Here is a 143,511-nt window from a genome sequence, read left to right as displayed (position 1 = left end):
TCCGAGGTGGCCCCAGGGATGCCCTTGAGACTCCTGGTCCCGGAGTCTCGCTGAGACTGCTTGGCATAGTGAAGGAGACGGAGACTCGGCTGGGGTAGGTGACGTGCCCAAGGTCTCACAGCTCGTGAGCCACGCTCAGCGGCTCTGACGCAGGCAGGGAACAGGCATGGAAGGGGATGGAACCAGGGCTGGGGTTGTGCTGTGGGGCGATGATGGAGGAAGGCGAGCGTCCGTGTGAAGGAGTGAGTGTGAGGATGGACAGTGGGGTGACAGCTGAAGCGGGACGGTAGAGAACAGTGAAAGACAGAAGGACCAAAGGACTGGGTGAGAGCCTAAGGACTGTTGGGGTCAAGACACGATAGGGGACTGAGTTGATAGGAGAGATAGGAGGAGGTAACTGGAGAGTGAAGTGGAGCTCAGGCTGTTAGCAGTTGCAGGAGAGGGTAACTGAGGTCAGGCGGAGGACCGGATCCTTGTGAGAGACAGGAAGCTGGGAACCTGAGAAGCCAGGCATTCCTGATGCTTTCGGGATCCTGGACACATCCCTTAAGCCACTTCTGCTTCCAGCAGTAGCCACGGTGAGAGCATCCTGCCTCCCCCCCCCCCCCCAGCTCCCCACCGGAAGAGGACACCACTCTTCTCTGCTTTCACTTCACAGTCTTCTCCACGCCCCCAGGAGCCTGCTGGGTTCACAGGCAAATGTACCAAGGAGGGGGAAGATCACACTTCAAGGAGCGGCCCTCAGCCAGGAGGGTCAGAAGCCAGTGAGTCAGCGACCCAGACGCCGGTCAGATTTGTTTGTAGATGTTTGGTAGATAATGTCAGGAGGCACTAAGGATGCCTCCCAGAGGTCTCAGCGGACTCGAGTCTCCCACGTTCATGGTAGTGACCTTCATGCCACACCTCTGCAGAAGCCTTTCTGTCTTCCCTATCTTACTCTCCTTGCTCCCTAGTTCGCGACGACCGGATTATCTACCAAATACACCACTGACGTGTCAAGTCCTTGTTTCAGGGGAAAGCTTACGAAAACACCAGAGTATTAATAATCTTCTATGTTAATAATGACATCACTAAGAATTATGACAGAAGTCACGTTGGAGAGAATGATAGAGTGTCAGGGCTTAAACTGGTTAAGGACTGAGCGAGTATGACGTAGGAGGTCGATACGTCAGATGGCGACAAGGAGGGTTAATGGATGGACAGCCCACTGACACCCGACTCAAAACTGAGTGCTTCTAGGAAAGAGGGGAGAGGAGGATTTGGAAATGGCAGTGGGAAGCAAAGACCAGCACACAAGCTCCAGGCCTGTGGCACTTCGACCAGCTTGTGAGAGAAATGCAGGAGAAGCCGTGACGTCAGGGCCAAAGCAAGCTTCACCAAGAATAAGAAAGGAAAGAGAAGAGTTTGAGGATACAGAGGGTTTTACTGCCTGTCCAGAGGCTTGGCTGTTGGGGAAACGGGAGATGGAATCAGATGGGGAAGTGCCCAGGGGTCAACTAGGTGTTGGGACTTCTTGTGGACACAGGCCTAACAAGGCTAAAGGCATAATGAGATTGGCTTTGATAGTGTAAGAGCAGGTACGCGGGGGGAGGGGGTGTCAGGCAGTAGGGCTGGGTGGGGATCTTGCCAGAAACACAGAGTTCTAGCGTCCCTTCTTCTCGGTTACAGTTGAAAGTGTGGAAGCTGGGGAAGGGTGCTCCTACTCCATTCAAGTCCAGAGGAATCTTGGGAATTCCCTCCCTCTCTCTTTTAAGATTTTTTTTTTTTTTTTTGTCAGAGAGAGAGAGGGAGAGAGAGCGAGCACAGGCAGACAGAATGGCAGGCAGAGGCAGAGGGAGAAGCAGGCTCCCTGCCGAGCAAGGAGCCCGATGTGGGACTCGATCCCAGGAGGCTGGGATCATGACCTGAGCCAAAGGCAGCCTCTTAACCAACTGAGCCACCCAGGCGTCCCTCTTTTAAGATTTTTAAGTAACCTCTATACCCAATGAGGGACTTGAACTCACAAACCCGAGATCTAGAGTTGCACACTACACCAACTGAGCCAGCCAGGCGCCCCAGGAATTCTCTTGATCCTCGTTAGGAGGAGCAGGGAACCTAGAAGAAAGACAGGCTTAACCGAAGTACTGAGAATTCTGGGGAACACATTTTTTTTGGAAAATATTCTAATTATTTGTCAGAAAGAATGAGCACAAGCAGGCGGAGTGGCAGGCAGAGGGGGAAGCAGGCTCCCTGCTAAGCAAGGAACCTGTTGTAGGATTCCATCCCAGGACTCTGGGACTGTGACCTGAGTCCAAGGCAGACTCCCAGCTGTCCCTGGGAAACAAATTTTATTTTTTTAATTTTAATTTTTTAAGATTTTATTTATTCATTTGAGAGAGAGGGAGAGTACACAAGCAGGGGAAGGAGCAGAGGGAGAAGCTGACTCTACACTGAGCAGGGAGCCCCTGTGGGACTTGATCCCAGGATCCTGGGATAATGACCTAAGCTGCAGGCAGATGCCCAATCAACTGAGCCACCCAGGCACCCCCCGGGGAACAAATTTTAATAACTAGTTTGAGGCTCGTGTTTTCAAAGCAACTGATGGACTGTCACCTATTCTTTCCAGCTTCTTCATTAACAATTGTTAATCAACACCTGAAGCTTAGGCTTTAACTGTATTTTCTAAACAAAGATGAATTAAATAATATGGGACTTATGATATTTTATTTATATAATGGAAAATAACCCCCAAATCCTGAAAAATAGAAAAAGTATCTAAAGATGAAACATACTGCAAAACAACACTGTGAGGCCCCAGAATTGTCGATTCTTGAAAAACCAATGATTGGGCATATGATTTCTGGAACAAATGGATATTTTAACCAACTTGTTGGGTTGACTAACTTGTATCCTATGAACGTGCTTGGAGTCAAATTATCTTCCATCATATCAGCTAGTCTTGGTGGCTGACACTAGAGTCCAGTCTTCAGATTTGGGATTTAATGCTCCTTCTCGTATGAAGGATGGTTTCACAGAAAAATATCAACAGAAATATGCTCGAGGCACGTTTTGCTTGAACTGTGGGGTTGAACCTTCCCTTCTAGACCGGATTCTTCTTATCTTCTCCGAGGCTACCTCACCAGAGACTCAGACTCTACATCTTCTTTGCTCCCGACCACGTCTGTGGGTCTCTCCTTACTCTCAGGTTACACCCTAACTCTTGACACGTAGGAGAGGACCAGTTAACTTTCGGATGAGTCTAAGTTCTCTGACATTTCTGCTGGACTTGCTCGTTCCAGCGCCCAAGTCAACCTCATCCTCTTTCCCTTCCTGTCCCACTGAATAGTTCCCCAGCAGGTAGAAACTTGCTTTCTTGGGAAAAGAAGACAAGTCAGAAGTTTTAGATCTGGGCATTCCGGAATGGTCCAGCGACCACTGTTGGATTTGCAGCCTCTGGGATGGGGAGTGATCAAAGCTCCGTCTCACGCGCTCTCCCTAGTGGTACATCAGTTAACTACAGGGGCAGGAGCTGCCCTCTGAGATGACATTGATTTGGGGCGATTTCAAAGAACCTGGAAAACACACACAGACACACACACACACACACACACACACAGACACGCTAATACTTCTAATACTTGTTTCATTATCTATAATTACACATACAATTATTCACTTTCCCAGTACCATAAAAAACAAGCAACTTTATCTTGCCTAATTAGCGCTAAGTGGAAGAAACAGAAATTAGCAGCTGTTGGCCAATTATAACATTTTTATTCATGCTATCACTTGGAGACCTCCTCTAATTAGAACTTTATTTTAAAATTCTGTAATAGTAATTCTCCTCAAGCTACTATCATTCAAAAGCCTTATCTAATTTATTTTTAAATTCTTTGTTTAGACAGTTTACAAGATAAGGATGAATTATGAAAATAATATCTTAGTAATAGAATTTACAGACTTTCTACGTGAAACTCAATTTCCTAACTGAATTAAACTCGAAGTAAACTGTCAGAGTATTTTTCTGTGCCCAAGGAAACCAGTCATTGGAGCCCAAGGGATATGTCTGCTTTAGTTTGCTTAATAAGCTACTTATAACTTATGAAATTAAAACATCCCAGGCTTCACAAGACTAGGCAACAAAGTCATATCAACATATTTTTTAAGTTTATTTATTTTAGTAATCTCTACACACAACGTGGGGCTTGAACTCACAACTCTGAGATCAAGAATCTCGGGCTCCAATGACTGAGCCAGCCAGATGTCACATCAACATCGAAACTACAGTTTTGCCACTTTGTCCACCAACCTCCGCTTCTCCCCCCCATGTGCTTTACTTTTTCTTTCTTTCTTTCTTTCTTTTTTTTTTTTTAAGATTTTATTTATTTATTTGAGAGAGAGACAGTGAGAGAGAACATGAGCAAGGAGAAGGTCAGAGGGAGAAGCAGACTCCCCATGGAGCTGGGAGCCCAATGTGGGACTCGATCCCGGGACTCCAGGATCATGACCTGAGCCGAAGGCAGTCGTCCAACCAACTGAGCCACCCAGGCGCCCTCTTTTTTTTTTTTTTTTTAAGATTTTATTTATTTATTTGACAGAGAGAGACACAACGAGAGAGGGGACACAAGCAGGGGGAGTGGGAGAGGGGGAAGCAACCAGGCTTCCTGCCAAGCAGGGAGCCTGATGCACAGCTCGATTCCAGTACCCTGAGATTGTGACCTGAGCTGAAGGCAGACGCTTAATATCCGAGCCACCCACATGCCCCTGCTTTACTTTTTCAACGCCGGGTTTCTTTTATTTTTTCAGAACACTTCTTTAACATAAGAAATTTCACAAAAGTAGGGGCACTTGGGAGACTGTCGGATAAGCATCTGCCTTCGGCTCAGGTCACGATCCCATGGTCCTGGGATCAGGACCTATGTTGTGCTCCCGGCTCTACAGGGAGTCTGCTTCTCCCTCTGCCCATCCTCCCACTCATTCTCTCAATCTCCTTCTCAAATAATAAGTAGATAAAATTAAAAAAAAAAATTTCACAAAAGTAAAAAAATACCACAGTGGAAACCCATATGCCTACAGTATTAGATTCGTATGGCTGCTGTAACAAATTACCCAAATTTAGTTGCTTAAAACCATACAGATTTATTCCCTTCCGGTTCTGGAGGCTGAAAGTCCAAAATCAAGGTGGCAGCAGGGCTGCATTTCTTCTGAAGTTTCCAGGAAGGAACCTGTTCCTTGCCTTTCCTGCCTACTAGCAGCTGCCTGCCTTCTGTGCTGTTGGCTCCCTCCTCCGCCTAGCCAAAACTTCTCTCTCTCTTTGACTTTGCTTGCCTCCACTGGCACATGGCTGTCGTCTTTTTTGGCTTTGACCCTCTTGCCTCCCTCTTACAAAGACTCTTACGATTACATGGGTCTCACCTGGAAAATCCCAGATTACCTTCCCACTAATCTAGATCTGTAACACCTATAACATTCCTTTTCACCCTGGAGATCAGAACACGGACATCTTTGGGGGCAGCCCGTTATTTTGTCTTCCGTCCACACCAACGATTCACCATCACTCTTGTCCCACGTGTACTTCCAATCTATTATTTTGAAGCAAATTCCAGATAGCCTGCCATCAGCATCTTAGTATGCGTCTGTAAATGGTAAGGGCTCCATCTAAAAACAAGACAGTAAACCGATATTGCACTAAAAAAAAAAAATCAACACATCTTGATATCATTATTTAATATTCTTCCTTACTTAATAATTCTTCCTTACTGAATCAACACAACCCATTTGGTTGACGCTCTAGTTTGTAAGCTTCTGAGATGCCCCATCCTGAACTTCCTTCTGTTAGGTCTGTTGTTAAATGAAACGAGACTGAGACAAAGTAAAAGTTATTTAAAGCTTTATTTTATGATAAGTATTAGAAATAAGATTGATCGGCCAGGGGAAAGAGACTGAAACAAAGTTAATGTTCTGCAAATCTCTATTCTGTGCCAAGCGCTAGAAGTCACACTGACCGGCCAGGGCCGTCTCCAAGAGAGCAACCACCCCCAGCTTACAGGCTCAAGAATCGACTGACTGACCGGTCAGGGCTGCCTCTGAAGAGAGTGACCCCTCCCCATCTTACAGGCTACCTTTTATAGAGCAAAAGTTTGGCCACACAAGGTGGCTAATGAGATTGTAGTCATGTTAAGGTCACACGCAGGTGGCCAATTGAATTACAATTTACCCTATAGTAGCTGTTTGACCTAATCTATTACTCTGGTCAGAATTGGTGCTCAAGGGGCTCCTGGGTGGTTCAGTGGGTTAGGCCGCTGCCTTTGGCTCAGGTCATGATCTCAGGGTCCTGGGATCAAGCCCCGAATCGGGTTCTCTGCTTGGCAGGGAGCCTGCTTCCTCCTCTCTCTCTGCCTGCCTCTCTGCCTGCTTGTGATCTCTCTCTGTCAAATAAATAAATAAAATCTTAAAAAGAAAAAAAAAAAAAAAAGAATTGGTGCTCAAGGTTGGCGCCCAAACGGCAGGGTTTACATTCTTTGGTGGTTAGGGAAAAAGAGTGTGTGTTTCTTACTGATTGGATGTCTCCACCTGGTCCAACTCATCCTTGTATTCTGGGCTCTGTTATTAGGAACTAGCTGACCACATTTTACTGGTTTCCCAGACTTGCTTCTAAGTGAGTTTCTTGGGGGTAGGGGGGGGCGGCAGCGTCAGTTTAAATTTTAATGCACAAACAACAAAATGGCTTTTAACCAAGATGGAGTTACTCTGGCTAAATAGGTCTTTACATCTTCCATGAAAGGTGCGTTGTCCCAGCTCTTCTGCCTGCTGGCAATGTTCTGACTGCCTCAGCTATAGGGAACCCCTTCACTCAAGGCCACGCCTCTTCTGGGAGGCTCAGCTCCTACAGCTTCTCAACAAAGAGAATAAAAGTCCGGGCCATCTCCACCTAACTCTGTCTTCAGAGTCAGCTTCCTGGAACATCCGTCCTGGGACAGTGGTCACCGGAAGGAGGGTTCCATAAACAAGCAGCGAAAATGGGGTTTTAGAACTAAATAATTTCCTACTATTATGATGAAGACCCCGCCCGTCACAGATCATTCCCACTTTGTCTAGTGGTGAATTATTTGATAGAGGTTGGAAGGAAAGCCATTAGCTGTGCACTCTACCAGGTGTCTGAGTAATAGAGATGAACTCTAAGAAGGTTACGGTAGTAACTATGAGCACGAGGGTGTTGGTGGCTGTCGCCAGGTACAAGAAAACGATGATGACAGTCTAAGAGCATAAATTGCCACTTGCGGACTACTGTGAAATTCAGAAGGTGTCCCTGTGAGTTCACACAGAGGCTGTCATCTCCGACAGCGGGAGGGTAGGGGACGCCAGCACCAGGCCCGGACTTACTCATCAGAGTAGCCGAGCTCCAGAGAGAGCTCAACGACCTGCAGGGCTGGTCTTCCATGCCAAGGTCAGGGCCCTGATTGAAAAAGAAGGGGGGCCTGACACATGGACTGAGGACATCTTGTCCTCAGCCATGATGACCTAGAATCTTGTCTTGAATCATCAGACTTCTCTGAGACCTCTGAGCCGGACAGCCCACCCCTCACCACTAAGAACCAGCATTTCTCCCTCGGCTTGTTAATAATGCAGAGGTGTTTTTCTTGGTTTGTTTTCACACAAGGCAGCATATCCTTCTCCTCCAGACCTGAACCAGGGTTAGGTCACAATGCAACCCAGTCAGGAGTGTGGGGAGCCAGATAAGGGAGAAAAGAGACTATATCCCAAAAGGAACTGTAAGACTGCACGTAGGGGCGGGCATGGGCTGGGGGTTTGCACAGTCTACTGGCTTCTGGACGTGCTTGAGTAACAGGACACAGGGTTGGATAAGGGAAATTTTACTGATTTGGGAGCCTTTTCACGGGATCTTGGATTTCATGCTCTGGCAAGAACCTGAGGAAATGGTGCCAACTTTCTCTTAGGATGCCCTTAAGAAACGGAGAAGTTATGACACACTAAGAAGTTGGAACGCTAGAACTGCTGGGACTGATCGTAGAAGAAAGGGTTAGAATGCTCAGAGAGCCTGCCCAAGTGAAACTGTAGAATTTGTGAGGGTTGGTGACCATCTGCACACTGAGACACTCTCCAAATTAGAGAACAGATGGTTGCATCTTCCCATGAAGAAGAAAGTACAAAGGCTAGTGGACCTCAAGTCCTGAAGACAACTTGGTCCCCAGCAGAGAATAGTGCTCCCACTCCTACTCATGTTTGCAGAAGAGGAAAGGGCTTCATAGTGGGTCCAAACCACAGAGCAAGTGGCCCTACCACTTGGACCATAAATCATCAGACCTTCCACCGTTAGTGGTCAGGAAAGACATTGCAGAGTCTATGGTGAGACCCAGTGGGAGAATCACAAGTAGCCGTTCGGATTCCTGATTAAAGTCATCCCGTCGATAGCAGAGAATTGCATGCCTTTTTATTTTATCATTATTTTATATATTTTTTAAAAGATTGTATTTATTCGTTGGAGAGAGAGAGAGAATCTCAAGCCAACTCCCCACTGAGCACGGAGTGGCACATGGGACACGATCTCACAATCCATGAGATCGTGACCTGAGCCCAAACCACGGGTAGGTTGTAACTGACTGAGCCATGGGTGCTTCTCTGTGTCTTTTTAATTTTTTAAAATATTTATTTATTAGAGAGAGAGAGAGATCACAAGTAGGCAGAGAGGCAGGCAGAGAGCAAGGGGGAAGCAGGCTCCCTGCTGAGCAGAGAGCCTGATTCAGGGCTCCATCCCAGGACCCTGAGATCATGACCTGAGCTAAAGGTAGAGGCTTAACCCACTGAGCCACCCAGGTGCCCTGTTTCAAAAACAGCTCTGGCATAAAGCTGGGGCACTGGTAGAGGTGAAGAGCCAGACCATGAAGCACCAAGTGTCTACGCGACCACGACTCACCTTCATGAGCTGGATTCCTTCAGATCCGTCAATTACAACAACACTCTTTTATAAGATAGATGTGGCATGTTCTCTTGGGTGTGGTCTTGGGGATCCCCTAGACAGGGACCAACCAGTCACCCATGGCAGGATAATTACATTGAACATTTTCCATCTTGGAAGAGCCAAGATGCTTAACTGACTGAGCCACCCAGGGACCCCAGAAATATGAGTTTTTCTTACTGTCATTTGAACTCATTGATTTAAAAATATTTAATACTCTTTTACTCCACTATTTTTCATTTTGATGCTCATATTGTCCCAGCTTTAGCCTTTCCAGGTTTGCTTCTATGTTCTTTTGGTGTGTCCGTAGTATTCTTGGGTCGCTTCCTTGCCTTCTGGTGTGACAAGATGTACGGGCTCATTGTGTTCAGTTCTGGCCCCACACTGAGAAGCAGCCATTTCACCAAAGAGCCCTGGTGCCTTTTATTTTGAAGGGGAAATAGTATTTAGAGACCACAGTCTGGGTGCTGATTGGCATGGGAGGGGCTTGGAGTAATTGGACTAGTCATTCTGAAACTGTGTTTTAAAACTTCAGTAAATGATTCAGGGTGACTGGCTGGCATGGTCAGTGCAGCATGTGATTTTTTTAAAAAGATTTTTTAAATTTATTTGAGAGAGAGTGATGGAGAGAGAGAGAGAGAGAGAGAGAGAGAGAGAGAGAGAGTGAGCCCAGCGGGGAGAGACAGAGGGAAAGGGACAAGCAGACTCCCCACTGAGCAGGGAGCCCAATGTTGGCCTTGAACCCAGGACCCCAGGATCACCACCCTAGTAGAAGGCAGGCGCTCAACTGACTGAACCACCCAGGCGCCCCTAGAATGCTACTCTCGATCTGGAATTCGTGAGTTCGAGCCCCACGTGGGGTACAGAAAATTACTTAAAATCTTAAGCCAGCGGGGCCTGGCTGGCTCAGTTGGTTAAACATACGACTTTTGATCTCAGCTCAGGTCTTGATCTCAGGGTGGTGAGTTTGAGCCCCATGCTGGACTCTGTGCTGGGCTTGGAGCCTACTTAAAAAACTAAACTAAACTCGGGCACCTGGGTGGCTCAGTGGGTTAAGTCACTGCCTTCGGCTCAGGTCATGGTCTCAGGGTCCTGGGATCTAGTCCCGCATGGGCTTCTCTGCTCAGCAGGGAGCCTGCTTCCCTCTCTCTCTCTCTCTGCCTGCCTCTCTGTCTACTTGTGATCTCTGTCTGTCAAATAAACAAATAAAATCTTTAAAAAAACCCTAAACTTCAACAAAGAAAAGTGTTGCATTAGTTCGACAACAGACAATGAGTGGAACTGGTCTGGAAACAGATTCTACACCGATACAGAGAGCCAAACTATAGATAAATAAATCTTTTGTGATAAAGATGTTAATTCAAATGTTTGGAGAAAGGAATGTATGACGTTAGAACAATGGACTATTCAGGAAAAATTCCTATGTCACACCGTACAAATAAATTCTGATATAAAAGTGTAAACATAAACATTGGGGAGGGTATGTGCTATGGTGAGTGCTGTGAAGTGTGTAAACCTGGCGATTCACAGACCTGTACCTCTGGGGCTAAAAATACGTTATATGTTTAAAAATAATTAAAAATTTAGGGGCGCCTGGGTGGCTCAGTGAGTTAAGCCTCTGCCTTCGGCTCGGGTCGTGATCCCGGGGTCCTGGGATCGAGCCCCGCGTCGGGCTCTCTGCTCAGCAGAGAGCCTGCTTCCCTTCCTCTCTCTCTGCCTGTCTCTCTGCCTGCTTGTGATCTCTGTCTGTCAAATAAATAAATAAAATCTTCAAAAAAAAATTTTAAAAAGTGTAAACATAAAAAGCAAAATGTATGAAACTGTTTTAGAATTTGGGGCTAGGGAATTTTATTAATTTTATTAATCAAGACATAAATCCTAGGGGCACCTGGGTGGCTCAGTCAGTTAAGCACCTGCCTTTGGCTCGGGTCATGATCTTGGGGTCCTAGGATCAAGCCCCAGATCAAACCCCCTGCTCAGCAGGGAGTCTGCTTCTCTCTCTCTCTCTGCCTGTGCTTTCTCTGTCAAATACATAAATTTTTTAAAAGAAGACATAAATCCTAGAAGATATGAAGAAAAATAAAAACATTACAACAAAAGAAACATACAAAGGCTATTCCTGGCTGTAAGAAAATAATCTCAACACACAAAACACAGCACTTCTGTCTATATTATAGAAAATGGTCCTTAAAAAAATCTTTAAGAAAAATTCTAATAATCCAATTGAAAATTGAAAAAGGATATTAAGAGAGATTTCACCAAAGAAATACAAATGATCAATAAATTTATGAATGCAACTCAGACTCAGAACAGAAAAATGCAAATTAACAAGAATACTTTTTAAAAAAATAAGTAAAATAAAATGAAAATGTTTGCCCATCATTTGTCAGTATATCAAAATTTTGCCATTATTTGGTATTAATAATGGATCTGAGGAAACAAATGTTCTTATAAACTCTTTTTTGAAAAATCACTGGACTATTCTTTTGAAAGGAAATTGGCAGGATCTATTTAAAATATGTGCAAATTGGGGCACCTGGGTGGCTCAGTGGGTTAAGCCTCTGCCTTCGGCTCAGATCATGGTCTCAGGGTCCTGGGATTGAGCCCCAAATCGGGGTCTCTGCTCAGCAGGGAACCTACTTCCCCTCTCTCTCAGCCTGCCTCTCTGCCTACTTGTGTTCCCTGCCAAATAAGTAAATAAAATCTTTTAAAAAATATATGTGCAATGACCTCTGAACCAGCACACTTCTGGGAATATATCAGACAAAATTACTCACACATTTCCCCCCAAAATATGTTCACTAATATGTTTATTGCAACGTTATTTATAGTAGCAAAAAACTGGAAACAATCTAAGCATCTATTATCAAGAGTGGTTCAATAAATCGTATTTCCCACAATATATGACATTCTATGAAGCCGTCAAAATCAGTCTGTATCAAAATGGAAGAGATTTCCAAGACCCTATCATGTGCAAAAAGCAAGTTACAGAGCAAGGTTATAACTGATCTCATTTGTGGGGTTGCTTACCCATCATGTGTGTATTTTATGTACAAATACATAGGAAAAAGACATGAAAGAAATATAAAATTGTGAACAGTGATTGTCTCTTAAGGGGAATGGAGTTGGAGAGGGTAAAAGGAAATTTCACTTTCCACTTTATATCTCTATTGTTAGATTTTTTTCTGTTTTACAACATGGTTGCATTATTACAAAGAGGAAATAGATTAAATATTGTAATAATCATTTTTCAGGTGATGGGTCTAATGGTGATTTTCCTGTCTTCTATTTTTTTTTCCTTTTTAAAAAGATTTTATTAATTTATTTTAGAGAAAGAGAGAAAGCATGAGTGGGGGAGGGGAAGAGGGAGAGGCACAAGCAGACTCCTCACCGAGCGCAGAGCTTGACATCCTGAGAGCAGGACCTGAGCTGAACCCAAGAGGTGGACGCTTACCGGACTGAGCCACCTAGGTGCCCCTCTTCTATTTTCTATATTGCCCAAATTTGGTACAGAGAACTAATACTTTTTACACAGTGGAGATTCTTTTATTAAAATAGTGGTACTGGGTGTCTGGCTGCCTCAGTCGGTAGAGCATGCAACTCTTGACCTAAGAGTTGCAGGTTCAAGATTGGGCATAAAGCTAACTATAAAAACAAAAAGGTGAATAAGGATACTTCCTTAAAAACGTGCCAAATGAAGGAAGCCAGTCACGAAAGGTGACATATTATTTGATTCCCTTTATATAAAATGTCCAGTATAGGCAAATAGAGACACAAAGTAGATTCAGTGGTTGTTTAAGACCACTGTGGTGTGGGGCACTAGGTGTGGGGCACCTGGGTGGCTCAGTGGGTTAAAGCCTCTGCCTTCGGCTCAGGTCATGATCCTGGGGTCCTGGGATGGAGCCCCGCATCAGGCTCTCTGCTCAGCAGGGAGCCTGCTTCCTCCTCTCTCTCTCTGCTTGACTCTACTTGTGATCTCTGTATGTCAAATAAATAAATAAAATCTTAAAAAAGAAAAGATGGTAAATTAAAAAAAAAAAAGACTCAGGAGGTGTGAGTTGGGACGGGTGTTGATAGCTAAAGGGTGTTGGGTTTCCTTTTTGAGGCGACAAAAATGTTCTAAAATGGATTGTGGTGATGGTTGCACATTTTGGAGTATCTGAAAAACCATCTAATTATACATCTTTAATGGGTGAATTGTGTAGTACGTGAATTCTATGTCAGTAAAGCTATTTCCAAAATACCTTAAAAAAAAAAAAAAACAGTGCTACGGAGAATCATTTTATACATAACGAAGAAGCCCAATCCTTTATGGCCCTGGGTCCTTACCGCACCGGGCACATGCACTGACTCTTCTGGTGATGACTGTTTCTTGCATCTCAGCTGAGACACGATGGCCACACTCATTTGATCACCTGTCCGTTGGGTGAGATGCTCTCGGGGAACACCAGCCGTCCCCAAGAACTGTATCATCTTCTGCTTGTCCTGCTAAAGCGCTCTCCCCTGATTCTAAGAATCAGACCACTACAGGGAGTCATGACCCTTGGCAGTGATCTGTACGACTGCCATTATCAACAATTAATTTCTGGCGCATCATGGGGATTAAAACTTGCTTCTCAGCAATTCGGTGGTTGTAAGACTACTACTAACAACAAAAATAAAAGTTGACATTTACTGAGTACTTACTACGTGCCAAGTGTGGTAAGTATTTTACACGTGTAACTGGTTATCTGTGCAGAAGCTATGAAATCTTTTTCTGTGTGATTAGCTCAACTCAAAACCTGATGAGCTTTGGCTATGTGCAAGGCTGAAGTATGAAAAAGATGAAATAAGAACAGAAAAGTCACAAATTCTGTGTTATCTTTCAAGGCATAATTAAAGACCACGATCCTTTTCTGAAATTCTGAAACCCAAGAAGCCCTGAAAATTTCCAATGCTCTTGAAAACTCATTTGGTAGCAAAAAAGTCTGATCTCAATTGAGGACAAGTTATTTACAGACAGGTTATTCATGTGTTTTGCTGTAAATATATAAACGATTAATTATGGGGTTCTGCCCCACACTCGGCCAGGGTATTCTGTAATATATATGGGATTTCAGATCTCATTCTTATTTGCATTTCATTTGCAAATACACACACACACACACACACACACAAGGACACATTTAATTACATTAAATCTTTGCTTCTGTTTTGAAAGAACCACTAAAGACGGGTAATGTAATAGTCCTGGGACAACCAAGGTCTTATTCTCATTCTTTTTATTCATTATTTAAAATCAAATAACAATAATAACACATTTTGAAAAAAATGTAGACCATGTCTTTCTTCCATTGGTTGTCATTCTAAAAAAAAAAAAAACTGGCAAGAGATGATTGTAGCCAAACATGTTTGTTTCTCTGTGGAATGTAGAAATTTAAACTATGTATATGGAATCCACATTTAATAGGATTAATTCAACATAATAATCATTGATTACTAGTCACTTTAGAGCACACCAATAAGACAATGTTTTAGGCACTATTTAAAAAAAGACAAACAAATTTTCCAGAGAGTAATCTTCAAAAGTTTTCTTTTCTCTTCATTTATTCTCTACCATCATCATGCGTAGTAAGTGAATCAGAGTCTGCAATGATTGTTACAGATTGTCACAGCTCAGCACTCATGTGTCTACTTCCATCGGTGATTAGGATTATGGAAATACCAAGTCATGTAGCAGTTCCTCCAAGTTCAGGAGAAAAGTGTTAGTTAAGATCAGGTGAGGATTGGTCGCTCAGGAAAGTGTGGTGAAAACACTGGGATTTAGAAAGATTTTGAAATAGAGATGGCTATTTATCAGCTGCGGAATTTCCAAGAGCAAGCTTCTTGTTGGGAATATATTCTATATTAACATTCAAGGGATCTAACTTTAAAAGCCTTTATAGTCTTTCTTCTTCTTCTCCCCTCCCCCCTTAAAGATTTACACGTTTCCTGTGCATTTCCAACTAAATCTCTCCAGGCAGTTACTGGGGAACAAATGAATTAGCTTCTGCAATGGGTCTTCAGGCTTTCAAATCCTTGTGACTCTGTCAGACCTAAGGAAATTATTCAAATACAGTGCACACTTTGAAGTCAGCGGAAGCTTTGTACGTGATGGAACCAAGGCAATATAAAATCAAAAGCACCCCTAAAAGGATTTTATTAATCCACAGATTGAGTTTCTGGATGCCGTAAAGTTGGATAAATAGATTGGCAGTTATCTTAACAATAATAAAGGCTACTTTGGTTGCCGCTAAAAAAAATCATGGAGGACTTGGAGGCTTTTGGAAACCTAGTGTAAACTCTCAAAGAAATCGTGATTGCTCCTCTTAGGTGTACAAAGGCCACATTTAGAAACATTTAGTTTACAAAATCATTTTGGCTTAAGCTTACCATTTAATGAACCATCCCATTTACTCAGGCACTGAAAGAGTTAATGCAACTCAAGACGAAAAGTGTCAGGGACCAGTGTATTATACGATCAGAGGGTTTTTCACTTCTTCTTTATCATGTTTATTCAAAATGTTTGGTAATTAGCTACATCATCCATTAGTTCTGAATTTTAAATTTAAATAGGTTTATATTTAAATTAAGTGAATTTTAAATTAAATAATTTCAAGTACATCTGATTCAAGTATATCTGACTTGTAAGACAGTCCAAATGTTTTGCCTGGAGCAACTATTTTTATCATTTTGGCGTCATTATCCATCTTTTCCATAATAATGTGTAAGAAAATAGGTCAGTTATTTTATATATCTATATCTATCTATATATATACGGAAAAAATATCTGGCTAAGGTTATACAGACATTTGGCAAGTTTGCATAAGAACTCCAACCTTTGGGGCGCCTGGGTGGCTTAGTGGGTTAAAGCCTCTGCCTTTGGCCCAGGTCATGATCCCAGGGTCCTGGAATCGAGCCCCGCATCAGGTTCTCTGCTCAGCAGGGAGCCTGCTTGCCTCTCTCTCTCTGCCTGCCTCTCTGCCTACTTGTGATCTCTGTCAAATAAATAAATACAATCTTAAAAAAAATAAATAAAAGAACTCCGATCTTTGTAGTTACTGTTCATTTTAGTACTGTTTGCACCACAAACAACTCTTCTATAAGTTCAGATTGTTATGGCCCAATTTTAGTATTTTGTAGATTCAGCTGGATCATATTTTCGCTTTGCTTTGCCACACACGCACACATGTGCACACACCCCTGACACAGCAGGGATACGGAAGGAACCCTGACCAGGCAGAGTTCTAGCTTGCTTCTGCTTTTGTGTGACCTTGGTTAAGTATCAATTTTGGGGGGCCCTGCATTTCCATTTGTTTCTTCGGACTCTGTGGTTCTATTCTAAATCTTGGAACACATTGTGCCCTCTAGGCTGATGATTAGTCTTACCCTAATGTTAGTCTTATAAAGGGCGTCCACTGAAAGTTAAGTCATATTTTATAGTTTAGCTTTACAAGTAGGCACAGGGGCCCTGTACTTTAAATTGTTGCTAGATACTCAGTTTCTGAGATTTACAACTGTCGCAGTGAAAATAGATGACTTCACGTTTGGGGGACAGCTCTTCTCATCTGATCAATTACAGTTTGAACTCCCTCGAGTGAAATTAATACAAGGATATCAAGAAAATGTTGACAATAGAACTCTTCACGATATTACAGTGATGTTATCATTTATATTCTTCTTTCCATAAGCACTACTAGAAATACTTCCACGAACCCAGAAAAGGTACAAGTATTTAAAATATAATTAAATACCTACTTCAAAGATGTACAAAATCCACATTCAAACACGACTTCTGATTGAATTAAGTCTCCTGGGATTTCCCTCCCTATCATTTCCACAGTGGAGGAGCGGTGTTTCAGAGCAAGAGGGTGGAGGGCATACACGAAACCAAGAGATGCCCCCCAGGTCCACGAAAGCATGCACCTTCTTCTGCTCCCTCCACAGAATGTGGGCACGAAAGGAAAGAACACGAGAAAACAAAATTCTCAACTGTTGTACATAAAATAATAGTATGCCCAGGAGCAGCTGATACCAGGCTCATCTTTGCAAAATGCTTTTTCTTTACGGAGCTATTCACACGATGCACTTGATTCTCAAAATAATCCCACGAAGCAAAACAAATGGGTTTATTAGCCTCATTTTACAGTGGAGAGCACTGACAGGCAGTGAGGTCAAGTGACTCACTCATGCCCAAGTACTGGTACAGAAACCGCAAGCTTAGGACCCAGGTTTTCTGGTTTTTCGTTAAATATGCTTTCCACCATATCACTTTGGTTTTCAAACAAATGGAGATACTATTTTAACAGTAAAACCATGATTTCAGAAAGGGGCTGTGCTTGGTGCCCCTCTGCGATGAGGGATGATTAAGAGAATGGAAATGTAGGTTATGAAATATGAGTTTGTGATCACAATGTGCCTGCAGGAGGAAAATTTAATCAATAAATTAAAAATTAGAAAACTCAGAAGTCCTTTTGCAGCCCTAACTCATTATTTTATCTTTAATTTTACTGAAATACAATTTGAATGCCAAATATATCAAACATCTAACCAATCTTCTTTGTCCAGAAATATTTCCTATAATTATCTTGTACCAGAAATAGGGAAATTCAGAAACTTATGTGGACAGCAAAGTGATCTCTAAAAACCTTCCATATTTACTTATATCAATAGTTTTGACAATAGTTCATGGTAAGTTGCATTTACTTTCTTTGAAAATGCCTGTACATAAATAAATTTGTTTTTCTTATCTAAACAAGGACAATATACTATAACATTAAAACATAAGCTGATGAACGGTCCTTCGTTTTTAATTTTTATAAATATTTGCAATAAAATATTCTGCTTGGATCCTTAGATATCTTTATAAAACATAAGATTATCAGGAGCAGTAAATAAGAGAACAAAAAGGAGTATAAAACTTATTTTGTTATGTTCAGGCAAATTAAGGGAAGGTAAACATTTCACAGAATGGTTAAAAACGCGGTACCTTATACAAGGAAGTGTTATTTTAGTCCCAGTTGAAGACACGTCTGAGATTGTTTACTTTGTAAGCCAACAGTGCACTCTGAAATCCACTTTACTATTCCATATCAACAAATTAACTCATGAGAATGCAAGGCCTGATACAATCTTTCCGGTCGGACTGTATACCCCCCAAAACCCATTTCTAATTGTCAAGAAAAATGAGTATTATGGATATACGTGGACATTAAAGTGAGCTATATGCTAATGAAGTAGGAATGGGAGTAACTCTGTAGATGCTCAAGTTTCAAGAAAAAGTTGTCTGCTTTGCCTGATAACTGAACAAAATACTCGGTCGTGTAGCAGGGAAGCATAGCGATCTGAATTAAATACCTTCCGAAGGAGGGTGGAGGCGGGCGGGAGTCTCTTTGTCGTGACTGTTCTGCCGTTAATGTTGGTGCTTATCCCGAGATGACCCCCAGTCTCTCCACCGCTGCTCTCTGGCTGATCTGAAGTCAGCAGAAGCACTCTTTTCTGGGCTTCACTGCCTCCTCGGAAGAATGCACAGTATTTGGAACAAAACCACTTTTAACCCCTTCCCAGCCATCCTGAATACAAATTTCCCCCCTTTTAATAAGCTCATAAATGTCTCTCGTCAAGATGGTGAAGGATTCCTCGACATTTGTGGCGTCTTTGGCAGAGGTTTCTATATACTTCATACCACAGTCTGCGGACAGGTTTTCGGCTTCTTCCCTCGTCACCTGACGTCGCGAAGCCAAGTCACACTTGTGCCCCACCAGCAGAAACACAATCCGAAACGGCTGCACGTGCATTTTTGCCTCCTCCAGCCAATCTTTCACGTGTTCGAAAGACCGTCGGTTGGTGATGTCAAACACCAAAAACCCACCAACTGAGTTGCGGTAGTAAGATCGTGTTATTGATCTGGAAAATAAGGAGAAAAACGGGTTGTCAAAGGACACGTTCTGCTTCTCCCCTTCCAATGTAGCACCGTAATAAAAGGTGAAGGTAGCTCATTGTGACTTAACCCGAACTTAGAAATCAAACAGGAAGTGTCTTAAGTGGACAAAAGTGCTCTGAAACTAACAGGCGAGCTGGTTTCATCCAAGGACAGAACATTGAAGTGTGGTTATTCTTAAATGGACAAAAGGACTTACATCGTATGTCATCTTGCACTTAAAATGATTCGTTTTTATGTTCAAGTATCTGGTAAGAGTCATTATTACATTACTGGGATTAAAAATAGGGATTTGGAAAGATTTGGTGAAGTTGCCCAATTGCAGTGAGGTCCAGCCTGTGGAGGCACCAGCTGGAGACCAGAGGAAAGAGGTTGGGCGTCCACTCTTCTCTTTGTCTCAGCCAGACCATGGCTGAAGAGCAGCTGTGTTTCTGTTTCTGGTCATGGCTCCCATCGGGAAGCGCCTTTCTAATGGGTTCCACTGGGTTTGGGAAATCCATTCTCCTTCCTGTCTCTTTTGGCCAGGCGGTGAATGGCTCTCGTCATTGCTAACTCTGAATGCCTCACCATCCTTTGCTGACGTCCTTCACCTTGTCCATACTTCCAAACATGGTCACTTCCCACTTCATTAAACTTTTAGCTAACCCTTCAAATGTGCTGTTTATTTCCTGATCGAACCATGAGGCAAGGTGGCAAGGCCATACTTTCTCTTCTATTTCTCGCCTTTACATGTTATTTTTTCCACCTAGAATGTCTTCTACCCTTTTCTGCCTAGATAACTCCTATTTCTCCTTCAGGCACAAGTTCAAAAATCATATATATGAGAAGCCTTCCCTGCTCCTGGGCTCTGTTCTTCACCTCTCTTAGGCAATCTTCTTCTAACTCCATTGAGCCTCTGGCATATTGCCATTATGACTCGATCCGTTTTCACTGTGTGCTGATCGGATTGGCTGGTTTGTCTCCCACTCAATTCAAGGCTCTTGAGGGTCATCTTTTCTCAAGTATCCAACAATCATACTACCTGGCAAATGACAGATGTCATTTAATATTTGTTATACTGGACTGATTAATCTTAACGGGGAGGAAAAGTGTTAAGTGTTGTGTGAAGCAAAGATGGTCCGTGTCTCAGTTTCTGAGCAGTCAACGATCTTGAACATTGAGATGATCCTTAATGAAGCTCATCTGATCCCCAAAGATCTCTGTGGGGGGGTCCGTAGGGCAACCAGTACTCTCTTCCATCTCCTCTGTACCTTCATTACCCTTACTGCTGAAATCACAGCTCAGTTCAGTGACCCAATACCCCAAACCTCATTTGTTGTGGGAGTGTGAAGAAAGTACTCCACTTCTTTTTTCTTTCCCTTTCGTTTGCTTCCCTGCTTCTCCTCAAGAATCCTCAGGATTCTTTTTTTATTTTTTATTTTTTAAGATTTTATCTATTTATTTGACACAGAGAGAGAGCATAAGCAGGGGGAGCTGCAGGTAGAGGCAGAGGGAGACGCAGGCTCCCCACCGAGCAAGGAGCCCAACTTGGGACTCGATCCCAGGAGCCCGGGATCATGACCTGAGCTGAAGGCAGATGCTCAACCGACTGAGCTGTCCAGGGGCCCCAGATTTTTAAAAATTTACTTTGGAGAGAGAGAGTGGGCAAGAGAGCAGGAAGAGGGGCAGAAGGAGTGGGAGAGAATCCCCAGAAGACTCCCCTGACGTGGGGCTCGATCTCATAACCCTGAGATCACGACCTCAACCGAAATCAAGAATGGGACGTTTAACTGACTGGGCCATCCAGGCGCCGCCTCTTCAGAATTCTTAGTAGAGAGATTCTCAAGGACGACTGCACTACACAGCCACTGACAATAAGAAAAATTCTCCCACCAACTTTGGCAGGCTTCAGATGTAGTTCATTTAAGTTGCTGAACTTAAAAAAAAATTGAAGGATAACTTGTTACTGTTTTGCTAGTTATCTTTATACGTGTGAATTTAGGCAGGCGTGCAGGGCCTTAAAAGAAACACAACTAAGGCTACGTTATTGGACCGAAAGCTTTAATTTACCCAACATCAAGTCTGCATTACTTTTATCCCCCCTGTTTAATCTACCACTAGTTTAATTTATAAAGACATACTTTTGTGGTTGAACACAAAACTACAAAAGCAGCTGAACTGTTTTTGTATTAGGCAGAGGCATGTCTTACACTGTGGGAAAGGCCATGTTTTCTAGCCCTTTGTATTTAATTTTGCAAACACATTGGGAATACAGCTGGCATGTTATTCTATAGCATGAAATTATGGCAAAATAGATACCATGTACAGTATAAACCAGCCCTTATTAATGATTAGTTGGAATAAATGGTCTCAATATGACATCTGTCATTTTTAAGATTTTCTTTTATTTATTTAATTATTTGACAGAGAGAGAGAGAGAGATCACAAGCAGGCAGAGAGGCAGGCAGAGAGAGAGCAGGAAGCAGGCTCCCCACCTAGCAGAGAGCCCAGTGTGGGGCTCGATCACAGACACCCCTGTCATTTTCTATGTAATAACTTGATCTTCAGCTTCTATGTGTGGGCATGGATATTAGGCTTAGAATTCGATCTGGTTAGGTTTCAGATTCAGATATGGTTGTCCTGGGGGGACAGGTCTCCCCTAAAACAACTGGGAAACCCTGCTGTCAGTTATTAAGGGGAAAAGCCAGGCCTATAGACTAAAAACCAGAACTTGAAAGGCAGGTCTTACAGAAGGAGATGCGGAGCAACTATCTTTCTTTGGACCTGCTCTCTTGGGTCACAGGAGGTCTCCAGAAGTTCTCACAGGTGTTATAGAAGCAGGGTACAGATCCTAGAAGAACTATGTAGGTTGGCCTCCCTACAAAGAATTGCAGAGTTGATGAGAGTAGCAGTTCTCTGTGGGCAACAACATCTTGCTGCGGGTTACTTTAACTATTTCCTTCTGGGCTTTGAAAGTCCCACTGAATGAATGGATGATATAAAGGGGAAAAAAATATTAGGGGAGGGGGGAAACAGAAGGAAGGAAAGAAGAGAAGGAAGGGAGAGAAAAAGGAATGGATTCCAATCTGGTCTCAGGTGTGTTACGAGAAAAATTAAGAGTTATGAGAGGGGCACCTGGGTGGCTCAGTGGGTTAAAGCCTCTGCCTTCGGCTCAGGTCATGATCTCAGGGTCCTGGGATGGAGCCCCGCCTTGGGCTCTCTGCTCAGCAGGGAGCCTGCTTCCTCCTCTCTCTCTGCCTGCCTCTCTGCCTACTTGTGATCTCTCTCTCTCTCTGTCAAATAAATAAATAAACTCTTGGAAAAAAAAAAAAGAGTTATGAGGTTACCCTCTGGCAAAACTGGGAAGGGGACACGGCGCCTGCTGAATCCAGCACAATGCTGGTCTAATGGGGAAGGTGACTCACGGGGGACAGCTTCAGGGATACAAGTACTCAGCAGATCCTTGTTCCTCCCAAGTGGAAGATCTGATCTTTTTTTTTAAAGATTTTATCTTTGGGGTGCCTGGGTGGCTCAGTCAGTTGAGTGTCTGCCTTCAGCTCAGGTCATGATCCCAGGTCCCGGGATCGAGCCCCAAGGCCGGCACCCCAGTTTGGTTTTGAGTATTCAAGAAACCGAGTGGGTCTTATACACCTGAAAGCTACATTATGAGTGACTGCTATCCCATATTCAAAGGCATGTCTCCTGGCAGAAAGTTTTCCCTCCTCCTTGCCTTTCCTGACACCTGCTGTGTGTAATTTCATTTCCGGATCACACAGCTTCCCTGCAGCCTGACTGAGTTGCTCTTCCTATAGGATCTGGAGGAGATGGATTCTGCTTCCCCAATGCCACTTCCAGATAATTCTCTCCCAGCCCGTGTCATAAAAACAAAAAACCCAAAAAACAAACCAGAACAAAACAAAACCAGAAAGAAAACCCCCCCAAACCCAAAACTTCTCTGCTCCTTTGAGGCATATGCTATCTGGCTCTGTCATCTGTTGTCATCAGCCGAGTGCGTGGTCATTCTCCATGTGCTGAAGACATCAGTGCTTTGCTTTGCTTTCCAACTCAATTCCTGTCATTCTACTCCAGTCGCTGGACGGGTTGTCTGCTGTCACCTCTGCTACTCGACTTCCTCTCCTCGTTTCAAAAGAACCACCCCCTCTATTCTTCCTTTTTCATCTACTTCCTTTTCATTATCAGAAATTCACTACATCCAGGGGCGCCTGGGTGGCTCAGTGGGTTAAGCCGCTGGCTTCGGCTCGGGTCATGATCTCAGGGTCCTGGGATCGAGTCCCACATCGGGCTCTCTGCTCAGCGGGGAGCCTGCTTCCTCCTCTCTCTCTCTGCCTGCCTCTCTGCCTACTTGTGATCTCTCTCTGTCAAATAAATAAATAAAATCTTAAAAAATAAAGAAATTCACTACATCCAAACCTGTGGATTTACAGCCTACTTTTGATCAAAAGCTCACACTCTGCAGCCCATGTTCAGTGGCAACTTTAAAACTGTATCCACATTTGTAATCTACTGAGTAACTCTGTTACTCTCTACCCATTACATTAATACCCTCCTATTTTTACCTCTTTCGTTGTTCTGTGAGACATCACTATCATTGGTCTCTTGGAAATACCTAAATTCCCAAGCTCCTCCCCCACGGCTACACTCATCGGGGAAAATTCATCTCTGGAGTAGTCCGGCATACGGCTGAATGCTTCTGGGAAAATCACTCAACCAGGCAGGCTGGTGTCCCCATGAATTAATTATAACCAATCCCAAGTAGACATTCAACACCGCCAAGGAACACCGCTGGCATCAGGAGAAACTCTTCTCCCCTTCTCTCACACTTAGACTTCTACTATAGGAAGGAACAGCATTTCCCTTTCAACCTTTCTCCCCACAAAAGAGAACCGGAGGAACATTTCGCTCCTCTTATTGGATACCTCCATTGCAGGAAATATGACGGTCGCTTGGTCCGTCTGTTTCTCAGGCTGGCAGGCAGAATGAACCGGGTTCAAGTTAGTATCTCTTGCACACCACCCTTCTCCACCTCCCTCCACTTTCTGAGTTCGGGATATTGGTTTTTTAATTGTGAAAGGTGAGCAGGGGCCACGTCCCCGAATATCCAGTGATTCTCAAGTGCCTGGCGCCCGTTCTTAGTGAGGAGGTAAGTGGTGGATCTGGTAAAGCCAGGAACACGGCCACTGGAGAAACAGGAGAAGCGGCAGAGAGAATGAGGATGTTTTAGGGAAAGAGATACCAGCAGTGCAAAAAGAAAAAAGAGAGAAAGGTGCCCAATATTGAGAGCCATTAGCAGAGTGTTCTATTCTCATACCAAGGTCGCTGAGATTCTATGAGCACGTCAGTGGCTAGAGAAGAGCGGATAAATTAAATATAGACAGATAGATCCACCCCAAGGATAAATCCCATGAAAATACAGCAGTCAGTAATTTCTGTGAAGTTTCTTGGGAGAGGGTGGTCCCTTAATCTGAGGAATGGTGTTAAAACCTCTCCAAAGATGACCTGTGCATCTTATGTCCGCTACCAAGAAGAAAAAAGCTTAATACTTGGTGGGTGGGCCTTTTTGGATCATGGGGGACACTTGTATAATATTTGAAGGTACTTCTCTGACCTATTAAGTCGGAGACCCAAAAGGCTATCAGCTTAATAGGGCAGAAAGCAAGAGAAGTCCCTTCGGCTGGCCCAAGGTACAATGCACGGAGCTTGGCTGCTTGGCCCATGGTCCATCAGATCTGATGGCACCTACCAGAAGTATGCACAGCCGACTGGGATGCTCTGTCAAGCCTGGGGAAGGTTCCGCCGGGCGATTACAGGAGTGGCATTTTGGAATAAAGTTCTGCTCTCTTTGTCAAGAGTCTTTATACTTTTGATGGGGCGCCTGGGTGGCTCAGTGGGTTGATGCCTCTGCCTTCAGCTCAGGTCATGATCTCAGGGTCCTGAGATCGAGCCCCACATCGGGCTCTCTGCTCAGCAGGGAGCCTGCTTCCCTCTCTCTCTCTCTCTGCCTGCCTCTCTGCTTCCTTGTGATTTGTCTGTCAAATAAATAAATAAATAAAATCTTTAAAAAAAAAAAAAGAGTCATTATACTTTTGAGAACTAGTTCTTGACTTACAACCTGGCTTGAACAGACACTAACTGCCTGGAACGCCAGGCGAGGGTGTAATCTGAGTGCTCCCCGGAGCTGGGTGTCCTGTTTCAGCAGGCTGGAACATGGTCACCAAGCAGAAGCCATGTATACAGGCAGGATGGGAGTCCTAGAGTAACAAGACTCACGTGCCCAGCACGCTGGCTTTTGCAGGACCCTCTCAACCTGTGGCCTTACCGGAATTTCCCTATAACTAAAAGGGGAGAACGCTCACGTCTGCCTTACAGATGCCTCTGTGCGGCGTGCTGGCCTCAGTCAGCCCCACTCAACAGCGGACTTGAAGTTTCGTGGAAAAGAAAGCCCCTCCCATTTGTGGCCGTCTTGTGGTACTTCTTCCAGAGAAGGAGATGGAAAGAGGTAGTTGAGGATCTACACCAATTCATAAGCAGAGGCTAAGGGTGTGGGGGTGGGCGCGAGGTATACTGACGGGCCTGGGGCCTGTGAATGCGGGTATTCTCTGCGAGTCCTCACTCCCACTCCCCTCTGGGGAGCATTCCTAATAACCGCTGAAACAAAATACCCTGTCATGTCATTATCAGTCCGTATTTTCACCCCAGTTTAGACTCAAAGTGATCAGGGCACAGAGATGGAGGCAGTGATGGGGCTCGACAAAGACTCTCTCTTGCCTAGACTGTCGCTGGTCAGAAGTCAATTTCTCAGCAGCTACTGACACTCTGGATTATGGTATGTTTCTCTGGCGCGATCATCATGGAGGGGACGCCGATGCGTCCCCACTGTAACAGACACGGAATGTGGACTCAAACCATGCCAGCACCCCCATCTGTGAACTTACAGGGCCCCTGACACATGGATGTGGCATCCCACACTGTGCTACAGACCAAAGATGTCACTTAGCAGAGGTAGAGACAGGGAAATGGGCAGATGCCGTGCGGTTCGTTGATCTTACCGTGTCACTGTCCTGCATCTGGCCCTGCAAAATTGGGGAACGGGTTAAGACTCAGTTACACCTACGTTCAGGAGGTAACAGCTTGGAAGATTCCAGCAGGATTCGGAATGTACGTGTTTTAAACGCACGAGGGACCGAGTACGAGGTGGTTTTCCTCATAAACAGAGGCTGTGGTTTGGGAGACAAAGGGTGGAAGTCGGATGATGAGGCCTTTCACAATTACACTTAATGAGTCACTACAATTTTTTGTTGCTTCTAATCCCCGTGACTCTGAACTCTGCTGACGTCAGGGTTTTAGTATCCCAGGGAGAAATGCTTTCACAAGAGAACGCTGGGATGCTTCTACGGAATTAGCTGAGACTGCTGGCTGGCCATTTGGGGCTTCTTACGGCAGTGAGCTGCCCGGTGACAGAGGACGATAGCAGGGTGAGGACCACCCTGGCCTCCTTTGGCTCTCATTGCCCAGAACTCCTGGGATCTTCTGATTCATTCCAAGCCTGGCCCTTTCAGCTTCCAGTCAAGTCTCTGTACCTCAGACATGCTTCCAGAAACTTCCATTTCGTGAAGATTTAGATTTCCTCAAGCCCCTTTTGGTGCTGGCAACCAAAGACCAGACAGAGTCCACATGTATTTTGCAAGAGAACAATGACCAAACAGAGTCACAAACATTTTATAACCTTCCACATCCACATGAGGCCAAAACTCATGCTTTTTTGAAATTAGTAAAAATATAAGAGGTCCATCTCTTGTTTTAAAGTGTAAGCACAATACTGTACATCACATCTCTAGAACCTTCTCATCTTGCATGACCGAAACTTCATACCCAGCGAATTGCAACTCACTTCCTTCTCCCTCTCCCCAGCCCGTGGGAACCACTCTTCTTTCTGGTTCCATGCACCTGATCACTGTAGATGCCTCACAGATGCAGAATCATGCCGTATTTGTCCTGTAACTGGTTATTTTCACTTAGCAGAACGTCCTCAAGATTCACCTATGTTGTCGCCTATGACAGAATTTCCTTTTTTTCAATGGCTGAATACGACTCAATTTTATGTCTATACCACATTTTCTTTCAACCATTCCTTTTTTTTTTTTTTTTTAAGATTTTATTTATCCATTTGAGAGACAGAGAGAGCAAGAGAGCACAAGCCAGGGGAATTGGACAGGGAGAAGCAGACTCCTCTTGGAGCACGGAGCCCGATGTGGGGCCTGAGCCCAGGACCCTGAGACCATGATCCGAGCCAAAGGCAGACGTTTAACTGACTGAGCCGGCCAGGTGCCCCTGCAAGGTTGATTCTTGCACTATTTTTGCTTCAGAAAAGAAAAATGGCCAACTATTTTATGTTAATTTTCCTCTTAATTTTCTTTTTCCTAAAACACTATGTAGACAAGGGATACTGATAGCACCAGGGGTTGCTGATGTTTACAACAAAGGACTTAATATAGGAGCGATGCACTCCAGGGTGAATGAAGAGCCTCGGGGAATCTGGAATTTTTTTGGCCCACATGATGTGTGAGACTGAGATTCTAAAAAATGTAAATATCTCAAATTAAACAGTTATCTAGTTTCCTGGAGGAAACGGAGAACAAGACGCTGCTGTCATATGAAGGACAAAAGTCTACAGGTCCTGGAAGGCACACGATTATTTCTACTATAATTACTTAATATAAAATTTTATTCAAGAGTGGCCAGATTATCTAAACCTTTTATGCTATTATTATGAATTTTGTTGGATGTGCACAGGCGTCTTAAAAAAGTGACAAGGTACAGAGCACTTGCTGACTGACTTAGGGAAAACAAACCAGGGTGGGGGGAGGGGGTGAGCCTGGCGGTGGGTATTAAGGAGCGCAGGGGCTGCGTGCAGCTCTGGGTGTGGTGCATAAACAATGAATCGTGGAATACTGAAAAAAATAAATAAAAAAGTAAAATAAACCAGATGTTCCATCCTGGAAATGCCCTTCTTGTGGCTTTGCCAGTTGTAAAGTTGGCATTTAGAGGAGAGACGGACTTGGATGCCAAAGGCTACTGCCAGTAAGCAGTCTACGAATGCCTTAGACTCGCGCGTGCCTTCTACCATGACATCACGTTCCCACTGCCCTTCTGGAAACGGTCACTGTGTTGACACTGTATTTACCTGTTTCACTTGGTAAAATCACTTGGCTTTGTGAGTCAGGCTCTTAGGACAGCCTTCAAGAGATGAAAACACAAGTTTCTCCTCTTCCTTTTATGATCACCGAGGCTACCAGCCCTTCTCTGCCCTGAGATTCTGAAATGTGGAGCTCACGACTTAGGAAATCCTTCTTTATACATGCAAACATTAAAACTCTTTTTCTTGGTGTACTCTCAGGGTCTCTGCATAAAAGATCAAGTCTGTGGTTGAAGAAGCTATCTGCATTACTGACAACACCTAACGAGCCACAGTCTCTCTCTGACTGTATGTAATTCCCACGACCACCTTCTGTTTTCCTTCTCTGAGAGATCCTCACTGGATGACAGTGAGGTCTTTGCATCTCCTACAACGCTCTATTCGCCTCTTACCTTCTAGTTTCCTCCACAGCACTTAACACCGACACCCTATGTAGTTTTCCAGCTTATGTGGTTAGAGACTGACTCCTCCACTAGCAGATGAGTTTCATGAAAGCAAGGATTGCTGTCGGTTTTTCTGGACTGCTGTCTCCCCAGTGTCTACCACAGAACTGGGCACGAGCAGTTCTAGCAGTATTTGTAAAGGAACACATCCACAGCTGAGTAAGTTCCTACTGTCAGACTGTGCCAAGGCAGCACGCAAATGCAGAGCAAACGGAACAGAGAAATACCAAAAAGCTTTTCTCCTTTTGCTATTTATACAGCAGGGATTTGCGAAACCAAAAGGAGAGAAATGGGCTGAATAACTGCATATACTTATAAGCATATAGGTAAAATCATCCACATTTTCTCAAGAACTGCTCTTTTACAGTTGGTAGGGATTCAACTTGTAGTTTCCAGTGGTTTCCGGAAAGTAGAACAAGTTATATGTGAAAATCGGAAGAGTTTATTTGGAAATGAATGGGAATGGTTTGTTTCTAGCTTCGCTAACTGTCCGCAAGGTGATAATGACGGGATGCTTATTTTCTACTCAGTGTGTTACCAGAAAACATATAAGACTTCAGCACGCACTTCCAATGCTTTCTGGCATTCTTCTGCCAAATAAAAATAAGACAATGACCATCTTCTCATGATTACTTTATGTTCCATATAACACCGAGCATTATGTAATCTAACACAACTAAAAAATAGTTTTTTGGGGCGCCTGGGTGGCTCAGTGGGTTAAGCCTCTGCCTTCGGCTCAGGTCATGATCTAAGGGTTCTGGGATCGAGCCCCACATGGAGCCCCGCGTCGGGCTTTCTGCTCAGCAGGGAGCCTGCTTCCCCACCCCCTCTGCCTGCCTCTCTGCCTACTTGTGACCTCTCCCTCTCTGTGTCAAATAAATAAATAAAATCTTAAAAAAAAAAAAAGAATAGTTTTTCTTGGGTTATAATTCCTCCACCATTTTTGTGACTTATGTCTGTTTCCACACAATCTTCTCTGCACTGCTCTGTCTCATGTGCTTTTGTGTAGCTCCCCACATCGCTCTCTGAAGTGATGGGGCTTTCATTTTCAAGGCATTTGAACAGATTCCGTTCATGTTCTTTTCCCTCTTTTTCTGAAAAAGATTTTACTTATTTATTTGAGATCGAGCAAGAGAGAGAGCTCACTCGCACGCGCGGATGGGGGTGGGCAGAAGAGTGAGGGAGACGGAGAGAAGCAGAGTCCCCCCGAGCACAGAGCCTGATGCGGGGCTCAGTCCCACAACTGAGATCACAACCTGAGCCGAAACCAAGAGTCAGTGGCTCCACCGACGGAGCCCCCCAGGTGCCCCTCCTTTTTCCTAAGCTCGTGTTTTCATCAAAGTGACATGCGCACTTACCACACATCCTTCCTTTCCCCCAACCCCCAACAGCCAGTATCATGACATCATAATTTTAGGCAGATCCTTCCTTGGCATTTGTGTTTTTCTGATCACAGGCATTCTTTTCATTGCCAAGCCCTGAAATAAACTGTGATTTCTTCTTCCCTGCACAACCTTTTCTAGGCTTATAATTATCCTGTGTGTTTGTGAAGATAGGCCAGGCTTGCTGTAGTAACAAGCCCCCCTCATATGAATGGGAAGAATGATAAAGAAGCTGGGCTGATTTTTTTTTTTTTTAAAGATTTTATTTATTTATTTGACAGAAAGCGAGAGCGCACACAAGCAGGGGGAGCAGCAGAGGGAGAGGGAGAAGCAGGCTCCCTGCTGAGCAGAGAGCCCGATGCAGGACTCGATCCCAGTCTGGGATCATGATCTGAGCCAAAGGCAGAAGTTTAACCGACTGAGCCACCCAGGGTCCCCTCTAATATTTCTTGCAGTCTTGCATTGACACCAAAAGCCCCATGGCCAGAAATTGAGGCTGGATCACTTAGTTGCAGGATCTCTCAAGTTGGTACCTTACGTTTCTTCTTTGGGGCTGGTCAGATCCTTCAGAACAGAAATGGTTTCACCAATGTTTGAAGGTGGGGGGTATTGGCTGATGGCAGCGTTCTGGAAGCTGAGCAGGGGAGAGGGGGGAGAACTAGACTGTATTAGCATCGGACAAGCACGCATTCACTAAACGCCCTTATTTTTAATAAGGCAGACTGACTTCAACTCTGCCTGGTTCTTCTAACTGAAGACTTAACTTTCCCAAGGATAAATTTCCAGTTTTTGCCAATGTGGGGGGAGAGGATGTTACCTGGTGTGTGGGATGGTGGTAGGGATGTGAGAACCCAAACTTTCTTAACCAGACAGGCAATCAATGATTCTTATTTTCACACTCTTACTTCCAGAAGTATCTGGAGTTTCAATGGAATATACCGGAATATACTGGGTTGGTTGTTAGCTTTTGTCCTTCCGTTGCTTAGAAGCCCGTTTTCTTGAATCTGCTAATTCACTGACCAGCCCTCCACCTGCTTTCCTGCTTCCAAAACTTTGGTGCTGTTGTCTCCTTACCTAACTCTCCTTGTCTGAGAGTTTATGGTTCCAAGACAAAGCTATCCTCATTTAGTGAGAGTTCAGGGAAAAAAGGCTAGAATGGATACAGGTGTTCAATTTGCCATCATTACCGGAAGCCACTTCTTTCTCTGCTGTAGTTGGTCCGTTTGTTACTTCCCCCTCTACTCACACATCCTTCACGTCCCAGCATCAAGGACCAGCCTCTTTGGGATCCATCCTTTGAAATGGGCCCTCGCCCGAGGTACGGAGGATGATGCCTCCCCTTGTTCTGCCGCTGGAACTGACTTTCATACTTATCAGCCCTTATTGCAAAAATTTGATTATTATCTTTCTAGCTACAACTCACGGACAAAGACAACTGTTCCCCAGGCTGTGCTCTTCCTGTCTTCCTTTCCTTTCCTTCCTTTCCCCGTTTTGGGAGAGACTGTGTTCCCCAGCTCTCTTGCAGTCCGCTATGGTCACGTCATGAAATCCAGATTAATGGGACAGGAGAAGTAGTGTGTGCAGTCTGCCATCCAACCCCTCGGAGAAGCCATTTGCAGTTGGCCTCCTCCCCCTCCTTCCAGCTCACTGGGAAACAGTGACAAGAATCCTGGAAGCTGGTCCTGAGGCAAAGCCACCCTGATCATCCACTTTATTACGGGAGGAGTAAAAAGCCCTGCAAAATTTAAGAAGCCAGATTCGGGCAGTCTCTTCGTTCCAGCAGCATAGTCCGTACCGTCGAGGGACAGCATGGACCTTGAAAGTGAGACTATAGGGCACCTGGGTGGCTCAGTGGGTTAAGCCACTGCCTTCGGCTCAGGTCATGATCTCGGGGTCCTGGGATCGAGTCCCGCATCGGGCTCTCTGCTCAGCGGGGAGCCTGCTTCCTCCTCTCTCTCTCTCTCTCTGCCTACTTGTGATCTCTCTCTGTCAAATAAATAAATAAAATCTTTAGAAAAAAAAAAAAAAAAAAGAAAGTGAGACTATAGCTTACTGATTTTTAGAAAAAATTCTATTTATTCATTTGAGAGAGAGAGCGAGAATCTCAAGCTGACTCCTCCTGGGCGCAGAGCCCTATGCGGGGCTTGATCCCATGACCCAAGATCTTGACCTAAGCTGTAACCAAGAGTGGGATGCTTAACTGACGGAGCCACCCAGACACCCCCTCCTCCTACTTATGTTTCTATTTGTTATTAGATCTAGTACTGGACAAACAGTTAAGCTGACTCAGTGCCTGGATTTCCACAAGGAAATCATCCTGGTTGATTTTATTTCTCTAGGACAAAAGGACTGGAAAGCTACTCTGTGGCACTTATGAAATCAGAGGTCACCTGGGCCAGCATTTGCTGGTAGCTAGCTCTGGGCGGGACCCGAAGCCTCTCCTTGTCTAACGAGGGGGGACATATCATACAGGCTTGTCCACAGCAGCGACTGGGCTTGTTCCTGCCGCTGAGTGCAGCAGTGCAGCCAGGGAGCACTGCATGGGGGCGGGGGAAGGGTCCGTGCAGCCACAGCTGTCTGCTGCCAGTGATCAGTACTGCTGCTGTGTGCAAAGCTACTTCTCCCCTGTTTTCTGAACACAGCAGTAAAATTACGGTTCGGGTGGAGCCGGTAACTAACGCGGGTATAGAGAAGATGGGGGTCGGGGGGAGGTGGCTGTGTGCCCACAAAGTTCTTCTCAGGACAGAAACTTCACAGCGTGCAGCAAAAGTCTTTTCCATCACGACAGGAGGCCTGGTGCAGCAGAAAGAGCTCGGAACACACAGTTAAGAGAACAGGGTCCTTGAGCAAACCACCCAGGAGCTATAACCTCTGGGGCAAGTTAAAGCTGTTCTGGACATTAACTGTATTATTAACAACTGAGTCTGCTATTAGCAGATCCCCTGTCTGTTCTCTCCCGGTCCTGTGGTTACAGTTATTTATGGGTAAAATGGCCAGTATGCTGACCACAGTGTGGCTGACCCCTACAGCACTTTTTTTTTTTTTTAAAGATTTTATTTATTTATTTGAGAGAGAGAGAGAACATGACCAGGGGGAGCAGAGGGAGAACCAGACTCCCTGCTGAATGTGGAGCCTGATGTGGGGCTCGATCCCACAACTCTGAGATAATGACCTGAACTGGAGTCAGGTGAATAACCAGCTGAGCCCCTAGGGGCCCCTCTGTGCCTTCTTTCACGTGTCTGTCCCCCAGCTCCCTTCCTCACTAATTTTCTTTGCTGCCAATGGTTGTCTGCTATGTAGCAAACAGCATCTTCTCTCTCACTTGTAATTCCTCTTTCCACAGTCTATCCATCTATTCTAGCAAATCGGTCTTCAGTTTCACCTCCTATCTGCATCACTGACATTCGCTTTCCCACAGCCTTCCTACGGTAGCTCTTTCGTACCTAAACAATCTGAAATTAAGAAGTTTCATCCATTTGCTCCTTTACCTTTCTTCCAGTTTCTCTAGTGATTACCACTGGGAGGTTCTGTGTTTAAAACAAATGCCGAAGGTCCCATGTGATCTGAGTGAAAGTGTGACAAAGGGCTAGAAGTCAGGAAGATCACCTCTTATTTTTGACTGAGGGGACACAAACCAAGGGATTCTGAAGGGATACTGGATTTTTCCTAAAACATCAAGAGTTTTAAAGGGGAAATCGGATGACATCATACACAGGAGCAGCAGCAAAAAGGGACATGGAGAATCACATGAAAAAAGAAACTGGGAGAGATTCTCAATATATTCCTAAAATTTAAGGAATTGCTCATACTTTTTTTTTTCTTTTTTTGAAGTGTAGTCTCCTGAAGTGCTCCAGCTACCTGCTGACCTACCAGTTCCTAAACTGTTCCGCGTAGAGGCGCCTGGGTGCTCAGTCGATTAAGTGTCTGCCTTCAGCTCAGGCCATAAGTTCGGGGTCCTGGGATTGAGTCCCACCTCGGGCTCCCTGCTCAGTGGGGAGCCTGATTCTCCCTCTGCCCACCACCCACCCCTCCTGGTGCTTGCTTTTTCCCTTTCCCTCTGACAAACAAATAAAAATCTTAAAATAAAATAAAATAAAATAAAACGCCCTGTGTAAAAGGACTCTGGGTTAGGGAAACACCACATCTACCTTGGGGATTCCCAATATATATTACTATATCCGTAGATTAGAAACTGAGGAATCCTGCAACCGCCCAACATTTCCCATATTATTTGATCAAGGAAGCCTCTTCTCAAATTACACCTATTAACATCACTCTGCAAAATGCTACATTGAAGGAAAACAAAAGGCAATATCTAGTATTTAAGAAATTATAATCTTTTCTTCATCACGCCCGTAAGTTCTTAATATCACCTAACTCCTGTCTGGAGTATGCTTTCTCAATCGTTTCTCAGGGAGGGTGCAGTTTGGGTCCCACACCATTCTCTTGTATTTCTGATGCAGGAATCTGTTATTAAGGTTGTCCCTAAGCCTTGCGTGAGGCTGTAGGCCAGTAAGTCCTACGAAAAGGAAATATACTTACAAAGACTTAAAAATCAGAAGGAAAACCACTTTTAACATTCTTAGTACAGCAAGATAATTTAAAAAGAAACCATACCCAATCATATAAAAATTAGAAAAAAAATATTAATAAAGTTCCTGGCTGGCCACGTTGAAAGGGTGTGCAGCTCTTGATCTCAGGGGCCATGAGTTCAAGCCCCACATTGGGTGTGGAGATAACTAAAAAATAAATAAATGAATTAAAAAAAAAAAACAGGCATAGAGAAAGATCACATTTTGCCAAGAAAAGTCACTGGTGACCTTCTGAGCATGGCTCTGCCAAGACATTTCGCACATGACTTCCAACTCACTCACCACAAAATAACATGGAAGCAAGCCTAAGAGGAGTCTCAGCTCCCTTGCTGGTATAGCCACTCTGGAAAACAACATGGAGGTTCCTCAAGAAGTTGAAAATAGAGCTACCCTAGGACCCAGCAATCCCACTACTGGGTATTTACCGCAAAGATGCAAATGTAGTGATCCGAAGAGGCACGTGCACCAAAATGTTATTAGCAGCAATGTCCACAATATCCAAGTTATGGAAAGAACCTAGATGTCCATCAACACATGAATGGATAAAGAAGATGTGGTGTATATATACAATGGAATACTAAGCAGCCATCAAAAAACCCAAAAAGCTTGCCATTTGCAATGATGTGGATGGAACTAGAGGGTATTATGCTAAGTGAAATAAGCCTATCAGAGAAAGACAATCATTCAATCTCACTGATAGGTGGTATTTAAGAAACAAGGCAAAGGATCCTAGGGTAAGGAAGGAAAAAATGAAACACGAGGAAACCAGAGAGGGAGACAAACCTTAAGAGAGTCTTGGTCTCTGGAAACAAACTGAGAGTTGCTGGAGTGGAGGGAGGTGGGAGGAATGGGGTAGCGGGGTGAAGGTCATTGGGGAGGGTATGTGCTATGGTGAGTGCTGTGAATTGTGTAAGACTGATGAATCCCAGACCTGTACCCCTGAAACAAATAATACATTACATGTTAATAAAAAATAATAATAAAATAAAATATTTAAAAAAAAGAAGTCTCTGCCCCTTCACCTCAGTATTTTGTTGGCACTGAGTTATTTTGATGGCTTCTTTATATCCTTGCTATTGATACCAGCTGGTGGTCTTAAAGACTTGCCGCCAGTAAAGCAGTTTGGACTTAGCAAGTTGTTCCTAAATCGCTACCATAGGAAGAAAAACAGAAAAACTTTACTACATTTTAGAATGTTCAAGAGAACACTGTTAAGATTTTAAGCCAAACTAAAATAATATGTGAGCTAGCCATCAATGTTTGCTTACTCACTCTTATATACACAATGGCTGTATTTCGAAACTCTTTTGCAGCTTAAACTAGAAATACACTTATAAATTTAGAACATACTTTGAACTTTGCTTCATGTTTTTCTGGGACTCTTGAAGGTTAGACCAGTATTTTATTACATAGTAATAGTACATTTATTACGTTCCTTTCAGAAAACAGTGATTTTTACCCTAATGAGATGTTTTGTGATAAGCCAGGTAGAGTGTGTGGGGTAGAAATTTTCATTTACTTTTATTTTTAGGTTTTTTTTTTTTTTTTAAGATGTATTTATTTGAGAGTGGGAGTGAGCATAAGTGCCAGGCTGGGCAAAGGGAGGGGGAGGGGCGGAAGGAGGGGGAGGGGCAGAGGGAGAGGGAGAAGCCGGATCCCTGCTAAGCAGAGAGCCCTGTGCAGGGCCCCATCCCAGGATCCCCAGGATCCTGACGTGAGCCATCCAGGCACCCCTACAGCACAAATAATTTAAACCAAGACATTATTTTATCTGATGACTCAACACAAATAGAGCATTGCTTTTACTGTTTCTAAAGACTTGGGCCGACAGGAGACTGTGCTGACTGTGGCACTTAATTGCGGACAACTTCCGCTCTGTGGCACATGCTGTTATGAACCCATGGATCCAGGACTGGAAAATCTTGTTCTCTTGAAGACTACGAACTGCAATCAAGAGGGAAGGAATCAAAACCAAAACGAAGCAATTTAGTTTGAGCATTCAAAACGTTCTCTTAAGGGGCGCCTGGGTGGCTCAGTGGGTTAAGCCTCTGCCTTCTGCTCAGGTCACGATCTCAGGGTCCTGGGATCGGACCCTGCATCGGGCTCTCTGCTCAGCGGGGAGCCTGCTCCACCCCCACCCCCACCCCCGCCTGCCCCTCTACCTACTTGTGATCTCTGTCGAATAAATTAATAAAATCTTAAAAAAAAATTAAAAAACAAAGAACGTAAGTTAAGCCACTTTAATTTTTTTAAATCTTTTTACAATTTAAATTCAAGAATTAACATATCATGTATTATTGGTTTCAGAGGCAAATTAAGCCACATTTAAACATTATTCACATGCGTATTTTAAGGAGAGGGAGGCAGCAGAGACATAAGGGAGCCAGCGGGACAGAGAAAATGAAATGCGAGCAAGAGACACTCTGCGGTGAGAAGGAAGGAGAAAGAGGGTGGGAGGAAGGGGGAGAGGGACAGACAGGAGAGGGTAGCAGGAAAATAAGCCGCTGAAGGAGAGGTAGGACGCGACAGGAAGAGAAAGATCCAGAGAAGAGGCGCTATAGAAAAAGAGACGATAAAGCACATGGAGGGCGGGGCGAGGCTCAGAACGTTCCTGCAGATGCTGGGGGCCAGTGGAGGGCAGGGCTATCCCTCAGCAGCACTGGCTACTTAACGCCCTTTGCTAGTAAAGGAACAACAGAAGGTCCGCCATCGCTCTACACCTCAGAAGTTCAGGGGTTCTGCTCCAAGGATGTGACCACAGGAGCTCATCCGTGGAGCCTCTCTGGGGTTACACTCCTTCCAGCATGAGTAAATTTTTATATTTTAAAAAATAAAATTTGAGACATGATGGTTTAATCAAAGTTAAACGGGCTTCTTTACTGCATGACTTCTGGGAGCCTTTGATATCAGTTTCTAAGAGAGTGATACATGGAGTTCAGGGATTCCCAAATTTACCTGGGCACAGAATTCCTTGTTAAAAAAGAATCACAAGGGATAACGGTTCGGCAGGACACACTCTGAGAAGCATTCTACCAAGAATATCCTATTCTCTTTATAGCTAGCTTTTTTTTTTTTTTTTTAAGATTTTATTTATTTATTTGACAGAGATCACAAGTAGGCAGAGAGGCAGGCAGAGAGAGGAGGAAGCAGGCTCCCTGCTGAGCAGAGAGCCTAATGCGGGGCTTGATCCCAGGACTCTGGGATCATGACCTGAGCTAAAGGCAGAGGCTTTAACCCACTGAGCCATGCAGGCGCCCCTATAGCTAGCTTTATAATCACTCGCTGTAACCATAACACCCCAAAGATCAGACAACAAGAAATAAAAAGCAAAATCTGGATTGAAGCTGTGAAATCTCCTATCCCTACAAGGCAACGTAGCTATTTCTTTATCTCATTTTATCTTCATATTGCTTTAAGCGCTTTCCATGGGAAGTTCAACATTTTTATCCTTATAGTTGATGCTTTCCACACTTCTAGCACCTTCTAATATTTATCTTTATTAAAACTGTGTTTTAGGATAGTCTTGCCTCCTTTCCTGCTAAACTTTGTCCACTGTGATGATTAAAATTTGAAAGTGGGGTTTGCTAGTTTCCCTGCAAAATTCACAATGCCAGACCCACCTTCCCTTCTTCAAGGGCACATACATGGTGGCTCAGCCTAACTGTGGTCTTGGAACTAACTTCTTCTCAGCGAACTTAGAGCTGAAGTGATCGGTCCCACAGCGGTCTCACTTGCTTAAGAGGAACATTGCTGGGACACCTGGGTGGCTGGCCTACTCGCTGGAGCGTGCAACTCTTGACCTTGGGGCTGTGAATTCAAGCCCCATATTAGGCATGGAGCCTACTTTAAAAAAAAAAAAAAGGAACATTGTTTGATTTAACGTTTTGGCTTTTTTCTCCTGTCCCTCATGCCGGAACACAGTGTTCACAAAGAAGATAATATCTTAGGGCTGGCAGAAAATTCAAAAGAATGGTACATGAATGATGGCTCAGAGCAGAGTCCCTCCACCAACACAGACCAGTTACCTTGAGACTTTTACACCTGAGAAATACATTTTCATCTTTAACGAAGGGACTGTAATTTTGACTCTCCTTAATACAGGAATTTGACATTTATTGTCATTAACACAGTGTCAATAAGAATATTACAATTTATGGCACACTCACATATATTATTTTTGTAAGCCCATTTTTGCTTTGATCTTTTGTTCGTTCTTATTTTTTGCAAGTAATTATGTCTTCTAGCATGTGTTAATCTAAACATTGAAAATTAAGGCTTTATGTGTTGATTATATCTCAAGCTAGGGGGAAGAAAACTAAGGCTAAGTATGGCAATAAATATCAGCTCATTATTTTGTTCTGTTTTCTTAACGCTTTCAAGCTACACCCTGAGTTATCTAAAGAAGATTCCTTTTTGGGGTGCCTGAGTGGCTCAGTGGGTTAAAGCCTCTGCTTTTGGCTCAGGTTATGGTCTTGGGGTCCTGGGATCGAGCCCTGCATCAGGCTCTCTGCTTAGCAGGGAGCCTGAGGAATTCCCCATCTCTCTCTGCCTGCCTCTCTGCCTACTTGTGATCTCTCTAATAAATAAACAAAATCTTAAAAAAAAAAAGATTCCTTTTTTGCGAATTTGTAGCCAATCAATAATAAACCTTCAAATATAAAATTTCCCATGAATTCCTAATGATATGATATGGCTAATATCTTCATGAACTCTAGTACCTTGCTATGAAATAAAATGTGTAGGATATTTACTATTCAAAATGTTATCTGTGTTCTTAGATAAAGATACAGAATGATTTAACAATGGTTGTTTTATATGGTGAAATATTCTGCTTAACAGAAAATCAAGTATTTGGAGGTAGCTACTGAAATACGTATGTATTTATGAATATATCTTTGGTAAAAAGCCAGACAAAACAAAGCATGACTCATTGTCAGTAAACATTCCCTAAATGTCCTTGTATTGTTATGGGAGAGGTACTCTGGTTTTAATAATGTATATACAACGAATTACTATTTACATGTGCTCAAAGACATTAAAAACAATGATCTATTTAGCAGAAAGGACTTTAAACTCTAACAAATTAATTATCCTTAACTATCTTGTCAATAAGTTGAGGGGCAACTTTTAAGGAAATGATTAAATACAATAAGATTTTACTACTTATGATTCTTGTAGTTGCAACTCACTAGTTTTTAGGAGTTTAAGGCATAAAGAATATGTTTTTATTATATTCATTTCAGAGCGTAAAGCAAGAGCTATTAGTAAACGCTTTTTTTTGGGACCACAAAATATCTAAAGTTTCATCTCTGACGGAGATGCCAAGGACAGGAATTTGCAATCAGTCTTAAAAGTAAAACTGGAAGGTGCCTCGGTAGCTCAGTGGGTTAAGCCTCTGCCTTCAGCTTGGGTCTTGACCTCAGGGTCCTGGGATACAGTCCCCCATGGGACTCCCTGCTCGGTGGGGAGTCTGCTTTTCCCTCTCCGACTCCCTCTGCTTGTGTTCCCCCTCCCGTTTTCTGCCAAATAAATAAATAAAAATCTTAAAAACAAATGGTAAAACTGGAAGGAATCTTAAGAGATCATAATGACACCATTTTATAGATGAGGAATCAGATGTCTGAAACCTTATTTTAACTAAAAAAAGGATTCCCAATCTCATCTAGTCAATTTTTAATATGGCTGAATAAATTGTTTTAATGTTTTTAAAAAAAAAAAGAAAAGATTCCCCAAAGGGTAAAACAAAATTCTTCATGGAACTCTAATTAAACAGGAAGCTTTAATATCTCTCTGCAAGGCTGGTGTTATCATCTTTCCACTTCATACATAGGAGAAAACTAAGGTCTGAGCGAGCTAAGCATTTGGTTCCCTTATCATCTGTCTGAATCAGCGTGTAGCTGGGAATGGAAGCCAGAACTTTAAAAGTTGGTACATCCTCTATCACAGAAGAGGCCGATCTCCTTGGAAAGGGACCAGCTGGGGCTGGTGAGGGGAAGCCACATTTGGGAAGTTCCCTCATGGATTCCTGCGTTTCACAAGCTGAGTACTTGCTAAAGATTGCAAAATGCTTGCTTAAGTGAGTTACAGGTGACAGTGCAATCTTAAAAAAAAAACAAAAACAAAAACAAAAAAGTCACAATCCAAAACATTACAGTGTATCAAATTTCCTACCTTTCTCTAAAAAAAAAGAGTGTCCTCAACTCCTAGAACTTAAAAATATGCTTTATTAGGCGGTTCAGCCTTAAATATCCAGGAAATGCGAACAAATCACATTTAATTTTTATTTGCGTAACCTGAGTTGTCTTTGCAAAATCGTTCCTTCAGGGTCTCGGTGAACATTGGAATGAGACTCTTCATTTGGAGCCCTCTTTCTCTATTCAGATCGCATTTTCTGACGTATTAGCACCCTGGAACGTTAGGCACCCCTTATCAATCCCCTACAGGAAAAGTTCGTGACAAAATCTCAGTGTGTCTCTCTCTTCTCCACTAAACCACCAACGATGACCAACTTCTAAAGACAACTGAGCCCTAACTAAACAAAACAAGGACCCCCCCCTCACCCCCCTACCACCACCACGCTGTGCCTGTGTCCCTGACGTTCCATCCAGCTGCCACCTAAGACACATTCCCACGGGTCACATGGCCCAGCATTTCTGATGACCGCATTCGGTGCCGCGAGGTGTTCCAACCATTACCGCATCCTCCTCCCTCTCTGTACCGTGCCCAGGGAGCTCGGGCAGGCTGGGCGGGAGCGGCGCTCGCCGTCGAGCCGGAGGGACAGATCACCGACGTGGGAACCCCACTTTTGCAGTCCTCCCGGGGCCGCACAGAGCGGGGTGCAGAAAGGGCGCTCGGAAGCGAGGGGCCGGGTCAGGGTGTGCGCAGCGAGGGCGCCCGCCGAGTTTGGGGAGCAGGCGGCAGGGGAAGGGGTGCCGAAGACTTGGGGGTCCCAACATCCGCAGGGGCAGAGAGCGCGGGGCAAGAGGGGGTCCGCGACTGGGGACCCCCCCCCCCGGTTCGGGCGGGAAAGGAAGGGCGCAGGAAATGGGCGCTAAAGAAAGAAGTGAGAAATTGCGGAGGAGGAAGTCGTCCCTGGAAGAGGAGGGGCAAAGGGGAAGCGAGGATGGAGTGTTTGCACTTTCGAGAGGGAAGGGCCAGAGCCTCCTCCGAGCCGGGCGGGGGCGGTCCCCGGGGTGCCCCGGGGTCGCCGCGGCCCTACCTGAAGCGCTCCTGCCCCGCCGTGTCCCACAGCTGCAGCTTGATCCGCTTGCCGGGCTCGATCTCCAGCAGGCGGGAGAAGAAGTCCACGCCGACCGTGGGGTCGCAGGCGGGGGAGCGCAGCCCGGGGAAGCGGCCCTGCGTGAAGCGGTGCAGGAGGCACGACTTGCCCACCGTGGAGTCCCCGATCACGATGAGGCGGAACTGGTAGATCCAGATGGTCTCCATCGCTCACGTGCCCCCGCGGGGTCGGGGGCCGCCCCACCCTCCCGGCCGCCACGGGGCAAGTTTGGCGGCGGGAACTGTCCCTTCAGCACCGCCCGGGCGTCCGCCCGCCGGCTTCCAGCATATTCCTGCGACTGCGGCCGCCGCCTGGTCCCCGCCCTCTCTGGAGGGAGGGGCGGGACCCGGCCGGGCCGGGGGCGGGGCCTCGGGCCAGGGGGCGGGGCGGGGGCCGCGGCGCAGTGGGGCGGGGAGGGAGGACCTCCCGGGCTGGCTGCGCGCGACTCCCGCCGCCGCCCTCGGTAAATCTTTCTCCCACGACGCTCACTGGGCGCCGCCGGGCAGGTGGGTGTGGCAAGAGAACGTGACGGCAGCGGCCGCCAATGAAAATGAAGCAGGGGCTCCCCTCCGCCAGGGTCAGCCAATGAAAAGTGAGAATCGTTTTCTTGCGGGAGAGAGGGGGCGGGCTTGTCGGAGTCGGTCGGGGTGGGCTCCTGCAAGGCGCGGAGGCCGAAACCGGGGTCACGGCTGCTGCGCGTTCGTCCGTGGACGGGAGCGGCCCTGGGAGCTCTGCGCCTTCCCGGACTGCTGCGGGTTTCCAGCGGACGGCGTCCTGCAGTGTAGCCTTGCTCAGCGCCGCCTCCGACGCGCTCCAGGTGAAGGAGCGAAGAGCAGAATCGAAATGAATGTGCAGAGCGAGTTCTGGAGGCTTCCCGCGGGCGCTTCGGCCGTGGCTCCTGCCGCCCCCGGGTACCTGCCTCGGGGCTTTCAGAGCCGCGGAGGAGCGAGAAGAATGCCGGGGATCACGCCGTCCTCTGGGGGCCTTCCATCCCCGAGGGCAGGATGGGTAGAGTTACTTGGTGAGATGCTCGCGGAAACTCCGGTTCTTCTGGGTCTCCGTTCTGGGAGTCGGAAGACCGCCAAGGGGCGTCCGAAGACCGCCAAGGGGCGTCCGCCTCGCCGAGTCAGGTCCGGGAGCCGGATGCGGAGCACACCTGAATTCCGATGCGATCTCGCCGGTCCTTCGTGCGCTTCTGAGAACGCAGCAGTAGTGCATTCAGGGTCTGGCGTTTAAAACTTACAACAGTTTTAAAGTGTTTTTGCCAAAATAAGAGTTTTTGACAATTCCACTTTTTTCATGCCCACATCCAAACCTGCACTATTGTTATTCATCCTTAACTTCCTCTCTTGTTTTGGAGACAAAGAAGTCGCTTTCAATATCGCATTTAACCCCCTGTCACCCAGAGGACTTTGCACATTTTTCCTATAGTTGATCTTTTGTCATGCTATTCGTAGCTCTGATCTCTCCAATCGCTTGGGACTCCTCAGCCTGTAAACACGCTCAAGCAGCCACAATCCTAAAGCCAGACAAGGCTGCTCTACCTTACGCTTCTTTAGATTTTTGTTTCCTCCATTATTCTCCTTTTCAGATATTAGGAAAGAACCATCTGTAGTTATTTCTCACCAACCCAGTTAGTCTTCAACAGCCTTCTCCATACCTGATAAAATTGCTTTAAAAAATTTTTTTTTAATTTTTTTTTTTTTTTAATTTAACAGACAGAGATCACAAGTAGGCGGAGAGGCAGGCAGAGAGAGAGGGGGAAGCAGGCTCCCCACTGAGCAGAGAGCCTGACGCGGGGCTAGATCCCAGGACCCTGGGATCATAACCTGAGCCGAAGGCAGAGGCTTAACCCACTGAGCCACCCAGGTGCTCCCCCCCCCCTTTTTTTAAAGTAATCTCTACATCCAACCTGAGGCTTGAACTCAGAGCCTGGAGAGGAGTCCCAGGCTCCAATGACTGAGCCAGCCAAGTGCCCTCTGAAACTGCTTTTGATAGGTTGTCAGGGACTTTCTATCAAATCTGCCCCCATCCCCTCATCTATCTTTACTTGTCATTCTTCTTCACGTCCCTCTCTGGCTTTTGTTGATTCTAATCTTTTGTTAAAAGCTGACTGGGGGGACGACTGGGTACTCAGTTGGTTAAGTGTCTGTCTTCAGCTCAGGTCATGATCCCCAGGTCAAGTCCCACATCGGGCTCCTTGCTCATGGGAAAGCCTGCTTCTCCCTCTGCCTGCTACTCCCCCTGCTTGTGCTCTCTCTGACAAATAAATAAATAAACTAAAAAATTTTAAGGGGCGCCTGGGTGGCTCAATGGGTTAAGCTTCTGCCTTCGGCTCAGGTCATGATCTCAGGGCTCTGGGATTGAGCCCCACGTCAGACTTTCTGCTTGGCAGGGAGCCTGCTTCCCCCTCTCTCTCTGCCTGTCTTTCTCCCTACTTGTGATCTCTCTCTCTGTCAAATAAATAAAATCTTAAAAAAAAAAAAAAAGCCAATTGGGTGACCCATCATTCTATCCAGAGTTCTCTTCTAGTCTCCAGGTAAGGATGGCCAGGTGATAGAATTCTGACCAATGAGACTTAAGTAGGGCTTTTGGTCAAGTCTTACTTTTCTGATAAGGGTCCAGCAGCCATACTGGCCTTCATTCTTTCTCTTTTGCTTTTCCTGCCTATGAAGAAGGTTTAACAATCATCTTGTAACTGTAGCGATGAAGGCTAGATGCTAATGATGGTGGTAGAAGAGAGAGGAAGAGCTTGAGTTCTTCATGGAATCGAGGATCTGTTGTACCAGCTCTGAACATCTTGTTGTTTGACACAAATAAGTCAGTCCCTTTTTAAGCCCCTGAGGGGTGGATTTTCTGTAAGAATAACCTGCAAACTATTATTTCTTGGCTTTTACAAAAGCGTTCTCTACTAGTCTTCTGTATTTTAAAACCTATTTACTGACTCCTCTTTTTGTCATCTGTTGTTTATATATTAATGTTCCTAAGATACCCGTTTTGTCTCTCTTTACCCTCTCCTCCTGTTTTCCATTACTTTGAGCTGCTTCTGATGACATCATCAACTCCAGTGACTCCAGTTCCTCCCTTACCCAAACCATGTGTCCTCCCCTCAACCCCTGCTCTGTCTTCCAACGACCTCTCACCTTAGGTCTGTGTTGGTTAGGATTCTCTGAAACAATCTCCAGTTAGGATGATACAAAAAGACAAGTGTACTTATCATAAGGATACAGAGGTATTTTTACACAATCCACAGGCAGGAATGCAGATGGTGTCATAAAAGGATTGGAAGGAAAGGGAAAGTTGTAAGGAACACAGGCAGTGTGGGTCTCTGTCTCTCTCCTATTTACTTCCTTCTAACATCTGCTTACTTCTTACCTCTCTGCAAACCAGCTTTGTCTCCTGCTTAGTCCATATGGAAACCTATAGTTGCTGCAAGCTCTGTGTTAGATATCTAGACACATACAGAGATCGATTTACATTTTTCTCCAGAGACAGTTTTATTGGCCCGGTTTGGAACAGGTGTTTATACCAAAGATATATGGCCAGTGAGATAGGAATATGTAGCAAGCCAATCCCTTTGGATGGGGTATATGGGCTATTAGTGGTTCTGGAGAAAGGATTGTTCAGTGGCTTCCCTTTGTGCCAAAAATATCTCTATAATGTCAAAAAGTGAAATCATCTATTTTTTTAAAAGATTTTATTTATTTGACACAGAAAGAGACAAGCAAGGGGAGCTGCAGGCAGAGGGAGAGGGAGAAGCAGACTCGGCACTGAGCAGGGAGCCCAAAGTGGGGCTTGATCCCAGGACCCTGAGATCATGACTTGAGCTGAAGGCAGATGCTTAACTGACAAAGCCACCCAGGCATCCCTGAAATCATATTTCTTGCTACGTTTTCCGCCCCCTATACTTTATAGGTGGGTTGGTGTGTTCAGTGGCTATTCTAGCTGCCTAGACAAGTAAGAGCTTATGGTGCCGAATCTGGGGGGAGGGGTCTGTGCGTGGATAAAGAAGGGATGGAATTGGTCTAAAGACAGCAGAATGTAGAGCTAAGGATAATCTAATATGTAGCATCCCGGACAAAACTAAAATGGGGAAGAAAGTAGCAAGTCAAGTGAAGCCCCTTAAAGGGACTAGGTAGATAGAGCGGAGCATAGCTACATTTCAACCAAATAGAAATTGGGGAAGCCAGTCCAAAGGAAGGTCTAAGTGGGAGTTTAGGAACATAGTTAGATACACCATTAGGCAGAGGAAGAGGCATGGGGCTTTCTGTAAGGTCCCTGGCCTCAGGACAGATGTAACAAGGATCTAAGGTCTAAGGTAGTTTAGACACCACGTTCGGTTGGTTATGAAGCAATAGCATCTTCATCCCTTTTGGACTCTTTTGGCATTTTCAGCCAATCATCAAATCTGGGTACTTTTACCTCAGCAATATCTTTCAGATTTGTGACCTTTTCTGAACTTCCCACTGTCATTGTCTTTGTTCAATTTCTTATCACTTCAGGTCCTGCTCAATAACTTCTGTAGTAGTTTCCCAGGGGTGTTGTAACAAAGCGCCACCAGCCAGATGGCTTCAAGGAACAGAAATTTACTGTGTCAGAAGCTAGAAGTCCAGTGGGTTCCAGGCTTGATACCTTCTTTGGGCTGTGAGGGACAATCTGTTCCAGGCCCCTTTCCTAGCTCCCGGTGACTTGCTGCGCAATCTATGGCAATCCTTGGCATGTAGGAGGACCATTCCAGTCCTCCACTGTGACGTGGCATTTTTCCTGTGTCTCTTCACGAAGCCTTCCTTCTGTGAGTGTCTGTGTCTGTGTCCAAATTTCCCCCTTTCTGTGAGGACACCAGTCCTATCAGATAATGACCTCATTTTAGCTTTGAGCATCTGTGAAGACTGTTTCCAAATAAGGCACATTCTGAAGTTCTGAAGGACTTCCTTGTATCTCTCTTGAGCGATGTAATTCAATCTGTGACAGCCTCCCATATCCTCACTCACCCTAGGATAAGGTCTGAATAATAATGTAATACACGTCCCAATCCTAATGTGGCCTCTGAGATCTAGTCAGTGACCCCTCTTCATGCTAGACTCCCCCCCCCCCCCATGCTACTGTGTCCTCTTCTGATATCCTTTTCAACCTCCATCTGGTCAGCAAATTTCTCTTCATCTTTCAAGGCCCAGGACAAATATTATCTCCCCTTTGTAATCTTTCTCAACCACTTATATCCTCAAGGAGAATTGATTGTTCACTCATCTGTATTCCTCCAGTGGTTAAGCAAGGAGTACTCTGTACTTCTAGGATATCTCATATCTTCTATAATATATCTCATATTGAACTATAGCTCTTGGTTTGACTGTCTGGCTAGATGGCAAGTTCCTCAAGGCAATTACTAATTCAGTGTTATTTCCCCAGCACACACACAACAGCCCGCACGATAGTGGTGCTCTGTAAATGTTCCTGGAGTGGAAATGAGCTGTTAACCATACTTCTCTATGACCTTGAACTTCTATATATGTGCAGTCTGCCCTTAACCCAAGCAGCTTCATGATGAGCTGAAATTGAATAATTTTATGATCCCTAAGATTTGCCTTTGAATAAGCCAGGAACAATTTCAATTTTAAGTAGATTTGGATTGGGGCACCTGGGTGGCTCAGTGGGTTAAAGCCTCTGTCTTTGGCTCAGGTCATGATCCCAGGGTCCTGGGATCGAGCCCCACATCGGGCTCTCTACACTGCGGGAGCCTGCTTCATTCTCTCTCTCTCTGCCTGCCTCTCTGCCTACTTGTGTTCTCTGTCTGTCAAATAAATAAATAAAATCTTAAAAAAAAAGTAGATTTGGATTATGCTGAGTACAAATAATATTTTAATGAGAAGTGTTTAGAGAAGGTTTAGCTTAGAAAATAGGGCACATAGGGCATATTTAATTTAAGAGAGCTGCGCATTACACTGTTACTCAGGATATACTGCTTTGATATGTATATATTTTAAAATCAAGTGAAAATATGAGAAGTGCCAAAAAGGAGGATCTAGCCTCTTTCTGTTGTTTATTGCCCAGGAGTCAAGAGACCTGTGTTCAGGTCCCTGTGTTGCTACAAACTTTGGGGACTTTTTGCAATTACTCAATCTCTCTGTTCTCTCTGCTTCCTCACCCAGACACTAAAACAAGTTGATCTACGTCAGTGTTTCTCAAACTAAAGTTATAAAATCAATTTCGTGGGTAACTGCCAGAACTAAAAACAAAACAAAACACCAGAGTACATCACACCTAATAAAGATGTTTGTTTTGGGGCTCCTGGGTGGCTCATTCAGTTAGGTGTCTGCCTTTAGCTCAGGTCAAGATCTCAGGGTCCTGGGATCAAGCCCCACGTGGGACTCCCTGCTCAATGGGGAGTCTGCTTCTCCCTCTTCCTCTGCCCCCCCACTCATGCGCTCTCTCTCTCTCTCTTTCTCTCTCTCTCTCCCTCAGATAAATACAATCTTTAAAAAAATGTTTGTTTCATGAGACTTTTTAGTAATGTGTGTTGTATGTGAGCGTGTGTGTGTGTGTGTGTACCTCATCTTCTTTATCCATTCATTAGTCAAGGAAGTTTTGGGGTTTCTCCACAGTTTGGTTATTGTAGATAATGCTGCTATAAACATCAAGGAGTACCTGCCCCTTCAAATCAGTATTTTTGTATCCTTTGGTTAAATGCACAGTAGCGCAATTGCTGGGTCATAGGGCAGCTCTATTTTCAACTTTTTTGAGGAACCTCCATACTGCTTTCCAGAGTGGCTGCACCAGCTGGCATCCCCACCAACAGCGTACGAGGGCTCCCCTTTCTCTGCATCCTCGCCAACACCTCTTGTTTCCTGTATTGTTAATTTTTGCCATTCTGACAGGTCTGAGACCGTATTTCATTGGGGTTTTGATTTGTATTTCACTGGTGAGTGACATCAAGCATCTTTTAACGTGTCTGTTGGCCATCTGGATGTCTTCTTTGGACAAACCTCTCATTCTTTTTTTTTTTTTTTTAATTTATTTATTTGATAGACAGAGATCACAAGTAGGCAGAGAGGCAGGCAGAGAGAGGCAGGCTCTCTCGCTGAGCAGAGAGCCCGATGTGGGGCTCGATCCCAGGACCCTGAGATCATGACCTGAGCTGAAGGCAGAGGCTTAAACCACTGAGCCACCCAGGTGCCCCTAAACCTCTCATTCTTAATTCCTCTCTTTGTCATTCCCCCATAAGTATTCTATCAGCAAATTCCATAGGCTGTGTATTCAAAATATATTGATCTAACAATTTCTCCCCACTTCCCCTCTGCCACCATGACCTGAGTTGTTGTCACCTCTGGTCTGGACTACCGTCACAGTCTCTAGTTAAGTCTTGCCCTGCTAGTACCATCGCCATTTTCCACCTAGCAGCTACAATGACCCTGCAAGATGTAAGTCAGGTCCAGTCACTTCTATGCTCAGGAACTTCTAATGGCTTCTTTTTTTTTTTTTTTTTAAGATTTTATTTATTTATTTTACAGAGAGAAATCACAAGTAGATGGAGAGGCAGGCAGAGAGAGAGAGAGGGAAGCAGGCTCCCTGCTGAGCAGAGAGCCTGATGCGGGGCTCGATCCCAGGACCCTGAGATCATGACCTGAGCCGAAGGCAGCGGCTTAACCCACTGAGCCACCCAGGCGCCCCTTCTAATGGTTTCTTATCTCATGGGGAAAGTCACAGTCCTTGGTCTCTCATTACCTCTGGGCCCTCATCTTCTACCTTCCCTTCAATACCTTCACAGCATGCTGGTTTCCTTGATGTTTCTCAGACATGAGAGGCAGGCTGCCACCTCAACATCTTTGTACCTGCCGTCCCCTCTGGAAGGGCTCTTTTCTTTTGTCTTTGCAAGCCCTGCATCTCTCATTCAAGCTCCATTTGAATGTCTTCATGGAGATTTCCTTCCCTGCTCTATGTACCCCAACCCCTTCTCTGCTTTATTTTTCTCCATAGTACGTATCATCACATAGGATGATACGCATTTTACTTTTTTATTTTGTTTATCGTCTGCTTCCCCCAAGAGAATGTAAGCTCCATCAGGGTAGGGTTTTTTGTTTTGGACTATTTTATTCATGGTTGTGAACCAATGCCCAGCACAGTACTTGGTTTATAATAGACCACTGATAAATATTTGTTGGATAAATTCAAGCTGCCCATAAGTTTCCCTCTAGAAGACAAAATCAGGGTAACTTAAATAGGATCTTTACTTTCTTTTTCAAGATAGTATTTTTAAGTAATCTCTACACCTAACATGGGGCTCGAACTTACAACCCTGAGATCAAGATTTACGTGCTCTACGGACAGATCCAGCCAGGCACCCCTGATAAGTGATCTTTAAATTGAAAAGATAGTGACGGGGAGGTGAACCATGAGAGACTGTGGACTCTGAAAAACAATCTGAGGGGTTTGAAGGGGCAAGGGGTGGGAGGTCAGGGTACCAGGTGGTGGGTATTATAGAGGGCACGGATTGCATGGAGCACTGGGTGTGATGCAAAAATAATGAATACTGTTACGCTGAAAATAAAAAAGAAAAAAAAAAGAAAAGATAGTGACATTTGATTTCAGACTTGAGGACTGAAGACTTTAGATGGGAATTCAAGAAAAGTATTTCTGAGTATGGAGAATAGACACTGGGCATTATCAGTTACGATTCTGTGTTTATAAACTGAGTGTTGCACAATCTTTTCCTACCAAGGATTAATTTTGAAAAGAAATCTGATATCAAAGCTTGCTATTTTCCTAGTGGTTCTCTGAGGGAGTCACGACGCAGATGACTGAGGGCTTCCTGTGAAGTGTCCGACATTCTCACTGCCCTCAATCCCAGCTCCTCAGACTCGGGCTGATGATGCTGGAACCATGGTTCTGACTTGAACTGGTGAGCTAGTCTCATTGAACCGTCATGAGGCTGTTGGGGACAAGTAGAGTCTTTCTAAGTTTATGAATAGGGCGGGCTGGAATGATTGCTTAGAATTAGAAGTTAGTTTGAAGTGTATGTTCATGCCATTCTCAATACTCTAAAAACTTATGATCTTCACAGTTCTTTTCTGAATAGGGCAGTTCCTCCAAAGTGAATCAGAAGTCAATTTACACTTTAAAAATACAATAACAGTTTTCTACCGCGTGTAGGCATTATTTTTGTTTTGGTAAAAGATACCAAATTTGCCCTGCGAGGGACACGTGAATGGTAGAATTTCCTCTGTTTGCTCCTTTGTACTTAAACGATACAACTCTGCAACCGTTGCATCAGGGAAGGCTTTTGCCATTTTTCATTTGGACCAATGTGCAAGTCCACTCTCAGTCTCACTCTCACTCTAAATGACCTGAATAAACATGGACAGGGAGGGAAAAAAGTCCTGAATGGACAGAGTTGAAACCTGCAATGGTTGGGGTGGGGTGCGTAGAGCCCAAGTAACTACATTAGAGCATTGAGTAGAATGAAGACTCTAAATAAAGACAACAGTGAATTGTAAAAAGAGAAAGTTACAGTTCATATGGATGCCTGAAGCGGTAGACTTAGAATTCTTGCCTGCTAAAGAGGAGGGACTGATCCAAATGATAACTGATATGTAAGAGGGGTTTATTATTTTAAAGATTTTTATTTGTTTATTTATTTATTTGTCAGAGAGAGGGAGAGAGCACAAGCAGGGGGAGCGGCAGGCAGGGGAAGAAGCAGGCTCCCTGCTCCGAAGAGGGACTTGATCGGAGGACCCTGGGATCACGACTTGAGCCAAAGGCAGCTGCTTAACTGACTGAGCCAGGCGCCCCTTATTTTTTTACGATTTTACTTATTTAATTTTATGAGAGAGAAAGAGAGAAAGAACACTTGAGTGAACACGTGCAGGGGTGGGGAGACAGAAGGAGAAGCAGACTCCCCACTGAGCAGGGAGTCCAGCTTGGGGGGTGGGGGGTTGATCCTAGGGCCCTGGGTTCATAATCTGACCTGAAGACAGACATTTAACTGAGTGAGCCCCCCAGGAGCCCCTGTAAGAGTGATTTTAATATGCATGCACTCCGGTCAACCATGCACATTCGTTTAGACAGAGCACGCGTGTGACTCTCAGGACTTTTGTGAGAAATACACATGTGGGTGGTGAATGAAACATCTGCTAGAACGGCTAGCTGTAGTGTTTCATGTCACCCCTCTGGAATGCCTGTTTTGGACTTCTATATCAGTTGGTTGTAGTTTTGTTTTTTGTTGTTGTTTTGTTTTTAAGATTTATTTATTTATTTATTTTAGAGAAAGAGCTCTCTAGTGAGCCGGGGGAGGGGCGGAGGGAGAGAGAGAATGCTGGGGCAGACTCCACTCAGAGGCAGAGCGGGATGTGGGGCTCGATCCCAGGACCCGAGATCATGGCCTCAGCCTAAACCAAGAGTCTGCGGCTCACCTGGCTGTGCCACCCAGGCACCCCAGTTGGCTGTAGTCTTGTAACTGTTTATGCATCTCTGCTGCTTCAGAAGTCGTTCGGGTGGACCACATTCTGGTCAATTCTACCTTGTATGTATCTTTCAAATCTGTTTACACTCTACCTGCCCCAATACTCTTTCCCTGATTCCGACCCATCTCCTCTCTTACCAAAGTTGTTACAAGCTCAGCTCCTCAGGTTTTGTCTAACTCCAGAAGGTCTTCAAGACCCTTTCTGACACACAGAATGATCTCATCACTCTGTAGCTCAAACTGCTTCAAATACCCCATGTATGGACCCATACACATTGCTTAAAGAACAACAATTAAACTCCGGAGGACGGCATTAAAGATACGCTTTGGTACCGTTGGATTTTCCTTCACCTTCTACCTTCGGTTTGCTTTTACATTATTATGCTTAGGGAGCTCCTGAAATGCCCCAGACCGAGAGGGCAGCTTTACAAAGGTAGAGACCCAGGCGGTACTATGCTGTCGTTCTGCCGTGTTCCCTGCGTGGCTCTCACCTCCAAAACGATGATGGAAGCACCTGTTTCGTGCTGACATTCTCCCGAGCAGGATGAAGGAGGTGTGAAGTGCTCTTCCTCTCTGTGATTCTCAGCGAATCTCAGAACTTTAGTAAAAGCTACTTAAAAAGAGAAACTCTCTTTCTGTTGGACTTGGAGCTTTGAGGCTAGTGTATACAGCCTAGACAGTGTCTGCCTGAGGGTGGAACTCACATAGAGGAAGCCCAGCTCTTAAACCCAGAAACAAACAGTTCTTTTCAGCTCCTCTGATCCCTAGCATCAAGCCAGAGCTAAAGCCAAAATATACCCTTGGATTTTTATTTTTTTTATGATTTACTTATTTGAGAGAGAGAACATGGGCACATGAGTGGGGAAGGGGCAGAGTGTGCGAGAGAAATCCTCAAGCAGACGCCCCACTAACCGCAAAGCCAGACGGAGGGCTAGATTCTAGGACCCTGAGATCATGACCTGAGCTGAAATCAAGAGTCAGACGCTTAACTGACTGAGCCACCCAGGTGCCCTTACCCTTATACTTTTAAATGACATGTGTGATCAAAAATTGAGGCCATGTTTCCTAAGGTGGATAAGGAAGAAAGTAGAGACAATAAAACTTGGAATGATAGATTGACATGGTGGTTGTGGGGAGTCGATAGACAGCGGGTCTTAATGAGATGAAGAATGTGGCACATGCTCCTTGGGTGTGCAGCAAAGAGGTTCAGATATTAGAGCTGTGGGTTTGGAAGTAAGTGGTACCATTTCCGGTGATGATATTCAGGACATGATTGGAGAGAGTAGATATCTCAGGGGGTGTAGATGAAGAATGTCCACAGAGAAGGAGGTCAAGAAAATGAGAGGCCAGTGAGTTTGATTATTTCATACCAATGGTCCGTTGGTGTAGGCCAATGACATCATGTCTGAGTTTAATGTAGCAGGAACAGAATCATCAGGGGCTGAGGTCCACTTCTCTTCTGGTTTGGTCTTTCCTAGGGATGGATCTTAGCATGAACTGGGGACTAGCCCATTCAGGCAATCCTCCAGAAATATCATGTCTTACTTTGGATAAGTACTGTGAATTCAATGTCATTCTCAATGCCAGGGACCTACAGTGTAGTTCAAGGTAGATCCATAAATATTAATAGTGATCTGGGCTGGGGATAGGATTGACAGCCTCTTTTGATGGCAGAGAAGTCTTAGAAGGGTGTGGAAATAGGTCACAGGAATACCCTTGGGTAGAGCCTAGATTCTCCTCAGGCAGAAGTTTCTAATTCATTCTAGCACAGAGATGCAAGGGTCTTCAAGTCCCCAAATTTCAATGTAATGAAGCATGACTTTAGGAGCTTAACCTGGAAAAAATTTTACATCAGATGAAACTCCATGGCTATCTCAACCATCCAAAATGAAAATCCATGTAGGGGGGCACCTGGGTGGCTCAGAGGGTTAAAAGCCTCTGCCTTCGGCTCGGGTCGTGATCCCAGAGTCCTGGGATCGAGCCCCGCATCGGGCTCTCTGCTCAGCAGGGAGCCTGCTTCCTCCTTTCTCTCTGCCTGCCTCTCTGCTTACCTGTGATTTCTGTCTGTCAGATAAATAAATAAAATCTTTTTTTAAAAAAGTTCTTAAAAAAAAAAAAAAGAAAATCCATGTTGGCAACTCAATGAGTTAACTTGTGTAAGTTTATAATTGATAAGCAAGTTAAACAGTGATATCTGTCTTTCAAGAGTAAGAATTTATTGTTAGAACAGTTGATTTTTTAGAGGCATTTCTTGTGCAAAAATAGAGAGCAGAACACTTATAGCAAAAACATTTAAAAGTGATTCACATTTAAGATGGTTAGTTTTTTAGTTTGTTTTGTATTATTTTATGGCTAGGGGTCTATAATCTACTCAACCAAGAGCAGTATCTTGAGGCACAAATTAAGAGAGGGGCTGGAATATAGTTTGTCTTTATTCCACTGGAAATTACCATTTGATTTATCAAAAGACCATTTCTACCAGGGACCAGGTTATTCAGAAATGAAGAAATACAAATGGCAAGTAATCACTGGACAAAAATGCCCCACTTCACTGGTAATGAAAGAGATGCAAATTAAATCAATGATGCCCAGTTTTTACCTATCAAATGGACAGTTCTGCTGAGGGTGACTAACTTGGTGGTCAATCACTTCGGTTTTTCCTTCCCTCACGTTTCCCATCACTGGAAATTAAATGACGCAAAGGTCAAGGTATAAATCATCACAATGAATTTCAAGATCATTAAAGAAAGCAATTTTGTTCGAATTTCTGAACTGTGAATGTCGAAACAAAATTTCCTCTAATCGCAGATCTAAGACATTTAGAAAATTTTCCTCTACACAAATGCTCAGAAACCAATATTATTCAGGAAGAGCAAAGACAAAGAATTGGCACTCTTCCAATTCTAAACCTTCTCCGATGCCAGTTATTTCTGAGTGGAAGTCCACCAAAGAGTGGTCAGGACCTCTTCACCTCATTAGACCTAAATGCCTGGGCTCCCATTATCCTTTAAGAAATGACTTTGCTTTTACTATGTTTTCTGTCAAGCAACATTTCCCTAGGAATAGGCAGCCTGAAATGTAGCCTGCATTTTTCGGTAATGGATTCACGGAGTTGCTGCAAAAGAGTGCCCATTTATTTTTATTAAAAACATAGAGCCGTTCTAAAGATTCTGTTTCTGAGTGATCTCTGTGCCCCATGTGATGCTTGAACTCACAACCCCGAGATCAAGAGTTGCGTGCTCCCCCCACTGAGCCATCCAGGCCGCCGGAGACCGAGTGTGTTGTAAGAGTCAATGTTACATTCCTCCCCTACTTAAATATATTGAATAGTATTTCCCCAACATCCTAAAGATCTCAAAAAGAAGAAGAAAACCCCTTTTTCTTCTCCTAGACCACCATCTTCAAGTCTCTTCACATGATGGTGTCTGGACAGTCATTCTTTGAAGTCTTGGGTGGTCACCCTTTCCAACCGTCTTCCACGGCTCTCAGGGGGAATCAACAGGGAGTAACTATTGTGTGGCCAGCTGCTACCTGCACCCTGGCCCCATCCTGCGACACACACGTGCACACCTTTCCTCCTCTTCTCACTGCTATTACCACCAGCATTTTGCTCTTCTCTTCAAATATACCTCCCGCCACCTCCACAATACACTTTTAAGAGCTGGAAGAGACCTTACAAATTATCCAGTCTTGGAGCACCTGGGGGGCTCAGTCGGTTAAGCGTTTGCTCAGGTCATGATCTCAGGGTTCTGGGATCGAGCCTCGAGTCCGGCTCTCTGCCCAGCAGGGAGTCTTGCTTCTCCCTCTCCCCCTGCTTGCATCCCCCCAAATAAATAAGTAGCATCTTTTAAAACAAAACAAAAACAATATATCAAAACAAACAAAACACAAACAAAACAAACAAAAACAATATATCGTGGCAGTTTCACCTTCATCCCCTGTGTAACAGAGAACATATCCCAAAACGTCTTCAGACCAAGATACAAAAATTTCATGAGATACCCCCAAACTGGTTATTCAACTCACATGCCCCTGTCTGTGTAGAGAGTGTTAAGTCAGGGACTGCTGGTGAGGAGAGATGAGTTTTGGAGGGAGCTGCTGGGTTCTGGGAGTTCCTCCTCCCTTCCCCAAGGATGCATGCCCGCTCCTCCTCTCAAGTCCAGGGGAAGTCCCTCAACAGGACAACTCACAGAGCTCAACACGTGCCCCCAGGGGGTTGGGAACATGTTTTGAGGACACCTGATTAATCTGAAGAGGGAAGCCCGTGCTGGCTCTCTTCTCGCGGAGGAGAGGAGAGGTTGCCGATGTGATGGGACCAACCTCCATTCCCCTTCGTTGGGGCAAAGGACGAGTGGTGTTTTCTATGGCCCAGAAGCAGAGCGTGCAAGTGGAAGAGCCAGCATGGGAAGGTCTCAGAGTCCCTCTGCTGGGACTCCCTGGGAGGGGTCTGGCTACACCCAAGCGGTGCCTATAAAAGTCACATTTCAGTTCGCACAGGCGCTAATTTAGGTCACAGGCCGCGGGGACGTGTGGTCTGTCAGAACCCTGTCTTCTCACTGTAACAGCTCCCCACTCCTTCCAAAAAAACCCAGGTTGCACAACCCCAGATCTCGATCCTTGAATGTCTGTTGCCTGCAATCCTCCCGGGGCCAGAGAGACAACAGAAATCAGCCCAGCTGTTTCTAAGTAGAAAAGTATTTAATGCAGGAAAGAATTCAGGGGTGAAAATAATTGCTGCGAGGGTCCGGAGTGGGGCAGGCTCTGGATGGGGCCCCAGGGATGACTCCAAGGACAAGACTGGCTCCTGGACTGCTGCTGTAGGTGTCTGAGCACGATGCTGGAGGGTTATGGGGGGCGGCGGGGTCAGGAAGCCATGCTACAGCTGTGTCTCCAGGAACAGGAGTCCGATGGCTCCCAGGCCATTTGCACCGGCTATGGTCCCAGCAGCAAAAAAAGATGCCATGTACGGTGTACCCTCATTCCCCACTCCACTCAGTCCTGAATTCAAGTCCAGATGCATGCATGTGATTCATAAAACAGAGGTCCTTAAGAGAATTGGATGAAAGTGGTTTTAAGCTTTCCAGCCTCTAAAAACACCCCAAAACCAAAAACAAACAAACAAAATACCCCACAGAAGTCAGGCAGGTTAGAATAATACATGAGCCAATCCATTGCAACCACCACACTTTATCTCTGTCTCCACAGACTTGGATTTGGTGGGTCCCATTCTCCAGCAGCTTCCCAAAAAAGGATGCAGAGCAAGGAATTTTTTTTGGAGAAATTTCGTGTCTGAAATGTTTTTATTTTACCCTCGTATTTACTTAGTAGCTTGCCTTAAAGTTTTATGGTCGGAAATCATTCTCCATCAGAATTCTGAAGACACATTGGCTCTGTCGCCCAGATTCCAGTGTTGTGCTTGAGAAGCCCTAAACATTTTTATTCTTAACCATTTGTGTGGAAACAACTGTTTTTATAAAATTAATTATAAAATTATAAACATTTATAAAATGTTGCAATGATGCAACTTTCTCTTTTGCTGTGGGTTCTTTCATTATGGATTCTCTTGTTTTTCAACATGAGGATTTTTTTTTTATCTGTTTGGTTTGAGAATTTCCTTTATCTTCACTTCTTCACGCTCTTCCTGAAATGTCTGAAACTTGGATGTAAAATCTTTTGGATCTATCTCCTGATTTTCTTATTATTCTTTGTGTCTTGGTTTTCCCTTCTTACTAGATTTCCTGAACTTTATCTTTTACTCTTAACAGTGAATTTATTTTTCACTGGGCTTGAACTCACAACCCTGAGATCAAAAGTCGGCTGTTTAACTGATTGAGCCACCCAGGAGCTCCTTTCCTGTTGAATTTAAAATTTTTGCTATTGTCCTTTAATTTCCAAGAAGTTTATGTTGTTGTTGATGCCTTCTGGTTATTTTCTCTTTACACCATACTGTTTTTGTTTCACGGATACATTTTCTCTCTGGTAAAATTATTATTTTCAATGTTTTGTTTTTTAGACATGGCTTAATCAGATGCACCCAAAGTTTTATTTTGGTCCTGGCATTGTCTGTTTCTTCTGACCTCATTTTATTTTATCTAGTAGTTTATTTTGGCCTCTGACTTTCCACACTAGGTTTCAGCTTCCTTACTTCTTCTAAGTGAATTACCAAGGGTTCAACTACTTTTATCTTCCAGAGCGTGGTTGACACCCTTGTCTTGTCTTCTCTTCTTTTTGTCCTGATGGGTTTAAGTCTTCCTTTTTATGTTGATTCTTTTTTTTTCTTTTAAAGATTTTATTTATTTATTTATTTATTTGAGAGACAGCAATATGAGAGAGATCACAGAGGGAGAAGGAGAGGAAGAGGTAGACTCCACACTGAGCGGAGAGCTGGATGTGGGGCTTGATCCCAGGACCCAGGGATGGTGACCTGAGCTGAAGGCAGATGCCTAGTGACTGAGCCACCCTGAAGCCCTCTTTTTTGGTTAGTCTATTACTCCCCGAGGTTTTGGAAATGAACAAGGATAAACAGATGTTCAACATGCTATATCTTATTTATTTATTGTTCAATACTCTGTGTTTTAAAAAATGACTTTGATGTGTGAGGAACAAAGATCCAAAGAGTGAGGCACTCTGATTGAGGTCCAAACAGTGGCTTGTGGGAAAGACAAGCTAGTCTGTAGTTTCTCTGACTTCAAGGCTAAGCTTATCATCAGTTTCTGCTTCACCATTCCGTCCCTCCTACCACCAGCACTTATATATATATATATATATTTTTTTTTTTAAGATTTTATTTATTTATTTGACAGAGGGATCACAAGCAGGCAGAGAGAGAGAGAGGAGGAAGCAGGCTCCCTGCTGAGCAGAGAGCCCGATGCGAGACTCGATCCCATGACACTGAGATCATGACCTGAGCCGAAGGCAGTGGCTTAACCCACTGAGCCACCCAGGCGCCCCCACCAGCACTTATAACCACCCGCTATTTTTCCTGTATCATTAGTTCACTCATTCATTCACTTTCCAAACCCATCTTCCATGTTGTATATATGCCATAGCTAGAACATGCCTGGCATGGAGTAAGGAGTCAGTATTTAATTATTGAATAAATTAATGAAAAGGTAGGTGACCTAGACCTTAGATTTCCCCTCATTTAGGATTGTGCTTTGAAGGAAGACAAAGTCTTCCCCAGGTGATGGTTGATGACAGGATTTCAGACATTTTGACTTGGGGTTTGGGAAGATAACATCTAAGCTTCTCTGTTAAAAGGCAGAAAACAGGGTGACTGGAAGCATAAAATTTGAAGACAGAGATAGGTTTCTTGGGTTCAAATCCCAATTATCTTGTAATTGGCATAGTCACTTCCCCCTTTCCAAAAAGTAAGCAAATTTGAGTTTTAAAGCCCCAGATCACTGTATTTTTTCAATTTCTTCTCCCTCCTGCCTCATAATTATTCTCCCCTTTCAGAGTTGCATGGTGTCTGCTTTTGAAGAAAGGAGGCATTTCTTTCTCTGTCTGCATGGCTAAGTGCTAACTATATTGTAGAACTTGTGTGAGTCCTCTCTCCCACAGGCTAGAAAAGTCATTCTTTATTGTCTTGGTATTTTTCCCTAAATCTTCAAAGTATGCTCACTGTAGTGCTTAACAATGCTTTGGCTTTTTATTAACTCTGGGCATAAATTCTGACCTTTAGTGCTTTTGGCTGAAGACCACAGGAAGATAGTATTGCAAGTAATTAGATTTTACTTCTAGTCCTTTTTTCTAATTGGTCCATTACTTCTTGGTAACTTAATACAGCTAAGGATAAAATCCTTTCAGATTACTGAGTAACCCCTTTTTTTAGGTCCTATAGAAATTATTATTGAGTTAAGGTTTTATTCTGGGAAATATCAGACTATGGCAGAACTCCTAAAACGTTTCCTAAAAGGTTACATAGACTAAAAAATCTGTCCTGTTTGATCCCTTTTGGCCTCCAAGTATTTGAGAATGTTTTCCTAAAACAGTGAGGTGGGTGAGGCCCTTTCCTTCTGCTGTTGCGTCTAAGGATACACACGGAGGCAGTGCAGTCTGATGGATAGATCCCAGGTTGCAGCCTGGCTTTCCCTGCAGAGATCCAGGCGTTGACCAGTAGTACAGTTATGCTCACTGGAGTACGTTATCACATCTATACGTTTGTATGTCCATACGTAAAAGCACGTTTCTCTAATTAACAGAAGGATATTGTACATTTGGAAGGGCTACATCCGTTTGATAGTAATGGATATTAAGAGATCATTTCTGAGTGGCAGACATATTTTTTACCACCTCACTATTCCTCTCCATCTGGATGTCTTAAGAAGAACTCCAAACACAAGAGATCCAATGTAAAATTCATTCTTTCCCACTTCAGACTTGCTCCTCTCCCAAGAGTCATCAAGAGGAAAAAGCCATCTTTTGTGCAGTGGCCTTAGTCAGAAGCCAGGAGTTAGCCTAGGGTCCCCCCTGGCCCCTTCACCCATGACGTCCTATCGGGTCTATTCGTAGATTCTACTTTGTAATGTTTCCTCACTCTGTTCCTGCCATCCTGCCCTTAGTGTCGGCTCCTGTTACTTTTGCCCAGGCTATTACAGTTTCTGCCCCCTCCTGTCCGTCACACCCATTAATATCCCCCTGAGCATAACATTCCCATGGTTCCTGGTGTCACAACTCTTCAGGAGGCATCAGGCTCTTGAAGGCATGTTCTTGATGACCTTTCTAACCTTGTCTTTGACCACATCTCCCCGAGCCAGCCACACGTTGTCTGTCCGTAATTCTCCTTTTTGCCTGCAACATTCTATTTGTCTGCCAGACCCCTACTGTTTAAGAAGCTGCCTTTTTCATCTCAGTAAAATCATTCCTGAGTCCCTGTTACCCTCTCTGTGCTGTGTCTTGCCTCTTGTACCAAGAATCTCCTTTCTACTTCTGTGGAAACTCCTTTTCAACTCCGTCTGGAGACGTGATCCATGTCTGTTGAAAAGTCCACACTGTGAAGTCAGCAAATCTGGTTTGAATGTATTATTTATTAACTGCGTGACATTGAGCCATTTATATGGCCTCTCTAGGTCTCAGTTTCTCATTCTTTAAGATGGGGGTAACAATAATATGGTAAGTCCATAATAACAAAAAATAATAATAAGCATTATTGTTACTGCATCATTTTACTTTTTTTTTTTTTTTAAGATTTTATTTATTTATTTGACAGACAGAGATCACAGGTAGGCAGAGAGGCAAGCAGAGAGAGAGGAGGAAGCAGGCTCCCCGCTGAGCAGAGAGCCCGGTACAGGACCCTGGGATCATGACCTGAGTCGAAGGCAGAGGCTTCAACCCACTGAGCCACCCAGGCACCCCTCATTTTACTTTATTTTAATGGTGATTAATATGTCTGGTTTCCTGCATTGCCCGTGAGCCCGTGAAGTCAGAATGTCCGTAACTAATTATTAAGCAATATTAACTAAGCACTTATCACTTCCTATGTGTATAATTCACTCATCCACTCATGTAATCCTCTTAATGTTCTGTCTGGATCTCAGTTTGCCTGACTCCCAAGTCCATACTATGTTACCAAACACTTCCCTGGCTTTAATATCAACCTCTTTAAGTTCTTCCAATAATTCAGCAGTTCCATAAAAATTCATGAAAGTATTCTCATTCTTGTATACCAGGTAATTATTTCTAAATGTTACTTTGTTGCTTGACATAATGTAGAAATGGGATCAACCTAGTTAGAATTCAAGGATTCATCGGTGAGGAGGTTTGAGAAACATCTATAAAGTGTTATTGAATAATTAGGATTTAAGCATATATTTGAATATATTTGCCTTTGTCCATGTGACCACATGATTCTAAAACAATCAATCAAATACATTAATCCTATTAACTCCATCAACTTATTTAAAAAACCTAATTAGTTAATTGATTCAGGTAGCTAGCATAGAGGATTTATTTCCCCATAGATAATAGGTAATTATTATGGATAGTTTCATCATATCCTTCTAGAAATTTTGTATTCATTAGTAGCTCAAATATTTGTATACAAATACTTTATTAGCCTTCATCTCATGTAAATGAGCAAGACGCATTTAACCTGAAAACACCCCAGTCTTTATCTCTCTTGATACGTTAGAACTTCCATTGGCGGAATTCGTGAAATAGAGTTTGGGTTGGTATCGTTCTTGCTTTTTCATTATTCTTTTGTAAATTTTCAATATCTCTTATCTGTCTGAACAATACTGAGGGATAAACTTCTAAAATAATAATCATAATCATCACTAGTATTACAGATTTCCATTCCTGCACGGACACCCGTGGTGTCTCTCAGTCAGATGGGGGCCCCAAAGGTGGGGTGACGAGCGGGTGGCAGCAGGTGGGGTTGGCAGTGAAAGGACTCGTGGGAGGCCGAACAAGGAGAATTTTGTTGAATAGAGCGCAGGGGAGTGGCAGGCAGGGCAGCAGAGGTGAGGCTGTCTGCCAGGAGGCAGTGGGTAGGTGGGGGTGCTTTTAAAGAGGGAAGGCGAGCAGGTGAGGCCGCAGAGGGGATTCTCCCTTTTTTGGTCACTGTGCCTGGTTGTCAGTAGCCCGTGTTCTCAGGTGGGTCCCCCCATGGGCCTGTCCCTAGTCAGCCAGGGGGTGGCTGTGGCCTTTTCTATATTCCATTGCTCAGGCCTGTTTGCCTAAAAGCGGCTTCTGCTACATCCATCAAATGTTCTGGCTTCCACCAAAGGCCTCCCTTCCTCTCTCCCCCAAGCGAGGGCATTTGCTAGGCTCATTCTGTGTTTCTCTACCCACATTTTCCTCAGGGAATTTCGTTTTGCTTCATTGTTCAGCTGCCATGGCTCGACCAGAGTTCCAGTTCTTTCTCTAGCACGTTCTTTCCCATGTATCTTAAACAGGTCCAGACATGACCCCCAGCAAACAGAGCTGCCCCGGAAACTTGAAAATCAAACCCATTCTCTTCATCATGAACTGTTGATTTCTCTCCCTCTGTCAACACGAGTCCTTTCTTGGGCTTTCTCTCACCTCTTCTTCCTTGCCAATTGCCAACTTCCGTCAGTTCTGCAGATGCCTCCTTTGAAGGTTCCTTCCTTCTTTTGTATTTCTAGCACCCTGCTACCATCCGGGTGGCAATAATTACCTTGTGATGGGTCTTCCCTGCGTTCAACCCCATCTTTCTAATGTGTTCCACAGGAGCAAGCTTCTTAGTACTCAGACTGCTCAAAGGGCCTCTTACTGTCTGTCTGTCCAATGAAACTGAAACCACTTGACCTCAGTTCAAGGCCCTTCCCGGTATGGTTCCAACCTGTGCTTCTTTCCTCCTCTTCTGTTTTGGACCCGGAAGACCCCTCTTTTGGAAGGCTCTTTGTTTATTCTTTCATGGTTATACATAATACTCCACTTTGTACTTTGATTCCAAATGCTGTCTTACTCACCACCTTATCCAAGGTCCTAACTGTAATGGAAAGCTCAGAGAAAGAGCCTTCCTTCCTTCTTTCCTTTCTTCTTCTTCTTCTTTTTTTTTTTTTTGGAAGTTTTTTCTGATTGAGCCTGGTGCTGTCTCACCTAATTTTGAATCCCATTAGAATTTATGACACTTGACATTTAGTGCCTCACTTTGTCCATTAACTTTTATTTTACACCCTTTATTTCCTTCATATATCGCCAATTTCTTGATGCCAAGGACACATATACACAGTAATACATATATTAATGTCTTGAGCCCAAGGACCATATATACATGAAATCAAAACCTGGGACATATAGTCTGTGAAAACAGGACAGTACTTATGGGGAGACAGTACTGTGATTTGAATTTAGAGTGCATGGGATTTGTGGAAAATCCACCCAAATTCCAAATTTTATAAGTCCCTTTTGTTGACACATTGAAGTTTTGTTTTCTAACCGACGGATTTTGCAGGACGGCCAAGGCAATGTTGTTTGGCATAGAGGAATTGGAAGTTGAACGGCTTTTTCCATTTTATTTTATCTGATTTAATGAGAAAACAAGTAAATCAAAGCATGGAAATCAAATATGTTAAACCTCAGAATATTCTCCGCTGATTCATTTTGACAAGAGTTTAAATTATTCAGCTATTCTGAATTTATTTGATTTTAATTATTTATAACAACACTGTAGTGCATTAGTAAATGTCCTGAAGAGTGTTTTGTAAAAGTCGGTAGCATCTCAGAAATAATTTCACAATAACTCTGCCATTTAATTTTTGCTGACAAGTGGGTCGAGCCTGCGGGGATAATTGGAAGGACCATTAGGGCACAGTGTTTATGTAATTGATACAGATGGCACTCTAGTTATCCTTTTGATTCTTTGTGCTACTATAGTTTTTCGATACTTTTCAAAACTGTCAGCTGTTCAATAGGACTTTTAGTTCATTCTTGGGCTTAAAATATCATCTTTTTATGTACTCAATACTATATGCCCAAATTTCCCAAGTGCTTACCTACTTACTTTTTAACAGCAGCACTTCTAAATGATGTTCCATTACAACCTAAATGTCCTAACCTCTTCTGTTTCTGCTGCTGCTTGGAAATTTTTCAAAAGTGCATCAGTATCTGGACAATAATGCAATAACCTCCCATGGCGATGTTACGTGGAACAGCTCTAGGTAATGAACCCAGTTTCCTCGTGCATCATTCCCTGTCATTATTTTCCCTTGACATTTTCCATAAAGCCTCCTTATTTATTTCTCAGCGAGAATGTGATTAGCATAAACAGGACTAGAGGAAGGTGTTCCCCAAGGTTTGTTGCCTTTGAAAGCAAAACCAGGAAGAATGAGTGTATTAATTATCTAACTCCTGCCGTGTAATGCCACCCACAGGACCCTCCACTTTAAGACATGTATTTCTTTCTTTCTTTCTTTCTTTCTTTAAAAAATATTTTATTTATTTATTTGACAGAGATCATAAGTAGGCAGAGAGGTAGGCAGAGAGAGAGGAGGAAGCAGGCTCCCTGCTGAGCAGAGCCCGATGCGGGACTCCATCTCAGGACCCTGAGATCATGACCTGAGTGGAAGGCAGAGGCTTTAACCCACTGAGCCACCCAGGTGACCCTAAGACATGAATTTCTAATAAACACTGTGCTTAGGTTGGAATCCTAGTGCTGGTAAATAGCCCAGAAAATTAAAACCTTCAGCACTATCCAAGACAAAGAGACATTACATCTCACAGATAGAAATATTCCGGTTACTAGAGAGATGAAATCATATCTTGTAAGTATCTCAGGAAGCATCTCTAACTGTTAAGTGTATTTTTTTTTTTTTTAAATTGACAATAGCTCGGTTGTTACAAGATGTGTGTGGTCAAGATTTGAAAGGTGGAGGTGAGGGAGAGACTATCTGTGTTACTTATGCTGTTGGGTGCGGCTGGTAAAGACCTTGGAGTTTTTCTGCGACAGCGATCCAGCGTCCAGTTGCTTGCTCTTAGCAGATCGAGGGTCACTATCCTTACTGGGATGAATGATCTTGATGATCATCAAGGAGAAATAGGGTTCCTGCTATACAAGGGGACAAAGACAGGGTATTTTTGGAATTGAGGGAACCTGTTGGTTTGCCTCTCCTGTGACAAGCCAGTGATAAAAGTTAGTGGAAAACTACCCTCCTAATGCAGGCAGGGACTTCTCGGAAATACATGGGAACAAATAAACTGGTTCTCCAGTGGCCTCGACTGCACCTCAGGTGCTGTCCTTCCTTTTACACGCGCCAGCTCTGTTGGTTCTCCCGGCACAGATACGTGTTGATACTTTCCCGACTGCTTGCAGATGACCACACCGAGGCACAGGGAAATGAAGTAACTGGACCAAGGTCACAGAGTGAATGAGTGGCAGCTCTGGGCTTCGCCTCCGGATGACAGTTCCCGACCACGCTCTCGGCGACCGCATTTTATTGCATTCTTTGCTGGGACCATCCTGCCAGGTCAGACCCAAGTCAGCTGCGCCTGAGAGCAAAGGGAGCACCGAGTGAGGAATGAACAAGGAAATTCTTGATATTGGCTGCAGTTCTGTGACCCATAACAGAAATGAGACCTCTTGTCACAACCCAGATTTGTTTCCTTTTTGGGTTCTGTGTGGTAGCAGACCCCCCTTTGCTGCTACCGCCTCTGGTTCAGGGGCCGTTAGGGGCAATGATCTCCCTGTGGACCACCCCTTGGCATGCTGACAGCATGTCGCTTCAGGTGTTTCTGTTTTCTCTGCCGTTGCGAGTGTGCCCCAGACAGGGAAGCGTTAGTGGCCCGGGCAGCTCTCCGTTATGGGGGTTTGGGGTGGGGTTGTTGGATACATTCTGACCTCTGACCTTGAGAGGTCACCTCTGAGTTGTGTTTAATCTGTTCCCCAGAGAAGCCCTGGGGGGCTTGGCGGCACTTGTCCACAGCGGTGACCGGCTCATAACGATGCCTCGTTGGCTTTCCCCTTTCCTGTCTCGCTCCTCCCAGTCTCCAGTTCCTCCTTCAGGAGACCACCTCCCAAATAAGTAAGTGCAGCAAGCCTTTGACTCAGGTTAACAGGTATACACCTGAACCACTTCCCTTCATCCTTTTCTTCTTTGTTTCCCTCGGATTTATACAGGGTGTGTGGCTGGCGGTTAGCCTCAGAATTCAGCCGCTGTTACAGAATGTGGACTGTGGCTGGACGAGAAGGGGAATGAACAGCACGCAGAGATGGAGGGCGTGATTCTTTAGAATCTGGACGTATCCTCCCTGTGAGAGGTTTTGGTGTGTCTTTATACCACGAGTGAGACCAGAATGGGTTGTTTCGTTGCCGTTGTGTGGAAGGCTCAGCATTGGTACAAGTGCACATAGACATTGAGTAACCAAAGGCTGAATTTGGGGGGAACATAATTCATAACTCAGCCTCCATTCCCGAGGCTTCCTACTTTGCCTTCCTAGACTTCAGAGTCTGCAAAGTTACAGACTGGTCTTCCCTGGTATTTAGGGTTATTGTTAAGATAGTTTCCACACATTAGATATATCAGTTATGGTTTAAGGTGGAAGTGAGGTGAAGGCATCTGTCTGCCGTCATGTACAGTCATGGGGTGTTTTTTTTCTTCAGTGTCCAACCTCCAGCTGTGCTGATAGCAAGAGGCAAGGCGTGGGGTATGTGCTAGGCATGAGGGAACCCTCAAGCACCACATGCAGCAGCGGGGACTTCCTGATCCCTTAGCTTCCATGGTAGGTTCTGGAGAAAGCCCCTGTTTCTCCATCTTCCTGGTTGTAGCAGAGCCTAGGGCTCCTCTGCTGGGCTGGTTCTGGGTTCTTCCTAGACGTCATGGCCTGAGACCAGACTAGAGTCTGCTTCTCTATGCATTCCAGACATTTTTTGGTAAGCACCTAATTCCAATTCCCCGATTTATATCCTTTTACGTTTAAAAAAGGAGTTCCTAGATGCTGTTTTCTGCATTTGCAACCCTGAGTGAAAAGATTAGAATAAGACATGTCTCTTGGGGCACCTGGGTGGCTCAGTCGGTTAAGCATCTGACTCTTGACTTGGGCCGAGGTCATGATCTTGGGGTCGTGAGATCAAGCCCGGAGTCCGGCTCCAGGCTCAGCAGGGAGTCTGCTTGTCCCTCTGCCTCTGCTCCTCTCCCTGCTTGCACGCTCTCTCTCTTCCTCTCTAATAAATAAATAAGTAAAATTAAAAAAAAGAAAAGACATGTCTCTGTGCTGTATCATCTTTGGGTTATGACTGGGTCAAGCTCCTGGATCCGCAGACCCAAGGGGCTAGCCCTCAACTACTCTTGCCTCATCGGGGTGATGGCCTCTGTGAGAGCCAGTCTGAGTTAGCTCCCTTCACCGTTTCTGTTCTCAACTAAAGCAAAAGCTCTTTTCAAGAACGTTAGATCGGGAGGCACAAAAAGATAACCTCAGCACCCTTATTTTACTTAAAAATTTTTTTGTTTCTTTTTTTTTTTTTTAAAGATTTTATTATTTATTTGACAGAGAGAGTGTGCACACAAGCAGGGAAGCAGCAGAGGGAGAGGGAGAAGCCGACTTCCCGCTGAGCAGGAATCTGGTCATGGGGCTTGATCCCAGGACCCTGGGATCATGACCTGAGCTGAGGGCAGTTGCTTAACCCACTAAGCCACTCCGGTGCCCCTGATTTCCTTTTTATTTACTTTATAAATTGGGTATCACTTAGAGTAAGATGCAGGTTAACAGTGTAGCTCCATAAAGTTTTTCCATGTATATACCTTATGTAACCACTCCCCAGATTAAGATACAAAACGGTTTTTCATAGCCCAGAAGGGTCCTTCATGTTCTCTCCTTAGTTGATACCTCCCCACAGGGCGTTTCCCAGGGCTTTCGTTACAGATTGCCACAAAACAGTGGCTCGCACAACAGAAATTTATTGTCTCTGAGTTCTGGAGGCTTGAAGTCCAAAATCGAGGTATCAGTTATACTGGTTCCTTCTGGAGGCTCTTGGGGAGAAGCTGTTGTAGACTGTCTCCCAGCTCCTGCTGGCTGCCGGTGTCCTCAGAGCTCCCTGTTCTGCCGCCGCCTCACTGAGCTCTGCCTCCTCATCACACGGCCTTCTCCATGCACATCCGTCTGTCTCTGTGTCCAAATTTTCCATCTTAAATGACACCCATCATTGAGGTAGGGCCCACGCTAATTGACCATGACCCTGTCCTACTTATTAGATCTTCAAAGATCCTATTTCCAATAAGGTCACATTCATAGGCACAGGAAATAGGACTTCAACCTATCTCTTTGGGAAACTCAATTCAACCCCTAACACCAGAAGTAGCCACTATTCTGATTCCTGTCACAATAGATTACATTCTTGGGCTTCTTGAAATTCACATAAATGGAAGCCCAGAGTAGTTCTGGACTTTTTCACTCTATATACTTCTTTAGATTCATCCCATGTTGTTTCACACATCAGTACATTGTGTTTTTTCCAATGCAGCATACTATTACAATGTCGAGATTTCTTGTCCTACTGGTGTGAAAAATCTATAAACTCGGTGTCAGAAGAGTTCTGTGGGAAAAACCAGATTTGAATAATCCACAAACTAGAAAACAACCAAATGTGCATGAAACCCATTGCTGAGTTGGAAGGAAAGGCGCACCTCTGCATTGGCCTCCAAACTCAGAGACCCTGAGAACTAAGAATGTGTTAAAGCCCATTTTTGCCCTGAAGGTTGCTGAGAAACCCTGAAGGTTTAAGTTAAAGTTCCGGGCATGCTTAGGGTGAGGGCCTGCTAATAAACCTCTGAATAAAGGTGGAAGCTCCAAGAACTACCCCATCTGGTCTACCTCTTCATTCTTCAACGTGGTGTGACAGAGAACCTTGGGCACCAAAGGAGAAGAAATCCTTTGGGTCCCCCACATAGAAGTAACTCAACTTTGAGAGCAGTCAACTCCAATCTAGATATTAACATATTCACAAATAATATTTCTTCTTTTTTCTTTTTAAAAAAATTAAAAATTTTTTTATTAACATACATTATTAGCCCTGGGTGCAGGTCTGTGAATCGCCAGGTTAATACATTTTACAGCACTCACCATAGCACACACCCTCCCCAATGCCCATAACTCAACCACCCTCTCCCTCCCCACCTACCCCCGGCAACCCCCAGTTTGTTTTGTGAGATTAAAGAGTCTCTTATGGTTTGTCTCCCTCCCGATCCCATCTTGTTACATTTATGTCTTTCCTACCCCCCAAACCCCCCATGTTGCCTCTCAACTTCCTCATATCAGGGAGATCATATGATAATTGTCTTTCTCCGACAATTTTCGCTAAGCATAACACCCTCTAGTTCCATCCACATTGTCGCAAATGGCAAGATTTCATTTCTTTTGATGGCTGCATAGTATTCCATTGTATATATATACACCACCTCTTCTTTATCCATTCATCTGTTGATGGACATCTAGGTTCTTTCCATAGTTTGGCTATTGTGGACATTGCTGCTATAAACATTCGGGTGCATGTGCCCCTTCAGATCACTACATTTGTATCTTTAGGGTAAATACCCAGTAGTGTGATTGCTGGGTCGTAGCGTAGCTCTATTTTCAACTTCTTGAGAACCTCCATGCTGTTTTCCAGAGTGGCTGCACCAGCTGGCATTCCCACCAAAAGTGTAGGAGGGTTCCCCTTTCTCCGCATCCTCGCCAGCATCTGTCCTTTCCTGACTTGTTAATTTTAGCCATTCTAACTGGTGTGAGGTGGTATCTCATTGTGGTTTTGATTTATATTTCCCTGATGCTGAGTGATGTTCGGCACTTTTTCATGTGTCTGTTGACCATGTGGATGTCATTTTTGCAGAAATGTCTGTTCATATCCTCTGCCCATTTCTTTCTTTTTTTTTTTTTTTAAAGATTTTATTTATTCATTTGACAGAGAGAGATCACAAGTAAGCAGAGAGGCAGGCAGAGAGAGAGGAAGGGAAGCAGGCTCCCTGCCGAGCAGAGAGCCCCATGCGGGACTCGATCCCAGGACCCTGGGATCACGACCCGAGCCGAAGGCAGTGGCTCAACCCACCGAGCCACCCAGGCGCCCCCTCTGCCCATATCTTGATTGGATTATTTGTTCTTTGGGTGTTGCATTTGATAAGTTCTTTATAGATTTTGGATACAAGCCCTTTATCTGATATGTCATTTGCAAATATCTTCTCCCATTCTGTCAGTTGTCCTTTGGTTTTGTTAACTGTTTCCTTTCCTGTGCAAAATCTTGATGAAGTCCCATGATGTCCCAAAATCTTGATGAAGTCTTCATTTTTGCCCCTGCTTCCCTTGTCTTTGGCGATGTTTCTAGGAAGAAGTTGCTGCAGCTGAGGTCGAAGAGGTTGCTGCCTCACAGATAATATTTCAAAGAAAAGAACAGTTCAAGAGAAGTAAGGCATTGGGGTGCCTGGGTAGCTTAGCTGGCTAAGCAGTTGACTCCTGGTTTCAGCTCAGGTCATGACCTCAGGGTCATGAGATGGAGTCCCACGTCAGGGTCTGCACGGAGCATGGAGTCTGCTTAGGATTCTTTCTCTCTCCTTCTGCCCCTGCCCTGCTCATGCTCACTCTCTCTCTCTAAATAAAAGAGAAGAGAGAAATAAGGTATTAACAGTAAGAAAAGATAGAAGCAAGGAACAGCAGAAGGCCTCTAAAAATTTCAACTTTTGAAATTTTAAGATAGAATATATATAAAATAACATTGTTTAAAGCAACAAGAGTGAAGCTTGAAAATATGAGGAAGAAACAAGTAAATCTGCAAAATAACCTCTAGAAATAATTGAAAAGAAAATCTCAAAATTGGTTTAATCACCATTAGACACAATTAAAAAGAGAATTAACATTATTGAAGGTAGAGTTGAAATAATTTTCCAGAATAAATTTAGAGAAAAAAATATGGAAAATATAAAAGAAACTGAGAAATGCGAAGGAGAGAATAAGAATGGCTGATCTACATCTGAAAGGAGTTCCCGGGGCACCTTGGTGGCTCAGTCAGTTGAGTGTCCAGCTCTTGATTTCTGCTGAGGTCATGATCTCAGGGTTCTGAGATTGAGCCCTCTTTTGGGAATCCACACTCTATGGGAAGTCTGCTTGAGATTCTTTCTCTCCCCTCCCCCATTCCTCTGCCCCAGTCTCACTCTCTATCTCTCTAAAATAAATACATAAATAAAATCTTTAAAAAAAAAATAAAAGGCGTTCAAATAAATAAATAAATAAATAAATAAATAAAGTAGTTTCTGAAGAAGATAATAGACCAGAGAAAGGGAAATATGGATCTAATGGTTGAATATTTTCCCATGTATTGAAAGATATCTTCAAATCTGGGAAGCCCAACAAAGCCAAACAAATTCCAAACAATATATCAACATTGAGTCACATCACACTGAAATGTACAACCTCAAAAAAAAAAAAAAACCAAAAAACCAAAACACAAAAACCCAAGAAACAAAAACCCAAACAAAAAAAAACCCTCAAAACAAACCAAAACAGAAAAGATAGTAAAAAGCCACAGGAAGGGACGCCTGGGTGGCTCAGTTGGTTAAGCAGCTGCCTTCGGCTCAGGTCATGATCCCAGAGTCCTGGGATCGAGTCCCACATCGGGCTCCTTGCTCGGCAGGGAGTCTGCTTCTCCCTCTGCTTCTGTCTGCCATTCTGTCTGCCTGTGTTCGCTCTCTCTCCCTCTCTCTCTCTGACAAAAAAAAAAAAAAAAAAGCCACAGGAAGTCTTGTCACCTACAAGGAAAAGGTAAATTGATGGTTGGCTGACTCAGATGCAACAGTGTAAAATATATTCCAGGTAAATTATATTCCAAATGATGAGAGAAAATATTCATCACTCTGAAGTTATATATCCACCAAAACTATCTTAAAAAATAAAGAAGGATGGTGCCTGGGTGGCTCAGTCAGTTAAGTATCTGACTCTTGGTTTTAGCTCAGGTCATGATCTCAGGGTCTTAGGATCAAGCCCCATGTTGGGTTCTGTACTCGCACAGTCTGCTTGTCCTTCTCCCTCTGCTCCTCCTTGCCCGCCCATAAATAAATAAAATCTAAACAATAACAACAAAAACAGCAACAACAAAACAAAGAAGAGGGATGCCTGGGTGGCTCCGCCAGCTAAGGGTCTGCCTTCTGCTCAGGTCATGATCCCAAGGTCCTGGGATGGAGTCCTGCCTTGGGCTTTCTGCTCAGAGTCTGCTTCTCCCTCTTCCTCTGCCCCTCCCCCACTGCTTGTGCTTTCTCTCTGTGTCTCTAATTTAAAAAAATTAAAAGAAAAAGAAGATACCATCAAGATACTTTCAGACAATCAAAAATAGAGAGACTTTACTATCAAGACACTCTAAAGGAAGTTCTAAGATGTAACTCAAGTGGAAAGAAAATAAATTCTTGATGGAAGATCTGGCTACATAATTTTGGGGTCTCAGTGCAAAGCCCTGAAAGTGCAGGGCTCCTTGTTAAAAAATTTATTAAAAATTTCAAGAGTAAGGAGTCAAGCATTGGGCCTTCTGAGCAGGAGGCTCCATGAGACTTTATAGGTTACACCATGAATTACACTTCATGAATCTGGTCCTAGATATGTCTAAATAATCAGTGACTGTATGAAACAATAATAAATTTATCTATGTTGTGTGGGGAAAAAAGGAAAAATTAAAGTACTAGACAATGAAACTTAGAGAAATTATTCTAGAATTCTTGTATTGTTTAGAAAAATGATTAACACTGATTAATTTCAAACTTTGTTAAGTTTGCATGTTAGAGAGGCGTGTGAGTGGCTCAGTTGGTTAAGTGGCTGCCTTTGGCTCAAGTCATGGCCTCAGGGTCCTAGGATAGAGCCCCATGTCTGAGCAGGGAGCCCACTTCCTGCTCTCCCTCTCCTGCCACTATGCCTACTTGTGCTCTCTCTCTCTCTCTCTGTGTGTGTCAAATAAATAAATAAAATCTTTAAAAAAATGTTTGCATGTTAGAATAGCTAGGGCAACCCAAAAGAATAAACATAGTTATATAACTTATACATAAACATTTATCAACATATGAAGTTATATAACTTACAAATAAATAGGGAAAAAAATATAGCCAAACCAAAAGAAGGCAAGAAAGAGAAAAAAAAAAGTACCATTGAGTTAGACAAGTTGAAAACACATAGTAATTTGATATAAATAAATATGAATATTCCATTAATCATTCTATGTGTAACTATATTAAACTCTGATGAAAAGACAAAGATCATCAGATCAAAAAACAAAACAAAGTCCAGCTATACACTAGTTCAAGCTACTCTACAGACACGTTACTGAAAGACAAAGAATTTCATCAGGGCCATGTTCGCGATGTCTTAAGGATTTCCTGGTAGATGTGTCAAGTAAGCAGTCAGACATGTGAATTTCCAGCTCAGGGGATTCCCACACCAGAGATAAAAAAAAAATGTGGGCATCGTCAGCCTCTGGATAGTATTTGAAACCATGCAACCGGGCAATAGGAAATAGCTATAGGTAACCACAAACTTTAGGTTTCTTCTGAAGAGCCTCTCCCCCCTTTTTGATTTTTTATTGTTGTTCAACTGCACATCTATTTCCGTAAGTCCTTATTTCAGATGCTGGACGATCTGAGGGGAAAGGATTCAGGCAGTAGCATCTGGAAGAGGGGAAGAGAAGAGAAATCCTTCAGGACTGCGCAGAAAAGAGGACATGATGCGGGGACTGGCTGTGACTAAGAAGTAATCCTGGAAAAATGTCATGTTTCAAGCTCTTCTCTCCTTGCAGAGATAATAGGGTCCTGTAGGGTTCCATGCAGATATTCTCTATTAAATTTTAGACCATTTGAGGGCAAGAGCTGAGCCCTCTTCATTATTAAAATTTCCCTGCCACCTACATTATTAAACTTTTCCTGCCATCATTTCCATGGCACCTACACCGACCTAGAACACCTGGTTAGAGCAGGTGTTCTAAAGTGTTTGTGGGGAGGGAAGAAAGGAAAGGTGGAAGAAAAGGGAAAAGTATTTTTCATGTCTCGAATATTGCTGATCATATCTAGAACTGCAGCTTGCACATACTTTGCATTCAACCAATACCTGCTCAATTGATTTACAATACTCCCTATCAAAAGATAATGGTTTTGATGTGAGTTCTCCAAAGTTGCCATCTAAGCATGCAGTATTATTGATTTACTCTGTTTTTTTTTTTTTTTTAAAGATTTTATTTATTTACTTGACAGAGAGAGATCACAAGTAGGCAGAGAGGCAGGCAGAGAGAGAGGAGGAAGTAGGCACCCTGCTGAGCAGAGAGCCCAATGTGGGACTCGATCCCAGGACTCTGAGATCATGACCCGAGCCGAAGGCAGTGGCTTAACCCACTGAGCCACCCAGGCGCCCCTTGATTTACTCTGTTTAATGACAAATAATTCTGACATTTTCATTTTTGGTACCTTATGTACTTCCAGCAATTCAGATCGAAGACAGCTTGATACCAAGATTCTTAGAACACCTGGGGAAGAGAAGGTAAGGAGGCTTAGCTAGAACAAGACAGGGTCTTGTGGGCCTCATGTGTAGTGGCAGTAGGATGCTAGAAAGTGGATCTTTTAAAATAAGGGTTTTTCCTCCAGCTTCATCCAGATATAATTGACAAATAACATTGTGTCAGTTGGAAGTGTACAGTATGATCCTCTGACATCCATATATATATATATGGTAAAGTGATTATCACATTAAGGTTAAATTAACTCACCCATTCCCTCACATGATTTCTTCCTTTTTTTTTTTTTTTTTTCATGAAAACATTTAAGGTCTGTTCTCTTAGCAAATTTCAAGTTTACAGTTCAGTGTGGCTAACTGTCCTCACCAGGATGTACATTGGATCCAAGATCTTATTCATCTTTTAACTGAAGGTTAGTACTCTGACTAACATCTCCCTATTTCTAGCTCCCAGCCCCTGGAAACCACCATTCTACTCTATTCTCTGGTTCACCTTTTTAAGGCTCTGCATATAAGTGAGGTCATGCAATATTTGTCTTTTTCTGACTTATTTCACTTAGCACAATGCCCTCAAGTTTCATCCATGTTGAGGCAAATGGCAGGATTTCCTTTGTTATGACTAAATAAACTCCCATTGTATTAAAATAAGGCTTTTTATGTAAGGGCTTTAAGAGGAAGTTAAATACAGACTGCATTTGTAAAGTTCCCATTTACTTTTCATGAAAAGGACATTAGTTCTGGATTCAAAGAGTCTCTTTTTTCTTTCTTTTTTTTTTTTAAGTAGCCTCTCCACCCAGCATGGAGGCCAATGTGAGCTTGAACTCATGACCTTGAGATCAAGACCTGAGCTGCGATCAAGAGTCAGATGCTTAACTGACTGAGCCACCAGGCACCCCTGGATTCAAAGAGTTTTAGACATTGATGTCTGTAGTTTGTTTGAAAATGTTTCTTCTTTTTGATCCTTTGTAGTTCATTATGAATATGGCATTTTTAGGGTTCAAATATGCCTCACAAAATGACATGATATAAAATCTTAAACACTGAGAACCACAATCTTATGTTATTGGATTGATGAGAATCAATATGGATGTGACAGTAACAGCTTTTATTAGACAGTCTGTTGTATTGGGTGAAATTTCAAAGTATGTTTATTTACAATTATTTGTACAAACAGGGAAAAGAAGATCTAGAGAACAAGGCTCATGTGTGCTTGTCAGTTACATTGGAGAAGCAGCCTGGGGAGACTGATGTCAGAATCAGTTACTATCCTGAAGAACAGGGGCAAGTCCCTTAATCTTTCTGAGCTTTCGCTTATTCACCTGAAAAAACAGGGCTAAAGAGCTGATAAGAGCTGGGAAGCCTAGCATTTTGGAAAGCATTTGTGGCCGACTCTGCTTTGCAAGGATGTTTGCAATGGTATCTCCCATCCCACAGGCTCTCCCCGCTGTGACTTCTCTGTGAAACGTCTCCCATAGACAGGTGGGTATTGTCTTTGTCTATTCGAGCTGCTTTAACAAGTTACCATAGACCATTTTCCTTAAACAACAAGCATTTATTTCTTTGTTCTGGAAGCTCTTAGTCTGAGAACCAGGTGCTAGCATGGTCAGGATCTGGGGAGAGCCCTCGTCTGGGTTGTAGGCTACTGACTGCTCACTGTATCCTCACGGAGGCAGCTCTATGGCCTCCGTTCAGGACCTAAATTACCTCCCAAAGACCCCACCTCCAGACACCACCACACTGGGGATTAGATTTCAACACACTCATTTGGGAGGGGCACATGCATTCAATCCAAAACAGGGATCCTTGCGTCTAGATGGCCTTGTGATTATTATGAAGGTGATGCTATGTGACTTTTGATGCTAGGCCATAAATGGAGCTACTAAGACCAAAATAAAATAAAATAAAATAAAATAAAATAAAATAAAAATAAATAAATAAAATAGAAAATAAAAAAATGAGGCTTTAACATTTGGAAACTGACCTGGCACTCACAGCTAGGCCATTTTTCATTTTTTCTTGTGTTGGACATAAACAATCTCATGGAGTATACCATCCTCAGACAAGATTACTCTGAGACCATGATAAAATGAGACAAGACAAGGTCAGTTCCTAATTTTATCGAAGCAGAAGCCAGGATCACTGCACCACCCACAAAATACTGACTCTCCTTCTCTCTTTGGTCAAAATGAGTGGCTGTTACTTCTTCACCAATTGGAGTTTTAGCCCCACCATACCTGGCCCTCCATATAGATAAGATATATTGATTGAGATACCAATCAGAATCTCATCCAGTCCCACAGCATTCAACCCAGAGCAAATCCTTGCTTCCTTACATTGTTCCTCAAATCATTCAACCAAAGCCCATCCTATAATAGGTTCTTTCTAACATCCTCTTACTGAGAAACTCAATGGTTCTCCCATGGGGTTTGTTCTCCCTTGATGCAAGGAGTAATAAATTCTACTTGTTTAACTACATGTATATTGTCAGTGGTCTTTGGCTGGAGGACATTAGCAATGTTTCGGCTTTTTTTCTCCTGGGACACTAGCTTGGGGGGTGGTTGACCAGTTGCCATATAAGCAGACTAATAACCCCAAAGTCACCAGGCTGGAAGGAAGTCCAAATTAGCCCACAACAAGAGACCTCATGGTCTAAGTGAAGAAAGAGAGAGGTGAGTCAGTCCCTCACTGCTCCAGCCTACCTAACACCCAAGCACCCCCCAACACCGCCACCTTCCAGCTTCAACTATCTTTTGACTGCAAATGCATGGAAGACCTTGAACCAGATGGACTAGCCCAAACCTCCCTAAATTTCTGACTCACAGAAACCATAAGAGATAATAAAGGCATTATTGTATGAAGCCACTAAGGTTTTGGGTGATTTGATATATACAATAGATAGCTGGAACAGAACTGAAAATGTCTGTGAAGTATCCGGCAGATAGCAGGTGCTCAATTAGTGGTAGCTGTTTTTTGGTACTTGTAAGAAGTAAGGCTATTATGTACAAAATCTCCCAACAACTAAATAATTATTTTTAGTGAATTTCCTTTGACAAAATCTTGTGGATCTATGCCCACAGATCCACTCAATATATGTTAATCCTGATACCAAAATAATATAGATTGATCACTGATCAATAATCTTTAGTTAGGGGATGAGCTCACTTTGGGGGCAAAGCTAGAGCCATCCTACTATTGCTTTTTGAGGCGGATCTTCAGTTTAGAAAATACGTATAACTTTGTCCTTAACTTCAGAATCCACATCAGTGGTTGACTCTATTTCCTGACCTCATTTTTCTGTGTGGGTGAGATGTTGAGCCTAACACGTTTTCAATTAGGATTAACATGACCTGTGGGAAAAAATGTCTTAGTTGAATATTTTTCAAGCTGCGAAAGTAGCATATGCCTACAGTAAGAACACAAAATGAAGATGTATAATGTAAGGATGTTTCTCTTCCCTTATCCCTCTCCGCCACATCACCTCCCATCACTCCCGTGACTTAAACAGGACCAGTAGCCTGGTATACACTCTTCTATACCTTCTTCTTCATATAAACAGAAGCAAAGGTAAATACACGCATATAGATGTGTATGTTTCACATAAAGATACTTAGTTACTTAGTAGGTGGTGTTTACTAAAACAGAATCATGCTATACAACTATTCTGCAAGTCTGTAACTTGCTTCTTTCATCCAACAGTGTATCATGATCTCTACAAGTTAGTGTAACTACTTGTTTCCTATTACTGCTGTAACAAATCATTACCAGTCTAGTAGCTTCAAAAAGCAAAAGTTATTCTCTTATGGTTCTGGAGGTCAGAAGTTTGAAAGCAGTTTTATTGGGCTATAGATGAGGCTTTACTGGGCAGTGCTACTTCCTCCTTGAGGCTCTGAGCTTCTCATGGCTGTTGACTCCTTGGCTTTGAAAATGTGGTATATTTTCAAGGTGTATTCCCCCAATCTCTGCTTCTCTCAGTGTCACTTTCTCTCCCGCTGTAAATCTCTATGGGCTTTTCTCCCGTCACGACACGTGTGACTACGTTAAAGCCCACCAGATAAATCAGGATAATTTCCTCATCTCAAGATCTATCATTTAATCATATCTGCAAATCTCTTCCACTGTACTGTAAAGGCAGCTTTTAGTCAACAGGCTTGCTTGTGCAATGGAATGGAGAAAGGGCCCTTAGGCGGCTGAATGCACACAAGCCCATCTGAAAACATCTGTAAGCCCTAACTGACCAATGGCTTATTGACACCTGGACACAGTAACCAAACAAAGAAAATTCTGTAAGTTCCATTCCCATACATCCTCACCTTCCTCCTTTAAATACAGACCCACCCACTGGCTCCCGATAGTGTCTCCTTTGCTGTCTGACCTGTCATATGCTTCCTCCCAGCTCCCTTGCTGTGAATTCCAGAAACTTCTACCTTCTTTGTTTTGCTTCAGGTGACTCTTTTCACCGCAGGTACTGTGGGCCCCCTCCCTACATTTGGGGACCCCATCCGATTGGGAGAGACACCGCATATTTAAAGGAATATTCTCATGTTCTAGAGATTAGGAACTGAATATTTTTTTGGGTGGGGGGTATTATTCAGCCTGCCCCAACATCTAAATCTACCTTTTAATCTCATATTTAGAACACACACTTTAATATAATAGAGACTATATCATATAAGCTGGAGTTTTGTTTTGTTTTGTTTTCTTATCTGTATCCCTTAACTTCTTTCAGGTTACTTGTGTTGACATGTGTCCCATACTTTTCTCCATGCTCACGTACCTATAGACATATTGTCAAATAAAAAACAAATCTAGGGCGCCTGGCTGCCTAGATTGGTGGACATGAGACTCTTGATCTGAGGGTTGTGAGTTCAAGCCCCACATGGGGTGGGGAGATAACTTAAGTAAAATCTTTTTTAAAATCAGATTTAGGTAAGAAGAGACTATTGGAAAGAATTATTGTGAGAAGGAAGGGGAGGACTGGTGCAAAAGGGGAACAGGGACTCTTCCCTCCTGAGGAAAGAGTGGAATGGAAGCCTGGCTTAATTGAATTGTAGATCAGAGAATGTTTTGCCTATTTTTTTTTTTTTTTTAAGATTTCATTTATTTATTTGACAGAGAGACACAGCAGTGAGAGAGGGAGCACAAGCAGGGGAGTGGGAGAGGGAGAAGCAGGCCTCCTGTGGAGCAGGGAGCTTGATGTGGGGCTCAATCCCAGGCCCCTGGGCCTGAGATTATTTTACTTTGAGGGGACCAAGTTCTCAAGAGGGACCCATTAATGATGGTTACAAGCTGGCTCAGGCTGAGGTGAGTGTAAGTTCCCAGGCCTGGAGGAAGAAGAGGAATGTAGTCAGTTGAGTTAACAAGTATTTTGTTCTGAATGGTCAGTGGGGAAAAGTGGTTTAGCCATCATTTACAAGGCAGAGGACTGGAGCTTGGAGGGTCCATGTCTGGCTTTGTCCTAGGTGAAAAAGAACAACTCTGGGTCTTTCTCTGAGTCACAGGGGAAGCCTGTTTCTTTGCAGCATGCCTCTTCTAAGAATACCAAAGTAGGGGGGAATTTCTTTCTTTCTTTCTTTCTTTCTTTCTTTCTTTCTTTCTTTCTGAGAAAGCAAGGGGGTGGGGCAGGCAGCGGGAGGGGCAGAGAGAGGGAGAGAGAGAATCTTAGGTAGAAACCAGGAGCCCAGCAGGGGAGCCCAGTGTGGGGAGCCCCTTCTGGGGCTCTATCTCAGGACCCTGAGATCATGACCTGAGCCTAGATCAAGGGTGGGATGCTTAACCGGCTGAGCCACCCGGGTGGTTCCTAACCGCTACTGCCTTCCAGAAGCACAGGGCTCAGGTAGAATTCAACACTGTCAATATATAAGGTATAATGGGCTGTTTGGTTTAGAAAAATGAGATTACATTAAACATACTCCTCTTTATCTTGCTTTTTTCACTCAAAAAGAGCTAGAGAAAATCCTCCCAAGTCTTGGCACAGCTCTTTTCCTTGCGATGCTGTTGTACCGTAATACTCCGTGGTCCCTCTCTTGGATGACCTTGTTCTCCACAATTAAAAAATAATAATTTCATTTAAACTTTGGGGGTTCCTGTAGCTGCTGAACTTGGGGTCCCTAAAGCTTCATTCCGTTCTTCAAAATCTATTTTCTTTCTTAGAACCTTCTCACGGAACTGCCAACTCGTTTGAATTTACCTTTATTTTGCTCCTTCTTCACACCCCTCCTCGGTCCTCCGCCCTGGCCCGGGGTGGGAGGTGGTTAGGTAGAGAAAGGGTCCCATACCTTCTCCCTGGTCTTCTGGGTCCTTCTGTGGGTGACGATCGGGAACTTTTCCACCGCAGGTGCTCGTCGCTCTTCCGCCCGCAGAGGCATCGCAAGGCGTGGCCGGGCGCCCGGGGGCCCTGGGTGCGCGCCCGCGGGTGGCGGCGAGCGCGGCGCGGGTACCTGCCGGCCGAGCCTGCACCCCGAGGGCCGCGCCGCGCACACCCTCACGAACGAGGCACCCTACGAAGGCGTGTCGCAAAAATCCCTGTGGGCGTTTACGCAGGTTTTGCATTGAAAAGAAGAGCCCCCAACGGAGCGTTTCAGTCTTTTTAGATGGAAGTGTCTTTTGTCAAAGAGAGGGAGGGCGGCGGGCGGGGGAGGCGTCAGCCCGCCGGGGAGGAGTCAGCGGCCCTTCCCGGTTAGCAAAGTTCGGGCGGTTGCAAAGTCACGGCTCCTTAGGTCGGGGCACGCGGCGTAGCCTCGCCTCACCTCGTGAGCCGCTTCTGAACAGGGACGCATAAAACCCCGAAACGCATGTGGGGTGTCACGCATCCCAGAGGCGCCAGTGCCCGGGCGGGGGAGCGCAGCGCCCCGTGTCCTCCGGCGCCCCGGGAGGGGCCAGGCTGTAGTCCGCGGCTGTCTGGTCCCGCCCCGGAGGCCTGAGGAGGGCGAGGGCTGGGCGGCCGCCGAGGCCCGAGGAGGGAGGCACGCGAGCGAGCGAGCGGGCGCGGGCGCGGGCGCGCGGGCACGGGGCCGGGTCCCGCCGGCCGCCCAGGCGCCGCCCACCCCCGCCCGTCCTCCCCGCCCCGGCACGTCGGGGGGTTCCGGGCGCCGAGCCTGCATGGAGGCGGCCTCGCCGGCGGGACCCCGCGTCCCGCAGCCGTACGCGCCGGGAGCGGCGGGCGCGCTGGGGAGCCTGCTGCGCGGGCTCAAAGGCCAGCTCTTCACCTGGTGAGTGCGGGGGCGGCCGGCCGGGAAGCGGGGGGGCGGCCGCGCGGACTCCCGGGCCGGGTCCGGCGGCTCAGCACGTGCGGCGGGGACGTGGCGGCTCACCTGGCTTTGTGAGGCGCCGCGCGCTCTCCCGCCGCGGCGCCCTCTTGGAAATCGTGGGTATGTGTTCCAGACGATTCGGCGGACGTCGGCCGTGTCGGCGCGGTCAGGTGGGTCCTCGGCGGCACCCCCGGCCCCCTTCTCCCCCTCGTCGCCGGCGACCGGGAGGGGACGAGCTTCCCGGGGATGCCCGGCAGGTGGGGGAGCCCGCGCCCGGCTTCCTGCCGCTGCCAGGCGGGTCCGGCAGGGCCCCGGTCCTCCACGGAGCGGTGAGTTAACCCGAATGAGGAATCTGGGTGAAGTTTTGTGGTCCCGCCCCGAGCTCGTCCGGAGCCTGCCTCCTCCCTGGCCGGGGCGAGGTGACACAGCCTCCTCCGGGCCCGGGGGTGCAGGGCCCTTTGCTCGCCGGGAACAGCGAAGTGCTTCAGGGATTGGCGGCGACCCTGCTCGGGGAAAGCCTTTCTGTGGTCGCCGCGGGGCTTGCCTCCTGCAGACGCAGAGGACTTAGGAACTCAGTCACCAAAGCCTTGGGTATGGCGCAGTCGGTGCCTGGCCTGTTCATGTGGACACCATCAGGTGGTTTTGCCTACTTCGTGGGTGACACTGTCGTTACAGCCACTCTGGGGAAGAAACAAGCAAAGCTGGGCATTTTGCCCAAGATTTTGAGATGACCCGTAAGGGTGGTGCCCTCCAGCGCCCGTCAAGACTGTGATTTAGCTACTTCTGCCCACTGCCCCCCTCATGAAACAGGCACCCTCCCCCTCCCCCGCCCAGATTAACAAAGCAAATATCCCATTAAAGATTGTGAAAACTCATTTTCAGAACCAGGTCAGGAATGGTGTGCACATTTTTGTTGCACAGATAAGAATAGTGGGAAATACATGAGTGTGCTTACAGGGCCAAGTCGGTCAAAATCGCCTGCGTCCTCCAGCTCTGTATGTCCTGATAAATGTCCACAGGTTCTCGGCTGGGAGGCAGCGACGGGTTTCATGGCTAAGGGCCCAGATTCTGGTCTCAGCTCCTGTTTGTGCCACTTATGAGCTGGGTGACCTTGGGCAAGTCACTTAACTTCTCTGTGCCCCATTAACTTCTCTGTGCCCCATTTTCTTACTTGTAAACTGGAGAAGATAACAGTTTGTGCCTTGTAGGGGAACTTGTGAGCTGAGGTGGCTGACTACACTGCCTGGCTCATGGTACTGCTCTGTGGAGTTTGGTGGTCGCCTGCCATCAGCTCTCCATTCCTGGGTGTTGTTTCAGGACGTGCCAGAGGCCCTGAGATTGGGCAGACGGCAGTGTAGCAAGACAGAAGAATAAGGGTTAGCAGTGATTGCTTTTTTTCTCCTAATGTTCTCATCTTTAAAATCCTGGTATCTAATAGCTTCCTAAATAGGAGATTTCTTCTGTCTCTGAACACACTTTTTTGTACCTCCTTTATGCATTGTTATTTTCTTCCTTGTGTGATAGCCATTTATGGCCATTTTACATTTCTAATCGATGGAGTCCTTCACAGCAGGAATAAAGACTTTTTCCTTTTTCCGTCTTTGACAACCCTTAGCACATAAATGCATGAATGAATGAGGGATGACAAGGGTCTTGAGGCTTCCTTTACCTTCTGCCACACTCCTGCATGCGTCCTTTCATTGGTCTTTATTCTAAGGATGTTTGGCTGGAGCTTTATTTATTTATTTATTTTTTGTTTGGCAGAACTCTTTTTTAATTTTGTTATTTTTCTTTTTTTTTTTTTAAAGCCTCATCATTTACTTTCTTAATTTTGTTATTTTTTAAAATTTATTTTAGAGATGGAGACAAAGTGTGAACAGGGGAAGGGGCAGAGGGAGAGAATATCCAAGCAGACTCCCTCTGAGCGCAGAACCGGACGTCGGGCTTGATCTCGTGACCCATGAGATCAGGACTTGAGCTGAAATCAAGAGTTGGCTGGTTTACCGACTGAGCCACCCCGGTGCCTGGTTGGCAGAACTCTTGTTCACTAAGGTTTTCATTCCTACCTCTGGCAACTGTCCAGACACTCGGATTCTGCTTTGCAGTTTTTCCTTATCTGACCCAGCAATCAGAAAAATGCACTTTAGCAGATATCCAGTATCCTTTATACTCATTGTTTTAAACTCTCGGTATTAAAACACACCTCCCAGATTTAAGTTTGAATGGCTGGCTGTAGCCAGAGAGCCATGGGGGAGGCTGATGGGTGGATGTGTTATTACCACATGGGAAGTATGTGGCGGGATAGTTTGTACATAGAGGGACAGGCACAAAAAGGGAAAAGAGTAGCCTTTTCAGCAACTGGGTGCTAAATACAGGGGAAACATTTGGAGCCTGTTTTCATTATGAGAAGGATGTATTCTAGGTAACCCCAGCTCCTGATAAACTTGCCTCACTAGTAGATAATTTTTCCCTTTGAATAAGACTATCAGATCACTCACTCAATAAAAGTTTATCGAGGACACAGTATGCGCCAGGCATTCACGATAAGAAGCACTGTATGTTTTCGAGACAGCTTCAGGTATAACTTGGGCTTCGGCCATTTGTTGCTGTCGTGCAAATGACAACGGCTGTGACCGGAGGCTCTGGGTTTCCTAGGATCCCTGAGATGTATTTAATTGGATGCCATTTAGCAGTTTACGTCCTAACACCTGTACTGTAATCGTATATGAAAAAATGCATATTTCTTACCATGACTACCGAGTTTGCATCTCTAGCAAGCATCTTCAATGTTTATTTCACGTATTTGTCCTTTCCCTGTTGAAGAAATGGTAAGCCTTTTTAGGTTATATTTTCAGTATTTTATACTGATGAAAAATGAGTTCCCGTTCATTTTAAAGATGCAGTCGCGTATTACAAGATCAGAATCCTTTACATTCCACTAACTGTATTTACAGTTGTATTTTGTGTGTTTCTTTCAAGTCTTTTATTTCTAAATTTTGTGAGGATGTGTGATGGTATATACGAAGGGACTTTTGGGTACAGTAATTTATTTCCTCTAAGTGTAATGTTGACTTAGAATTCTAATATTTTATTTTTTTAAATATTTTATTTGAGAGAGAGAGTGTAAACATGAGTGGGAGGAGGGGCAGAGGGAGAAGCAAGACTACCCATTGAGCAGGGAGCCTGATGTGGGACTTGAACCCAGGACCCTGAGGTCATGACCTGAGCCACCCAGGTGCCCCAGTATTTATTTACTTTAGAGAGACAGAGAGAAAGAGAGAGAACGTGCAAGGGAGCAAGGGTTAGGCAGAATGGGGAGAGGGAGACACTCTCAAGTGGACTCTGCACTAATCGGGGCTCCATCTCGCAACCCTGAGATCATGACCTGAGCCAAAATCAAGAGCCACCCAGGCACCTGTAGAATGCTAATATTTTAATTCTTATTAGTTTTTCTACATCTTTTCATTTATTTGTTATCTAAGATGGTAAGCTTTTGAGGGCACAGAGTTTACCCTACTCTATTTGTAGCACGATGCAGGACATGCGTTCATTTGTTCTTTCATTTGCTACACCTCGAGCCTCTGTGGTGTTCTAGGTTCTAGACCCCTCTCTGGCCTACAAGAGATGACTAGGGTTTAGTTTGAGAGAGTTCATGATCGAGTCGCGTTTAGTAGAGGTGAGCACAAGGTACAGAGGGCACGAAGGAAGGCAGAAATCAAGGTCACCAGGGTGAGGTAGGGTTGGAAAATGTGGCCGAGAGGGTGATCAGGAATTGGAGGCATTAATAGGAGTTTTCCAGGTGAACTAGGAGAGGAAGAGTGTTTTGCTTAAGGAACTTCAAGTCGCTTGGTGTGAGGGGGGCGTGGGCGTGAGGAGGCAAGGCCACTAGTCTTTGGTCCGTGGACACCTGTGCACTGTGCACACCTGTGATTGTCTGGCAACGCCCTGGCCCTTGGGCTTCTCCTTTCTGCTCAGTTTCCTCCTTTCAAACGTGAAGGCCCAGGAGTTTTTGAAGGCGTCGTTTAGTGGTGAACTGTAGAGCCTTCATCCGTTGATGGGACAGACATGTCCTGAGGGTTCCTTGTGGGCACAGCAACGTCTCTGGGTGGCTTGCAGCTCTGCCGAGCGGGACCGTTCCTTAAGGTCACGTAAGCAAGGATGTAAGTGGCTTTCTGTGGCTCGTGTAAGTGCAGAACTGAGGAACTCTAGATCCTGCCCGTCTCCAACATACCTCCTTCCTTCTCCCTTGCCTCCGTGAGATTATTTAATTCACATCTGTCCCCTCTACTGACACCAGGAGAGGAGAAGTGCTACTTACTTTTTAGTCACTGTTGTCTACTCTGCTGAGCACAGTGCCTACCTTATTTTAGATACATGATGAACACCAGATGATTGAATGAATCCTTAGTTCCCAACAGGAATTTTATTTTTTATCTTTTATTATTTTTTTTAAGATTTTACTTATTTATTTGACAGAGAGAGAGAGAGCGTGAGAGCATGCATACAAGCAGGGGGAGCAGCAGGCAGAGAGGGAGAAGCGGGGGAGCCTGGCCTTGGGCTCCATCCCTGGACCCTGGATAATGACCTGAGCTGAAGGCAGACGCTTAACCGACTGAGCCACCCAGGTGCCCCCCCATAGGAATTTTATAATAGATCTCTTTTCTTTTCTTTTAAGATTATTTATTTGTGAGAGAGAGAGAGGGTGAGGGAGGGTGAGTGGGGGGAGGGGCGGAGGGAGAGAATCCTAAGCAGACTCCCTGCTGAGTACAGAGCCCCACGAAGGGCTCGATCTCAGGACCCTGAAATCACAACTGAGCCTAAGTCAAGAGTCAGGTGCTCAGCCCGCCGAGCCACCCAGGCGCCCACACAGAGCCGTCCGTGCTCCCACGGCCCTCCGGGGCTGGCCACCCATGCAGTTTCCAACTTGTAGCCTCCACAAACCACAGGGTGACCAGCGTGCTCCTGCATGTCTCCTTCTGTGCTGGGGAAGAGCCAGTGGCCAGGCTCAGGTGCGTCCTGCCTGGTGATTAAGGAGGAGAGAGGGGATGAACCCCAGGATGGGGCCTCTGTGGGCCAGCTTCACTGCTCACTGATCTCACTGTGCTGTTCTGGGCCCTGCTGGCAGGCTGTTCTAGAATTCTGGCAGCTCCTCTGGAAAGAGGAGGAGGCCATCTCTCTGGGTTGTGGCCCACAAGCTCTAAGAGCTTGGAGGGAGGGGGTGGGTGGAGGAATGATTTTTGGCTGGACAGTGTGTACCTTTTTATTAGCTTCTCAGTGCGGCAGGGAGTTGGTAAAGGGACAGGCGGTCAGTGTCCCCATGCAGCGTGGGACGGAGGTGAGGGTGGATGAGGGTGGACGTCACTTCACTCCAGTGTGCCCTGACTGGGCCCCTGCAGGTGTCTGCCCCAGACTGCCGTCCTCTCCCTCCTGCAGAGCAGCTGCACACACAACCTTTGAGTTACTCCTGCTGATCTCTGCTCCTTTCTTCAAGCTGATTGGGCCATGAATGAGAGGATGGCTTTCCAGTGCTTATTCCCACCTTATTCTCTTTCTTTTTAAATTTTTTTTATCATTAACATATAATGTATTGTTTGTTGGGGGGAGGGGGCGTGGTAACAGGTCTGTGAATGTCAGGCTCACACAATTCCCAGCACTCCCCGGAACACATGCCCTCCGCAGTGTCCATCACCCATCGCCCCGTCCCTCCCGCCTCCCTCCCCCCAGCAGCCCTCAGTTTGTTTCCTGAGATGAAGAGTCTCTTAGGGTTTGCCTCCCTCCTCGGTCCCATCTTGTTCATTTTTTTCCCTCCCTACCCCCCACGGCGCCCTACCCTGCTTCTGAAGTTCCTCGTATTGGAGAGATCATCTGATAATTGTCCCTTTCTGACTGACTCACTTATTTTGCTTAACATAATACCCTCTAGTTCCATCTACATCGTTGCAAATTACAAGAATTCTTTTTTCTTTTTTCTTTTTTTTTTTTTTTTTGATGGCTGCTTCATCTTTTTCTTTTTCTTTTTTTTTTTAAATTTATATATTTATTTGAGAGAGAGAGAGAGAGCATGGGGAGGGGCCGAGGGGGAGGAAGAGGGACGAGCCCACTCTGCTTAGGGAGACACGGAGCTCGATCGCATGATCTCATGACCCGGAGCCCACCACCCTGACCCAAACCAAGCCCAACCCACTCTGCCCCCCAGGTGCCCCAATTCCCCATCCTGACAGCACTTCCGGGCTATTTACAGGGTCCACCTCCCCCTTCAGTCCCTGCGCTCAGGACTTCAGAGCTGGCCTCTGTCGTCTCTCGCGTGGACTTGTCCCAGCGGCCATCCGTGCACTTCCTGCTGCAGCATCTCCCTGCAGTGCTGCCGTATAACACCGGACGCTGTCAGAGCTGCCGTCAAGTGAGAATTCACCCGTGTCAGGCGTCTGACTTCCCTTCATCCACCAGGTCTTACAACAATCCTGTGCAAATATTTTTAGTCCTGTTGGTGGCAGGTCAGTACCCTGCCCCCAGGCGCGGCTGAGAGGCAGACTCAGGACAGTTTCCTTTGATCTTAAGGACCAGACCTGCTTTACTCTTTCAGAAATCCCATTGCATCCTGTTCAGCTTCCTCTGGGGACTTGCACCGGGTTTGCAAACCAGGGTGCTTTTGGGGTTCCCTGGAGACTCCTCAGGGGCTCTTGTGGGGCAGGTTGGGACCTGGTGGGCTCCTGGGCTGGTCTCTGGCACCCATCAGATCTGTTGCTCTGCCTGGTGTGTGGTTAGGTTTTTATGCCGGTTGGTTGCAGAAAGGGTTCTGAAGCTAAAAAGTCTGAGAGCAACTGGTGATGGGATAGAGCTCCGGCTGTGGGGGGGGTTCCCATCCCCCCTTCCCGTGCCTCCTCCTCCTCCTCCTTCTTCCTCCGAACACAATGATTACATTTTTAGTGGTTTTCATTGTGGTAAAATATAAATCATAAAATTTACCTTTGTAACCATTTTTTAAAAGGTTTTATTTATTTATTTGACAGAGAGATCACAAGCAGGCAGAGAGGCAGGCAGAGAGAGAGGAGGAAGCAGACTCCCCGCTGAGCAGAGAGCCCGATGCGGGGCTCGATCCCAGGACCCTGAGATCATGACCTGAGCCGAAGGCAGAGGCTTAACCCACTGAGCCACTCAGGCACCTACTGTAACCATTTTTAAGGGTACAATTCAGTCACGTGAAGTACATTCACAGTGTTGTAAACCCATCACCACTGTCCACTGTCCACTTCAAGAATTTGTTATTCGTCCCATACAGAAACCCTGTCCCTGTCGAATGCTAACTCCGCGTCCCCCTCTCTCCTCAGCCATGGGTAAGCACCGTCCCGCTTCTGTCTGTCTCTATGAACTGACTATTCTCTGTCCCTCATGGAAGTGCTGTCACGCAGTATTTGTCCTTTTAGGAGGGCCAACCCTGACACGAACGACAGAGGTCGCCCGTCACTGGCCCCCATGCCTCTCCGGGCTCATCATCCCTCTCCCAGAATGCCTGTCTCTGAGGATAGCAACGAGCCTGTGATTGCCTGCACACACCTTCCCACCTGTAGCTTCCTCCACGGAGGGTTGTCTTATCCCCCCTCTTCGGGCTGCGTAGAGACCCTGTAGATGGCACCGAGTCGGGCGGTTTTCTTCCCTCTCTTCACACACGTCTTGGTTTCGGGGCCCTTCGTCCATCTCCTTCTGGCCCCGTTCCTCACTCATTGCATGGACCGTATTGGGCCATAGGGGTCGTCATCACCAGCCTGGGAGAATGTGTTAAGGCTGGGGATGGCAGTTCGTCTGAAATACCGGTACAGCTGACGTCGTGCCTGGCTTTGACCCAAAGCCATGGCTCTGGATTTCTAGGAACAGTGCTAGCCTGCGGGCGGCGGGACTTGTCGATCAGATGCCGGTGTTAGGGCTGAGGTTCAAGCGGGCTGTTTGCCCTGGACGGTAGCCGCGTTTGGGGAAGAAGTGAGTTGCCTCCCAGGGTAACTGCTTGTGTATGTAAGTTTGGGTAAGTTTATTAAAAAAAAGGTATAAAGCCTTCCTTATAGTATTATTTATTGAGGATCATCAGAGAAAAACGGATCCTTTCACACAGGTGAATTTGCAGGTTACTTAAAAAGCACTCTTTTGAGTATTAAAGTTTACTTTAAAATCCAGTTGAGTGGCTTTAGGCATGAAATGGATGACTCACTTCTGTAAACTAATTCATGATTTGGGGCAGCAGTTCTTCCACATTTTATTGATCTGTATTGGACAGCTTTCGAGGGCATGCCGCTATTTTGTGGGTGTATTTGCAACTAATCCTGAGATTTTGCCCAGAAAAAAACAAAACATTATTTAAATATCTTCGTGGTAGGGGCACCTGAGTGGTTCAGCCGGTCAAGTGTCTGACTCTCGATGTGAGCTCAGGTCATGATCTCAGGGTCGTGAGATTGAACCCCACCTTGGACTCTGTGCTGGGCGTGGAGTTTGCTCACGAGACTCTCTTCCTCTCCCTCTGCCCCTTCCCCTACCTCTCTCCCTCTCTTAAAAAAGAAAGAAAGAAAGAAAGAAAGTCTTTATGGCATATTTACTTATTTATTTATTAAGATTTTATTTATTTATTTGACAGAAATCACAAGTAGGCAGAGAGGCAGGCAGAGAGAGAGGGGGAAGCAGGCTCCCTGCCAAGCAGAGAGCCCGATGCGGGCCTCGATCCCAGGACCCTGGGATCACGACCTGAGCCGAAGGCAGAGGCTTTAACCCACTGAGCCACCCAGGCACCCCCTTTATGGCATATTTAAAACATATGTATGAGACTATTCACCTTTTAGTAACGCGTATTCATAACACCTTTTCTTCACCATTCAGGATTATTCTCGTGAAGTTTAATTATTCTGCTGAGCGGCAGTAATAAGAATATGTTCAGGGGCCAGTGAAGTCAATTATTTGTCTTTTTTTTTTTTTTTTTTCTACAGTTGTCACATGTGATTTTTTTCTGTGTTACTGAACATATCTCTGGAAGTCTGCATTTTTTCTAAATGAAGACTTCTGTGCTGACCCTGTAGAAACCAGATAACCCGATTTCTCAGAATTGCTTGTGGTGAAAGTATTAGTGGGCCATGAATAAAGATTTAAATAATTTTCATTTTAATAAATTATAGAAATTTTTAGTCCATAGATTTGAGGTCTTTTATTTTTAAATGGTGACAGATGTCTGTGTTAATTAAAGTCATCAGATAAGCGATACAGCACAAAAATTTGACTACTTGTGTAAATGAGGCAGAGAGAGAGTCTATGAAAAAATCATAGTTAAGTCCCAAACCTCTTTCTAGTCATTTCTTGCAAGCTAGCATGCTTAAGGAACATACTGACTCCGTTTCTTCAGTCCAACAAATCCTTAGTGAGTCTGAGGCCGGTATTATGGTGTGTGATGTCCAGCTAGCCAGAGTCGTACTGAGACAACCCTGCTTGGAAGAGTTTAGAAGAGGGGCGTCTGGCTGGCTCAGTCAGGGGAGCATGTGACTCTTGATCTCGGGGTTGTGGGTTCAGGCCCCACATTGGGTGTAGAGATTACTTAAAAAATAAAAAAATTTTAAAAAGATTTTATTTATTTGACAGAGAGAGAGAGAGATCACAAGTAGGCAGAGAGGCAGGCAGAGAAAGAGGGGGAAGCAGGCTCCCTGCTGAGCAGAGAGCCCAAAAATAAAATCTTAAAAAAAAAAAAAAGTGTCTACAAGGACCATTTCTTAAGCTTTCCACAGTGGTATCAAGCCAAAGTTAAAAAAAAAAAATTAATAATATAAAATAAAGTCTTTGTTGGGTAAAGCTGAGTTGGTGAACTTAGAGCAACCTCCCTGTTCCGGGACCTCAGAGAGGCTTGTCAGTGTCATCCTACAGTAAATTTCTGCGGTAAGCATTATAATGCTGTCATTGGCAGCCTCATTGGACACACGTGGAAACTGAGGCATGGAGGGGTCAGGTATTTCCCTCAGAGTCACACGATTACACAGCAGGAAGGAGGGCAACGAGGTTTCACCCTGTTCCTCTGTGAATTTCTAAAAAGTATGCTTTTACTGTCTTTTCTTTTACTTTATTAAAAGGGTATCATACTATAGACAGTCTGTCGTGATTTAGTTCCCCTTCCGTGTCACACTGCCAAGATTGATCTGTGCAGTTGCCTAATGCTGCAGGAACCCTCACTTGGACTCTATGTAATATTCTTTCCTGTGCATAAACTGTACTTTATTAATTCAGTTAATGGGCATTTGGGTTTTTTCCAGGCTTTTTCTTATAGTGAACAGGACTTCCAGGAACAGTCTGCTATATGTCTTCTATTGATCACGTATACGTACTTCTTTTTTTTTTTTCCCCCAAGCAAGTGAGAGAAAGAAAGCATGAGTGGGAAGAAGGGCAGAGGGAGAGGGAAAGAATCTTCAGCAGGTTCCACGCTCAACGCAGAGCCCGATGTGGGGCTCCAGCTCATGACCCTGAGATCACGACCTGAGCCAAAATCAAGAGTCTGAGCCCAACTGCCTAAGCCACCCAGGTGCCCAGCACTTCTGATACACACACACACACATACACACACACCCATGCATACAGAGTATCTGAGGGTGGGCGGGGGTGCGGACAGCTAGATGCTAGGGCAGGTGACTTCAACTTCACAGAATGCTGAACTGTTCCCGAAGTTTACGAAGCCACCCGCTGAGTATGAGAACAAACATCCTTTCTAACACTTGGTATTATTAGACTTTTAAACTTCTGAGTCCAATGAATATAAAAGGTGTCTCTAATCTGCACATCCCTGATCCCCGGTGCAGGTGGGGCTCTGTTCATAGGCCTTCGTGTTTCCGCTTTGGAAAGATGCCCCTATTACCTGTGGAAGAGCCATGTTGAGGGATGCCTGGGTGACTCAGTGGGGAAAGCGTCGGCCTTCGGCTCAGGTCATGATCTTGGGGTCCTGGGATTGAGCTCTGCATCAGGCTCCCTGCTTAGCAGGGAACCAGCTTCTCCCTCTCCCTCTGCAGCTCGCCCTGCTTGGTCTCTCTCTGTTAAATAAGTAAATAAAATCTTAAAAAAAAAAAAAAAGAACCATGTTTTGCACGTTGTTTTTATAATAAATGGTTTGCCCTATACACGGTGCAATTTACATGGATTTTAAGGATACCCCCTGAGAGTCGAAAAAGTTGGGGTTGGCTTCAGGTTCCCCACAAATGGTGATTTACTTCTCTTTGCCTAATACAGGCATTCTGTTGAAAAGCTTGAGAGTTGGCTGGGTTAAATCAGGAGCAGGGAAGCTGACTAAGGAGGGGAGTGGGTTTTTCTGGTGTGAGCCCTTGTGGAGGGTTGAAAAGCTCACAAGCTCACAGGAAATCTCCCTTCCGCCTCCGCCTTCCCATCCCTCCAGGCCAAGTGCCAGGAACTTTCTAGAGCAGACTCAGATTGCTCTTTTCTAGTGCCTGGTTGATGTTTGATGAGTGTATTAGTGAGAAATGCAGCTCCCCACTGGTGTAGGTAAAACAGAGTTTTTACAGCCTCACAGAGTTTGAGGAGGAGAATGTGCCAAACCGCAGAGGGCGGGGGCAGGGCTGGGGCCCGGAACCCTGCCACATGGGGGTTTTCTGTCTGTGCTCTGGCTGCTGTTCGTTTCCTTCTTTTAACTGCCCACTGGTTGCTTGTCCTCACTCCAGGATCGCCTTTGATGGTTTAAGCCAATGCAGAAACCAGCAGTTTTGTTTTGATCATCTGCAGGAAGGCTCATTGAGATTTTACAACAGTTAAAAAAAAAAACAATGGCCCTTCAGAACTTCTGATGTAGCCTCCTCGAGAAGGCAGTCGTCGGAATTTAGAGTTTGATGGTCTGTGGCTTCTTGGCTGCTTGCTGAGAACAGGGTTAGTCTGTTTCCTTCCCTGTCTGTGCCAGACCTGGGTGGGTGGAGAGAGGGAGGCGCACCTGTTGTAAATGTCATCATCCTGACTCTCGAAACAGCAGGGTATTGCTTGGCCCGGACTAAGCCCATCCTTGAGAATCCGCCCTTCCCCCACTCCTGCACCCTCCTTGCCCGCCCGTCTGGGGCTCCTGTTCCTGGCCTCTGGAGCAGGTTCCCGTGGGTGCCTCCGGCTGAATTCTCACAGAGGTGTCTGGGGGTTGGGAGGGTCCTGGAGGTGAGAGGCCAGTCCTCACATACTGACCACAGTTAATGCTGCCCCTGTCCCCACATCTGTCGAGGCTGTAGGATTCACAGTCCTGTCACAGGTAACCAAAGAGAATCGGCAATGTGCCCACGTGTTTCATGCTTTCTCATTTCAACCAGTCCCATGTCAGAGGACAGAGGGAGGCTATCGTTTATAGATATTATGTCCTCTCTTGTTTCCATGAGAATACCACTTATTAAGATCAAACACACCATCAAATGGGTGGTGCTAAGCTGTGCCAACTGTTAGAGATGCAGGATAATTTGTATCACTTGATCTCCTCGCGTGGTGTCAGAATCTTACATATTACAGGATTTATTTTTGTTATCATCAGGGAGGCAGTGGGTAGAATGGGGGAAAACAGAGACTTGGTGATTTTCTGATCTTAGGGACATTTCTCACTCGGGCAGGCGTGTACACGTGATCCCTATCCCAGGAGAGGTTTTGTGAGTTTTATTTATTTATTTATTAAAAAGGTTTTATTTATTTATTTGACAGAGTGAGAGTACAAGCAGGGGGAGCAGCAGGCAGAAGGTGTTTGAGAGAGGGAGGGAGAAAAGAGAGACTGAGAAGCAGACTCCCCGGCGAACAGGGAGCTCGATGTGGGACTTGATCCCAGGACCCTGAGATCATGACCTGAGCTGAAGGCAGATGCTTAAACGACTGAGCCACCAGGCACCCGTTTTGTGAGTTTTAAGTGGAGTAACACAGATAAACACTTAGTATGGCGCTGGCCCCGCCGTTATTTTTATGAAGCTACCTCACTTTTGTTGAGATAATGAAAAAGGTTTTCTGAGTCCCAGCTAGATGCCAGCAGCGTACTCCTGTGCGACAGAGACGAGGAACCCACTCTTATTGGGTTGCTCTCCAGGTTCTGCCATTCGCTAGCTGTGTGATACTGGGCATGATGTGTGACATCTCTGTGCCTCAGTTTCGTTATAAAAACCAACAACAGAACACCTACCTCTTAGGACTGTTGGGAGGATTGAATGAAACAGGACTGTGAAATCCTGCAATTGTTAGGACAGGACCTGGTATATAGAAAGAGTGCACTCGGGGTATTAGATACTGTTCTCACTGTTAAGAGTAACAGTGTTAACAGTCACAGCAGTAATTAAATAGTAACTACAACCATGACAGTAACAGTACTAGATACTGTTCTCCAGACAGAAGGGGTGTCTTATGTTTTAGTTATGACACTGCCTGGAGGTAGCACAGGTGAAGGGGTCCCCCAAGGTTGCCCTCCCCCAGCTCCCTACCCCCCACTTCAGACACTGGTCAAGATTGCCAGGTTGGCACCTTGTACTTCTGACTGACCAACTGCAAATCAGAGGCTCCCACGACCTCCGCCTTGGGTTCAGTGATTTGCTAGAGCAGCTCACAAAACTCAGGGAAACAGTTTATTTATTAAATTACCAGTTGATGATGAAAAGGTACAACTCAGAAACAGCCAGGTAGAAGAGATGCATAGGGCGAGGTAGTGGGGAAGGAAAAGGGCAGGGAACTTCACCCTCCTAGCACCTCAGTGTGCTCACCAAAACTGGAAGGTCTCAGAGTTCCTTGGTTAGGATTTAAAAAAAAAAAAAAATTATTTATTAATTTTAGAGAGAGCACGTGGTGGGGGAGGGGCAGAGGGCGAGGGAGGGAATCCTCAGGCAGACTCCCTGCTGACCGAGGAGCTCAGAGCCTGGGATCATGACCTGAGCTGAGACCAAGAGCCAAGTGCTTAATGTACTGAGCCACCCAGCCTTCCCTTTAGTTAGGGGTTTTAGGGATGGTGCCATTATATAGGCACAGGTGATGAGCTCATTGGTCGTCAGGGCATGGCTCAGACTCCAGCCCCTCTCCCCATCCTGGGGGGGCTGGGTGAAGGATCCAAGCCTCCAAGTCCAGGCTGGTTCCCCCGGAAACCAGCTCCCCTCTCCTCAGGGGCTTTCCAGAAGTCACCTCATCAACATAAACTTGGGTGTCCTTGAATGGGGCTTGTCATGAAGAACAGAAGATGCTCCTCTTTCTCTTATCACTTTTAGGAGCTCTGGGGAGGCCAAGATCAAAAACATATATTCTTTATCATATCCCAGTTTGGGAGGTGATGTATTCCCAGGTTCACATGGAAAAATTCACATGGGAATTTTTGAGGAACCTTATTCTGCCTCCTCCATTTGGTAATAGAATCTAAACGTGGTTCCGAGAAGAAAATAGAGCCCCAAGACCCCTAGATGCTGGTGAAAAACTAAACAATAATTTATAAAATGTCAAGGAAACGTTTTCTCGACTCCTCTAACCCACCGCCTTTGGTCAGCGTTTGAAGTAATCAACCGAGCTGTGCTAGACTCGGTTTTAAGCTGCAGGACATGCTTGAAAGAGATCGGGTGGCCGTTCCTCTGCGCGGGAGCTGCATGGACGGGCTGCGGGCACGGAGGGTGATGGACGGTACGCCCTGTTCCTGCTGCTGGGACAGCAGTTCCTGTCCTTGTGTCTTGACCCGAACAACTTGTCTTCGTTGGTCAAGTCAGATGAAGTATCATCTTGTGAGGAAAGCCTCCCATGGAGTCTCACATTAGGTTAGGTCCCCTCGTGCTGTTTTTGACAAAACGGATGGACCTCAAGGACGCTACATGGAATAAGTCCAACTGTTCCTTGTTTTTCTTCGCTGCTGTGTTAAGAGCTGGGTGAAGGCGGGGCTGGTCACTTCCCTGTCCTCGGAGCCTGGCCGTGTCTGGGACCTACTTGGTACTAAAAAATACTTGCTGGATTGAACAGGATACTGTTAAGAAGATGGTAATAAAAAGGTCACTGTGGGGTGTTGAAGTTGCTGTTGTGGGACGATTTCCCCCCAAAAGATGAGAATTCGCACAGATTCTGCTCTCTATGTAGGAGTCTGGGAGGGGGACAGCAAGACCTACCCCCCACTCCTCCGAAAAGGCACAGATATAAACTCGATTTGAGCATCCCTGAGACAGGTCAGCTCCGTCAGACCAGGCTGCCGTGTTGCAGGCGGTGGTGTGGTTTCCCTCACATCCTTCGGTGGCCATTTCCTGTCCCTGCATACTTCTTTCTGCCTGCCTGTGTGTGTGTGTGTGTGTGTGTGCACGCGCAAAGGCTCAGAAGCCAACCAAGGCGGGGAGTGCTGACCCCTTTAGCGTTCACTTGATTTTCTGCCAAACTCTAATTTTCCAGAAGATTTGATACTGCTAGCTTTCTCTTCTTGGCTGTGGGATGACATTGTGATGATTAAAGTGGACACGTATTAGGGAAGGTTATGTCCTTCATTAGTGCAGATGGTATTGATTAAATCGACTGGAGTGTGTTAGGCTATATTTGCCCACAAAATTCCAAGTAAAATGTAAAATAGTTCTCATTCTATAGGAACCTGTTCTGTGATAACCGAGTCTACAATTATCACGGACTGTATTTTGTATGGGAAAATACATTATTGAAGTCCTATTCAATGATCGGCTAAAAGGCCAGGCATTTAAAGAAGAGCCGTTGAATGATCTGACCTGCATTTTTGCAGCTTCATCCATTTTCATCAAATATGGGTTAGAGAGGAGTGCCTGGGTGGCTCAGTTGTTAAGCATCTGCCTTCGGCTCAGGTCATGATCCCAGGGTCCTGGGATCAAGCTACACATCAGGCTCCCTGCTCAGTGGGGAACCTGCTTCTCCCTCTCCCACTCCCCCTGCTTGTGTTTCCTCTTTCGCTGTGTTCTTCTCTGTCAAATAAATAAATAAAAATCTTTAAAAAAAATGGGTTAAAGAGGGAAGAAAAGGGGATGAGTCCTCTGTTCTGAAGTTATTTTATTTAATTTTTTTTAAAGATTTATTTGTTTATTTGAGAGAAAGAGCACAAGTGAGCCAATGAGAGTGTTGGGATGGGTCGGGGGAGGGGGGAGAGAGAATCCCAAACAGATTCCTAGCGAGCCTGGAGCCCAACACAGGGCTTGATTCTAGGACCCTGAGATCATGACCTGAGCTGAAACCAAGAGGGGACAGTTAACCGACGTCACCAGCCAGACCTCCTGAAGTTATTTAACAGAGCCATGTAGGAGGGAATGTAGTGGCTAGCAGATGCACTTTGCTTAGTGCTGGGGGTTTGCATTTTGTCCCCGATTCTGCCACTTTTGAACAACGCCAGTTGGGTGACCCATTTCGCCTCTCCAAGCTTCATTTTGTTCATCTGTCACTCTGCTGGGTCAAAACTTAAAAACGAGAAGGTGCAGGAACGTTTTTGTAAATGGCAAGGCCCTGTGGAAAACAAAGTCAGATATTCTGATGGGGTCCATTAGCATGAATGTGATAAATAAATAATACCTGGTAATTTATTAAATTACAAATACCTGGTAATTTAATACGTGCCTTACTGGCAAATTCGGGGAGCTCTAAGTCAGCGTCTGGAACCTCGAGTTGTCCGGACAAAGAGTCCCAGGTCGTAGGAGAGCAGGTGAGCTCTGAATCCAGGTGAGCACAAGGATTCAGGGCAAGGAGTCAAGAATGCTTCCAGTGCTACTCTTCATGCTTGCTTTCTGGTCCTTTCCCGGTTCTTTCAAGAAAAAAGCATAGATTTGGAAAAATAGATTTCTCCTTGTTAGAAAATTTGGTATGCCCAGAATGGATAAAGAAGAAAATAACCAAAAATGTCCTATAATTCAACCTAAATTCTCTGTTAATTTTAAGGTTCAATCAGGCAGTCTGACCCGTCAGTCACTGTAGTCACTGACTTCTTATCCCTTTGACTAGTGTCCTTTGGCTGTAGGCCTTCTCTTGTTCCCAGAGAGTCAGAATAGGAAGAAACAGTTCAGGGGCATCAGGGTGGCTCACTCTTGGTTTTGGTTCAGGTCCTGAACCTCCGGGTCATGGGATGGAGCCCCGTGTTGGGCTCCATGCCCAGTGGGGCGTCTACTTGAGATTCTCTCCCTCTCCCTCCCGCTCACTCTCTTTCTCTCTCTCTCAAATAAATAAAATCACTGGGGGAAGAAAAAAAGAGAAAGAAACAATTCCAGGAATTCCCGACTGAGCAGTCGGGAAGGTCCAGAGGTTGAAGTTCAGACAGGGTGAACATACCTGAGGTACAGTTAAAGTGAGTGGGTGCAGTTGGGTGGGTTCCTTGCTGGATTTAGACGGGCACTAAGCTTGCCCTTCTCTCGGCTTCCGCTGTATTGTTACAGAATACTGAAGACTTGGTTAGCCCCACTCCCCCACCTCGGATCTAAGAAGTTCAATAGGACATATGGTGAAGATAGTAGAGGAAAGATGTTCTAATTTCAGAAGTGTCCTGCTCCATTGTTCTACATAATAATCATAAATACGAGAAAACTTGATGGGTGTTATTTATGGCACCCTTTTTAGAAGAGCTTGCTTCAATGACTTAGTTAAGTACGGGACTGTGGTTTTGGCAAATCTCCATGATTGTGCTTAAGAAAGTTGACCTCTGAAACTCTGGATTCTTGTACGTTGCTGGAATATTCCAGTCTTCTTTGTTTGGGACATCACGGTCAGTTCACTTGAGGAGGTCATGGGGCTCTAGATAAGATGATTCTTGCTATTCAAGCTCACATTTATGCCTGAAAATAAATGTATTAATTTATAATGAGAATTGTTGCTGTCAAATTTGACAGCTGTTCATAGGAAGACCATCCCAACAGAAAAACGTACTTGGGAAATATGAGCTCTGAAGTTGCTTAGTGAATGTAGAACAAAGACAAAAGAAATCACATGTCTATCCATCCCACTGCCCACCTTTATGAGACCCAGACCTCTACTCTCTATACCTGGCTTCCAATGATGAGTGACTTGTTAAGAGATCAGGGGACCCTTGCTCCTTGATGGGACTGGAGAATCAGATAACTTGCCAAGTTTCCTTTTTCTGGAGTTGATATTGTTCAGCAGAGCAGGCCACTGTTACTCTGTCCATGTCAAGATGCAATGTAACTTATTTTAAATTTTCATTTTATTTTGAAAAGATGTTATGTATTTGAGAGAGAGAGAGAGAGCACATGCGTGTGTGCGTGCACAGGTGCTGGGGCAAGGAAGGGCAGAGGGAGAGGGAGAAGCAGACTCTCCGCTGAGCACAGAACTGGACTTGGGGCTCCAACTCAAGACCCCGATATCACGACCTAAGCCAAAACCGAGAGTTGGATGCTTAACTGACTGAGCCACCCAGGAGCCCCTCATTATAGTTTTGATTTGGATCTTTTCATGTGTCTGTTGGCCACCTGCATGTCTTCTTTGGAGAAATGACTGTTCATGTCTTCTGCCCATTTTTAAATTGGATTATTTGGGGTTTTTTGGATATTGAATTATTCAAGGTCTGTATATATTTTGGATACAAACCTTTTAGGGAATGTATTTCTGTCATCATCTCATTGCCCTGAGGTATCATTTGTATAGGAAGGGCAGAGTAAATGTTTGTTTCTTCTTCGTTATCTGTGAATTTTCAAAGTAATGGGTTATTGGTTCCCTAACATCCTTCCAAGGTTACCATTGAGGTTTTTTTTTTATTATTATCATTTTTTATTTTATTTTATTTTTAAAGATTTTACTTATTTATTTGACAGACAGAGATCACAAGTAGGCAGAGAGGCAGGCAGGAGAGGAGGAAGCAGGTTCCCTGCTGAGCAGAGAGCCCGATGCAGGACTCGATCCCAGGACCCTGAGATTATGACCCGAGCCGAAGGCAGAGGCCTAACCCACTGAGCCATCCAGGTGCCCCTATTTTTATTTTTTTTTAAAGATTTTTTGTTTATTATTTTATATAGAGAGAGAGACAGAGAGAGGCAGGGATAGAGCACACGCAGGGGGAGGGACAGAGGAAGAAGGAAAGAGAGAATCTCCAGCAGATCCCTACTGATCTAGAAGCCCGACGCAGGGGTGGATCTCGTGACCCTGAGATCAGGACCTGAGCCAAAACCAAGAGTCGGACGCTTAACCAACTGAGCCACCCAGGCGCTCCATGAGTTTTATTATTATTATTTTTTTAATTTTAAGCATTGCTTATTAATTCATGGATTTAAACGTATTTGAGGTATTTTGAGTCCATTGCGGTTGTTCTATTGATGTTCAGAATGTCTTTTTGTCATGACACCACTAATGTTTTGCTCACTTTACTGCCATCCAATGTGATGAGATAGTCTAGGCTTATTTTGTATGTTTCTTACCCCAAGTCTGAGATCAGCGGTTCTCCAAGGAGCCCTAGTTCTTTGTAGTGGGAAATCGCATTTAGATGCCGTACCTAGGCACGAAGAATGTTCAGGATTGTTGGTCGGTCATTGTTTCAAGCTGGCTTTTCAGTGGACAGAGATAGGAATTATGTATCTTTAAAATATATGAAATACGGTGTAAGTTAATTCTAGTTTTCAGTAGGGTTCAGAACAGTGAGGGTTTAACTTTGACTTTCAAAACAGTTTTGGTTTTCTCTTTACACTTAAAAATAACAAACACGGGTCAGCGTTAGCATTCCATACTCATTTTGCTCCGCATTTGCTTTTTAAAGTAGATCCTGGGGCGCCTGGGTGGGTGGCTTAGTTGGTTAAGCAGCTGCCTTCGGCTCAGGTCATGATCCCAGCGTCCTGGGATCGAGTCCCACATCGGGCTCCTTGCTCCACAGGGAGCCTGCTTCTCCCTCTGACTCTGCCTTCCACTCTGTCTGCCTGTGCTCGCTCTCGCTCGCTCTCTCTCTGACAAATAAATAAAATCTTAAAAAAAAAAAAAAATAAAGTAGATCCTGGCCGTCACTTCATAGCAGTGGGTAGAAATGTTTGCCTGGCTTTTATAGCCCACGGTACTCTTTTCTGTTTATTCGGGTGGTTCCCTATTGGTAGGCATTTAGGTTTTTATCTTTAGTCCTTTACTGTTCTAGGTAGTCGTGTAAGGAATAGCCTGTATGTAGGCCTTTTGTATTTTTGCCAGAGGGTCTTGGTGAGAGACTGCTAAAAGTACAATTCCCCATGCTGTGTCCCTCAGTATGGATTATGTCATTTTGCTTTGTTACCAGCAACAGTCAGAAGTACCACTAAGCCTTTTGAAGTTCACAGATTGTGTCCAGACTGCCATCATTTGTTCCGTGGATTTCTAGAATTGAGAGAACTCAGACCTGGAAGCCCTTCTCTAGAGCTCTGCTCCTCAAAGTGTGGTCTGTGGACCGGAAACCCAGGCATCACCGAGAGCTGGTGTGAAGTACAGATCTCAGGCTTCTCTCCAAATGTGTTGAATCACAATGTGCAATTAAAAAAAAAAAAAAAAGATTTTATTTACTTGAGGGAGGGAGAGTAGGAACATGAGTGTGGAGCGGGGGGCCGAGGGAGAGGGAGAAGCAGACTCCTTGCTGAGCAGAGAGCTGGACGCGGGATCGATGTGAAGCCCCTGGGATCATGACCGGAGCTGAAGGCAGAGGCTTAACCCACTGAGCCACCCAGGCACCCCCAGAATGTGCAATGTAACAAGATCTTCAGGTGTTCACATCACATTAAGATTTGAGAAGCACCGGTCTGGAGTTGTGGTGTTCTGTGTGGTAGCTCCTAGCCACATGTGGCGACTTAAATGAGAATGAATTACACTGAACTACAGTAGAAACTTCAGGTCCTCATTCACACTCCTAGCCCCATTTCAGATGCTCAGTAGCTCCTTCTCAAACATTTCCGTCACTGCAGTAACGCCACTGCACAGTGTTGGTTTGTGGCTACTCTAGCCATTTATGGCTATTTTAATTTAAATTGAAATTATGTAACATTCAAAATTCGGTTCCTCATTTACTTTAGCCCTGTTGCAAGTGTGTGTTTGCTCCATATGGCCGGAGGCGACTCTATTGGTTGGTGCATATACAGAGCATTTTCATCATCGCAGAAACTTCTGTTGGACAGTTCTGGGCAGAAGGGCTCCAAAAGGCTGGGTGAGCCAGAGAAACAAGGGAAAGAAAATTTACTGAGTGCCTAAGGCGGTGGGTAGTTTTTTTCTACAGGTTACATTAATTAGCCCTTAAACACAAACAAGTGGTTTTACACCCATTAAAATAAAGAAACAGGGGTCTCCTGGATGGCATAGTCGGCTGAACATCTGACTCTTGGTTTTGGCTCAGGTCCTGATCACGTGGTTTGTGAGATCGAGTCCCGCCTTGGGCTCTGCACCCAGTGGCGGTGGGGTAGGGGGCTCAGCTTGGATTCTCTGTCTCTCACTATCCCTCCGACCCTGCCCTCCATTTGTGTGCCTGCTCTCTCTCAAATAAATAAATCTTTTTAAAAAAGTAAAAAAAGAAAGTTTTTGAAACACTAGTTGAACTTCATAACACTAATAAGGGGTGGGATTAAACATTCAGATTCGAAGTCTAGGGTTCTCTGCACAGTGTTCACAAGGAATTCTTCTTCCCTAAAGATCACATCTGGGGTACAGTCTCCACTAGCCTTTTATGGAACAAAACATGAAGTGGAAAACACGTTTTCCACTTGTCAGCACCTGTTTCTCTTCTCTTTCTTTTTTCAAATTTAAATCTAGACCCCAGTGTTCTCTGTTTGTTGTGCTCTTGTTACTGCCACTATCACGTGTCTCTCCGTGTCTCCTAACTGCAGTATTTGTCTCCCTTGCGTTTTAATGTTACAGGATCTCATCTGACATTACCACATCTCAAGAACTAACTGCGTGTAGTCACTAATCTAATAAACATTTATTGAGCATCAACTCTGCGTAAGACATAATCTAGTGGGGGGAAAAGAAAACACATTTCCTTCCCTTACTTGCCTTCGTTTTAAGGTAATGATATATCCTAGTACACTTTCTAGTCTTTGAAATTTGGCTTCTGTGGCCTTGAATATGCCTTTTTACGTGAGACTGGGGTTCTTCCAAAGCGCTAGCTCCTTGTGTTTATAAGAAGGTCATGATGCATGGTTCTGTTATATCCCATATATTACCCCTTCATTGTCCTAAGGAAGACATTTTCTCTTAGAGATTTTCATTTTAGTGTATCTTTAAAAAATCTTGTGTTAAAGATTCTTTAAAAAATCTTGTGTTAAAGATTCTTTAAAAAATCTTGTGTTAAAGATTCTTTAAAAAATCTTGTGTTAAAGATTCTTTAAAAAATCTTGTGTTAAAGATACACTAAAATGAAAATCTCTAAGAGAAAATGTCTTCCTTAGGACAATGAAGGGGTAATATATGGGATAAAACAGAACCATGCATCATGACCTTCTTATAAACACAAGGAGCTAGCGCTTTGGAAGAACCCCAGTCTCACGTGTTAAGGGACGCCTGGGTGGCTCAGTTGGTTAAGCAGCTGCCTTCGGCTCAGGTCATGATCCCAGCGTCTTGGGATTGAGTCCCACATCGGGCTCCTTGCTTGGCGGGGAGCCTGCTTCTCCCTCTGCCTCTGTCTGCCACTCTGTCTGCCTGTGCTTGCTCTCGCTTCTCTCTCTATGACAAATAAATAAATAAATAAATAAATCTTTAAAAAAAAAAATCTTGTGTTAAGTTGCCTCCATCGTTTTTTGGGGGGTTTGGACAACCCAGGAATGGCCCTTTTGTGTCTATGATGTTGCTGTTCACAGCTTTTCTTGATAGGCCTAGTACAATCTTGGGAACAGGGTTGCTGTGTGCTGAAGGTGGACAGTAGCTCTTAGCCTTGCCTATCTTAGGTAGTTATGCTGTGCATTTTTTTTTTATTGGTGTACCATGTTTGATTTGTCCCTGATATCTTTGGAGTTTTTCTGAGAAATGGAGCAGTAATACAGCATCAACTTATTAAAATACGTTTTAAGCCTTTAAAAAAAAAAAGAGAAGAAGAAAGTCATGATACAGTAATGGCTGAATTTTTGAATCCTAGAAATGTAGATACGGAAAGAAGATAACCTGTCATCGAGGCTGCTTCTCACTATGTAAAGAAAGACTATTTTCTAGCTTGCTGCCAGTATCATTTTAAATGCTCTAGTAATAGACACTGGATGATCTTTATGCTAAGGCTGAGGACTTGGTCTAAATGAGTATTTCTTTTCAGCATTGTAATAGGATTTTTATAGAGGGGCTGGAAGTTACTGTTCTCTACCAGGTATTTACAGGTGACAGGTGTGATGGATTTTAAAATCTCCCCAAGGAAGCTGGGCTCCATACAAGCCTCTTAGCCCTAGTATGAAATCCTGCCTTTAGCTGACAGTGTGCAACCCAGCAGCACAGATTTATTGAGACATAAAGTGAAGAAAAATGTGTGATTTGCATTCCAGCAGTGCATTTTAATCACTCATTTGGAACTCTTTTTTTTTCCTTCAAATAAAAGGAAGAGAAAAACTCAATGGTTTGCCATCCTCATTGTATAATAATTAGACTCACCCAGGGGGCTATTTAAATAGACTGGTCATGGGACCCGACTTCCCCACTTTCCTAAGAATCTGACTCAACTGGTTTGGGCTGAGGTCAAGTTTGTTTGTTCTTTTTTTTTTTTTTCAAACCTTCCAATGATTTTTAAAAAAATGTACACTTAAGCAGAACACTGATGGTCGACTTTATTGCCTGTTAAGAAGAGCTAAAGAAATGAATCAATCTGATCTTTGTGTCTCATGTATATTTTATGTAAAACTAGTGTTTGAAGTAGGCAAGGACCCATATAGCTTTTTCTTCATTCCTGAATCTTCCTGGAAATTGTTGACTTTTCTGACCCATCCTGGGAACCTTCGCTGGGCAGTCTGGGTCCTTTCTTCCCCTTGACCACAGACCCAGCTCGACACTGACGCTTTCCATCTTGTTGTGGTTCTGTTTGGTGAGGTCCTTCTCCTCCACCAGACAGAAAGCTCCTTATTATGTTTAAAAATGACCAGGGGCCCGTTAAGCACTTATGTGTACTAGGCACTGTGTTCATCAGGGAAGAGACGAATGTCCCTGTCCTCTTGGAGTAGAGATCTGGAGAGGGGGAGACCCCAAGCAGTGTGGTAGGTATTATAATAGAGGGGTGTGGTGTTTTTTCCAGGCACAAAGCCTGAGCCCCCCGATCTGCTCTGGGTAGAATGGGATATGGGACCAGTAAATACATGGGATATGGGACCAGTAAATACATGGGCCTTTTAAATTCTAAATCCCTTTCTCTTGGCATGTGTTAGGCACCCAACAGACTTCAGTAAATACACGACTGAACACACGAATAAGACAAGATAGAAGATAGAGTTCCATTAACAAGTGTGTGCACGAGTATTTTGGAATGGAAGGAATATGAAGATACGTGCTTTTAAGTTCTCTGGAAGAAGGAAGGGGGGAGATAAAATGCTTTAAAACTCTTTTCTTCCTTCCCTCCTTAAATTCTCTTTTTTAAGATTTTTATTTATTATTGAGAGAGAGCTAGAGAGAGAGAGAGAGAGAGAGAGCGAACATGAGCTGGGGGAGGGACAGCAGGAGAAGCCGACTCCCTGCCGAGCTGGGAGCCTGATGTGGGGCTCGATCCCAGGATCCTGGGATCATGACCTGAGCCGAAGGCAGAGGCTTAACGACTGAACTATTCGGGCTCCCTAAATTCTTAAATCCATGTACTATACTCGAGTAGTCATGTGGTCAGAAGTGCTCTCCTTCATTTATCTTAAACCTGCCTGCCCAGCCGACCCCGAGTGACTGACCACTCCTGTCCGCTCTGTTTTCCGGGGGCCTGGCTCCCCAGCAGGAAGCCACCTTGGATAATGTGTCTTAGAGCTGGAACCATGTCCTGCCTTTGGAGTTCACTGCAGTGGAGGTTCCGTTTGAAAAGGGATACACCCCGTGGTTAGATGCACATTGTTTCTGGCGGCTTCCCTTAGGAAGGAACGGGTTAGTTACGGTTTGGAGAGTCCCCGTGCTCAGGTCAGAACTCCGTGACCCAGGACCTTGTGGTGAAACGCAAATGCTTTCCTGTGAAGCCACAGTAACAAAAATTGTTCTGAGGCCTTTGGTATCTCTCTTGACAAGTCTGGATACTTTTTCTCTTCTTTCTTGTGTTCAATGCCCACTTCCTTCAGGTTCTCAGCTTCTCCCTCTCTCCCTAGTGCTTTCTCTCCCTCCCAGTCTCTCTCTCCCCCTCTCTCCCTGTCTCTTGCTCTCTTGCTTCTCCATTATAGATGAGGTCATTATGATTTGGAGCCAAGAGAAGTGCATTCCTGTAACTTTAAATCTCCCTACTCAATTTGCGACTTTTTTTTTGGTTGTTGTTGTAGAGGATGGCGATACTTTATAGTTGGAGGACAGCTTGCTTCATTGTGCTATTTTAGATGGCAAATGAGAGCTCACCAGAGGAACTTTGTCAATTTGCGAACAGGGCTTAGTGCTTCCAGACTTCTATCCTCGCTTATTTCAAATGTATCGTTGCTCTTGAGTCCATTATGGGATGGGAAAAATGGTCTGAATTTGGTTAGGTTATGGGCCACTTGGTTAGCTCCCTGGGGCCCTGTAGTTCGGACACCCAGGTCCCCGCTGATGGACAGGGAAGCAGTGCTCATTCTGGTAGCAGAGAGAGCAGCCTAGATCCTTTCCGGGCAGCGAGGTGGGGATCCTTTAAAGAACCAGTTTTCTGGTATTAGCTCTGTTATTAAGTCATGACGGAGAAGGGAAGCAGGGTGAAGAGAGGGGTGTGGGGCGGGGAGTGAGGAGGAGGAGATACAGAAATTAAGAAACCAACACTGAGGGAGGATCTCACTGTTATCCCAAGACCACGTGTTGCGGGGGGAACAGCGGTATTTGTGACCGGACAACTTGGGCATCCCCTCGGCTTCTCTATCATCTTGGGTAAAACTCTTCCTTCTTCCTGGGTCACAGTCTTTTCAACTAAAAAAAGGGGGGGGGGGCGGGTTTAGCAGCAAAGTTCTGTACTTCCGAGACTTTCTTCCAGGAAGGAGAGGAGACCTTTCCCTAGGTCCTTTTCTATAAGCAGATTCAAATCCCTGATCAGTCTTTTAATGGCTGAGAGCACTGACTTCCTCTGCCTTCTCGTGGCTGTGCGGCTACCCCTCCGAGTCTCGGTTTCCTCCCCCATAGCAGGAGGGTGGTCGTACTTTTCTCCGGTCACGGTGAGGGTTACGTGGAGAACGTGTCCTGTGCAGCGATATCTGCCGAACGACGAAGTACAGGAGAGCTGGAACCGTTGCTTCGTGCAGGTGTCCTTCCTCGTGTGATTCCTGAGGGAGTCCGGAGCCGGGGACAGTGACGCAGAATGAAGACACTTTCCCATTTTTTAGCTTTGGCTCTTTGACTTCAGTCGTCTCCTGGTGCTCTAGGCAGATCAAGTAGTGAATTTCTTTTGTTTAGCCTAAAATCTAGAATCAGTGTCTCCTTTAGAAAGAAGTGAGCACAAGAGGAAGAGGTCAGAACGCTGGCATCCAGCTTGCCTCATCAGCGGGTAATGGGCACAGCCTCCCTGGAAAGACTCCTACCCTTGTGGGAGCAAGTCCTGAACTCCTTGCTCACCTGACTGACAGTGTCCTTCCAGAGCCTAAAAAACGTCTTTGCATCTGGCCAGGGACTGATACCATTCTTCCCCTTGAAGGGTAGGGATTCCTGCACTTCCTTTCTTTTGAGAGTAACAGAGTAAACAGCGTGCGGTAAGAGAACACTTTCAAGAGGCATTGAGCAAAACAAATAAAATGGAAGATGCTTCTGTGAGGTTAAGAGCAGCCATTGCACTCTGAGATGTTTGTCCAGAGCAAGTGATTCTTTTAAACTTCGTGCAACAAGTAGGAAGTCATTCTATTTGCAGGATACCCTGAGTAGTCCCTGCCAGGCCATCCCAAGAGCTTAGGTCCCGCCATCCTGAGCAGATTCTGTATTAGCATATCAGCAACACGCCTGCCGCAGTTTGCTAAAAACCGGAAAAACTTCTAGATAAGTCGCAAGAATGTTTGTGGAGGCATTGTTTACAAGAGCTCTCTCTCACACACACACCCCTTAGAAAACAACCTAAGTATCAAGAAGAGAATGGAGAAAGTGATAGGATCACGTACTAGGAAAGAATGTATATGTGCTGCCGAAGCGAGCACGACGTACTAGGAAAGAATGAACCAGAACTAGCCTATGGCCAAGATGACTCTTGTACACTGTTGATCAAAATAGCAAGTTGCAACAAAACTGTACCTACCTGTTGTGCTGTTTATATAAAATTTTAAAGCAAGCAGAGCAATGCTGTTTATTGCTTAGGGATATTTGCATAAGTATTAAAATACAGGGAAATGCATGGCATAGATAGATGCCCAGTTCTGGAGCAGCTGGTTACCTCCGAGAGCTGAGGCTGGGGAGATCAGGAGGGGGACGTGTCCATGTTGCCAATATTTTGTTCCCAGGCTCCCTGGTAGATACATCCATGTGTGTTGGCTATACATTATACTTTGTTATATGTCTTATAGAAGTTTAAAAAAGCAACATTTAAAGCTGCGAGAGAGTAGTCCCCAGTGAGACCGGCAAAGGGAATTTGGGGTCAGATGGATGGGGTGCCCTGCAGGCCATTTTAAGGTTTGGCTTTCATTTAGGGATGAAGAGATCCTTGCTGAGAGATTTCAGGAAGGGTGGGGGTGATCCCCTTAACTTTCCGTTAACATTCGGAACATTGACTCCTGCTAGGGAGTAGAGATTGGATCTGTGGAGAGTGGTGCAGTTAGGAGAAATTTGCTACAGCCCGAATGGTAGAGCACTTTCTCTTTAAAGTGCCGTCTTCTCCTGCTTCCAGAATGGTCTTCCTCCCTTGTTCTCTCCCTCTTCTCTGGACATGCCTCTCCATCCTTATCTCTAATTCCCTTTCTTCCTCTGGCTCCTAAGTGTTGCTGATTCCCAGAATGTTTCTTTCTTTCTTTCTTCTTTTTTAAAAATCTCTCTTTTTCTTTAATGTATATGTGTTAGCATTATTTATATTCCAACTTCAGTTGCCATCTCTATGCTTTTAATTCTCAAATTTATTTCTGCAACCCAGTCCTTCTTCCCAGCTCTCAACTGCCTACCGGATAGTTTTTCCTTGACCGTCTCATAATTACACAAACTCCAGCATGTCCAAATGGAGTTATTCTCTTTTCCAGATGTGCCTTTTTCCTGCTGCCATTGGGGTCTTGGCTAACCATATTGTGATCTGTGCAGCTGTCTGATCTAGAAAACCGGGTACTCTTCTAGACTCCGCTCTCTGTCAACTTTCCTCTTTAACTGGTTTTCATGTGAGGCATTAAGGGTAAGGTTTTGATGCTATGTGCTATGACATATTTAGGGACCAGGAGTGCTCAGTCACTGATGTGCTAGTCACTTCACTCCCTCCTATTCAGAAGATCTCAGTGATCTCACCCCCAGCAAGATAAGATGCCAAACTCAGAGCATTGGATCCAAGGCTTTTTGATTTGGCTTGTGTGGACTCCTCCCGCCCTCTTTTCACCTTCTTTGCAGCTCCATCAATCCACTTGAAATCCCTTAATGTGCCCTACTGTTTTAGGACTCTGTGCCTTAGTATATGCTGTTCCATCTGCTTAGCATGCCTTTCCTTTCCTTTCTTGTCTGGTGAACTCTTGAAGTTTTGTAAGCCACTGCATTATAGCACTTCTCTTGTCCTAATTCCTAGTTTACATGCCTGTTTATCCCCAGGAGACTCTGAACCTCTGAGGCACAGAGTGTGTCTCTTAAGGGTTTTTTGTTTCTGTTATTTTTATTTGAGAGAGAGAGAGAGCGAGCAAGCGCATGTGTGAATGGCCAGAGGAGCCGAAGAAGAGGGAAAGAGTCTTAAGCAGGCTCCATGCTCAGTGTGGAGCCGGATGTGGGGCTCGATCCCACTACCCTGAGATCATGCCCTGAGTTGAAATCAAGTCGGACACTTAACCGACCGAGCCACCTGGGCGCCCCTCAGATTTTCTCTTCTTGTCCTGACACATGGCAAAGACTCTTCCAGTACGTTCACTTAGGGTTGACTCACCCAGCAAGTAGTCCCCTTTGTTTTTGGGTCCCTGGGCTAGGATTGTTTGAGTTAGTTGCAAATTACTGAAGTAAACATTCCAGAGGGAAAAATACATTGTAAACTCTTAGAACAGATATTCTTTGTCTTCTGCTGCAGTTTTGGTATTTTCTACTTTGCTTCTGAGCAACTCTGGAAGGATTTATAGGAACATTTTGAACAAAAGTGGTGGTTCTCAGTCCTGTGTCCTGATCCTTCCAGGAGCTGTCTTCACTGTCTCCTTTCAGTTTCTTCTTGGTCAGTCTTCAAGTTTTCCTTCACACTGTCTTCTGCTCATCTCCCAGATATGTTTACACTTCCATGTTTAATGAGATGATAATAATAATAATAATAAATAATAATAAACCTGTCTTCAGCACTGCTGTGTATTCTTCAAACTCTTTCCTTATTTCTGTTCTCCTTTTCATCATTAAAACAAAAACAAAAACAAAAACAGTTATTTCTGCTTGATGCATTCAGTGGCTCATAATCGACGCACCCCACCCACCGGAATCTGACTTTGGGCATTCCCACTAGCCACAAGCTTTCTTTGAAAGCGATGAGAAGCTTCCAGCTTGCCAGTCCAACTCTATCTCTTTAGCCATAAGGCTGCCCCTTCTCTCTGTAGTTTTTGATACTATCATATTGATGATCTCTTTAAAAAAAAGTGTTTCCACTCTTAGCTTCTGTATCACGGCACTCCCATAATTTCTACTTTTTCTCTAACTCTTGGGTTTCACTGGAAAACTAGAGAAGTGTCTTATATTTGGAGATACCATATATTTGAGCGTATATGATAATTTCTTTATCCATTTACATTCATTCAATACATACTTAACTGAGGGACAGCAAAGCGCCAGGCCCTGGATATGTAGTGGAGAGAAAGCAGTCTGCAGTCCAGAGTTTCAACTTTGTTATCTGTTACTGGGTAACACGTTGTCACAGACTTCGTGACCTTTGTAAGACAGAGGTGTTGGGGATCAGGCATTAGGGCGAGGTCTAGCTCTGACCTTGGCTTAGAGGCCTCTCGCTAGGCTGCAGTCATGGTGTCTGCTGCGGCCTCCAGCGGGGACAGATCTGCTTCTAAGCTCACGTGGACGTTAGCAAGTTTCCAAGTTAGCAAGTTTTCTTTCCTTGCCGATCGGTGGGCTGATGTTCCCAGTTCCTTGCTGGGGTTTGGCCAGAACGCACCTTCAGTTCCTTTCCACGTGGGTCTTTCTGTATATGCTTGTTTCATGGGATCCAGCAGGGGAGAGAGTAGAGTTGACTTGCAAGATGGAAGTGATAACCTTAGGAACGTGTTCATGGAAATGACATCCCATTACTTGTACTGTATTCCAGTGGTTAGAAGCAAGTGACAGGTCCTGCCCACACTCAAGAGGAGATCACACAGGGCAAAGCTGCCAGGAAGCAGAGACTCCCTGGGGAGCTTCTTAGAGTCCTCCCGTCACAAACCTCTTCCTGTTTTTCCTGGGATTTGCCCAGTCATTCACTCTAGAAACCCTAACCCTAGGCAGCTCAGATGGTTGAACGTCCCACTCTTGGTTTCGGCTCAGGTCATTGTCTCAGGGTCGTGGGATCGAGCCCCGTGGCGGGCTCTGCGCTCAGCTCAGAGTCTGCTTGAGATTCTCTCTCCCTGTGCCCCTCCCTACCCTGTGCTCGCTCATTCTCACTCTCCCTGCCCTCTCAAATAAATAAATAAAATCTAAAAAAGAAAGAGAGAAAGAAAGAAAGACAGAAAGAAACCCAGAGATCATTTTCAATACTTCCCCTGGAGGTTTCACAGGCTGCTGGGTTCTCTACGTTCTGCCCCTGTGGCACCTTTCACGCCGGCCTCTACTTTCCACTGATGGTGATGTGGTTTCGTTGGTTGTTAAGACGCTTCTTTTATTTTTTTTATTTTTTTATTTTTTTATTTTTTAAAGATTTTATTTATTTATTTGGCAGAGAGAGATCACTAGTAGGCAGAGAGGCAGGCAGAGAGAGAGAGAGGAGGAAGCCGACTCTCTGCTGAGCAGAGAGCCCAACGCGGGACTCGATCCCAGGACCCTGAGATCATGACCTGAGCAGAAGGCAGCGGCTTAACCCACTGAGCCACCCAGGTGCCTAAGACGCTTCTTTTAAATGCCAAAAGGCAGAGTCTGGGTCTTATTCTTCTGTGAATTCAAAGTGTCAGCCTCTAGCATGATTCAGAGTCTTGGCTGCACACTGGAATAACCTGGGAAGCTTGGAGCATCATCCACTCCTGGGACCCTGGTGCCTGGGATCCCGACGCCTGGGACCCACTGCCCGAGACAAGGATGCGGTCGGTCCATCCAGGCGCAGCTGAACATTGGCGTTTACAGTCTCCATGGTTCAGGGGTGCTGGGTGGCCTAGTCGGTTACTGTCAGACTCTTGATTTCCACTCGAGTCAGGATCTCAGGGTCGTGGGATCAAGCCCTGCATCAGGCTCTGCACTCAGTGGGGAGTCTGCTTGTGGGTCTCTCTCTGCCCCTCCCCCCACTCATGCCTGCATGTGTGCGATGCTCACTCTCTCTCTAAAATAAATAAACAATAAAACCTTCGAAAACTCTCCGTGACTCAAACCTGCAGGCAACCTTGAAAGCCATTGCTTCTCGTTGAAGAAATCAAGTCCCCGGGAGAACGAAAGGTTGAGAAAGTGGTGAACACTTCATGCATGGGAAGAATTTAAAACGAGTGTCAACGTTTAAAAAAAAAAGGAAAAATCACCCACATACTTTAAACGGTAGATGACATCACTTAGTAATCCAAACGATCTCTGTGTGGTCAGTGAAGGTGGGGAATATGTTTTTTGGTGGGAATGAGGGGGAAAATCAGAAAGGTAAAAGAGCAAAGATAGAGTCTCTCGAAATACGAAACTTTCATTTTAGTGCATGTGAAGTGAGCAATGAAGTGAACTGAAGAACCACCTGGGATAATTAGAATATTTCTTCGTGTTGAGCCTGTGTGTGTGTGTGTGTGTGTAATAACTTAGTTGGGAGTTGTTCTGATTTTCTCCTTTGTTTTCTAGGAATATCTTGAAGACAATTGCCCTGGGTCAGATGTTGTCCTTGTGCATATGCGGGACAGCCATCACCAGCCAGTTCCTGGCAGAAAAATACAAAGTGAACACCCCCATGCTTCAGAGCTTTATCAACTACTGCCTGCTGTTTCTCTTTTATACAGTGACGCTGGCGTTTCAGTCAGGTAGGTCAAATGTGAGGGTGATCTTTCCAACAAATTATCTCTGTAAAAATGTTTTGGCTTCTAGATATTAAAAAAAATAAAATGAGGTAAAAACCAGGAACAGGAAACTGTTCTTCATAGAAGTTATTAGATAAGTATGACACCCCTGAATGCTCTGAAAATTTATGGAGATTTAGGTATAATTCAGTGAAAATGTTGATTAAAACAGGTAGCGCCGGGGCACCTGGGTGGCTCAGTGGGTTAAGCCTCTGCCTTCAGCTCAGGTCATGATTTCAGGGTCCTGGCATCAAGCCCCGAGTCGGGCTCTCTGCTCAGCAGGGAGTCTGCTTCCCCCTCTTTCTCCCTGCCTACCTCTCTGCCTACTTGTGATCTCTCTCTCTATCAAATAAACAAATAAAATCTTAAAACAAAAACCCAAAAAACAAAAAACAGGTAGCGCCAAGCTGTCCCAGTAGAAGTTGTCAAAATATAAAAAAGTGCTGGTGTGCCTGGCTGATGTAGCGTGGGACTCTTGAGCCCCATATTGGGTATAGAAATTACTTTAAAAAAATTTTAAAAAGTAAAACTTAAAAAAAAATTGTAAATGCCATTACGAGTTAGGTTTTGTTTTTTTCTCCCGTGGTTGGTATTTAAGAGACAATACTAAACAGCCCTTAAAAAGAGCCTCACTCTCCAAAATATATATTTCCAGTTAAGTGGAACACTGGGTGCATGTACATGAAGTCTGTGTCCTGAGGGAGACAAAGCCAAAAACTGGCAAGGAATTAACATCTTTATCGCTGGCTGGTTTTTTGTTGTTGTTGTTGTTGTTGTTGTTTTTTAAGGATTTATCATTCTTGGGGCCCCTGAGTGACTCATTTGTTAAGCATCTGACTTCGGCTCAGATCATGATCCCAGAGTCCTGGCATCGAGCTCCCTGGCTCGGTGGGGAGTCTGCTTCTCCCTTTCCCTCTGCTGCTCCCCCTGCTTGTATTCCCTCTCCCACTGTCTCTCTCTCTCTGTCAAATAAATCAATAAAATCTTAAAAAAATAAATAATTTATCATTCTTTTTAAAAAGATTTCATTGTTTATTATAGAGAGAGATGGAGAGTGTGTGCATCTAAGCAGGGGATGGGGCAGAGGGAGAGAATCTCAAGCAGATCCCCTGCTGAATGAGGAGCCTGATGCGGTGCTCGATCTCACAACCCTGAGATCAGAAAGTGAGCTGAAACCAAGCATCCGAGGCTTGCCTGACGGAGCCACCCAGATGCCCAAGTGAAATTGTTTTAGAATCATTGTAGAAATATGATTTGTAACTAATGACACAGAAAATGGGCAAAGTGAGATTCTGGTGGACACTTCTGTGCCAGGCATCATTTTAATTGATTAACTCACTTTGGTGATGTGTCACCTCACTCTCAGTGAAGCATGTGGGGATTACTGTTACCCCCACTTTGCAGATGAGGAAACTGAGGCACACAGCACTTAGGTAACGGGCCATGAGTCCTGTAGGTAGGAACTGGAGCCGGATTCCGACCCAGCTAGCCTGCCTCTGGGCCCGTCCTCTTACTGCCGCGTCACACTGAGGGCTGCTAGGCATGACAGACCTCCTTCCCACGAGAGGGGGGCATGGCTTTAAAAATACATGAAATGGGATGGAACTCAGAAACTTGAAGATGACGGGTAGCCCATCACCTGATCGGGAGGAGGCAATACTTCCGTCTTCATCGTTTTAAGGTGAATGATGAAATCATCAGTGCTTGGGCTCCTGGGTGGCTCAGTGGGTTAAGCCTCTGCCTTCAGCTCAGCTCATGATCTCAGGGTCCTGGGATCAAGCCCCGAATCGGGCTCTCTGCTCAGCGGGGAGCCTGCTTCCCCCTCTCTCTCTGCCTGCCTCTCTGACTACTTGTGATCTGTCTGTCAAATTAAAAAAAAAATAAAAAAAAGAAATCACCAATGCTTGTGAATCCTTAACGTCATATGAACTTTAACATGCACAATGGTATTCCAGTGTCAGAATAAGTGACTTTTTTTTTTTTTTAAAGATTTTATTTATTTATTTGAGAGAAAGAGCATGAAAGGAGAGAGGTCAGTGGGAGAAGCAGACTCCCTGCTGAGCAGGGAGCCCAATGCGGGACTCGATCCCGGGACTCCAGGATCATGACCCAAGCCGAAGGCAGACGCCCAACCAGCTGAGCCATCCAGGCTCCCTAAGTGACTTATTTTTGAAAGAAAGTGGAAACCAGTTGGGGGAGAGGGAAAAACATGTTAAGGGGAAAGTGCCAAATTTGGTAAGAGCTTAGGAGTTGGAATTAGATGCCTGGGTACATGGTCAATAGGGCTAGACTTTGCTCCTTTGTAGTGTTGGCCTTTAGGGAGTCAGTGTGACTCGTAAGTACATCAGTGAGGTCCCCTGTGAGATGGTGGATGGGCATCTGCCATGTCATCTTGAGAAGACTGACTTTGTGTTTTCAGGATGTTCCTGCTAATTGGGTTTTAATAATAATCATTTGGTCATGATTCCTACTTGTAGGTTATTTATTTATTTTTTTTTTTTAAAGATTTTATTTATTTATTTGACAGAGAGAAATTACAAGTAAGCAGAGAGGCAGGCAGAGAGAGGAGGAAGCAGGCTCCCCGCTGAGCAGAGAGCCCGATGCGGGACTCGATCCCAGGACCCTGAGATCATGACCTGAGCTGAAGGCAGCGGCTTAACCCACTGAGCCACCCAGGCGCCCCTTACTTGTAGGTTATTTTTACATAAAGTCTTCTCATATGTGTGCTAATTATATATCTCCTATCTGCCAATGTCTCCAAAGAAGTGAATTGCCATTAACTTGAATAAGAAGAATTTGGGGATAAAAGGTGTTTGTTCAGTGATGCCACCAAATCTTTTTTATGAACTTACCACTGACTTAATTTTCTCTGGAAAGCATATCTCTTCCAGAAGAATGACCACATGCAGATGTTAAATAGCCATTGAATTCATAAGAAAACATTTGATTTTTTAAGGATAACCAGTAGCTTGTCAGGAATGACAGCATTTAAACCCATACCTGGTTATTATATTTCTGTTACAGTAGGAAATGAAATTTAACCCCTTTTCTCCTACTTACTTCTCTTTGGTGCTTTCTTTTTCCTTTTTTTTAAGATTTTATTTATTTGACAGACAGAGATCACAAGTAGGTAGAGAGGCAGGCAAAGAGAGAGGGGGGAAGCAGGCTCCCTGCTGAGGAGAGAGCCCGATGCAGGGTTCTATTCTAGGACCCTGAAATCATGACCTGAGCCGAAGGGAGAGGCTTTAACCCACTGAGCCACCCAGGGGTCCCTCTCTGGTGGTTTCTTTAAACCCTTAGTCTATGCGGACATCTTAGCTTGGGTCTTGTAATAGAAGAAATCTAACAACTTGCTAAACTGTCTTAGGCATTTTGGTTATGAACAATGGAAATTAGAAGTGGCCACATTCAGGGCACCTGGGTGGCTCAGTTGTTGAGCATTTGCCTTTGGCTCGGGTCATGATCTCAGTGTCCTGAGATCGAGCCCTGCATCGGGCTCCCCGCTTGGTGGGAAGCCTTCTTCTCCCTCTCCCACTCCCCCTGCTTGTGTTCCCTCTCTCGCTGTGTCTCTCTCTGTGAAATAAATAAATAAAATCTTTTTTTTTTTTTTTTTTTATTGTAAAAGAGTGACCATATTCAAAAGACATAGTAAACCTTTACTTTGACTCTTTAATCTTTAAATCAACATGCATAACATCATTTTCAAGGACATGTACCAACCCGGATTTCTTTCAACCAGGTAGCGATAACCTTGTATCCATCTTGAAGAGAAAATGGTGGAAGTACGTCCTGCTCGGGCTAGCAGATGTGGAAGCTAATTACCTGATCGTCAGAGCGTACCAGTACACCACTCTCACCAGTGTCCAGGTGAGGGCCCTCCTCCGACCCGTGTGGGTTTTTCAGCTTCGAGAGAAGAATCCGAACCCATATGTGCTAACCCAATTTTATGGAAAAGCCGTTTCCTTGTAGAAAAACCTAAACACAGTGGACACTGTCTGTTTCTTCACGGAGCATAGGTGCTAATGAGTAAAATTTCCCTGAATTAGAGAAAATGTATTCAAGTCAATCAGTTCCCAAACTGCCAAAGCTATTACGGAATTAAACAGTTGCTACAAAAATAAACATAAATATTTAGTTGGCAATTGATGCTGTGCTGTTGACAAGAATTCTTTTTTAAGTTTGCTTGAAGATGACGTATAAAGGGAATGTATTTTTGTGCTGCAGAAAAGTTGAATGTTTGCTAGGGAAGTAGATATTCGAGACAAAATGAGCCATTGGAGTTGTTGGAAGCAACCTTGTAGATATCTGGGGGTAGAGATTACGCACCTTGAGTAGCCAGAGGTAAAACTGATGTCCCTATTCCTTTTTTAGGTTTTATTCTTGCTGCATTAAAGGAAAAATGTTCCTGCAGAGCAGTACTTTTTAGCTAGGTGTTGAGGAAGACTGATTCAATTGTCTTGATGGTAGCGAACTGTGGGCTGTATAATGACAGTGAGTCACCGCTGTGAACAACTCAAGTTTCCTGAAGGGAAGTGAAAGTGAGAGACTCCAATGCCAGGTTTAGTCTTCACAATTAATAAATTTGTAAGTTTTTTTTTTTAAGGTTTTTATTTATTTATCTGAGATGGAGAGTGAGAGACAAAGAGAACAGGATCTGGGGTGAGGGTGAGGGGGAGAAGCAGGCTCCCTGCTGAGCAGAGAGCCTAATGTGGGGCTCGATCCCAGGACCCTGAGATCGTGACCTGAGCTGAAGGCCTTCACCAGCTGATCCACCCAGGTGCCCCTAAATTTGTAATTTTCTGATGTATCAGTTTTCTCACTATATGAAACAGAGGGGTCCTTATCTCATCTCTGGAAAAATTAAAGTGTAATTAGACTTATTTTGCTTGGAAGACATGAGGACTGATGAAAATTCAGTACTTTCCCAATGTGAATATACATTAAATGCTACCCTTATCTGAATGCATCATATTAAATATTTTCTCTTCCGTAACATCGTGCTAATCATGCTAAGATTGTCTTCAGCAGACCTTTTGGTTTTGGGAAATTAGAGTTAAGACAGATATCACAGGAAGCATGTAGGAAAAGCCAGCATTCATAAAAATTAAAACCAGGAGGTGGGGATGCTTGGGTGGCTCAGGGAGTTAAGCATCTGCCTTCGTCTCGGGTCATAATCCCAGGGTCCTGGGATCGAGCCCCACATTGGGCTCTCTGCTCAGCGGGCTCTCTGCTCTCTCTGCTGTTCCTCCTGCTTGTGATCTCTCTCTCTCTGACAAATAAATAAATAAAATCTTTAAAAAAAAAACTATTAAAAACAAGAGTTACCTAAAGGATCAAGTTCCTCACAAATAGGGTTACGTGTGCTTTTAGCTCTGGGTAGTAAGCGTAAACTTAAATAGAAGATGGCATTCCTAGTCACATCTACCCTCCCTCGTACACAGTTACTTGATTATAATTTCCTGGAACTCTGGATGACTGATAATGACCAGTTTTCACTTGGTACAAGGTCTAAACGCAAATAAGCAAAAACCCTAACAGTTGGGTTTCTGACTGAGGTTCATGCCTTAGATTATTGAAAACAGTTTCTTCCATTCTAGCCTCTTAGAAAAACAAGCATTTGGTCATCACAAGTTACATGCTCTGGTCCTCTCAAGGAGTCCATGACAAAAAGGCCATCTGGCAGGCACAGCTCCCTGCTGAGGTGGTTCGGACTGTCCCTGGGACTCTTCCAGATGATTCTCTACTTGAGTAAATCTGCAGTTTGGGTAGAAGGATAGAGTTGGTCTCTGGGGGTCTCTGAACCTCCTCCTTAGGGATTCCTTTGCAGATGCTGGAGCGGCGACCACGGACAGAGTGGTTTACGGGAGGCTTACAACGTGCCTGTGGGCACCCTGTGGGCTAGGTTTCCGCCCCTGTGTCCTCCTGCTTTACCACTATTCCTTGTGTTCCCCTCTGTTCCTTCCCCTCCCACGGCCAGCTTCTCCTCCGTTGGGCTGCTCTGTTCTTCCTAGAACACGTGCCGTTTGACGCCCCCGTCCTCCGTTCTCTACGGCCTCCTGTCTTCCTTTGTCCTTTCCGCTCCATGTCTAATAAAGTATTTCTAACAAAGTCTAACTCAGCTTTGTATCTGTGCCTGCCTCCGCTGGCCGTCTGACTTCATACCTTGCGGACTGTGGCTGGACAATAATTTTTTTTTTTTAATTTATTTATTTGACAGAGACACAGCGAGAGAGGGAACACAAGCAGGGGGAGTGGGAGAGGGAGAAGCAGGCTTCTGCCGAGCAGGGAGCCCAACGTAGGACTTGATCCCAGGACCCTGGGATCATGACCTGAGCCGAAGGCAGCTGCTTAACAACTGAGTCTCCCAGGGGCCCCAGTAATTTTTAAAGATTAGGTTAAATAGGGAGGCTCTTGGGACTGAACTCATCAAGGAGAAGACAGCCATCACCAAGAGTATATAAGAAGGAGAGTCCATGTAGGTAGATGGCCCCGTGTGTTAGAGAGCAGATGAGAAGGGGAACTTTTGAACCTTTGAGATCATCTGGTCTGATCTCTTCATTTCCGACTGTGACGCTGAGGAGGACTGGCCAGGGAGCAGGGCGTAGGCAGGTCCCTTAGATGGCCACTCACGGCCCACCCCAAATTGTTGAAAATAGAGCACATTTCTTTTTAAGATTTTATTTATTTATTTATTTGACAGAGAGGGATCAAGAGAGCACAAACAAAGGAGCGGCAGGCAGAGGCAGAGAGAGAAGCAGGCTCCCCGCTGAGCAGGGAGCTCCACTCTGCATCCCAGGACCCTGAGATCATGACCTGAGCCGAAGGCAGAGGCTTCACTGATGGAGCCCCCCTCAGGCGCCCCCAGGATAGAATAAACTTAAGTTCAATTTTAAGGCACAATTTAAGGATAGGGAGTCTCCTGTGAGACTTTAGAGAGGGACTTTTTTTTTTTTTTTTTACTTTTTTGGGTTTAAGGAACATCGTTTAGACTTTGTTAAGTCATTATGGCTGGATTGTGCTGGCGTCTTCCGAGACAGGCTGTTATCATTTGCATCATTTAATGGTTTGTTATTCAGGCTGGCTCCGTAAAGCACTTAGGGGATTGGAGCTCTGCAGCTGGAATAAATAACAAGGCGAGGTGCCCGTTACCGCACCCAGGCGCAGGGGCCTGCAGGACTGACACCGCAACAAAAGGCAATCAGTCAGCAGCCGGGGATGGGCTCAAGAGGCTGCGGGAGATTTAGGGCCTTGTCCAAAATGAGACAGACACAGAGAGAATCCAAGTCAAGGTTAAAAAAAAAAAAAAAAGAACAGGAGGAATGGTAAAGTAGGTTTGGGACTATTATTAGCGTACGGAATATATTTTATCCTTGAATGCACTTCACATGATTTGTGAATTCAGGAATGGAGGGAATAAAATCTCCATTTTTCCCCCCTTAATCTTACAAGTGATTTTGAATTTGCTGTGATTTTTGGCACTGCCTTGTAGCCTGGCCATATTAGACGTGGAGAGGGTTTTTCTGGACCCATGATCACTGGGTGATGGAGGAATATCGATTTGCTGTGAGCCACGGTGCGGTTGGCCAGTCAGGGAGATGGTGTCTTTGGGCTTTCTGACAGTCTCCTGTACCTCTCGGTGGCTCTTAGCCCAACAGCAGTTGAACACCTGCTTGTGTGACTATTTCTTCTGTGTCTGTCTAGCCTTCTGTCGGCTCCTGAGGGCTGGGCCGTATCTCTCTCGTTCTCTGCACTCCAGCTCCTCTCCTAAGGTCTCCCCGACCTGAGGTGTGGAAGTACTGGTCAAGTGAGGGAGAGCAGGTCTGCCTGCTGGACTGGAGGAGAAACACGAGCGGGAGGGTAGAGATACAACACAGTCTACGAGACAGAATCCCTGGGGTCAGCCACTGGTTCTCCCGCTTCCAGCTGTGGGATCCGGAGCACCTCATTTAACCCGACTGCGCCTTGGTTTTCCTCATGTGTAAAATGGGGACAGTGGTTTCAGTCTCACAGGGCTGTGAAGGTACAATGCGTCCATCCAGGGGAAGGTAAACCTGAGTAATCCGGTAGATCGCCGTCGAGACATACAGGACGGGCAGGAACTCCGAGCATGAGTTACCCATGTTTTAGTTGAGGCCGGAAGACTCACGTAGTTAAGGACAGAAGGCTCACGCTGTTTGTGTCTCCTTCATTGCAGCTCTTGGACTGCTTCGGGATCCCTGTGTTGATGGCTCTCTCGTGGTTTATTCTTTACGCAAGATACAGAGCGACCCACTTCATCGCTGTGGCTGTGTGTCTGTTGGGTGTGGGGACGATGGTCGGTGCAGACATCCTGGCGGGGAGGGAGGACAATTCAGGTGAGGCTGTAGTCCTTCTGCTTCGGTCACAGAAAACAAGGTGTTTTTTGTGTTTTCGCTTCCGTATTGCAAAGCTCTATGGGAAAAGACGGAAGACGTGTATTGCTTAAACTGTCTTTTCAGTTTTATTTTCACATTTACTGGCTTCTGCTGTCGGGACACGGTCCACCAAGTGTGCTTTGCATTCCTGCCTGCCCATGGTCCTTGCTCCCTTTTGTTACACTAAATAGTTTTGTTTTGTCTCATGAGAGAGAAGTTTCTTTAAATATTTGCAATAATCCTCTTTTGGTCCATCCATTTGGATTAGTTGCTGGAAAGCCTACTGTAGGGGCGCCTGGGTGGCTCATGGGTTAAGCCTCTGCCTTTGGCTCAGGTCATGATCTCAGGGTCCTGGGATCCAGCCCCACATTGGGCTTTCTGCTCGGCAGGGAGCCTGCTTCCCCCCTCTCTCTCTGCCTGCCTCTCTGCCTACTTGTGATCTCTCTCTGTCAAATAAATAAATAAAATCTTAAAAAGAAAGAAAGAAAGAAAGAAAAGTAAATCCTACTGTAGATTCATGGTTCTTTATCAAAAGGAAGCTTCTGTCCACTGGGTGACTGACCTCTTTCTAGTCGCTCCGTGAATGAGAACACTTGGACTTCCTTCGGGTCAAAGTTCAGATGATGCTTTAAAATCTAAATATGGTGTCTGAATTTACCTAGTCTACAAGTGACTTCACGGTGTCCTCGGATTGAGAGAAGATGACCTTGACTACCTAGCTTCCTTCCCTGTAGTTTTTAGTTAATTCCTTTTCCTAAATTCCATTAATTTCTTTGTCATAGAATCATTTCCTAAGGCCTTACATTATCCGTCTTCCAGTCGCATCATCTCCCGAGGGGTCAGAATATGAAAAATCACGGCAGAATTATGCCAGAAAGTGAGAGGAGTAAGAGTCTTTAAACTTCTAGAAACCAGGGTCTCCCCTTCTATAAAATCTTATTCAAATGGATGTGAACCAGATCAACTCCTAGAACCAGGCGAGAAGGGTCCCCTGTCTTGACGCTGTGTACCTTTTTGTGTCTTGTCTTCCTGTAGGCAGTAACGTCCTGATTGGTGACATCTTGGTCCTTCTAGGCGCTTCCCTCTATGCTGTGTCTAACGTGTGTGAAGAGTACATTGTGAAGAAGCTGAGCAGACAGGAGTTTTTAGGGATGGTGGGCTTATTTGGAACAGTGATCAGCGGCATACAGCTGTAAGAGTCTAAAGTCTCCCTTCAAAACAAAATAAGCCCATCTGTGGTACACGATTCCTTTCCCGCTACCGATACTCATTGTGGTTTGGCCCAGATTCCTGTGTGAAATCAGGAGCTGGCTAATGATTAGAAGATTCTTGAAATATCAAGAATTGCACCTTGTTTTCTTACATGCGCATGAAGCTTAGGATTTCTGCTTACGGTGTGGTACAGGCATTCCCAGTACAGACGTTATTTTTCAGTTATTAACAGAAAATATTAACTCCCTGTTCAAATGGAAAGCATAGTCTCATGCTGGGTGCTCTTTGAAAAGTGCCTCGAAGGGCCTTGAGCATGTTTGTGGGCTCCTTTGGTTTTATTTGTTGTCATTTATCTTATAGATACTTATTTTTATATACTAAGAAAGATTTCAAAATCAACATAATTCCTCACCTTAGCTGGAGTAGAGCAACTAAAATGCTTATAAGCTAGTGACAATGAGTGTGTGGTTCTCTCTGGTTTTGATCTCAGGTTGATCGTGGAATATAAGGATATTGCCGGCATTCGGTGGGACTGGAAGATTGGTACGTACATCCATGGTCTTCCTCTTTGAGTCAGTAGCCTTTCCTCTCGAGTGACAAAAGTACGCATTGAGAAATAAATACTTCATTTAAGTAATATTAAACCATTTCTGTAAAATCACAGAGCAATGTGGTACCCAGAGTTCTCCAGGGTTTTACATTGAGTTTTCCCTGAGAACTCGTAAATGAACCTTCACAGGAGTTAATTCTTAATCTTTACGCCCAGGAAGAGCTTTTCTTTACCAGGAATTCTGAACAAGACCGACTGACCTTTGGTCACACTCACTTTCCATTAGGTCTGCGTCGCGAGTCCTCAATCCTCGTTTGAAGGTTGTCTGCTCCATGTAATTCGTGAAACATTAACCCCAATACTCTGACAGCGTGGAATCACCCGCCGCCTTCCATATGACTCTCACCTGATGTTCCTGGGCATCTGCACAAACAAACAATGTAGCAAACAGTAGGGAACGGTTAGGAAGGACTCCTCCAACCTTATTGAGTGACGGGTGGAAGGAAGTTAGAAACAGTCCGTGAAATGTCACGAAGTGTGTTGGCTGTGCTTACGTAGTTTGATTCAGTTAAAGAACCTGGCTTGTGAGGGTGTGAGTGAGTGTGCGTGAATGTGAGTGAGTGTGACTGGGGGTGTGTTGAGTATGGGGGTGGGATTGAAGGAGTGGTTGCAAAGCTGAGCGGTCACGCGCTGTGCCCGGAAGAGGATGGTTAGACCGTGCTTTCCGAGGGCGCTGAATTTAGTGACGCAAGCACAAGGTAATAAGCATAAGCTGCCTTTGGTGACTAAAAACGCTTTATTCTGAGTCCAGTGACACGAATCATGTCCAACCAATGAACCAGACAAAAACAAACGAAAGACTATGGTGATTTTTCTTGATAGTGATTCTGCTTTTATTGACCTTTTATCACAACATCACACTCTCGGGGGTGGGCGGTTGGGGCCAGTGATGGGAGCTGCTGAACCATTCACACCATGAGCAAGTCCCCACGGACTTCACCATCGAACACCGTGTTGCGATTTTGAAGTCCTTCCTCGGTGTCGTATCTTGTTATTATTATGACTATTTTTTGCCCTGAGGGCTTTCTGCAAATTTCAGCATTTGCAATGCTGAGCATTAGCAAGTGGCTCTGTGGAGAGTTTGTGGAAGGGTCAGGGAATTGTAGATGGCAGCCAAGCCTCAAAAGGGTCTTTGCCTTCCGATTTCTTCCTGTAATGTTAGCTGTTACACTTTGCTTTTTCCGCAGCTCTGCTTTTTGTGGCGTTTGCCCTCTCTATGTTTTGCCTGTACAGCTTCATGCCACTAGTGATTAAAGTCACCAGTGCCACCTCTGTGAACTTGGGCATCCTGACGGCCGACCTCTACAGTCTTTTCTTTGGACTCTTTCTGTTTGGCTATAAGGTAAGCAAATAGATCGTGTTCAAATAGAAACACTTGCTTGGCCTAAAAGAAGCTGTGGGTGTCTTTTATTTTAGTTTTTTAAAGATTTTTTAAAGATTTTATTTATTTATTTGTCAGAGAGAGCGAGTGAGAGCGAGCACAGGCAGACAGAGTGGCAGGCAGAGTCAGAGGGAGAAGCAGGCTCCCCGCGGAGCAAGGAGCCCGATAGGGGCCCCGATCCCAGGATGCTGGGATCATGACCTAAGCCGAAGGCAGCTGCTTAACCAACTGAGCCACCCAGGCATCCCTCTGTGGGTGTCTTTTAGATCCATAAATAAAATCTCATCTTTTTGGGCAACAATCTCGTTGAACGATCTACTCCATGCAAATAGAATCATGTTCATAATACAATAAAAGTTTTGATGTTACAGACTTTTGAAAGGGTCTTGGGTGCCTAAGGTCTTAGGAGTGTACTTTGAGAACTGCTACATTGGAAATCTGTCTTTCTTGAGTATACCTTCAGTAAATGCTTGTCGGTGAGCTTGCTATCCTAGTTATTTGAACAAATACCGAGAATGTTGGCTGTTGCTTGATACTTTTAGTTTCATTTGGGGACAGCAAATACATTTCTTTGTCCTTGTAGAATTTTATACCTAGGCAGAAATTGCTTGACACTGATTTACACTATTCCCAGGAATTGGCCATGAACTCACAGCGCCTTGTTTAGTGGGTTCTCAGAAATTTCGGCTAAAGAAACATAAACCATTTGCCTTATGTATGAAAGGAACTCGGTGTTATCTTTACAAACTTGGTGGTTAAGGTGTTCCTGAACTTAGACTGAAAGAGTATTTGTAACTTTTTGTTGCATCATTAAAAAGCAACAAATATTGGAGTGAATCAGAGTGTCGGAGGCAGGCCCCGCAGAAGTGACCTGACAGGCCTAGATTTTTAAAAATTTCTTATTATTATTTTAAAGATTTTATTTATTTATTTGACAGAGATCACAGGTAGGCAGAGAGAGAGAAAGGAGGAAGCAGGCTCTCCGCTGAGCTGAGAGCCCAACGCAGGGCTTGATTCCAGGACCCTGAGATCATGACCCAAGCTGAGGCAGAGGCTTTAACCCACTGAGCTACTCAGGTGCCCTATTATTATTATTATTATTATTATTATTATTATTATTATTTTAATGAGAACAGCTGCCAGGGGCTACAAAATGAGCCTTAAAAGTGAGCTGTGGTGCTGTGCTTGCATTTCACATGGCTGCCACCAGGAGGTGATGTTGTTTCTATTCTGCAGTTAAGCTTAGTGGTTATAGGTTATCTATGTAAAGTAGGACCCCACTCACCTGTGCGTTTTTCTTTTTAAACCAAATATATTGGTTTAGCTTTAGTAGTTTAATTTCTTCTAAGCAAAATACTATCCCAGCGGGAAGGAGAAAGTAAGGTTAAAGAAAGAAAAGCTTTTAAAATATACCACTACCTGTTATAAGCTCTTTTCATGTAGATATTTGCTTTTTAACTGCTTTTAACTTGAACATGAAAAAGCTTTTTGTATTTCATTTTTTTGACCATATAACTTTAAACCGTTATTTCAAAATTAGAGCATGCGAACGTTAAATTCCTTCTCCATTCTTTTGCTTTATGTTTCTTTGTCCCTCCATGTCTCTTAATCCAGATCAGATTTAATTGTTTTTGTTCAAAGGCCATTTCCAGACTTGTAGAACAGAGAGTAGGTCTGCTGTGACCTTCAGAGTAAATTATAGAGGTGGGAAACCATTCAGAGCTTAAAGAAGATACCTAGCGCTTAAAAAAAGTTATTTAAAGATTTTATTTATTTATTCATGAGAGGTAGAGAGAGCCAGAGGGAGAAGCCAACTCCCCATAGAGCAGGGAGCCCGACATGGGACTCGATTGCAGGACCCCGAGAGCTCATGACCTGAGCTGAAGGCAAATTCTTAACCTACTGAGCCCCCCGGGTGTGCAATACCTAGCATTTTGAAGCAGTTTTAAAGGCAGTTATAAGCCCACTATACCACCAATTCTTAAAATTGTAGTTTCTAAAATAACCTTGGCTCTGATTTTTAAAATCCACAGTTGAAAAGTTTAAACATTTCTGCATTCCTCAGTGTCAGACTCTGCCTCTTCTGGAATTGATCTTGAGTAAATACTTACTGACCAGAGTAGCCACAAGAAACTTCCAGTATAGATCCTGACACAACCAGTAGAATTAAAAAAAGAAGAAAAAAAAAAAAAAAGAAAAAAGGAAAAGAAAAAAAAAAAGAATGAAAAGAAGGGAGATAAAGGTTAGAGCCTCTAATTCAGGAGACTTCCCTCATTCCCTCAGAGACTCTCCCTTCTAAGGGAAATGACTCCATTTGATCACCTGGTTCTTAAGAGGATCCAACCATTTAAAACCACCAAACCAAACAGGACATGTTTTGAACAAGATGTGTAGGCTTCCCTACAGGTAACAGTAAACATTTTATAGGAGGCCATAGATACTGACTTTATAATATTGACTTTGAAAATTAAGGGTAATCTAAATAGGTTTAATTTTCCCTAATAGTCTCTGAATCTTCTTTTTCCCCAAAAAGTATTTATTAAATGCCAGCTGTGTTTGGCCATGCTTGTGAGGACCATGCTTGGTTTGGATCCAAGAACTAAAGCCAGGTTTGGGTGTCAAGCCAAGCTTGACTCACGTCATTATCACTGACTCTTTGCACTGAATCTGGTGAAGGCTTTCCTGTTTTGGGGAGGGCTGTGGCTCTTCCATTCCTTAAAGATATCTAAAGGCTTAAGGTTAGGAAGTGATTGAGCATCTTTAGAAAATAAACTTGCAGAAGCCAGTGGTGACTCAGAGAAGCCCGGAGATGACCAGGACTGTACATAATACTCATTTCAAAACCCTATTTTAGTTCCTCCTGCTACTTTTTGGAGTGTATCTTGTTCTTTCTCCTCTCCCCCCCCCTCCTCTCCTTTCCTAGTCTGTTATGTTTTCTTATTGTTTTTCTTTATCACCTTCTTATTAGAACTCTTTTTAGGCATTAGAACTCTTTGGGAGCATACTTTGAAATCTTAAGTGAATTAAACATTTGTTGGCTTGAATAAAATAGCATGCTCCATTTTTTTTTTTTAAGATTTTATTTATTTATCTGAGAGAGCACAAGTGGTGGGGAGGGTAGAGGGAGAGGGACACTCCCTATGGAGTGGGGAGCCTAAAGCGGGGCTCGATCCCATAACCCTGAGATCATGATCTGAGCAGAAGTCAGACACTTAACCAACTGAGCCACCAAGCACCCCCAGCATCCTCTGTTCTTAACTTTGAAATCAGGTTAGCAAGACCACTCATAAATTTGAGTTTGCTTGTACCAAGAAAAAAAAATGATCCTAGGTGTTTAATGGCACATTAATTATGTTACATAGTTAACCTTAATTTTTACTACATCATCCTTGGTCAGTCTTCAGCTCTTCTCTTTCTTTAATCTTTCATGCTGTTAAAAATAATTATTAATTTCCTTAATACTTGAACTTTTGTATGGCTCCTCCATTCAAATAAGAGCAAATATGCAAAGTGCATATTATTATTTATTCAAACTTTGGGGGTATGTCAGAAGGCCGTTTTTCAGTAATAATAAACAGTGAATTAGTGTTTTTGTCTTCACTGCATTTTATTCTGGATGTTTGTTTTCCTAACAGAGGGGGTGGGTTGGAGAAGGTCACCAGAAACTCTGAACATCCTTGTGGTGTGTTTGTCAGAATGGGCTCTCGCTGCAGTTGGTCCTTCCGGAATCCCGGACGGTGGGAGGCTCACCCACAAGGCTCACACCCTGGGCTTGTCCGACTGCACTTCACACCAGTGACCTCTTGGGCTTTGAGGCTTTTCCAAAAAATGACGTTCTTCGAGCTCTAAAAATCTTACCTGCTTGTTACCCTTGTCTACCGAAAGAAGATAATTTATTAAATTTTAAGAAACTGGATTTTATTGCATTCGCATACGCGAAGGGTTGTGGAGAACTTGTCTTCTCTGTTTGCCCACATTTTATCCTGGGTCCTGTGTTTCTCTGTTTCATAGCCACATTACAAGCAGGGCTTAGGGTCTGAAATGGGCTCGCTCCTGGTGTCCGGGCTGACCTCTGATGGTCTGCACTGAGTGGGGCTGGTTGCGGGGTGGCGTCCAGCCGGGCATAGCACAGAGAAAGGCAGAAGTTCCGTTTCCTAGAGATGCAGGGATCGGCTGGTGGGACAGGTGATGCCCGAGACCGTGTCTTCACGCACGCGTGCACCGGAGGGCTTGGGGGTATCAGCGTCTCCTTAGGCAGCTTCCAGAAACAAAGGTCACGGGATCGCGTGGTTGGCCCAGGGCAGCAGCCGGCCTGCGTTTGCCAGAGACCACAGCCCCCTCCTGTTCTCCTCCTAGTTCTCCGGGCTCTACATCCTGTCCTTCACAGTCATCATGGTGGGCTTCGTGCTGTACTGCTCCACCCCGACGCGCACGGCTGAGCCGGCGGACAGTGACGTGCCGCAGGTCACCAGCATTGGCATCGACAACCTGGGGTTGAAGTTGGAGGAGAACCTGCCGGAGACCCACTCCGCTGCCTTGTAGCTGGAGAGGAAGGCGCAGAGCGTGGGCACCCGAGGCTTCCCGGGAAACCGGGGGCCGTCGCTGGGAGGCGGCAGAGCCTGCTGGGGGCAGAGGGGACTCTTGGAAAATTACTGGGCGGGGCGAGCCCTTAGACATTGGATTGGAGCCAGTGGTTAGATTTTACAAAGGAATAGAAAATAATGCATCAAAACTAGAAATTGGAAAATAGAGCAGAAGCTGAGGTGGCTAGGATTGTGTGTCTGTGGGTTTGAGGACCAATGCCTGGTCGTGCCAGGGGGACAGGTGCGGGCCATGCTGGGGTGTCAGAGGCACCTGCGGAAAAGCCTGGTGGGGTGGATACCCAGGCGTGATCCAGCCTCAGGGCGCGGGCGCAAGCGGGCTGTCCTGGCCGGAGTGGGGGCAGTCCAGGCCTGTTTGGGACGGGAGAAGCCTTCCACAGTTGGAGGCCTCCGGGTGCTTTGTCTTGCTGAGGTCGTCCTCGTCCGCAAGCCCTGTGGCCCACCCCGGGGTCTGATGATTGCATATGGCAGCAACGGGTTGGGGTAGCCCTTGAGAGAGACTGGGATACCGGTATGAGCGCCGTCTGGGCAGGAGAGAGGGGTGGTGCGGGAGACCTGGGGACCCCCTGTCCGCTTCTAAGAGGACAGTGCACGGCTTCTCACCAAGGATTTGTAACGTGCCGTGAGATTTTCCGATCATTCTTCAATTCACAGTGTGAATGTGTAGCATCATCATGATTATCCACGACCATGCTGCCACTTTGCAAAAACTGTAAACTCTATGTAAACTTTTTTTTTAATGTAATAAAGAAATTGAGGGTAACTGTTCATGTGATTAAAAGATTTTGATTTCATGGCAATACATTTGTTGTGTGGTTTCTTTGATGAACCCGTTTCCCTTCTGGATTTTTAAATGACTTAATATAGTCAACATTTCTTCCTGTCCGGCTTCTCAGAATCCTGTCTTCGGTGAGCTGCGGCAGACCTACCTGGTTATGTTGGGATGGAGGGGAAGTCAGGGAGCCCACGGATCATTTGCTGGAAGAAACTTTTTAAAATTCTGAGTTACCTTAATTTTTTCTTTTCCTTTTTTTTTTTTTTTTTTAAAGTTTTTCGAGTGAAATAACTTTTTATTGTCTGCAGCCCTTTAAAACTGATGTTTGATTTTCACTGTGTATCATTCACAGCTGCCAATGAATGGGAAAAGCTTAGGTTGCTGTGTTTCACCTTTGGGGCAAGACTTCCGTTTGGATGAACACATTATTTCTTAAACACCCTGCCTAGGAACAAACCTATGTGCGCGGGGTGACGTGAAGAGCCTGAGGTGATGGCGCCCCACGTGCATGTCAAGTCTGAGCTAAACCATCATCTCTTGCTCTGAAGCCTTTCTCAGGCTGTCAGGCTCCCTCTCCTCTAGGTTCCCAGGGCCCTTGTTCATATGTTCCTTGTTGCACTTATGGAGTGCTTGCTGTTTACCTGCCGTTCCTCGCCGCCGGCTGAGCTCTTCGATGTCAACCATGGTCTCTATTCATCTTTCTAGACCTCTTTTTGTCTCAGTTCTTGGGCATTTAGTTACTTTTAAAAAAGATTTTGTTAATTTACTGGAGAAAGAGAGCGAGCAGGAGCAGCGGGCTGGGGCGAAGGGAGAGGGAGAAGCAGACTCCCAGCCGAACAGGGAGCTCAATGAAGCCTCCACCCCAGCACTCCGAGATCACTACCTGAGCCGAAGGCAGACTGAGCCACCCAGGCGCCCCCTTGGACATTTATTAAATGAACTTTGTCTCTGGCTGCAGTTCAGAACATTTAAGGGGAGACTGGCCTAAACTAAGGCGTTTTCTGCAGATATATGTGCACAGTGTTAATCTCTTCCTGCTTGGCTCTTTCCCCCTGTCCCCCTAAACCCAGTGGCTTTTTTTTTTTTTTTTTTCCTTACCTGCTCCCTCTGGAGAGGGGCAAAGGACTTCAACCCTGAGCATCCTAAATCAAAACTTAGAATTCAGTGTTCCAGAGAAGCCGTGCTGTGAGTGACAGTCAGCACTTCAATAAACGGATCGCAAATCCTGCATCCTGGTTTATAGAAGTCCGTAAAGATCGAGAGTTTCCCCGGTCTCGGTACCACCACTCCCATGGAAAATGTATTTTCAAACATCTGGCTCACATACAAGCTTTTGAAATGTAACACGTTCTTAAGCTGATAACCTCCCATAAATTCTTTTCCACCCTATTAGAAGAATATTGATTTTTCAGTATTTTCTTGTAGATATTTATGCCATTAACAAAACCCTGCTGAATAGTATAATAGGGCTGCTGGATTGTTCCCTCGTGTTGTATTGAGGTAATAAATTGCGCATTTGGACTGTGGTGATGCTGGAAGAAGAGAGGGCTTGGCTGGAGTCATTCACCCTGTTTGGACATGGAAACTATGTTCTCTGGTTGACAGTGGACGTTTCCCCCCTTTTTGGGGACCAGCGGCTTGCGGAGAATGTATGTGTGTTATCCATGGCCTGTCCAGCAGGTGGCGCTTTAGCAAGTATGACCAAGACCTGTGACCTAAACCACCTTGCATTTTACAACTTCTCCAGGTCCTTTTTAAAAAATTTTATTTATGCATTTGAGAGAGAGAGTGCGCACAGGCAGGGAGGTGGGGAAGAAGGAGGCGGGGAGGGGGGAAGCAGACTTCCTGCTCAGCAGGGAGCCCCACACGAGGCTGGATCCCAGGACTGCAACGTCATGACCTGAGCTGAAAGCAGGTGCTTAACTAGCTGAGCCCCCCAGGTGCCCCTAAAAGATGGTGTTAGGATGACTTCCCTCAGCAGGGATTGTCTTCCATGAGCCGCCGAAGGACGGGGTTCTCAGGCAAGCTGAAGCATCGCGAGGAGGGCACACAGTTTGGTGCCCGTGGTGAAAACAGAAGCCAGGATTGCTTTCAGCAGCTCTAGCAGCCTGCAGTAGGCACCCCCCCCACCCCATCCCCCGACCGCTGAGTCAGCACACGCATCCTGGGAGAGAAGGTGGAAGATTCTCGTGTAGACCCCAGCTTGTTAGTGGTTTTCCCCGTAGCCCCGGAGCCTGCCCTTTTAAGCGTCTGTCTGCCTGTGTGTCTGTGGCCCTCTGTATGCCTAGTCACGGTTCCCTCCTCCATCATTATTATGGGGACGTGCCATTTCCATCCACATTTAATCACTTAGTATCTGGACATATCCTCAGCCCTCAAAAGAGATCCATAAATCAGGGAAATTCAGCAGATAGCCACTTAGCTGATGAAAAGGCAAGAGATTTATGAGGAAATTAGGTAATGCTGAACAGGCAGTTCTCCAGTAGCCTTAGAAAGGGTGTTTTGAGACGTCCAGCAATCTAGAGATGGTATCTCAAGGGGAGTAAAGGCGCTTCAGACCAGCAAAATTTTACTTGTAGAATTTAATGTCCCTAAATGTCTTCTCTTAATGCTTTTGTCATGCACTTTATTCCTTGGTCTCAGTATTATCTTCTTAGAACAATCTTTTATTTTATTTTTTTTAAGATTTATTTTATTTATTTGAGAGAGGGGCTGGGAAGAAGCAGAAGGAGAGGGACAAGCAGATCCGCGCTGAGCGTGGAGCCCAACGCAGGGCTCCATCCCACCACCCCAGATCACAACCCAGGCTGTAATCAGGAGTCGAATGCTCAACCCACTGAGCCACCCGGAGGCCCCTCGAGCAATCTTCAAGTGCAGATACTTTTGGAGGAGGAGGAAATTTAGGTTGGAAGGGAAAGAGAAGTGATACCAAGGAAAAATACAAAAGTCATTTGAACAATTGTTGGCTCCACCTGATCGCATCAAGTATTCAGATGGTGCCAAATGGTCATCCCACGACCAGCTGTTCCTAGCCATGGCTGACCCAGTGGAGAGGCTGAGATGACGAAGCTGGAGTTTCTGCGCAGAGTCCCGCCTTCCTTGACCACCGATGTCTCTTCCCGCTGAGTAACCAGGCTTTTCAATCATGCCCGAGTATTTCCCATTTTTTCGTTCTTTCAGATTTCTTTTCAGACTTTGGTCTTGTGAGCCCATGTGAGACCTCATCCAGCTCGGTCTTTGTGAAGACTGCTCGTTCAGTGCGTACACCTTTACACACGGAGACACGCACAGACACACCACCGGCACCACCGCGGTCACCAGTAGCACTAGCCCTGTCCCCACCTTGCCTTCTAGCATCTCTTTTCTCTAGAAATTGCCTTGTCGGTAAGATTGCTTGCAGCTGCTTCGGGGAATCTGCCCCCACCCTTGACACCCACCTAGAGGCATTCCTGTAAAGCCTCGGTTCCCTAGTCCATCTCTTGGTTGAGTGTAAATGGTACCTTTACTTGCCCACAACTGGTACACATTTATTTGATCCCTACTGTCCGTTCGGAGGATTAGACAGGAGGAGGAGAGCCAGGGCCTGGTTCCTGATCTGCTCATTGAAGTGTGAGCCATGCCAGAGCAGGGGTATGTGGCTCGACTGGGGAGCGAAGTGTCCATCCCCTGGGACTGTTAGGTCCTGATGCACGAACATCGTTCATGCCCCTGTCTCATTGTGCGGAGCAGAGCAGAGCAGGATGACTCCAGGTCAGGCCAGGAGACTCTGGGAGACTTATTTGTAGAGAGCAGGGCAATTTCTTTTCTTTTCTTTTTCCAGATATAAATTTATTTATTTATTTTATATATGTATATGTGTATATTTTTATTGTGTTATGTTAGTCACCATAAAATACATCATTGGTTTTTGATGCAGTGTTCCAAGATCCATTGTTTATGCATCACATCCAGTGCTCCATGCAATACGTGCCCTCCTTGATAACCACCACAGGCTCACCCAACCCCCCAGTCCTGCCCCTCCAAAACCCTGGGTTTGTTTCTCAGAGTCCACAATCTCTCATGATTCGTCTCCGACTTCCTCCAACTCACTTCTCCTCTCCGTTTCCCAATGTCCTCCGTGTTATTCCTTATGCTCCACAAGTAAGTGAAACCATATGATAATTGACTCTCTCTGCTTGACTTATTTCACTCAGCATAGTCTCCTCTAGTCCTGTCCATGTTGCTACAAAACTTGGGTATTCATCCTTTCTGATGGAGGTATAATACTCCATAGTGTATATGGACCACATCTTCCTTATCCATTCGTCTGTTGAAGGGCATCTCGGCTTTTTCTATACTTTGGCGACTATGGCCATTGCTGCTATAAACCTTGGGATACATATGGCCCTTCTTTTCACTACATCTGTATCTTTGGGGTAAATACCCAGCAGGGCACTTTCTAATTGCCTGGAGTTCATTGAGGGCATGTTTATCTCCTAGGAAGAAGGTTGGCTAGGTTATGGGAGGATACTCACATAGATCCCCAAGACAGTGATGCATGGGACAAGAACAAACTAGGGAAAGTCAGAGCCCGGGGGTCTCTGGTACTATGAATGGCACTGAAGGGCTTTCAAAAGTTGGTTTGTAGAATCAATATCTAATGTAAGAAAATGGGAAGTCTACGAAAACACTGAATTTGAGGTCTACTTTCTGCCTTATATTGCTAATTTACCTAATTGCCAGCCCATGTGAATATTTTACCCTTTTCATGAAAGTGTAAAATCTAGATGGGCAGATCTTGCCCTACTCGTAGCAAACTGAAACACCAAAGGAATGAGAAAGGTCATGAACATACACTTTGAAACATTTAACACAGCACCAAACATCAAGCCTTAAAAATAACAGGGACTCAGTAGAACTGCATTTCTGTTGCTGACCATGTGTTTCTATGTGCTGGTCAATCTTGGAGTTGAGAAGCATTAGTTTTGGTTTTGGAAAGTAGGTAATAATTCTGTGGTGGAAGAAACCCAAAGATGATTTAGTGTGTGGGATGAGGCCGGATGGTATCTGTGAACTGCTTGTGAGTCTTCCTCCCAGGTCATCTCATTCTTGGCATCAGTGCAAATAGGGCCAAAGAATTCTAGAAGACATTTGGTGAGGAAATGCTGCACTAGTTGGGTGAAAGAAGCACCTAGATCAGTAGGTTGTATTTCCTGTGGTTAGACAAGTGTTCCTGAGAAATGTCAAGCAAATTAAATAGAAGGGAATAAAGGAAATTATGATCACCCCAGTATTCACATGAACCCTGGGGAGAGTGACTATATTTGGAAGCCAGAATTTGCATGTCTGAGTAGAGAACTAGCACTTTGATAGACTCTCCAGGTGACTGCTTAGGAGGAAAGGATGGTTCTATGATTAAAGATCTGGATGAACTTGAGCAATCCTTTGCCCCTTTCTACTTGTACCTCTTACTGATCTAGATGTAGTACGTGTCTCACAGTGTGGTGGGTTTTCCTAAAACCTGCATTATTTATGTAAACTTCACAACATTCTAAGGAGGTAGATTCTATTTTTTTTTTTTTTTTAAGTAGGCCCCAACGCGGGGTCTGAGCTCATGACCCTGAGATTAAGACTGAGCTGAAATCAAGAGTCAGATGCTTAACTGACTGTGCCACCTGGGTGCCTCTAAGAATGCAGATTCTATTCATGCCCCTATTGAACAAGTGAGGAAATTGGGCTTTATTAGTCAAGATAGGTTAAGTTATGCTGCTGTAACAAACAACAGCAAATATATTATTGGTTTAAAACAACAAAGATTTCATTTTTGGCCATGCTCCTCCACTGTGGATCTGGTTCAAGTTGTCCTCACTCTGGGGCTCTGGCTAATGAAACAGCTTTACCAGAAAGAGGGAATCACAGAAAATCCCTCCCTGACTCTTAAAGTCTGCCTGGAAGGGGCAGGTAGCACTTTCTCTTACATTTCATCAGCCAAAGCAAGTCACCTGGCCTTGTCCAAATTCAAAGGGAATGCAGTTCTACTATGTGCTTGGACGGGGAGAAGCCTTGGGGGTGTTTATGTGCATCTCTATCTGTCGGAAGACCTAAAGAAGTTAAGCAACTTTATGAAATTTAGACTCTCATCTGTCTGACTCCAGAGTCTGGACTCTACCATCACACTGTGACGCTATGGTAAAGTAGTAATGCCTTCATTATCTGTCACTGTTGAAATAGTAACACCAGTAATGTGTGACAGAAATAAAGAGTAATCAAATTGCAAAACATTGTTTTAATTTTCATAATAAAATCATAGTCATTTAGATGCATGGAAGTCTTGTTAGAACCAGGAGAATTGTGGGCTTTAAGCATGGATGCTTTGTTTTGTCCTGATTAGTGGCACTCAGGTGCAATCATTTGATCTAGAACTTGGTAGCATTCACGCCTGTCAGAGAGTCCTTTTAGGCCCTGGTAATTTGAGAATAAGTTCTGAGCTTCAGGTTTTGGTTGCTTTCCGGACATAGGCCTGCTACCTGGGGAACTATTAGAAATGCCAGCTAGAATAATTAATATTATGAAGTTAAACCTTGTAAGATGGAGTTCTTTGTCTATGAGTTGAAAAAAAAATCAAACAAGAAACAACCAACCTAAAAAACCCTTGGGTGAATTGGAGGACACAAGGCATCTTTGGGCCTGAGCAGAGATGTCTTCTGGAGGAAACCACCAGTTTTGTGATCACAGAGCCGCTGGGTTGCCCTCTAGCGCTGAGCACTGTGCAACACCAACCTTCCGGCCATGTTGGGGCCCTTCATCCTCCAGGGGTGCTGGCTCTGCCTCCCACAGGTGCAGTCACCCCTCCGCCCCCCACACTACACTTCAACTCTTTTGAGTTTCGCAATCTCACGACTTCCCTTGTCATCTTGAGACAGTTGTTTCTGTTGTGGACTGCAAAGGGCCAAGATCCAAAAGTCAAGAAAGCACAAAGTGACTCGTCATTATTTATTTATTTTTTTAAAAAGATTTTATTTATTTACTTGACAGATCACAAGTAGGCAGAGAGGCAGGCAGAGAGAGAGGAGGAAGCAGGCTCCCCGCTGAGCAGAGAGCCCAATACGGGGCTCGATCCCAGGACACTGGGATCATGACCTGAGCCGAAGGCAGAGGCTTTAACCCACTGATCCACCCAGGCGCCCCAATGACTCGTCATTATTAATGTCACAGATAGAAACCGCTCCATAAAATGGGGCACAGTTACATCATGTTTATTTTACTAATGAATTAGTCTAGAACTCATGGTCCCCATTAGTAAGAAAATTCTCTCTTGAGGGGCCCTCCCGCTTCCCTGAATTACCTGAAAACATATAAACCATCAGTCTTCCTGAAGGAGGCAATCTTAACTCCTTTGAAAGCCATGAAGGAAAATCACCCTTTTAGAGGAGATTTCCCAAGGGATTCACCTGTGTCTACACCAAATTCTGGGGAAGTAACTATTTTCAATGAACCTGAGCTATCTTATCCCCTTTTGAAAGGAAGCTGTTGTCACTGAGGATAGAGCAGTTTTCTGGTGCCTTCCTGGCTGAAAAAGAGAAAAAAGAAAAGTCTACGAAGTTGTTACCTGGACAAAGTTGTTCCACTATATTAAACTTAGGATGACTTACATTTAAGAATAAACTATCAAGTTTAAAAAATCTAACGATTTTTCTTTAGAAGCTTAACATCTACTAGGAGTCATTTCTCTGATGGGGATTAAAAAGTATTTGTGCATTATTGCCAGAAGCAGTAAAATTTGTTGCCAACAGTATTATTCCAGTTTTTGGCCCAATGGAATGATTAGTCTGTGATTTTCTTCCAGTTTCACGTTTAGTTTCATACTCTCTATCTCGTGGTATGGTCAGCCAACTCCTGCCCCCCAGTCATTCACCGGCTCTCACTGGGGACTCTGACTCTGGCCGCCATCTTCCTATTCAAATGCCTCCATCATTTCTTTGGTCGGTGCCCATGTGGATGAACTGCCCACATCTGGACCTCAACATGTATGTATGTCCTTCATGCCAATTTATTGCCTTAACTTCTCTCTGTTACTCTCATGATAAATCTGTATATTGCTATCAAAAGTGCTCAATATAGTCCCATATTCTAGATTCTGAGTACAATTTATATCCCTAAACCCAGCACACCAGTTTTTCAAGCCCTTCTGAACTCTTCCTTTCATTCACCCCCTTCTGGAATGTTCTCCCTATTCTGCCTAGAGTCTGTGATTGGCTGCTTTGGATTTCTTCCCTTCTCACCTACACTGTTCATTTCCTTGCTCTCACATCCTGCCCAGCAAAACCCCAATGCTAGATCAGTGGTGTGAGACAAGATCTTCCATGCCTTCCTAGCCTGAGACAGAGATTTGCCCCAGCCTGATGTCCTAGCCCATACATTGCCCAACACCTCTGGTGTAGCTTGGGAAATTCGTGTTGGAGAATCCCCAGGGCTGAAGTCTGGCTTATCTTCTATCTAGTCGAGGGAGTTATAGCCTACAACTTTGTGACTTGGGATAAGTTACTTAACCTCTCTGAGCCTCAGTATTCCCACCCCAGGAGCAGTGCCTACAGGACTGATTCAACATCTCCAGTGGGAAGAGCTTGGCACACAGTAAATGCTCCTTAAAAGGTGGCTAGTAGTTTGGTAGAAGGACATCACCTTACTTTCCTGGTGTACCTTACAATTAGAAGAACACCCTGTACACAGTATATGCTTCATAAATTTCTCCTGGATTGATCTAATTTCAGAAAATAGTATTTTGAGGGTGATTCTCATGTTGGAGGCTCATTTAGTCCTTTTAAAAATTTTCCCCCTATTTACACAAATGGTTGATTATTGTTATGAAAAACTAAAGAAATACAGGTAAGAATAAGAAGGTAGCAAAAATCCCCCCAAATCCTACCAAGCAGAGATAATCAGCATCAATAATTTGGAGAATGTCTTTCCAGATTTTTATACTTGTGCTCCCATGATTCAAGTTTACACACACACACACACACACACACACACACACACACATCTACCTGCATTGAACTACAATAGTGCATACCACTTTGTGACACCCCCCCAACCTCTCACTCAACAAGTTATCACAGATACCTTTCCAAGGTGGAGAAAGTGGACCTTCCTGTCTTCAGAGTTGAATACTTGAGCAGGTGGTGGCAGGCTTGGTAAGTCCATAAGTAGACACTAGGTGGCAGTGTTGAAACAATGACAAATTTGGAAGAAACCTATCAGAATCCCACAGGCATGGGAGGCCCCTGGGACTTCATTCCCCCCCCCCCCCAATCTTGTTATTGACATTCTGATAATTAATAACTGGTAAAAAGACATTTATCTGATTAAGATTGTATTACTTTGGAGGCTCCATATTCCCCCAGCTTGGACTGGGAGCAGAAGCTCCTATGATTCCAAGATTTTTGTAAGACTGCCTTCAGATCTGTTTTGTCATCCATCTGGGAAAGTGAAAATGTGCCCTCTGCAGAAGGAAGAAACGACTTGCCGTCTTTTTTCACACTCTCTTCCCCACCCCCATACCAGACACAGCAGATGGACTGACACTCCCCACCTTCCCACCCTGAGAAGCCGGCCTGATCCTTGTATCTATCTGTCGGCGGCAGTAAACTGGGAACAGGGTCCCTGCCTGGGCTGGGGCCCCCTGGGTGCTGCCTCCCTCTGAGGTGCCAAGTCCCAGAGACCTGGAGCCCTGCCCTCCCCATCAAGCGCGTCAGCCCAGATTGTTAGAATCCTAGTCTTCTTTGAGTCACCTTGTTTTTTGTAGATAATTTCTGCTTCCGATCCCAACACACACACACACACACACACACACACACACACACACACGCACCCTCTGGTATCCGGGCAGTGTGCTCTATTGGGAAAAAAGCAATGTGCAAGTCAGGAGTTTTAACTCAGCTGCTAACCAACCTTATGACCTTGGTTAAATCCCTTACCCTATTTCTCCTTCTTGGTTTTGTTAAATAGGAGTGTTACTGGGGCGCCTGGGTGGCTCAGCCAGTTAAGCATCTGACTTTTGATTTGGGCTTAGGTCATGATCTCAGGATCATTAGATCAAGCCACGCCGGGGACTCCACATCCAGCTGCCCAGCTTAAGGTCTGCCCCCACCCCCCACCAACTCGCATGTGTGCGCGGTCTCTCTCTCTCTCTCTCAAAAAAAAAAAAAGTATTAGAAAACCACAAGTCCAAGATGGAGTCACTTAGGCCAGGCCAAATCATGAGGATGGGGCTTACTACCTAACCTGATTGCAATTCCAACCTCCTCCAGAAATGTATAGTGTTTTTGGTTTTTAAGATTTTTATTTTTAAGTAATCTACACCCAACATGGGTCTCAAACCCACAACCCTAAGATTAAGAGTCTCAAGCAATGGGGTGCCTGGGTGGCTCAGTGGGTTAAGCCTCTGCCTTCGGCTCTGGTCATGATCTCAGGGTCCTGGGATCCAGCCCTGTATCGGGCTCTCTGCTCAGCGGTTAGTTTGCTTCTCCCTCTCTCTCTCTGCCGGCCTCTCTGCCTACTTGTGATCTCTTGCTGTCAAATAAATAAATAAAATCTTAAAAAAAAAAAAAAGAGTCTCAAGCAAGCTCCACTGACCAAGCCAGAAATGTAATCTTACCTTGTCAGTCAGGAATTTTTTGGTCAGCACCAATGATGTCACTTTCACATGATCCCTCTCCATCCCCGCAAAGAAGATGAGGTCACCCACCTAATAAGACCCCCTGCCCTTCGCTCTAAGGGAAGGTGACCTTGCCTGGAAAAATCCTTTCTTTTCTTTTGCTAATAAGGTCCTTGCCTCACCCTCCTTCCTTGGGATGGGGAGTTCCGCCCTGCTTGCTCGGTGGGGAACTGTCCAGCTGACAGCTCACGAAACTTTCCTGAACAGCTTCCCGACGCCAGTTAGATCTTAAAATGGACTCAGTGGGATTTGTTTGTGAACATGAATAGCAACAGCTGGCCCCATTCTGGGGCATCAAATAGGTAGACAATACACACGCTTAGGACCCTGCCAACCACACCCATTAATTAGAAAAAATATTCTGAATTTGATCATTTGTATTTTTAAGAACAGTGGTCATGGGAAAAATCAGTACTTTATGAATTTCTTTAATTTGTCATACCATTTAATACCCTTTTATTTGGCACTGCACTGACACCTCAAACCACTCCAGAGTAGAGACTCTCACAAGCTTAGTCCCACGAATATACTCGGTGATTCAAGACATGAAGGTATTTCCAGAGTCAGAGTTCAGTCCTGCCACATTCACTGACAGTAACCCCATGTGTCTATTATAGCACTGAGTCACTGACATGAATTTCGGGAAGTGACACGAGGGAATGCGAGGTGGCTTTGTTCACACGGACCCACGAAAAGCTACCAGTCGCGCTTGTTCTGGTAGCCAACCCTGCTGCCTTCAGCCGGAGAAAACACCTGTCTTCATTGCAGAGCCTGGAGAGGGAAAGCTTGAGGAGATGGTTTGGGAAAGGAAATTAACCGAAAATGTAAAGGCAAGCTCACCCAAATGAAGCATCGTCAATTTGGCGACAATACGTTCAGTTGAATTCAGTGAAAGATATTCCAATCCCATTAACAGCTTTTTGTGTGCCTCCTACGGCTGGGGACTGTGAAGGATGAGGCGGGTGTGATGTCATCCCTGCCTCCAGGAGCTGTAATCTGGCAGAGACAGGCGTGCACACAACTGTCTTCTCCAGCGCAGTCCGGTAAACCCGGGGGCTTTGTGCGTCCCACGCATCAGCCCTTTACCCTCTGCCAGGAGCACGGAGGAGCT

General features: G+C 44.9%; 2 protein-coding genes and 1 long non-coding RNA gene across 5 annotated transcripts; 1 reads left to right on the top strand and 2 right to left on the bottom strand.

The window, feature by feature from the left end:
- Nucleotides 1–14,200: 14,200 nt before the first annotated feature.
- RAB39A (RAB39A, member RAS oncogene family) lies at nucleotides 14,201–42,114 on the bottom strand. The gene is made up of 2 exons (XM_059179640.1): nucleotides 41,744–42,114; nucleotides 14,201–18,880 (listed from the first exon to the last, which is right to left on the bottom strand). The coding sequence occupies exons 1-2, from the start codon at nucleotides 41,968–41,970 to the stop codon at nucleotides 18,454–18,456; spliced, it is 654 nt and encodes a 217-aa protein (XP_059035623.1). The 5' UTR covers nucleotides 41,971–42,114; the 3' UTR covers nucleotides 14,201–18,453.
- A 22,170-nt stretch (nucleotides 42,115–64,284) lies between these two features.
- Nucleotides 64,285–81,773, bottom strand: LOC131835288 (uncharacterized). The gene is made up of 3 exons (XR_009355118.1): nucleotides 81,452–81,773; nucleotides 75,131–75,189; nucleotides 64,285–66,209 (listed from the first exon to the last, which is right to left on the bottom strand). It is a non-coding gene; the product is annotated as an uncharacterized LOC131835288 (long non-coding RNA).
- A 402-nt stretch (nucleotides 81,774–82,175) lies between these two features.
- On the top strand, nucleotides 82,176–131,729 carry SLC35F2 (solute carrier family 35 member F2). Of its 3 annotated transcripts, none has more exons than XM_059179631.1 (8): nucleotides 82,176–82,384; nucleotides 114,521–114,700; nucleotides 118,476–118,599; nucleotides 122,927–123,086; nucleotides 124,200–124,317; nucleotides 124,828–124,880; nucleotides 126,135–126,289; nucleotides 130,685–131,729. In XM_059179631.1, the coding sequence occupies exons 1-8, from the start codon at nucleotides 82,275–82,277 to the stop codon at nucleotides 130,868–130,870; spliced, it is 1,086 nt and encodes a 361-aa protein (XP_059035614.1). In that variant the 5' UTR covers nucleotides 82,176–82,274; the 3' UTR covers nucleotides 130,871–131,729. The 3 variants fall into 3 exon arrangements, with proteins under 3 accessions (XP_059035614.1, XP_059035601.1, XP_059035607.1); XM_059179618.1 differs by having other exon boundaries at nucleotides 124,161–124,317; XM_059179624.1 differs by lacking the exon at nucleotides 82,176–82,384 and adding an exon at nucleotides 82,643–82,752 and having other exon boundaries at nucleotides 124,161–124,317.
- The last annotated feature ends 11,782 nt before the right edge of the window (nucleotides 131,730–143,511 follow it).

This window comes from Mustela lutreola, chromosome 1, assembly GCF_030435805.1.
Source record: "Mustela lutreola isolate mMusLut2 chromosome 1, mMusLut2.pri, whole genome shotgun sequence".
Lineage (NCBI taxonomy): Eukaryota > Metazoa > Chordata > Mammalia > Carnivora > Mustelidae > Mustela > Mustela lutreola.
This window is presented reverse-complemented; position numbering and strand designations above follow the sequence as displayed.

Excerpts from the sequence above, each read along its gene's own strand:
- RAB39A (XM_059179640.1), bottom strand. The coding sequence starts at position 41,970 with ATGGAGACCATCTGGATCTACCAGTTCCGCCTCATCGTGATCGGGGAC. Across the intron at positions 18,881-41,743 it reads GCGGGGCAGGAGCGCTTCAG|ATCAATAACACGATCTTACT; the intron begins GTAGGGCCGCGG and ends CTTATTTTCCAG.
- SLC35F2 (XM_059179618.1), top strand. The coding sequence starts at position 82,275 with ATGGAGGCGGCCTCGCCGGCGGGACCCCGCGTCCCGCAGCCGTACGCG. Across the intron at positions 123,087-124,160 it reads GGGGAGGGAGGACAATTCAG|GCAGTAACGTCCTGATTGGT; the intron begins GTGAGGCTGTAG and ends GTCTTCCTGTAG. Across the intron at positions 124,881-126,134 it reads TCGGTGGGACTGGAAGATTG|CTCTGCTTTTTGTGGCGTTT; the intron begins GTACGTACATCC and ends CTTTTTCCGCAG.